The sequence below is a fragment of the Phodopus roborovskii genome, unplaced genomic scaffold, assembly GCF_943737965.1.
Source record: "Phodopus roborovskii unplaced genomic scaffold, PHOROB, whole genome shotgun sequence".
In the NCBI taxonomy this organism is placed as follows: domain Eukaryota; kingdom Metazoa; phylum Chordata; class Mammalia; order Rodentia; family Cricetidae; genus Phodopus; species Phodopus roborovskii.
Genome location: NW_026126418.1, coordinates 76,299,876 through 76,417,500, shown reverse-complemented (window position 1 = coordinate 76,417,500; position 117,625 = coordinate 76,299,876). Strand labels below are relative to the sequence as shown.

Sequence of the window (117,625 nt, the reverse complement as noted above, 5' to 3'; positions counted from 1 at the left end):
TCAAAAAAAGGGATGGGGTGGGGTAGGGTGGATTTCAGTAGAAAGCTGTGACATTAGCAGCCTGTGCTCATGGAAGCTGGCAACAAGTGCAATAGTTGTTAGGATGCAGGCATGCTGGCCTGCCCCCTGTGGCCTGGTAGGATGCACTTAGGTAGGACCCCGGCCAACGCAGTGTAACGAGTACTGTTTTTCCGCCTGCCGCCGCCTGGTCTTGTCCTGCTGCCGCACCAGCCCCAAATAATGCACAGAGACTCTGTATTTGATATTATGCTATTGGCCAGGTACTAGTTTCTTATTGGCTAGCTCTGCCTTAGTTATTAACCCATTTGTGTTAATCTATGTATGTCCACGTGTTCTTCTTACCGGGAGCCGGCTGCCGCATACTGCTCTCTCCAGACTCTCCATCTTGACTCCTCCTTCCTACTTCCTATTTCCTCCTTGTCTCCTAGTCCCTCCTATCTTCCTTTCCTATTGGCCAACAGTGCTTTACTATTAACCAGTATGAGAAACATATATACATAATGGCATCTCCCATCAGCGCAGGGTCCTAGAGTTGCTACATCACTACAAAGTCTGTTTGCAGGTGCAAAGGGCCCTTTAAGAGAAAAATTCCACTCACTTCTGCTAGCCTTCCCACTGTTCCTCTGAAGGGGCAGACAGGACCTTTTCTGATTCTCCTCTTTCCCTTCTTCTTTCTTTCTGTCTGTCTCCCCTTCTTTCTCTTCTCTCCTCCCTCTCCCTTCCCTTTCTTCACTCCCTTCCCTTTCCCCAATAAAACTTTCTGCTTATGCTCTGTCTGTGAGTGTTTGTCCCTCATCCACCATGGAATCTGCCAAGGTCCCCCTAGGGCCATATTATAATACCAATCACCATGGAGATCCACTTGGATAGGGTCCCAGCAGCATCTAGTAGGCACATGCAAGAACTAAGTTGTGGCTTGCCTTCCTTGGAGCCAGGTTTCCACCTTGATGGAACAGTCATCCAATGACTGCCCAAAGCCTCCTTGTCTGCCACAGGATAGGAGAAGGACCTTAACATGTGTGTTTGTCTCAGGCATTCCCACCCATTGCAGTCCTCCAAACTCACCAGGCTTGGGAGGGTCCCCACCCTGCTGCACAGTGGAAAATCTGGGAAGTGGTGTGAACAGTCATCAAAAAATGAAAGATGACAGGGAAGGTCAGCCTCACGGGGTTGGTGGAGTCTCTTATATTTTCTCATCGGCCTCCTTGGGATGACTGTCAGCAACTCCTGCAAACGCTCTTCACAACTGAGGAGTGGGAGAGAATTCTGTTAAAGGCCAGAAAAAATGTTCCTGGGGCCGACGGGCGGCCCATGCAGCTGCAAAACGATGAGATTGACGCGGGATTCCCCTTGGCTCGCCCCAGCTGGGATTTCAACACTGCCGAAGGTAGGGAGAGCTTGAAAGTCTATCGCCAGGCTCTGGTGGCGGGTGTCCGAGGCACCGTGAGGTGGCCCACCAATTTGGCTAAGGTGAGACAGGTGACCAACTGAACCTCCCTCAGTGTTTCTTGAAAGGCTCATGGAGGCCTTCAGGTGGTTCACTCCCTTTGACCCTACCTCAGAAGCCCAGAGAGCTTTGGTGACGCTGGCCTTTATAGGGCAATCAGCTCCGGATATTAGAAAAAAACTCCAGAGACTGGAAGGATTACAGGAAGCTGAGTTGTGTGATTTAGTGAAAGAGGCAGAGAAAGTGTATTATAGAAGGGAGACAGAGGAAGAAAAGGAACAGAGAAAAGAGAAGAAGAAAGAAGAGAGAGAATCGTGACAAAAGACAGGAAAAAAATTTGACTAAAATCTTGGCCACAGTGGTTGAAAGAAGAAATGGTGGAGAGAGAGAGAGAGAGAGAGAGAGAGAGAGAGAGAGAGAGAGAGAGAGAAATTAGAAAATTTAGAGCTTAGAGCAGGTCCTAGGCAGTCAGGAAACCTGGGCAACAGGACCCCACTCGACAAGGACCAATGTGCATATTGTAACGAAAGAGGGCATTGGGCAAAGGACGGCCCCAAGAAGAGAAACAGGGGATCAAAGGTGCTAGCCCTGGGGGAAGATGAAGATTAGGGAAGATGGGGTTTGGACCCCTCCCCGAGCTCAGGATAACTTTGAAATTGGAGGGGCGACCAGTTGACTTTTTAGTGGATACCGGAGCAGAACATTCTGTACTGATACAGCCATTGGGAACATTAAAAGAAAAAATCCTGGGTAATGGTTGCCACAGGGCAACGGCAGTATTCATGGACTACCCGAAGAACAGTGGACCTTGGCGTGGGCTGGGTATCCCACTCATTCCTGGTTATCCCAGAATGCCCTTACCCTCTGTTAGGAAGAGACATTCTGTCAAAAGTAGGAGCCCAGATTAATTTAGACTCTGAACAGCCATCAGTAACCGATAAACAGGGAAATCAATTGCAAGTCCTTACTGTTAGGCTAGAAGATGAGTACAGACTGCACGAGGAGCCAGGGCTTGACCTCGACTATTCAGGTGGGGCTGGAACCTCCAATATGGACTGGTGTTTTGCCCATACTCCCTTAGCTTGGGCTGAATTATCCGGAATGGGTCTGGCGAAACAAGTGCCTCCACAGGTTATTCAGCTGAAAACTAGTGCTACACCAGTGTCAGTAGTATCAGTTAGGCAGTACCCCATGAGTAGAGAGGCTTGGGAAGGAATTTGACCCCATATCCAAAGACTGATCCAGTAAGACATCCTGGTTCCTGTTCAGTCTCCCTGGAACACTCCCTTGCTACCCATTAGAAATCCTGGGACCAATGATTATCGGCCGGTGCAGGACTTGAGAGAGGTCAATAAAAGGGCGCAGGACATACATCTAACTGTCCCAAACCCTTATAACCTCCTGAGTGCCCTCCCACCTGAGTGGAGATGGTACACCATATTAGACCTAAAAGATGCCTTCTTCTGCCTGAGGTTACATCCTACCAGCCAACCCTTTTTTGCCTTTAGTGGAGGGACCCCGGCACAGACAGAACCGGTCAGCTCACCTAGACCCGACTGCCCCAAAGGTTTAAAAACTCCCTGACCATCTTTGATGAGGTCCTCCATAAGATCTGGCCAGCTTCAGGATCCAACACCCCCAGGTGACCCTCCTCCAGTACGTGGATGACCTACTTCTAGCAGGAGCCACCCAACATGATTGCTTGGAAGGAACAAAGGCACTACTGCTGGAACTGTCTGACCTAGGCTATCGAGCCTCTGCCAAAAAGGCCCAGATCTGCAGAAGAGAGGTAAAGTACCTGGGGTACAGCCTAAAGGACAGGCAATGATGGCTGACAGAGGCTCAGAAGAAAACCATAGTTCAGATACCAGCCCCAACCATGGCCAGGCAAGTGAGAGACTTTCTGGGGACAGCTGGGTTTTGCAGGCTATGGATCCCGAGGTTCAGACCTTAGCAGCTCCACTCTACCCACTGACTAAAGAAAAAGAAAAATTCTCTTGGGCCCCAGGGCATCAGGAGGCATTTGATGCCATTAAAAAGGCCCTGCTGAGCGCACCTGCTCTAGCTCTCCCTGATGTAACTAAACCTTTTACCCTCTATGTGGACAAGCGTAAGGGGGTAGCCCACGGGGTTTTAACTCAATCCCTAGGGCCATGGAACAGACCAGGTACTTACCTGTCAAAAAAGCTTGATTCTGTAGTCAGTGGATGGCCTGGCTATCTAAAAGCTATCGCGGCCATGGCTGTACTGGTCAAAGACGCTGACAAGCTGACTTTGGGGCAGAAAGTAACTATAATAGCCCCCCATGCACTGGAGAGCATTGTCCGGCAGCCCCCAGACTGATGGATGACCAATGCCCGCATGACTCACTACCAAAGCCTGCTTCTCACCGAGAGGATTACGTTCGCTCCACCAGCCACCCTCAACCCTGCCACTCTTCTGTCTGAGGAGACTGATGAACTTATGACTGCCATCAACTGCTGTTTGAAGAGACTGGGGTTCGCAAAGATCTTACGGACATCCCGTTGGCTGGGGAGGCATTGACCTGGTTCACTGATGGGAGTAGTTACATGGTAAAAGGTAAAAGAATGGCTGGGGTAGAAGTGGTGGATGGAACCTTCACTGTTTGGGCCAGCAGACTGCCAGAAGGAACCTCAGCACAAAAAGCTGAGCTCGTGGCCCTAACACAAGCCTTGCAGCTGGCCAAAGGGAAATCCATAAACATCTACAGGGACAGCAGGTATACTTTTGCAACTGCACATGTGCACGGGGCTATCTATAAACAAAGGGGGCTGCTTACTTCAGCAGGGAAGGAAGTAAAAAAACAAAGAAGAAATTCTAAGCTTGCTAGAAACCTTACATCTGCCAAAAAGAGTGGCCATTATACATTGCCTTGGACACCAAAAGGCCAAAGATTTCATCTCAAAAGGGAATCAGATGGCTAACCAGATAGCCAAGCAGGCAGCCCAGGGTGTCAACCTGCTGCCTGTAGTAGAGAGGTCCAAAACCCTAGAACTCGGACAATAGTATACTCTGTAAGACTGGCAGGAAATAAAGAAATTAGACGGGTTTGATGAGACCCCAGAGGGGACTTGTTATATATCACATGGGAAGGAGATTTTACCCTACATAGAAGGGTTAGAATACATCCAGCAGATACATTGTCTAACCCACCTAGGGACTAAACATCTACAGAAACTGGTTAAAACATCCCCTTATCATGTTCTGAGACTATTGGGGGTGGCTTACTCAGTGGTAAAACATTGTGTGCCTTGTCAGCTGATTAATGCTAATCCTTCAAGAATGCCTCCTGGGAAGAGACTAAGGGGAAGCCATCCAGGCGCTCACTGGGAAATGGACATCATAGAGGTAAAGCCAGCCAAGTATGGTAACAAGTATTTACTAGTTTTTATAGACACCTTTTCAGGATGGGTAGAGGCTTACCCTACCAAGAAGGAGACCTCAACCATAGTGGCTAAGAAAATATTGGAGGAAATCTTCCCGAGATTTGGAATACCTAAGGTACTAGGATCAGACAATGGTCCAGATTTTGTTGCCCAGGTAAGCCAGGGGTTGGGGGTTGATTGGAAATTACATCGTGTATACGGACCCAAAAGCTCAGGGCAAGTAGAAAGGATGAATAGAACCATTAAATAGACCCTCACTAAATTGACCGCAGAGACTGCATTAATGATCAGATAGTTCTCCTACCCTTTGTGCTTTTCAGGGTTAGAAACACCCCTGAACCGTTTGGGCCTGACCCCCTATGAATGGCTCTATGGGGGTGGGCTCCTTCACTGGTAGAAATTGCCTCTGTACATAGTGCTGATGTGCTGTTCTCCCAGCCTCTGTTCGCTAGGCTCAAGGCACTCGAATGGGTGAGACAGCGAGCATGGAAACAGCTCCGGGAGGCATACTCAGCAAAAGGAGACTTGCAAGTCCTACATCGATTCCAAGTTGGAGATTCAGTCTACGTGCAGAAAGCCTGGAGACTCGATGGAAAGGCCCATATCTTGTGCTCCTGACCACACCAACGGCAGTGAAAGTCGAAGGAATCCCCACCTGGATCCATGCCTCCCATGTCAAACCAGCGCCACCCACGATCCTCAATGGAGAGCCAAAAGACTGAGAATCCCCTTAAACTTAAGCTCCATCGTATGGGACTTGCTTCTTCAACCAGGTGACTCCATTCAGTTTACGGAGGCAGGTTGACCCAACAGAAGAGGGAACCACTAACCACACTGACTCTTATTCTCCTCTTGGGTGTGGGAATTGCTGCAGGGGGAGCGAGTGAGTGCGGTCCAGATCATGGTACCTAGACAACAGTACAAGAGCCTTCCAGGCAAAGAGGAGGCTGCCCTTTAGTCCTCCCAGTTCTAAGATTAGAACTAGTAACAAGAAAAGAAGTGGGGAATGAAAGGATGAAGAAATACAGCCTAACTCTCCCATGACCACAGAAAACTAGAAGTCAAAAAAAGAAAAGAAAAAAAGAAAGAAAAAAAGAAAAAGCCCTAAATACCTTAAATTCCAAACCCAGTTCCCTGCTGGCAACTAGGCAAAAGGTCACATTCTTTCCTGTTTACTACAGGACCTGTGAGTACATGAGCTTTGTCACCCCACCCAGGAGCCCGCAAGAATGCAAATCCCAAGAATTCAAACCTCCGGGGCTATAGAAAACTGATTGGTCTATAAAGCGCGTGCTTGGATGGTTTAAATTGATTGGTTGTCACCGCACGGGCTCTGGATGCTATGAGATGATTGGTTTACAATGCACGGGCTATAAAAACTGTCTCAATGCTGTGCTGGGGGTCTCAGTCCTCTACCCCTGCGTGGCACATGACTGTGGACCCCAGTGCACTTAGAATATAAAAGACCTCATGCTTTTACATCAAGATCGTTTCCTGTGGTGAGTGATGTGTGTGTGTGTGTGTGGGGGGGCTTTCCTGAGTTGGGGCATGAGGGTCCAAGCTCTGCGGGTCTTCCACTACATCTTGTAAGCAATAGGAAGTGATCTGTCTCACTGGGAGTAGCTTGAGCATAGACCTCAAAGCCCACCCCCACAGTGACACACTTCCTCCAACACGGCCATAACTACTCCAACAAAGCCACACCTCCTAATAGTGCCACTTCCTTTGGGGGCCATTTCCCTTCAAACTGCCACAACATCCATGGGGCTTTTTGGTCACTAGAGTTAGGGCATGGCCTTGATAATTTGTGGTTGCTTTCCCCCTCCCCCCCCGATTCTTTCTGATTTGGGGTCCCACCACCCAATTCTTAGATAAATACAAGGAGACTTATTCCTACTTAGGAATGCCTGGTCTTTGCTTGACTTGTTTCTAGCCAGCTTTTCTTAAATTATCCCATCTACCTTTTACCTCTGGGCCTTTACCATTCTCTATTCTATATACCTCTCTTTCCTTCTTACTCTATGGTTGGCTGGGCAGCTGGGTGGCTGCCTCTGGTGTCTTCCTCTCCTTCTTTTCTCATTATTCCTTTTCCTCCTATTTATTCTCTCTGCCTGCCAGTCCTTCCTATCCTTTCCTGCCTTGCTGTTAGATGTTCAGTTCTTTAGACCAATCAGGTGTTTTAGACAGGCACAGTAACACAGCTTCACAGAGATAAACACAACATAAAAGAATGCAACACAGCTCTGCATCATTAAACAAATATTCTACAGCATAAATGAATATAACACATCTTAAACTAATATTGCACAACAGTAATTTCTATCATGAGTAAAATGTTTAACGTAGAATTTGCCTGGTAAAAAGATCACTGCTTTAACATTTTTTTTTAATTCATAGGGTATTTTTTAGTTAAATTTTAATTTATTTATCTATTTTGTGTGCATGTACTTGTGTAACCGAGTGTGATTGCCATGTTGTGAGTGTGGAGTTTTCATGGTTTGGTTCTCTCTTTCTACCACGAAAGTCCTAGGAACCAAGTTCAGGCCAGCAGGCTTGGTGGCAAGTGCCTATACACACTGATACAATCCACCTGCCCAGTAACTTCCTGGGCAGGTGCTTACTATGTGACCCAGGCTAGTCTGGAATTCAGTATATAACCCAGGCTGGCCTTGGATTTATGATCCTTAGTGACTAGAGTACAGGTGTGTACCACCAAGCCTAGAGAAAACACTACTGTGACCCATCCATCAGCCACAGGAGCTTTTCCACACTTGTTTCAGTGGCCAGCATGACCAACAGCTCCCAGACAGCACCCAACCAGAAGTGTCTCCAACTGTCAGGGAACATTTTCTGATAAACACTGCTTTGGGACTAGGGAGGTGACTCAAGTGTAAAGGCTGCTCAAAACTTGGACCTGAGTTTAATCCCTAGAACTCAATGTAAAGGAGGAACAGCTGACTCTACAAAATGTCATGTGACTTCCACATTTGTGTCATGGCTAGTGTGCATACACCCCTCTCCAGGCCTCATACACATTGGGCGCGCACACACACATACACACTGTTGTGGAATATTACTTTAACTGTGTAAAGATGTGTTATGTTTGTTAATGCTGCATGTGTTTAATTATGTAAAGATGTGTTGCATTTGTTTCACCTTGCCTGCCTAAGGAACCTGATTGGTCTAACAAATAACCAGTGGCTAGGCAGAAGAGGGACAGGTGGGGCTGGTTGTCAGAGAGAATAAGTAGGAGGAGTAATCTAGAGAACAGAGGAACAAGAAGGGGGAGGAGAGAATAAAAAAAGAAAGAGGGAGATGCCTGGGGCCAACCAGGCAGCCACCAGCCAAACAGACATAGAGACAGCAGCAAAGTAAGATATACATACAGACAGAAAGAAAAGAAGGTAAAAAGCCCTGAGGAAAAACACAGATAAAGAGAAACAGATTAAGGCAGAGCATTCATAATGAATAGTAAGTGTCTATGTCATGATTTTGGGAGCTGGTTGGTGACCTAAAAGAAAAAGCCTGGTACACACTAATTTTTAAAACATAAAAAATCGACCAAACAACAACAACAAAACAAAAATAAGCAAGCAAGCAAACAAAAACCTTCCCTGAGGATCTGAGGATAGAGATTAAGTCCAGTTGTGGAGTGTTTGTCCAACATGCACCATGCTCTGGGTTAGATCCCCACTAGTATATAAGTCAGGCATGGTGTCAAACACTAACATCTCAATGTTTAGGAGTAGAATCAGCAAACTGAAGGTTAGCACAGGCTTCACAGTTAGTTTGGAGTCAGCCTGGGCTATATGAGACCCTATCTCAAAAATACAAAGCAAACAAACAAAACCATTGAAAGACCCGCAGAGATTGGAGCGTGGACCCTCACACCCTGACTCAGGAAAGCCCTCCCCCCCAAATCACTCATGAGAAGTGGTCTTGAAGTAAAAACATGAGGTCTTTTATATTCCAAGTGCACTGGGGTCCACAGTTATGCATCATGCAGGGGCAGAGGGCTAGGCCACTACCAGGGCCGGAAGTAAGATAGCTTTTATAGGATTACAACAAAGCACGCACATCTTAAACCAATCATCTCATAGCATCCAGAGCCCGAGCGGTGTAGACCAATCAATTTAAACCACCCAAGCCTGCGCTTTATAGACCAATCAGTTTCCTATAGCCCTGGAGGTTTGCATTCTTGCAGGTTCCTGGGTGGGGCGACAAAGCTCACGTACTCACAGCAAAGAATGTGACCTTTTGCCTATTTACTGGCTGAGGGCAGGGTCTGGAATTTAAGGTTTAAATTTCTAGCTTCCTGGGGTTGTTAGGCTGTTTTTCCATTCTTACACCATGAAAGGAAAATGGCCCTCGAATAGGAGAGCTGTGTAGAAAACAAGGCCCATGGCCAACTGGGGCCAAAGCTATCCCTTGATCTCTTGACCATGTTGAGTGTGGGGCCTGTTAATCCTACGGATCGAGAATAAGACCACCACCATAGTTTAAAGCCAAATTTGAAGCAAGCTTTAATTAAATACTGGTCAGGTGGATGGGCTCTGGCCAGGTTCATATGGAGGTTCCTGGGAAATGGCCCAGAATCAAGTATGGCAAGGGCTTAAGAAGGAAAACCCATAATTCATTGCATTTCTCCTCAGGTCCAAAAAGGGACAAACATATTTCCTGACATATTTCCTGACTGTGAACCTCCTGCCCACATGTACATCTGGTAAAGATGGGTCAAACAAACTTGTTTAGAGAGTGAAAACATGTGGCTTGTTCTCTCCAATAAACAGTAGCCTCCAGCATTTCAGGAACTATCTATCTATCCTTGGGCAAGGGACTTGCAGATCAGAGGCATTTTTGTTCCCCGGATCTGTATGGCACAATAATTAGGTTGGCCTGAGCTTCATCCTTGGAATTCACATGGTAGAAGCAGAGAAACAACTTCTGAATATTTCCCTTGTACTTCAATAAGCACACTGTGCCCTGCCCCCAAATCAATCAATCAACCAATCAATCATCCCAGAATTTGAGGGATCGGGGTGTACTTCCCTGAATACTGCTAAGGAGGTGTAGCTGAGTCTTTACCCACGCTGATTATGTTTATCTCTGAGGACAGGATGTGTAGATTCCGGAAGCCCTTTTCAGATGGTTAGCCTAGACTGGTTAGGTTGAAGAAGGTGATTGCTTTTGAAACAGTTTAATTTATAATTCCATCTGCACATGAAATGACACAACCCTCAGTGCCATATCAGTGGATAATATTGCCTTGACGATAACTGGAAAAAAGAACCATAAAAGGTCAAAGAGAGGCAGTGCCCAAATTCCCAGAAAAATTCTGCCCATTTCCAGAAAACACCCAAACATTCCACCCACTTATTAGCCTGCCCCTCATTTCTTTTATCCCAAAAGTGTAGCATTCAAGCCCCTTGAGCTGAGAAGTTGTTTTTCACATTTATTGCCTCCTTTCTCCTATTCTTGGCCATGAATAAAAATTCCCCTTCACTGCTTGATTGGCACTTGGTCTTGTTTTTTTTTTTTTTTTCCCTCACAATTCTAAGAGAGACAAAGAAGCCACTTTAGGGGCAAGAAGTAGCAACAGGCAGGGTAGGCCCAGGAGATGCAAGGCACTGCCTCTTTGCTTGTGGCAGGAGAAGCCATCTTCCCTGGGGTCTTAGGGCTCTTCAGACCTAGGCAAAACCATACCTGGCACTGGAGGCTGTATAGCTTGGGAGAGATCACTTTTATGACTCTTCATTTTCTGTTCTGTGACTGGAGAAGAGTTACATCCACTTTTCATGGATGTGTCCTGAGGTGTGGAAAGTATGTAGAGGGTGTGAACCTGCTCTCAGTATGCGGAACCCAACACTGCTCTACAATAACCTCACCCCACTCATTTGTCTACTCCATTACTGTTCAGTTGGAAGCTCTGCCTCAGGTCCACTCCTCCCTCTCCAAATTCTGCTTCTTCAGAAAATTGCCAAAAAGTCCAGGCTCCTCCCCTGAAGGTCATGACCGTGCCTACAGGGTATTTAAGCCCAGTCCCTAGACCTGCCATGTGATTTCTCCTCTTCCCTTCCCCTGTCTCACCTCTGGAGAGCTAGAAACATCACCTGGCCTTTTTAATTCTGCTTGATTTGGCTTATTGCATAGGTGGAGAAACCTACTACTGGGGTTTCAAAAACACCTATCAGCCGCCTACACAACCTCATAGAAATTCTGCCCCACCCTAACCCTGTTTATCTCGGAACACAGGATGATTGAAGGCTAGAAGTTCCTCTTCAGTGCACTAGCTCAACCTGTTGAATGGAAGATGACTGCTGGAGTGGAACCTCTAAACTTCATTATGATCCCATCCATTTACTTAATGACACTCCTCTCAGCTCTATAACAGTTGACAATTGCCATGACAACCAGCAAGAACCATAAAAGAACTTGTCAGGCAAAACACAGCTCTTGCTCCAGAAAGAATAGGAGATAGTTTTTTATGAGCCAAATATGACTAACCATGGCCCCAGAGCATGGACTCAGGTTATCGAAATGACATTGTCCACCATGCGATTGGTTACCAGAACTTTTATAGTCACAGAAGGAAACAAAATGTAGATCACTTCATTTACTAAGTACACTCTTGGGGACATCAGCTAGGAAGTTCACAGCCAAGTGGGAGACTATTACTATAGGTTTCAGAGGCTGTCTGATGACAGTATTAGCTCTGGGGTTGGCGGAGTCCAGTAATTTCTAGGAACGCATTCCAAAAATGTCACTGGAATGTCAAAGGATGTTGTTGGTAAACTACTATGGATGAATAAGTCAGAATAATTTCATCATTCTGTCTGTAGCGTTTCAACTCTCAGTAACTATGGAACCTCTAGTTACTCACTCAGCTTAATTCCCTGCACAGATGCTAGCTTGGGTTCTTTAGTGGACTTCAGTTTACAGAACCAGAAGAGGCTGTGTGGGAATTATGGGGGAATCCCTGCTGTTCTCTTTAGAGTCTACCCTTCCTCTAGCTGTTGTTTAGACAGAGCCTCACTGTGCAGTCCAGGCTGGCTTCAATCTCAAGCTAATCCTCCCAGTGCTGGCACTATAGATGTGAGCAACCACACCTAGCTCTGTTTTCTTATTTCCTTTACTATAGTCATCCTGGCCCTGAGGATTGAGAAACTGGCTAGTGACTCTCTTCCACTCTGTTCTTGGCCCTTTGCACTGCTGAGACTTGTGATTGGTTACACTATTCTGAGAGGGAAACAGGACCAAGGTCAAAACTGGAAGACTGATGAGTAAAGAGTCTAGAAGGAATAGGAATTGACAATGACTATGAGAAAGAGGAAGGACACTGGACATGAGCAGTTGATTTACCTAACAAAAAATTCTAAGTTCAATCCCCAGCACCATACACCACACACCAGTCACGATGACACAGACCTGTAATGCCAATGTCTGGGAGGTAGAGACAGAAGGATCAGAAGTTCAAGGACATCCTCAACTATAGACTGAGACTCTGGTGGTAGTGGCAATTGATAAAAGAAAAAGAGGAGCTCATGTATCCTAGGCTGACCTTGAACTCCTGTCTCCATCTCTCAAGTGCTAGAAATCTGCTATTTCTATTTCAAATTTCATTTTACTAGCATCTACACGATGTGGGTAGGAACCATCCCCCTGTAGGATTCAGTGACTGAAGACCTCATCCTCTTACATCTCTGTCATAAATGATGAGAGATGCTCATATGATGGGCAGTTGTCATATTTAGAGCCCCAGTGCAAGAGTGCACATCATCTTTGGTAATTTCTCTAAGTTCTCTGAGGGATGGAGATTATACCCACTTGGAGATAAGCAGTTAAGTAATACTTTTTCCCTAAGGTTGCACAGTGTGTGCAGTGGCAGAGCCAGAATATGAGCCCAAGCTTGTTAGACTAGAATCTAATTTTATTGCTCAGAAGAAATTCTTCCATTCACACTAAGTCTTGTGAAGACCTGGACTGCTCACATTTGTATTTGTGCTTTAAAATACCATACACTAATTTAAGAATTAAATAATACATTTGCACAGAAGAACAATTTAGAATTGTGTTTCCCTCCACTCGAGTGGATTGAATTTCTTGTATGACCTTTCTTGAAAGGTCAGGAGTAGCAGCATTTAAAACAGGATGGAATACAACTTTCTAAGTTTTGGTTGTGTAGGTAAAATTTTTATTTCAACTGGTAGAATTCTTTGGCCTGAAAAGCCCAAGAGTCTTGAAAAGTGAATTCCAAGAGCATAAAACTATCTGGCTTTCTCTCTGTGACTGACTTTTAAAATGAGATATATGGAAGTCCCAGAGGTAGAATTTAATATTGTTAGAAAACAAAAGATTTGCAAGTCATAGATAGGTAAAAATAGAGAAGTCATGATTTGAACAGCATTTTCTTGGGGTCAGTAAGGGACAGAGGTGTCAACGGGCAGTTCATTCCTTTCTGTCTAATTCACTGTCAAGCTGGAAGAAAAAAAGATTGTTTGGATACCAGTCTCAAGTCATCAGACTCTCTCCTCCCTTTCTCTCCCCTCTCTCTTCGTATGTGCATTTTTTCTATATTGCTAGGGTTTCTAGAGTAGTTTCTAGAGTAACATTCAGAAAGAATGTTAATTTCATCACCTTTAATTCACCAAGTACTGCTGGCTTCTTGTGGCTTTTGTAGTAGATGCTTTTATTCCAGTTTGTTGTTTTTCAGAAAAAGTCTCATTCTGGAGGTCAAACTGGACTGAAACTCACACATAGCCCAGGATGGCCTTGAATACAGAGCAATCCTCCTGCTTCAGTCTCTCACGTGCTATGATCACAGGCATGAATCACCATGACTGATGGGAGATGCTATTATGTATATATGTTTCTCATACTGGTTAATGAATAAAGCACTGTTGGCCAATAGGAAAGGAAGATAGGAGGGACTAGGAGACAAGGAGGAAAGAGGAAGGAGTAAGGAGGAGTCAAGATGGAGAGTCTGGAGAGAATAGAACCGCCAGCCGCCTCTCGCTGGTAAGACCACATATAATACATAGAAATGGGTTAATACTTAAGACAGAGCTAGCCTATAAGAAACAAGTAACTGGCCAACAGCATAATATCAAATACAGAGTCTCTGTGTATTATTTGGGGCTGGCGCGACGGCGGGACAAGACGAGGCAGCGGGAGAAAAAAAACCTTACTCCTTACACATGACTGTTCTTATCTTTTGCTGTTGTTGATGTTTTTGTTTGGTTGGTTTGGTTGGTTTTTCAAGACAAGGTTTCTCTGTGTAGATCTGGCTGTCCTAAGACTTACTCTGTAGACCAGGTTGGCCTTGAACTCCTTGAGTGCTGGGATTAAAGGTGTATGCCACCACCACCCTGCTTCCATGCCTGGGTTTTATTCCAGTCTTAACTGCTGGTATCCAGTCTCGGTCACACATTTCATGTCATACAATGACATCATACAATGATATACAGGTTACAGAAGACTAAGAAAGAGTTAAAGTGGCTGAAAGGCTCAAAGCCACCATGTTGAAAGCAAGCTGGCAAACTTATGGAGTTAAAGAGAGTCACCATAACCCAGTCACAGCTTTTCAGGCCTGAGGATCACAGGGCAGGCTGAAGGGTCACTGGATTCAGACAAATGGCAAATGTGTGAATGTAGGACTAAACATCTGCATGGCAGACATTGTGCTGAAGAAAAACCTGAGAGTTTACATCTGCATCTTCTGGCAGTAGGAAGAGAGAGATTCTGGGGTTGGCATGGGCTTCTGAAACCTCAAAACCTACCCTCACTGACACAGTCCCTCCATCAAGGTCACACTTCCCAATCCTTTCAAGTAGTACCACTCCCTGGTGACCAAGCATTAAAATCTCTGAGCCTGTAGGGGTCATTCATATTCAAACTACCACGCCAAGCTCAGGCCACCATGTTTATGGCTTTATCATAATGCGAAAATGCATTGAATACAACTTCAAAACTCTATAGTTTATAACAATCTCAACACTATCTTCCTGCATGCTTCCATGCTTCCCAAATGCATCTCATGTCTGATGTCAAAGTGCTTTTAGGTCTGCAACTCCTTTCAGGTTTGTTGACTGCAACACACTTCTCTCTTGGGCTGGTTCCACACCATGTTATTGTCTGTCCTTGGTAGATATCCCACAACTCTGGCATCTCTCCAACATCATGGGATCTCCAATGAAATATAATCTTCACTTTCACAACTTCACACATGGCCTCTCTTGACCTCCACGAAAGGACACCCCTGACACATGCCTGGTCTCATCAGCTTTTCTTAGCCGCTGCACAGCTAGAATACCGAACTTGATGGAGGGTGTTGGGATTGAAACACTTAACAGACCATCACGAGAAGTTAAGAAGCTGCTGCTGCCACCCTTTATTACAGAAAGTAATGGGCTTATATACCCAAGCCAGGGGATGGGCTAAGCATAGGAGGAAGTCATGCACCACCAACACCTGGGGTCAAGGTATGGGCACAGCACACTGGAAAGTTCTGGGAACAACCTTGTTTGCTCAATCTTGTTTGCATGGAAGTTCTACAGCTGGGTGGGAAGAAAGAGAGCTGTGAGGGACAAGTACTTAAATTTTCCAACATTTCCTCCCTTTTTATTTTTTAAATGAAGCGATACTTGGTTTAGGTCACCTGGGGAACAAATACCTCACCCGTCATGGGGAAATTCTCTCATCATTCCCTATCTTAGGTGGCACTGATCCCGCTAGGAGTTGCCCTGCCATGCCTGTGCAGCAGGGGTTGGGGGGAGATGAGCTTCTGTAGGAGGGTGTTGAGATTAATAACACAGGACTCTTGCTCGATGTCAAGAAGGCTCTTTCTTCATTCATTTTATTCGGGGGTGGAGGGCTGGCTTATAAACCCTGGCACCAGATGGAGGAGTGGGAAGCAAAGGGGGGGCAGTTAGTCATCTCAGGCTCCAAGGACCAGTTAGGGTTGCAGAAGCCAAAGGAGCATTTTGCATTAGAAAACATGTCTTTTGTTTTCCTGAAGTTACAGCTGCCTGCCCTGAGGGCAGCAGGGGGAAGTGAATTCTTAGCCAAGGTCTTAATTCCTACATTGCCCATCATTGGTTATGGCTTCTCCAGCATCTGCAGCCGCACTTATGCTGATTCAGGTTATACTGCCAAGGCCATGAGTGCCTGTCAGGTGGCACTTGTCTGCCTATTGTACTTGTTGCAGAATCCAGATGCAGGCACTGATACCCAGAACCCCGTGTAGGAATAATGCAATAGACCCCAACCAGTGCTGTACCCACTCCCCCACATGGGACATGACATTTTACCAATTTTGTTTCTAAAACCCCCCTTTTCAGTCACTTTTCTTTGTAAAAAATATTTGGGAATTTGGGCGTTGTTCTTTCCAAACTGCTTCCTACAGGTAGGGGGCGCTGTCATGGGGATCCTAAGAAGATGTAGAAATCCTGGCTATAGTGGTCTGCAAGGCTGCCTTGTCCCAGCTGTTTTGAATGTTGGATCACCTGGAACATTGCTTCAGGGGGGTCTTGTTTGATCAAACCATGTTAGTCTTGGAAAAATCCACAGCTTTTTATTTTCGGTGGAAACAAAAATAGAAATCCTTTTCCCCAGTAATGTGTCCTTAGACTTAAATTTTGGAGTCAAAACATTTTTAAAATCTATAAATTGGATTGATCCAGCAGCATTTCTTTTAGCAGTTGTTGCTATTTCCTCATCTCCCTTATCTGAAGAAAAACCCTCATGACTATGTCCCCTATGAGGTTTTTTTTTGTTTTTCTTTTCTTTTCTTTTTTTTTATGACAATGCAGCAGCTTATGGCAGAGTTCTTCAATTTCCTTTATTAAAATTTCCTCCTCCAACTAGGACTCAAAAGATGTTAACCATTTTGTATCATTCTCTTTACTGGGGGTCTGATTAATTGTTACTTTTCATCTAGTTTCCTCCTCTTGGACTTCTCTAAAAGCCTCTGTAGTTGTCTGTAGTTGTTTTAAGGCATCTTTGACTAACCTCCACAAACAGAAGGTGGCTATCTGAATGCCGTCAAGACCCTCTTTATGTAGCTTCTTCTGTAGATCTGACTTCACTTATTCCAAATCAGGAACATTAAGTCCTCCCCCTGTCAGAAACCAAGAACTAACTTTCTCTATGGTGTCTGCAGCTTTACTTTTAATTTCTGTTCCTTGTTGTTTTAAAAATCTTTCTTATTTTTCCTTTGTTTCATTCTTAATTCCCACATTATTATGCATACCTTGTTTACTCCAATGTGCTCCTGCCGGCTACAGAGATACCCCGTCCACGATTCCTCACTTTCCAAATCTCGGTGGGACCTCCACCTGCCGCGCCTGCACAGCCAGAGTACCGAACTTGGTGGAGGGTGTTAGGATTGAAACACTTAACAGACCATCACGAGAAGTTAAGAAGCTGCTGCTGCCACCCTTTATTACAGAGAGTAATGGGCTTATATACCCAAGCCAGGGGATGGGCTAAGCATAGAAGAAAGTCATGCACCACCCATGCCTGGGGTCAAGGTATGAGCACAGCACACTGGAAAGTTCTGGGAACAACCTTGTTTGCTCAATCTTGTTTGCACGGAAGTTCTACAGCTGGGTGGGATGAAAGAGAGCTGTGAGGGACAAGTTCTTAAATTTCCCAACAGCTGCAGAGAGAGAGGGAGAGAGAGAGAGAGAGAGAGAGGGAGAGAGAGATTCCATAATCTCCTGTACCCTTGACTCCAAAGCCAGAACCACGTGGCTGAAGCAGCCAAGTTCTACTACTTGCTGGGATTGGGACAAGGCTCCCTCTTCAATTACATCTATATCAGCTTTCTGTTGTTGATGGTTTCCTTTAGTGCTTAAGTTTTTCTTTCATTCCTTTTCATTGGAAACTCGGCTGGGTGGGGTCTTGCCTAGAGGTCACCACTCCCTTTATTCCATTTAACATCAAGATTTTCTTCAAACTCTCCTTGAGTGCTGGACTCAGCTCCTTTACACTTCCTGGTGCTCCTTCTCTCCTCAAACTGTGGATTGTGTATCTATCTATCTTTTCCCTCATGTTCCTTTTCATCGTAGATCTGCATAAGAGAACCCCATCAACCAGATCACTTGTCTCTAGTAACATAGTCAATTCTATGCTGTCTTGAAATCTCCTCTGCTAAGGCCATAATCCACAACTCTTCAATTTAGCTTCAGACAGAATTTTTGGGGGGCAAGGGCAAAAATCAGCTACATTCTTTGCCTAAGTATCACAAGACTGATATCTAGGCTACTTCTTATTTTATGTTTATATTCTTCTCCTCTGAAACATCTTGGTCTGGGGCCCCCAAGTTCAAGTTGCCCTCAGTACTGTCTTCCATGCTCCATCTAGTATGGTTCATTAAGCCCTGCTTAATGTATTCAACTGCTTTCCTAATCCAAAGTTCATATTCTACCAACAAGCAGCATGATCAGGTTGCCACAGAAACACCCCACTCCTGGTATCAACTTCTGTCCTAGTCAGTGTTCTATTGCTGTGAAAACACACCATGACCATGGCTTCCTTAAAAAAAGAAAGCATTTAATTGGGCCTGGCTTACAGTTCAGAGGTTTAGTTCATTGTCAGCATGACAGGAAGCATGGCAGCATGCAGGCTGTCATGGTGCTGCAGAAAGAGCTGAGAGTTCTATGTCCAGATCCAAAGTCAGCAGGAAGACAGAGATTTTGGGACTTAGTATGGGCTTCTGAAATCTCAAAACCTACCTTCATTGAAACATTTCCTCCAACAAGGCCACACTTCCTAATCCTTTCAAATAGTGCCACTCTCTGAGGACAAAGCATTCAAATCTGTGAGCTGTGGAGACCATACTTATTCAAATCACTTCAACATACATCAAGTTTAAACATTCTGAGTCTATAACAATCAAAGCATTGTGTCCTAGGTATGATTGTAATACTGTATCCCAGTGTTTGAATGATGATGTGGTAGCCATTCAAACTTTTCAATGAAGAGACACCGTGACCAAGGCAGCACCTTCTTCTGGCCTCCATGGGCACTGAATGCACACGGTACACATGCACATATGCAGGTAAATACACATACACAAAAAAATAAAATAAACCAAAAACTGAAGGCTCATAAATGTTATATGTTCAAATGTTGTTTTCTTTTTTGTTTTCTGATGCAAAAGTAAAGAGTTGTTTATTGTTTAATGAGCTAACCCCATTAACTCAGGCCCTTCATCTGTTCATCAAGGTAGATGGGCTATTTTCTTTTTTATAACATGTCCATTAGATATAATATCTCTTTCTAGGGTTTGTTTGTTTGTTTTGAGACTGGGTCTCACACAGTGGCTCAGGCTAGCCTCGAACTAATGGGAATTAGTTTCCACCCCTCATGCTCTGGGATGATAGGATATGAGTCATCATGCTTGGTGTGCTGGCTAGTTTTGTGTCAATATTACACAAGCTAGAGTCATTTGGAAAGAGGTAACCTCAACTGAGAAAATTATTTGGGGGCAAGCCTGTGGGATGAATTTTTGATTGATAGTTAATATGAAAGGGCTCAACTCACTGTGGGTGCTGCTTCCCCTGGGCTGGTAATCCTGGGTGGTGTAAGAAAGCAGGCTGAGCAATCTATAGAGAGATAGGCATAAGCAGTACTCCTCCATGGCCTCTGAATCACTTCCTGACTCCTGGTTCCTGCTCTGACTTCCCTCAGTGATGGACTGTGATGTGGAATTGTGAGCTGAAATACCCCTTTCCTCTCCAAGTTGCTTTGGTCATGGTGTTTGCCACAGCAATAGAAACCTTCACTAATGGCTCAGACATTACACCTCAAAGTCTCTGCTTTCCTGAGGTCTAGTTAATGTGTGCTGGCCGGGGTGTGCCTCTCTGCTGCAGGTGGCTTGTCTATGTATGGGGAATCATTGATTATGCTAGCATCAACCACAGGTACATGACCAGTGGATGGGCAGTAACAACACTTCTGGGTATAACTGGTCACAGGATGTGATAGCTATGGTTAGGATATGAGTGTATACCAGAGGCTACCTGACTGACAGCTCTATTATGTGTTGTCTGAGAGTGGATATTAGTGCTCTGACAGGAATGTCACAATTGCAGATAGGATCACAGGTAGATTAGCTTTTCTACTAATCTCAAAGGCTGTTACTGTGTCTATGTTCAAGACACTGGTAAAGTCCATATGGTAAACTCATCTGTAATTCTAATTACAGGGGCAGAGACAGTTGGTTTTTTAATCGCTGTAATGTTTTTCTGTGCATTTTTCTCTATTGGTGCAGAGATTCCCTGTGAGGAGACATTGCCTTTAGTGTAGTTTTGGTGTGTACTTTGAAAGGTAGTGTGTTAGGCTGGTTCTGTTCCCTTTATTTCTATATTTCTTTATTTTTTAAAAATATTTTAAACATCTTTTTTAGCTTTTTAAGACAAGGTTTCTCTGTCTTGGCTCTTCTGGACCTTGCTATGTACACGGAGTGGGAGCTGCAAGTGTCGCAGCTCTCAGAGAAATGAACTGTGAAGAGATGAGAATGAAAACTCAGCTTAGCCGGGTTAGTTGTCTGAATCAAACTCCTAGAGCAGTGGCTCTCAACCTTCCTAATGCTGTGACCCTTTAATACAGTTCTTCATGTTGTGGTGACCCCCAACCATAACATTCTTTTTATTGCTACTTCATAACTGCAATTTTGCTATTATTATGAATTGCAATGTAAATATCTTGTTGTGCCCAAATCACCAAGAGACCCATTCTGATGCAAAAGCAAAGAGTCTTTAATCAATTAATGAGTTAACTGTAATAACTCAGTTCAACCTGGCAGTTGGAGTGAGAAGGACAGAAAGTGCAGGAGATTTATTGGAGTAGAGCAAGGGGAGTGTCTGGGGCCTGCAATAATCTCAGAATTGGTGCACTTCTAGGCTTAGGCAACCTGTCCTGTGTTGATTGATCTACTGGTTGCTATGGCATATAGGCCCTCCCAGGGCAGTTCCCATGTTCTGTATGTCACTGTTACCGTAAAGCATACCCAGAGCCTGCCAGCTAACTTCTGATTGGTTCCTTGCCACATGGATGGTATCTGACCTCCTAGTGACTAGGAAGTTCGGCACATATTGCTGAGTCAGAGACTTACATCTTGCTGGGTCTTTCTCACAACCTATCATGGCTGCTAAAGCAGGGGGCTGGGTGAGGGTATAGTTCCTTCAATGTAATATGCAACTGGATATCTGATATTCGATTCCTATGAAAGGGTTGTTCGACCCCAAAAGGAGTTGTGACACACAGGTTGAGAACCACTGCTCACAGTCCAATGCCAGGCAGTTTATTGTAAGCATATATAAACACAGTACACTTTGGGAAGAGGTTTCCAGGCAACAGCCATCCAGTTCCAGGTGCACAATAAAGCCTAAAGTGTGACAATGTAGAAACTCATTTACAAAATGTTAATCCCACTGACTGAGAATAAGATTACTACCACAGTTTAAAGACAGATTTGAAGCAAGCTTTAATTAAATAATGGCCAGGTGGACAGGCTCTGGTCAGGTTAATCTCTAGGTTTCCAGAAGATGGCCTCGAATCAGGGTTTATAGCGGCTTAAGTATTTCCCTTCAGGTCCAATCAGGGGCAAGCATACATCCTGACATATTTCCTGCCTGTGAACCTTCCACCCACATGTGATGAACATATCTGGTGCAGATGGATCAAACAAACTTGTTTAGGGGAGTAAAAAACATGTGGCTTGTTATTTCCCATAAACAATGGCCTCCAACATTTCAGGGTCTATCTATCTGTCCTTGGACAAAGGGCTTAGAGGCATTTTTGTTTATTGGATTTCTAAGGTATAGCATCTAAAACTTAAAGTGTAACTTTGTCTCTCACAAAAGTACATGTGACCATGAGGGTGGGTTCTATAGCTTAAGGGCCTGGGCTCTGGAGATGGTGTAGAGTCAGCAGGTGATAACTACATGTGACATTTTATAGGACCCTGCATGGACCCCCGAGGCACCTTGAGCAAGCCTGAAGCTGTTGGCCAGAAGTTCTTGCCCCAGAGCTGTTATTGGTATGCTTCCTGTCCCCTGGAGTTGTCACTGGTACTCTTCCTGTTTTGCTAACACACACCTGGTGGGGAGGAGCTAAGCCTGAAAATCCTGTAACTTTCCACTGTGCTGTAAGTCAGTATTTAAGCCCACTCCATCTCAATAAACGGCATTTGGCATTCAGCATTCTGACATTGCCATGGAACAAAGGACCTGCTGTCTTGTCTCTTATTTCAATCTCTAGGCCTTTGCCCGATTCGTGGAACAGATCATACCGCTGGCACTACAACACACCCCTTAAGGATGGGTTCTATTGACTGAGAGCTTAGACAAAGGTTTAGTGAGGGAGAGTCTAGGATAAATGCTTTGGGGAAATTAGATGAGATCTGTGCCTACAGATTGCGAAGGTCACTGGCTAATTAACAACATTCACTCCCAGCTTTCTGGGTGGAAAACAGGAGTTTATTTCCTCCATTGAGGAGACACCCCTGCTTTACTAAAATGCCTGGTTTCTCCAGTGTGAGCATGAGAACCTTGTAGCCTCTACATGTAGACCAGGTTGGCCTCAAACTCAGAGAAATCCTCCTGCTTCTGCTTCCCTGATGCCACCTCACCCAGCCTATAGTTCAATTTTTTAATCAATTTTTTAAATGTGTGGATGTTTACCTGTACTGGTACCTTTGTACAATGTATGTGCCTGGTACCGAAGGGTGCCAAGAGAGAGCCTGGAGTTACAGATAGATGACTGTGAGCTGCCATGTGGGTGCTGGGAACTGAACCCTAAGTCCTCTGAAGAGCAGCCAGTGCTCTTAATCACAGCGCTCCCTGCCCCCATTTCCTTTGTCTTCCCAACTTGTCCCCATTCTACATCAGCACAAAATGGTCCTTCTTGCAACAAGCAACCATTAACTCCCTACAGAACCCCAGAGAGGGGTGGGGCCTTGTGAGCCTCCTCCCTTGGGGATAATCTTTCTTTTTTCTTTTATCCAAATGACATGATCTCCCTCTGTAGCGCAGGCTAGCTTTGAACTCACTATGTAGCCCAGGCTAGCTTTGAACTTACTGTGTAGCCCAGGCTGGCAAGGAACTCTGGGAAGCCCTTGTACCTAAGCCTGAGTGCTGGGACTGCAGTGAGCACTCCAGTTTCTATGTCATTTGGTATGTTTCTTTCTTATTTCTTCAAAGGAAGAGAGATCATCCCCAGAAGCCATCTCTGTCTTGTGGGTTTACATTCCTAGAATTGTCTGGGTGGTTTGCTCTTGTTTAGTGTGTCCTATTAATCTATTGTGGAGAGTAATTTTCAACTTGGTATGCTGTTTGTTAGACATATCATAGTGTTAGATGTGAAAAAAAAATTTTTGACATGTATGTGGTCCTGATTTGGAAGGAGTTTTGTCATGAGTTACCTTGTGTGAGCCAGACAGTTTTGATGACAATCTAAATGTTTGTAATATGTCATGCATGGTCTGGCAGCTTGCTTATGCACTCATGAGTGAGACTTGGACGTTCTGGTACAGCTATTAGTCTGATAGCAGAGCTTCCTTTTCTCCTCCCCTCCTCTCCCTCCTCCCCCCTCCTCTCCCTTTGAGACAAGGTCTTGGTATGACCCACTTTATGGTGTTTTTAATGGCTTGATCTAGAGCCATCCATTTTATTTTGTGGGTTCACAGTAAGGATTTATTGCTCTCCAGACTCTCTGTGTGTGTGTGTGTGTGTATGCGTGTGGTGGATATGTGCATATATGTACTAGAACATGTGTGTGGGTGCACTGGTGTGGGTATATGTGAGGAGGGTGATGTTGGTTCATTCTCTCCCTTGTATACTGAGGCAAGCTCCTTGATGAACCTAGAGTTTCTCCAGTTGACTAGTCTAGCTAGCTAGATTGGCTAGGGATCATATTGGTGTTGCAGACGAGCCACCATGCTCTTCTGGCATTTTATGGGTTCTGGAGACCCAAACCCCAGTCTTTATGCCTGCATAGTAAGCACTTACTTCCTGAGCCATCTCCCTGCTCCATCTTGCTCTTCACACATTCCAGTCCTATAGGGAATGAGCTCTGTTTGGGTAGTTGGTTAATTGTGAAGCTTACTTAGTAGGCTGTGCTGTAGACTTGGGTTTTCAGCTAGAAAAGGATATTTGAATCATTTCAAAGATACTTAGGATTACAGCATCCTTGCCTCCATCCCACGGTGTCAAAGACACTCAACATCTGTGGTCTGTTTCTGCACCACGAAAACATCTGTCTAAGAGCTTTGAAGTTCATCCCTCCTCTGTCTTCTGCTATGTTTGTTCATGGTTATAATATATTGCTGGTTTTCTAGTTTTAGTTGGTCATGCCATAAAGGGCTTGTGAAGGGATCATTAGAGTCCCAAAGGCCCTCAGCATGCCTTATGGCCTCAGCAGCACTTCATTTCCTTGTTAACATAGTTTTAATGTTATCTGGGGATAGATGTCTCCAAAGCACAGCACAGGGTGTTCTGAAACCCTTTCAGTGCTGTTGCCCTTGTGACTGCTGTGATCAATCTGTGGTACCTTTAAACAATACCCACGTGCCTCTTCTCTTAGTCGTCCATGTATTAATGAGTTTACATTATTAGGATTCTTTACATCTAATTTTACACTTTTTAGGACTGCTACTGCCATGAATGACAGAAGTAAGGACTACTCCAATGCTTCTTCTCGTCCTTAGCCCATGACATGTCTTTCTTTCAAGAATTAACTTGTTTGTGGTGGGTTTCTCCTGGCTGTTTTTCTTTTTTTCTTTCTTTTTTCTTTTTTTGTTGTTGTTTCTGTTTTTGTTTATTTATTTGTTTGCTTGCTTGTTTGCTTTTTCAAGACAGGCTTTCTCTGTGTAGCCCTGGTTGTTCTGGAACTTGCTCTGTAAACCAGGTTGGCTTCAAACTTGGAGATCCACCAGCCTCTGCCTCTGGAGTGCTGGTGTAACACACACCAGCACTCCAGAGGCTGTGTGGCACAAACCTGTGCACAGGTCTGAGCCACAAGGCTTGGGAATAGCTCAGCTTATGTATGAAATCTAGCTGTTTTCTTCCTATTGAAATAATTTCTTAGCACAGCACAGTATATTTCTATCGTACCCCTACCTTTGTGTATACACAAATTTTGCTACATGGCCCAAGCTCATCTTGAATTCACTAAGTAGCCCAGCCTAGCCTTCAGCCCACAGTTATCCTCTGCCTCAGCTGCCTGATTACTAATTGCATGTCTGTGCCACTAGGCCTAGGGATAGCTTATGTATGAAATCCTAGTTACATGATGAGGCTTGCTTCTCTTCCTGCTGCTTAGTCTACTTCTTTTGCTAACCAACTCCTTAAGAGCTGCAGCCCTCTGTAGAGAAGGCAGGGAGCCTTCCTGCTCCATCAAGCAACCATGGGACAAGTGTTAGTATGAATTGTGTTGGATTACATTACAGTGTGAGCCAGGGATTAGGTAGCAGCTACAAGCAACAAGTCTGTTTATGTGACTTTGGTAGGGTTTCAGATTTTGTCTCTTACCAAATGGTTTATTTTACCTGAAAAAACAAATCTTCATGTATTGCCAATTATTTTACCAGTAGTGTGTTTACTCATTAGCATCCGTCTAGAATGGATGGAACCCTGTCAGCTGCATTAAGGGATGTGGGTGAGCTGTCCAGAAGCTAGATAGATGTGTTAATGTGTCAGGGCCCATAAAGAGCAGTCCATTTTATTTTGCCTCAAGATCAGAGAGTCCTTAGACCTATAGGTCTAAAGCTTGGCTGCTGCAGGATGTTTCTACCTTGAGAGCAGATGTCTTTATCTAAATAACAACAGACTTGGGCTCAGGTGTGGCTACCAAATACCTGGAGGGTTAAGGGAAATAAATCTGTTTACCTCTTATACATGAATAATAGAATCTTTTGTCATTGTCCCACTTTTGGTTGGTTACTTAGGAATGTTGAAGAATAAACTTGGGGTGTTCATTATGGACTGGATTTTCCCTCTTGACTCTATCCTATGTCTCTGCCTTTCTCAATCCACACTCACCCTCTCAGGTACAAACAGGGCAAGTAGGTTGGTTCCAACAGCAGCCCCACAAAGACAGCTTCCCACATTAATGTCTCTCCATGATGTCAGAGCTTATCAAAAATAATAAATTCACATGCTAGGTCCATTGCATTGACTTTAATTTGCCAAGTACTATGGCTTTCACTTGATGTCCACAGCCACTGGTAATTGCAGGCTCTTCTGTCCCATTTCAATTGCTAATATTAACTCTTGGGTCACATACAGCAGCACTTCACACAATGGTATATATTACAGAATGACTGAGTAAGGTCTAGGGAGGCTGAAGAGCTCAAGGGTGCCTTATTAAAGACAGATCAGAGATCTGATGAAGCAGAGTACCCACAGGTCACAATATTGACATGACAATGTGGTCACAGTCATGCTGTAGCACCAGACTACCAAAGAACAATACAGAGGGCTAGTTCCAGGCTTCCTGAGTCCAGATGGATAGCAGTAATTCAAGCAGGGTGACTACCCATGCACAGGGGACAGAGTTATAGGTCCTCAGCTGTAGACCCCATGCTGCATGCACCAGATGGCCTGATGACAGTTAGTAGACAAATGTCCCCAGTGTTACTTCTTGTGATAGCTAATCTTGATTGTCAACTTGACTACTGGAATCAACTAAAACCCAAGTAGCTGGACATCTGTGAAGGATTTTCCTCATTGGATCATTTGGAATGGGAAGACCCATCCTATATCTGGGCTACACCTTCTGGTGGCAACCCACATAAAAGGACATAAAAGAAGGAAGCTTTTGCTTTGTGCCTGCTTGTCTCTACTCTCACTGGCAGGTTCATCTATCCTATTGCTGATGCTGGGGTTAGAACCTCTTCCTTCAGACTAAAGACCAGCAGCTCTCTAGGAATCCCCTGGGACTCCTGCACCAGATTGGGACTTCTGAGATGTCCAGTCTCACAGACTGAACAGATCTTTGCCTTTCTGTTGAGAAATAGTCATTGTTGGTTGACTATCTGGACCACAGCCACAGCCTGTAGGTGACTCTAATGAATCTCCTTTTAATACATACATACATACATACATACATACATACATACATAATACATACATACATACACATCACACATATACACACACTCACAGGAGCACACAAACACACACACATACACTTATTCTATTAATTCAGTTCTGTTCTTTTGGAGAACCCTAAAGATTACACTTCCCTTTATGTCCTATCAGTCATGTAAGGGGAATCACACCAGTCACTGATCTGTTGGTTTTGGGGAGTTTTTGGTGGGCCTGGTGTAGTTTTGATATATCATGTGTTTCTGATTTAATTTGTTTAAAGAAGTAATTTACTCAGTACCTCATGATTTTTCTCCGTACAGATAGTATGTGGGGACAGCACACACTCACATGGGGACATCAGACATTCACATGGGGACAGCACACAAGTGGGGATTGAAGGACAGTTTGTCATAGCTCCTTCCCTCCAGGGTGTGGGTTCCAGAGACTGAACTCAGGTCCTTGGGTTTGGCAGCAAACACCTTTACCTACTGTGCCATCATGCAGGCTCAGAATTGGTACAAGTTAAGATGCAGATTCAGTCTGCCTCAGCAGTGGCGCCCCAAATGGAGCAAACTTCTGCTTATAGATGGATCACTCAGGACAAGGCCCAGTCTGTAGGCGACACTGCTATGCAACATGGCATAAATGCCTGTGCAGCCTGATGCATTCATATTTCTTTTTCCCTTTTCCTTTTTTCATTGTTCCTTCATGCCTTCCCTCTTCCTCCATTCCTCCCTTTATTCCCTCTGTATTTTTGTCTCTTTGTCTTTTTTCCTTTCTTTCCCATCCCATAGGATGTCATTTTCCAGCAATGGCTGATGGTTTGTACAACAGTACCCTGTTGAGTAGAACTTCCATCATGTCACTTTCCCTTCTTTTCTGTAAACATCTGCACCAGGACCTCTCAGCTGTGCTGTACCCCACTGGCTCCTACAGGGACCGAGGCCATCTCCATGGTACCACAGCTAAGCATCCCTTGCCTGGCATGCTTTTTCAATGTTTTGCTCACCCACTTCTTCCTAGATGTGGGTCTCACTTTTGTCATGCTCTTCTATGGAGTAACACCATCACTTTTGCATCTTTATTAAAACACCTCCCGACCAATGCTGGACCTGGGAGTTTCCACACCTGTCCCTTGCTCAGGGGCAGGGGAAAGGCCCTAGGAACAGATCCTAGCTCTGAAAACCCCAAGTCTGTGATTTTGATGAAGTTACTTCCCCACCTAGATCTTACTTCTGCAACTGTCTATAAGGACAGGGCTGCCCATCCTTGGGGATCTGGGCTTTTCTGGATCCACAGACATGGGGGCTTTCCTTCATCCAGTATTTCTGTGAGAAACACTCACAGTCAAGGTATGTATTTTTCTTATTAAATTTATTATTTTACGTGTCAACCCCAGTTCCCCCTCCCTCCCTTTTACCCTCTCTGCCCTCTCACATGCACTCTAAACACCCTCCCCTCACCTCCCCCCACCCCAATTCCATATGTAGGGCAATGCCATCCAGTTGGGGTCATGTAGATCTGACAGGTCATGTGAAGTAGGGACTAGGAATTCTCTCCTGTCTCTAGGCTAAGGCAGTTATCCCTCCATGGGGGATGTGTTCGCAAGGTCCTTTTGTGCACCAGGGATACATCCTGGCTCCACTGTCTGAGGACCCTTAGACTGCTCAGTCCTTCTGGCTGAGAACCATATTCAGGGGGGCCTGAGTCAGTCCCATGCTGGCTTTCCAGCTATCAGTCTGGGGGTACATTAGCTCCTCCTTGTTCAGGTCAGCTGTCTCTGTGTGTTTCTGCAGCCTGGTCTTGTCCTCTCCATCTGCATCTGGGTTCTAGTTAGACTCAGTGTTAATGTATGGGTGTTTGCTCCTGTTTCCAACAGGTATTAGATGAGGGCTCCATGGATAAGTTACTTGTTGATCTCACTATCCGGGAAGGGCATTTATGATAGCCTTTCCACGGATGCTCAAATTCTTAGTTGGCGGCAGTCTTGTTCTCTAGACCTTTCTTTGGGTTCAATTTTCTCTTCAAACCAATATTGGCTCCCTCTTTTATGTTCTCTCTCTCTCTCTCTCCTGTCTTCTATTCCTACCCGGACACAATCTTCCTAGTCACACGTTTTCCTCTCCTCCCCCTCGTTTTCTCCTACTTCTCTCTCCATTCACTGCCCCCCCCCTACTTCCCCTGTGCTCTGGGGGACTTGTCCCTTCCTGCTTCTGTGAGGGACTTTATATGAATCTCTTAGAATACACCTTGTATCCTAGTTCCTCTGGTGGTGTGAATTATAGGCTGGTGATCCTTTGCTCTAGGTCTAAAATCCATATATGAGTGAGTACATACTATGTTCCTCTTTTTTGTGACTGGATTACCTCATTCAGGATGGTTTCTTCAAGTGCCATCCACTTGCCTGCAAATTTCAAGATTCCATTATTTTTTTCTGCTAAGTAGTATTCCATTGTGTAGATGTGCCACATCTTCATTATCCATTCTTCAATTGAGGGGCATCTAGGTTGCTTCCAGGTTCTTGCTATTACAAATAATGCTGCTATGAACATAGTTGAACAGATGTCTTTGTTGCATTGATGTGAATCCTTTGGGTATATGCCTAAGAGGAGGATTGCCAGGTCCTGTGGTAAACTAATTCCCATTTTCCTGAGGAACCACCATACTGATCTCCAAAATGGCTGTACGAGTTTGCACTCCCACCAGCACTGGAGGAGTGTTCCCATTTCTTCACATCCTCTCCAGCATGAGTCCTCATTGGTGTTTCTAATTTTAGCCATTCTGGCAGGAGTAAGATGGTATCTTAAAGTTGTTTTGATTTGCATTTCCCTGATAGCTAAGGATGTTGAGCACTTTCTTAAGTGTCTTTCAGCCTTTTTGATTTCCTCTATTGAGAATTCTTTCTTCAGTTCTCTACCCTATTTTTTAATAGGGTTATTTGGTGTTTTGTTGACTAGTTTCTTGATTTCTTTGTATATTTTGGAGATCAGCCCTTTGTCGGATATAGGATTGGTGACAGCCATTTGGTCTTGTCCACTGTGTCCTTTGCCTTACAGAAGCTTCTAAGTTTGAAGACGTCCCATTTATTAATTGTTGCTCTCAGTGTCTGTGCCCCTGGAGTTATGTTCAGGAAGCAGTCTCCTATACCAATTTGTTCAATTTGTACCTCCTACTTTCTCTTCTAAGAGGTTCAATGTGGCTGGATTGATGTTGAGGTCTTTGATCCATTTGGACTTGAGTTTTTTGCTTGGTGACAGACATGGGTCTAGCTGCAGTCTTCTACACACCATCATCCAGTTGTGCCAGCACCATTTGTTGAAGATGCTGTCTTCACCCCATTGTATAATTTTAGCTGTTTTGTCGAAAATCAGGTGTTCATAGGTGTGTGGGTTAATATCAGGATTTTCAATTCGATTCCATTGGTCTACCTGTCTATTTTTGTACCAATACCAGGCTGTTTTCAGAACTATAGCTCTGTAGTAGAGCTTGAAGTCAGGAATGGTGATGCCTCCTGAAGTTCTTTTATTGTATAGGGTTGTTTTGGCTATCTGGGGTCTTTTGTTTTTCCATATAAAGTTGATTATTATCCTTTCAAGGTCGGTGAAGAATTGTGGTGGGATTTTAATGGGGATTGCATTGAATCTGTAGATTGCTTTTGACAAGATTGCCATTTTTACTATGTTTATCCTACCTATCCAAGAGCATGGGAGATCTTTCCATTTTCTGGTATCTTCTTTAATTTCTTTCTTTAGAGCCACAAAGTTCTTATTATATAGGTCTTTTACTTGTTTGGTAAGCGTTACACCAAGATACGTTATGTTGTTTGTGGCTATTGTAAAGGGTGATGTTTCTCTGATTTCTTTCTTTGTCTCTTCGTCTGAAAAAAGTAGGGCTACTGATTTTTTTGAGTTTATTTTTTATCCTGCTAGTTTGCTGAAGGTGTTTATCAGCTGTAGGAGTTCCCTGGTAGAGTTTATTGAGTCACTTATGTAAACTATCATATCATTTGCAAATAGAGACAGTTTGGCTTCTTCCTTTCTAATTTGGATCCCCTTGATCTCCTTTTGTTGTCTTATAGAATTAGCTAGAACTTCCAGTATGATATTGAAGAGATATGGAGAGAGAGGACAGCCTTGTCTTGTTCCTGATTTTAGAGGAATTGGCTTAAGTTTCTCTCCATTCAGTTTGATGTTGGCAGTTGGTTTGCTGTATATTGCTCTTATTATGTTTAGGCATGTTCCTGTTATTCCTGATCTCTCCAAGACCTTTATCATGAAAGGGTGTTGAATTTTGTCGAAGGCCTTTTCAGCATCTAGGGAGATAATCATATGGTTTTTCTTTTTCAGTTTGTTTATATGGTGGATCACGTTGATAGATTTTCATATGTTAAACCATCCCTGCAATCCAGGGATGAAGCCTACTTGGTCATGGTGGATAATTTCTCTGATGTATTCTTGAATTTGGTTTGCCAGTATTTTATTGAGTATTTTTTGCATCGATGTTCATCAGGGATATTGCCCTGTAGTTTTCTTTCTTAGTTGTGTCTTTGTGAGGCTTGGGTACCAAGGTTATTGTGGCCTCATAAAAAGAGTTAGGCAATGAACCTTCTGTTTCTATTTTGTGGAACAGTTTGAGGAGTAGTGGTATTAGTTCCTCCTTGAATGTCTGGTAGAATTCTGCACAGAATCCATCTGGCCCTGGACTTTTTTGGTTGGAAGGCTTTCGATGACTGCTGCTATTTTATTGCAGGTTATAGGTCTATTTAAGTTGTTTGTCTGTTCTTGATTTAATTTTGGTAAGTGATAGTTATCCAGAAATTTGTCCATTTCCTTTGAATTTTCAATTTTTGTGGAATGTGGTTTTTCAAAGTATGACCTGAAAATTGTCTGGATTTCCTCTGTGTCCGTTGTTATGTTCCCCTTTTTGTTTCTGATTTTGTTAATTTGCATGCTCTCTCTCTGCTTTTCAGTTTGGATAAAGGTTTGTCTATCTTGTCTCAAAAAACCAACTCTTTGTTGCATTGATTTTTTTTGTATTATTTTCCTGGTTTCTATTTTGTTGATTTCAGCCCTCAAGTTGATTATTTCCTGGTGTCTGCTCCTGCGTGGTGAATTCGCTTCTCTCTGTTCTAAGGTTTTCAGTTGGGCTGTTAATTCATTTATGTGACTATCCTCTGTTTTCTTCATATGGGCACTTAATGCAATGAACTTCCTTCATAGCACTGCTTTCAAGGTGTCCCATAAGTTCGAGTATGTTGTGTCCTCATTCTCGTTGAATATTAGAAAGTCCTTAATTTCTTTCTTTATTTCTTCTTTGACCCAGTTGTGGTGCAATTGCACATCGTTCAGTTTCCATGAGTTTGCAAGTTTTCTGCTATATGTATTGTTGTTGAATTCCAATTTTAAAGCATGGTGGTCTGATAAGGTACAGGGGACTATTCCTATTCTCTTGTACCTGTTAAGGTTTGTTATGCCACCTAGTATGTGGTCGATTTTAGAGAAGGTTCCATATGGAGCAGAGAAGAAGGTATATTCTTTTGTGTTTGGATGGAATGTTGTATAGATGTCTGCTAACCCCAGTTGAGACATAACTTCTGTTAGTTCTTTTGTTTCTTTGTTGAGTTTCTGATTTGTGGTCCTGTCTAGTGTTAAGAGTGGTGTGTTGAAGTCTCCTCTCCCCCTTTCTTCATCTGGGCAGCTGCTGAGACTCACAGGTTTCTGTGGTGATTTGAATAAGAATGGTCCCCACAGGCTTAGTCACCAGGGAGTAGAATTCAGGATTAGAAGGATCAGGAGATGTGGCCTTGGAGGAAGTATGCCCCTGGGGGTGAGCTTTCAGGTTTCAAAGTCCACACCTGGAGTCTCTTTTCCTCCCCGTCTACACACCAGGAAGTAGCTCTCAGCCACTGCCCCAGTGCCATGCCTGTTGCCATGGTGATAATGGACCAACCCTCTGAGAGTGTAAGAATGCCCCAGCTTTTGTAGGCTGGAGAAATGGCTCAGAGGTTAAGAACACAGGCTGCTCTTCCAGAGGTCCTGAGTTCAATTTCTAGCAATCACATGGTGGTAGCTCACAATCATCCATAAAGAGTTGCTTTGTTCTTGGTATCTCTTCAAAGCAATAGAACAATGACTAAGATCGCTGTACTGGAGTTTTAAAAACAAAAATAACAACAAAAAAAGAACCTCTAATAAAAGATCTTAAGATTCCCCTTGAGTCCATTCTTTAATTAACAAGTTTGAGAGCCCATAAGGGGACTTCAATTCCTTTTTAACATGTGGTAATTCTTTGGGGACTCCCCCAAATTTCTCGTAAAACTATTAGTGTTTTCTTAAATTCAGTGTGATGGGAAGGGGCTCATGTATGGAGCCAGAGAATGGCTTGCTATAGTTAGTTCTCTCCTTGTACCATGTGAGTTCTGGGGATTGAACTCATGTCCTCAGGCTTAGTAAATAGCAAGCAACTGTACTCACTGGGCTTCTTGACCAGCCCTTGTTTTCTTATTTTGAGCCAGGGTTCTTAGCTGTGTAGACTGGGCTAGCTTTCAATCTGAGGCAATTCTCTCACCCTGGCTCTTGCATGCTGGGATTATAGACGTGCACCATGTCTGGCCCTCAAAACCCCTCAAGCAGGGTGTAATGGTACTCACCTGTAATTCTGAATGACCCGCAGAGCATGGACCTTCATGTTCTCACTCAGGAAAGGCGCCCCCCCCCAAATCACTCACAAGAAGCGGTCTTGATGTAAAAGCATGAGATCTTTTATATTCTAAGTGCACTGGGGTCCACAGTCATGCGCCACACAGGGGTAGAGGACCGAGGACCCCGATTACAGAATTGAGACAGTTTTTATAGAGTTACAACAAAGCCCACACATCGTAAACCAATCATTTCATAGAATCCAGAGCCTGCGCGGTAATGACCAATCAATTTAAACCACCCAAGCACGTGCTCTATAGCCCAATCAGTTTTCTATAGCCCCGGAGGACTGCATTTGACCGGGCTCCTGGGTGGGGTGACAAAGCTCATTTCCTGTACTCATGTACTCACAGGTCCTGTAGTAAACAGCAAAGAATGTGACAACCTTTTGCCTACTTACTGCCAGGGAACAGGGTCTGGAATTTAAGGTATTTAGGGCTTTTTTAAACTTCTAATTTCCTGGGGTCATTGGAGATTTAGGCTGTATTTTTCCATCCTTACATTTCTAAGCACTTGGGAGGTCGAGGCTGGAGCTCAGAGGCAGCCATATTCACAGAACAAGTTCAGAGTGAGCTAGAGCTACACAAGATACTCTTGAACAAACCAAAAGGCTTTGGTAGAGAGGATTTCAGAGAGGGGAAACCATGATCAGACTATAGTGTATGAAAAACATTATTTTAATAAAAGCAAAACAGCAACAAAATCGCATCCCATCTAATGGACAGAATAGTCCAAACATTATGTTCTCCAATGTGATAATGAGAATTGGAAAATAATGCACTTGGCAACTCATGTTCACTGATTTAACTGTGGCTACTAATGAGCTCCTGTTAGCATATTTGCAAGGCAATAATTCCTAGATTGATTTCCATCAAAAGGCCCATGGTTGCTGTCCTAGTTTTAGGGACAGCTACTTTGGGACATACCTACTATAGCTATGTTAAAATACCATGCCTTATAGCAAGCTGGAAGAAAAGGGTTTATTTGGCTTAGACTTCCATATCACTGAAAGAAGACAGGACAGGAACTCAAGCAGGGCAGGAACCTAGAGGCAGGAGCTGAGGCAGAGGCCATGGAGGGGTGCTGCTTACTGGCTTGCTCTTCATGGTTTGCTCAGTGTGCTTTCTTATAGAACTCAGGACCACCAGCCCAGGGATAGCCCCTACAAGGGACTGGGTCTTCTTCCATCACTCACCAAGCATGATATTATGGAAGTATTTTTTTTTTTTTATTGAGGTCCCTATTCTCAGATGACTTTAGCTTATGTCAGACTGACATAAAATGAGCTAGCACAACTGCCTACATTCCTCATTCCTGAGCTGATATGGACCCATGATTCCATTCTCAGCCTTGCTCCACTGGGGTTTCCCAAGTTTTGCAACAGCATTTGGTGAGTATGTAGGCTCTGTGAATCCCTCAGGAATCTAAGTAGGTCTCTGTTCCTTTATCATAGGACACTCCAAAATGTGTGCCATCATCGGGACATCAAGTTACAACTTAGCTATAGGAAAGAATTAAGAAATGTATTTCTTAGTCTAGGAAAATGATGTTCAAGGGCTGGAGAGGCGACAGCAGTAAAGAGCATTTGTTGCTCTTGTAGAATGTGAATGTTACAGCTCTGAGGGAAATGCTTCCCCAGTGGAAGGGTTACAGCTCTCTTCTGAGGTTGGGGGATGTTTCCCAAAAGTGGTACAGCTCTGAAGAGAAGGATACCCTGCAGTCGGGAGCCAAGGAATACCAGGTGGAGGAAAGGGGAGCAGAAGAGGTGGATTCTAGAATTTGGAACTAAATATGTTGGGTGGCAGAAGCCAGCAGAAACAGTCAGCACACACCTTAAGAGAGTCAAATCAGCTGGGCAGTGGTGACCCAACACTGGGGAGGCAGATCTCTGAGTTCAAGGCCAGCCTGTTCTGCAGAGTGAGTTTCAGGACAGCCAGGACTACACAGAGAAACCCTGTCTTGAAAAACAAAACAAAAACATATTTCTTCTGCTTTGCTGGCTGAAAAGCTTTAGCCAGCATCAGATATTTTTGTTTTCGAGCTTTCTCATCCTTCCCACGCCATAGCTGAGACTTCTGCCTGTGGAGCCAAGAGTTCTTTCTCTAAACTTTTAAGTTTGGCCCATATATCAGGGAAACTCTGGTAGAAGAAGTAGATCATAAGGAGTTGTTTTCTGTCTGGGGGTAAGAGGGACTTTGTGAAGCAATCTAGGAATTGAGAAGGTTTTTTATTTTGTGTTTGTCCTGGATGACTGTAGTGCCTTCACTACGATCTGTTTCACAAATCGGGTGAAGGCCTAGAGATTAGAATAAAGAGACAAGACAGCGGGTCATTTGTTCAATGGCAATGTTGGAATGCCAAATGCCATTTATTGAGCGGATGGAGTGGGCTTATATACGGACTTACAGCACAGCGGAAAATAACAGGCTTATTAGGCTTAGCTCCTCCCCACCAGGTGTGTGAGGTGTGTGTTAGCAAAACAGGAAGAGTACTAGTGACAACTTGGGGGAGGGGCAAGAAAACAGGAAGAGTACCAATAATAGGTCTTGGGCAAGAAATTCTGGCCAACAGCTTCAGGCTTGCTCAAGGTGCCTCAGGGGTCCATGCAGGGCCCTACAGATGACCTCTTCGATTTTCTCATAATTTACCACTTTTAAGGCAGCCTTGTAGAGACCAGCCAAAAGACAGGTTATTAATTGATCCCAAGAAAGGATGTCCCTGAGGGTATTATAATTCCATTCAGGGTCCCAGTTAGGGACTGCCACAGCCCCAACTGTTGGGTGACATTAAGTTTGGTGGATCTCATCTGCTTGTGCCCTAACCGGTTCCCAGACCCACCTGAACTCCTTGGGGAGAAGATTGTTGGTGAGAATCATGTAAGAATTGGCAGCATAGGGCCTTAATCTCCAATCTCGTTCACTTAACGAGAAGGGGACATGAAACCTAACCAAGCCATCCATCCAAGCAACCTCCCTCAAAAGCAGAACTGTGTTAGGCCCTAGGGGGTATAGGATAAAGAGATTTTCAAACTGATCTCCAATGATTTTATTAGACCATAAACAATATATCACAAGGGGAGGTAAAGGGGTCCCATGGCAGAGCAGGAGGACTAAGGGCTGCCAGTGGGCTCAAAGTGAGCTCCTGAGAGGGTTGACTTGGGCAGCCTATGAGTGAAGAGGGAGAAAGGGAGACCAAAAATGCCTGAGACGGGAAGAAGGGACCATGGGTTAAGGCTGGTAAGGATTAGGCTCATGAACATGACTGAAAATTGAGGCGGAATCATCTGCTTTGGGCCTCATAGCTAGAAGGAGTAGATTTCCCTTGGTTGGCTTATGACAGGTGGTCACTTTTAATCAAGACAAGAGTCATGCAGTAAAATCCATCCTTCCTAACCGTAGCAAAGATGGCTGTCAGCCACGTGACTGCCTCCATCCCAATGAGAGACAGCAGCTAAGATAGTAGCAAGCCACATTTCCTTGAAGATTGTCTACGTATAGATTTTTAACTATGCAGCCAGGTGGTATGGATTTCAAGTTAACCCCGTTGTTACAGACTTTACAGGTTTTTCATCATTACCAATATGAGGTAAAATATACACCTTAGCAAAAGTTTTAGAGAGTCAAACCAGAAGGGCATGAGACAGTAGCAATAGTCCCTGGCAGGAAAGTCTACCCCTTATTTCGTTTTACTCTCTTTCTCTGTCACGTACCTGACTATGTGACAGAGATTTTGGAGAAAACCTTAAACAAACAAACAAACAAAAAACATGCTTGGGTCTAGAGGAGGGGAACCATACCCAACTCCAGAAACAGATTTTAATTCAAGTAGGACAACATAAAAGAACAGTCTAATGCTGTTCATACCTGCTATACACCTGAGCCCCTGAAAACTGAATCTAGTAAGCTAAGGACAAAGGAAGCTTGGAGATAGGTTGTTTTTTGAGCTCTGGTTATAGACAAAGAGCTGAGATTAAAGCAGCCAGAGAAGGGAGTGTGCAGCTTCTGCTTCCTTTGCTTTACCCACTCCTGCTAAGTCCAGCTTCCCCCTGTCAGGACCCCGCCCACTTACACCCCCTTCCCCTGGGGCACACAGGACTTTCCCAGTCTCCCTCTTCTCTTCTGTCCTCTCTCTATCTCTGTGTCTCTTTACCTCTGTTCTCTTTCCTTCCCCCTTCCTCCCTTTTCTAATAAAACGTCTCATTTAAGCTCTGTCTGCCTGGCATGTTTGTCCCTCTGCCTCTGTCAACCTTGCCTGTGTAGGAATCCACCAAGATTTCCCTCACTCAATGGGGGTTGGGGGCTTAGCCTGACTAGAAACCGGTACTAGGGCTTTTGTGGACGCCTGTTAAGGACCGGACAAAAAATGGAGCCCTGGGGAGTGGGTGTGTCTCATCCATAGGAAAGGGTTGGAGAGGGGAATCACATAACCCAAGAGGGCCTAAGGGAACTGCAGGATTGCAGCTGCAAGGGTTGGGGGATGGGGTCAGGTGAAGGGTCAGTTTTAGCTTTAAAGACTGCCTGGAGGTGCCTCCACTTCCAAGAGTGCCAGACAAATGCCAAACACTTTCTCAGACTCTTTCTGGTCACTTTCTCAGACTCAGGGAAACATTTACTTTGGCCAAAGGGGAAGCTTACCTAATTGCTGCTGGTGGTTGGGGGTGCTGACAGATTGGAGAACTAGAAGGTGAGCCTGTTGCTGGTGGGCCAGAGATAAGGCATAGTCGCAGTGCAATTTAGGACCCTCTCCCTCCAATGGGGAGCACAGGCACCAGGAGAGCCTATTGGAGTCACAGCTCTGAGGGGAAGGCTTTGCCACAGGAAGTGTTACCATCCTCCTCTGTTGTAGGGGTAAGGTTTCCCCACTGCAAGTGTTACAAATCTGCTCCCACAGAAAGACTACTCTAAAGTGTTATAGTTCCGGAAGGAACAGTTTCCTGGCAATCAGGAACCAAGGAATACCACAAAGTCACAAGGCATAGCAAACCTCACACAAGAGATAAACCCAGGAGGGTGGCTGCCTCTGCTGTCGAGAAACCGAGCAGGGGTTTATATAGCTTTTCTGTATCTCTGTAGTACAGGGGCTGTCCTCTGCTGGAACCTGGTAATTGGAGGTCCTCATGGGAGGAGCTTGGCCCTGGGACTCATGGGACCTGGGTTCTGTTTTAAGCACTCACAAGGTGGCTCCAGATCTAGGGGATCCAAATAGTCTCTTTTGAACTCTTGGGGGAACAGTCATAATACAAAAGCGTACATGAAGGTAAAACACTCATACATGTAGAATTAAATTTTAAACAAATCTTTCTCTCTCCTCTCTCTCTAAACAAAGAAAACTGTGTGCAGTAGTGAGTATTATTTTAGCCAAAGCAAAATTTTACTTTTCCTTGGGACAAAATAGATTCATCCGAGTTTGAGGGGGGAGCAAACCAGACACAACAGATGTTCCTGTAGGCTTAGAGGCACAAAACTGCCACAGTTGTTTTGGGCTCCTGCCTAAATAATTCCAGAAGACATCCCTGTATAACACCCAGGACTGGATGACCATAAGCAAGCAAGCCGTCCAAGCTCTAGGTGCCTCACTGCCGGCCTTTCACCTCCAGAACTCAGCACTTGGGGCCCTACCTCCTAGCATTCATTGCAGTATGGAGCCTGTGTCTGTTTCTCCCCTTGGGAAATACACGGAGGTGAAAACCTTGGCTTGTAGGTGTCTGGCTGTAAGCCAGTGTCCCTGAGGCCCTGCTCCTTGTATAGGGTGACAGACCCCCTCCCACCTCTCACCCCCACCCCTGTCCCTCCTTTGTGACCCTTGCATGAAGGTCAGAGAAGACAGAGGCAGAGGCAGCCTTGACGGCCTTGACCAGGGTCCTTTTTTTTTTTTTTTTTTTTTTTTTTTTTTTTTTTCCTTTTTGCTGGTTTCAGGCTTTTTTCTGCTTGAGTGGAGATGAAACAAACATCGCTCCTCCCTTAGCCAGACACACGTGCACTCGCGCCTGGCGCTGTGTCAGGATCCAGGACCCGCTAGCCTCCCACTCCCGGGTCTACACACGCCGCTCGCCTGCGCCCCGCGCCGCGGCGCGCAGCCCGGAGGAGGCGTCCGCTGGAACGGAGGCGCGCACCCCGCCCGGCACACCCGGCACACCCGAACCGAGCAGCGGCCGGGTCTCCTGCTGCGCTGGGTGCTGCTAGGCGAGCGCGCTCCTGCTCCCAGCGCGGCTGACCGCACCCGCCGGGCCTGGTTCTGCGGATCAGGTGGGTCCTGCGGGGCGCCGGACACTGAAGCCACCAGTCACGCGTGGGGAAGCGATGTGAGCGAGCGGGAAGCGCCGCTACTCCGGCCTAGCCCTATTATGGTCCTTGTTTTTGTTCGGGTCACTTGGTCATTTCCTCTGTGCCCAGTTCTTTATTCCAGGCCCTGTTCCATCCTGTACCGCGTCGCTGCATCTGTCCAACCTTCCAGACCAGGACCTGCCCCTTCCCTCGGTATCCGAGAAGCAGGGCCGGGCTGGGCTGAGCTGGGCATGGCAGACAATCTCGGGACCACCAGTACTAAGCGGTGGGTCTGGAAAGACGTCTTTTCTTGCTATAGGGTAGACCAGGACGGGATGGGAAAGGGGTGTAGGTAGGGTTAAAGTGAGGAACTCTCGAGACAGAGCTGAGGAAGGATGAAGCCAAAACCAAGCCTGGACAGTCTCAGGCACTAACTTTGCTATATGAGGGTGATGGGAACTTTTCAAACCACTTCGTTCCCACTGCAAAGAGACACCGTATCATCATTTGAAGATGGCAGGGAAACTGCTCAACAGAGCAGAAGTGCACGCGCGCGCGCACACACACACACACGTCTTATTATTTTATATTTTATGTTAGTATAGAAAGTAATATGCTTTATTATGGTATTTTCATATATATGCGATGCATAAACTCTTGAAAAGCATTCAAGAAACAACAAAACGAGAACTATGTCAGGGCGCAGGACTGGGGAGCGGAGGAGGGAGAGCGAGGGACTGGAGAGGTTGCTGTCTTCCTGCGGCGGGGCCTGGACCGAGGCCAGGAGGGCGTTGTGACAGAGCCACTTGCCCCTCCCCCAGGAAGGACCCGCGACCCAGGGACTCTTATTTTTGTGGTTTTGCTTGTTTGTCATCATCGACCCCGGAACAGAACTGACTGCCTCTTTTATTTGCCTGAAGGTCTATAGGTGTGTCTCAGGCGGCAAATTCTGGGTGGAGCCCTGGTCTTGCCTTTTCTTAGCTGGGAGACACCTTCCCTGGCAGTCTCTTGTTTGGAATGCGAAATACAAGTCTGCTGGAGACCTCACTCTCAGGCTTTTGGTAGGCAAAGGCGAGGGGCTTCACCCATAGCTGGGGTGTGCTGGGGTTGGGACGTCAGGGCTGTGTGAACCTCTGCCACTTGGTGGCACTAGGCACTTTCTGCCTTCTTTTATTTTCTGTCGAAGTTATTTTGGGGAGTAGTTGCTTCCTCCCTGACCGGAGCCGGATGCCAGTCCAAGCTTTATCTGTTGCAATTAACAGGTGCCCGGTGACTAAACAGGGAAGGGCTTCCCTTGGGATCACCTGGTTCCAGAGGCCTCGAGGATGTATTGGCTCTGGCTCCAGTGGCCTGAGGAGTACCTGGAGGTGCGGGTTCCTGCTCCTCTGAGAGTGCTAGATAGAATCAATTCAGTTCATTTTTGCTTTGTCTCTGTTAGGAACTCCCCAGAGGATGCTTTGGGGGAGTCCTCCCGCCCCATTCCTTGTGATAGGCCGGTTTTCGGTGGAATGCCTGAGATCAGAAGGAGTAAGGAGAAGGTCAATTGATTACAATCAGGTCCTCTAGTGGTTGAACTCTTTTTTTAAAAGCAGGGCTGGAGTGGCCTTTCTCTGGCTATCAAAGCTGAGGTGTGAATACAGTCCAGTTGGTCTCCAAGGTTGTGGGCTTTCTCATCAGCATCCCCTACCATGGCTAGAAAATGGCTAAAAGACAGAGGCTACGACTTTGGGGGAAAGGCTGGGGGAGTGAAAGGGAGCACTGGATGGGGACTGAGCATTTAAACAGTCAGGTATAAATATTATTTTATTTGAAGTAAATATGCTTTCTGCTTATTTTAGATACTTAAATTTTATTTTATAATTTAAAATTCACTGCAGTTTACATAAACTAAAATCCACAAGCCATAAGTATTTTTGGTTCAATATGTTGGAAGGTGTTTGGAGGCACAGTCCTTGGCCATTTTTGATGGAGTGGCTGAGGTCTTATGTAACAAAAGTTTTCCTGGGGAGATGAAACACATAATGTTCACTCATCCAGGCTAGGGAGACCAAAGTACGAATACCACCAAAGTCCAGCATGGTGGGCCAGTGAGTGTTTATTGGGGTTACTTCCAGGAATATGGGTGAGGGGTCACTTCCAGGAGCAGAAATAACTCAAAAGACAGCTGCATCACTAATGCACACCCCAGCACAGGAGACAGCTCACAAAAGCTAGGAACCTGGAGCACACTGCACACCCTACAGGCAGCATGACAGGTTGGAGAGTGTCCTTTGCAAGTGACTCTGGTCTGATCTGGTCTAAACCTCTTCCAGGCAGCTCAGCTGGTTTCTTCTGCTTCTAGGCAGGTGGTCTGGTCTCAGTTGTCTTTGCTGCCCAACTACCTTGTCTGTGAGGGACTCTCAGCTTTTATTGCTTACTCTGGTCAGTTTCAGGGACTTCCTGAAGCTATCTTGTTCATATTCACTTCTTGTTTAAGGGATTTCCCTGCAGGGTAAAAAGTTTTAATCTAGGATGAAACTGTTACACAACAGTCTTGAGGTGTGTGTTTGGGTGTGGGGATGGAGTTTTTGATGAGGGCATTTGAACCCAGGACCTTTACATACCCAGTCTCTGGGTTGTTATCACTGAGCTGTAAATACCCTAAGCTCCTGCAATTATTCTACCTCTGAGCAAGGTCCCCTAGACCCTATTGATCTGCCCTTTCTTTTGAAACAGGGTCTTGTTTTGTAAACCAGACAGGCCTGGAATCCCAGGTGTGCTCTGCCATATCTGATCTCACACACTTCAGTGTGGATTTGTTTTTGTATTTTAAGTCTTAAGACCATTTTATTAGAATTTGAAGAAAATGGCAAGATAGGCAAGCATGAATCTTAGCAGAGACTGGGAGAAGTTCTTTGAGTTGTGGTCCAAGTACAGGCTCATGAAAGCCTATGACTTTGAGGCCAGCCTGGTCTACAGTACAAGTTCCAGAACAGCCCATCTGTTACACATAGAAACTGTCTTGGAAAAAAAAAAAAAGCTTTTGTCTCCCATAGATAGGACTTAGATTCCATTGACTCTAAGAAAGAACCTATCCCTTAATGGGTCTCAGCAGAATCCTGATAACTGCCACATCTATGGGAGAGACCATCTTCAGTGACTTTCATGCTTGTTAATACCTGTCAGGCCAACCTGGTTTGTATATATAGTGATTTCCAGGCTAGCCAGGACTACATAGCAAGACCTTTTCTCAAAAATAAACAAGAAACACATACACACACACACACATACACACAAAACAAACAAACAAACAAAAAACAGCAACAACCTACCAACCAACCAATCAAACAAACAAACAGAAACATCAAAACCTTTGCCTTTTGTGTGGTGTGGTGGTGGTGGGTGGCGCACTTGGGGGTGGGTGGGGTGCTGATCACTGTGTGTTTCAGACCAACCAGGGCTGCATTTTGAGACTCCATTAAAAAATGATACAAATAAAAGAACAGAAAGAAGACTTTACCTTATAAAAGAATCAAGTTAATTTTATTGAGATAAGATTGACAGTGGGGATGGGGTGGCAGGAGGCATCTGGAGAGATGGCTCAGCTTTTAACAGTACTTGTTGCTCCCACACCCACATTGGGTGACTCACAACTGCCTATGGCTCTAGCTTCATGGGACCACTGTCCTCTTCTGGCCTCCTTGGGTACCTGCAGTTATGTGCACAACCCCTCCCCCCCCCCCCCCGTGCATGTATATTTATTAAGAACAAAGTAAAACATTAAAAAAGATTGATAGCAGGCCATATGAGTGTGGCCTGTTTTTGTTCAGGTCTTCCTTTTATGGCATCCAAGAGAAGAAGGGCCAGGTTACTGATGACTGCTTATTTTTATTGACAAATTAGGTCATATTCATTTTTCTTATTGCACGTGTCCTTTCCTATAATGTATCTGGTTTTAGTCATATGCACATCTAGGGGATTCTCCTCTGAGAGGTTACTAGAAGTCATAGTTTTGCCTTATTGCCCACATATCCAACACTGGTTCAAACTGGATCTGTGGTGGTGGTTGTTAAAAGCTGACTGTTATGGGGTGGGGAAGCTGATGTGGCATGATGCAGGTGAAGGGTGGAGGGTTTCTGAGCTCCAGGTGCATTACAGAGGACTGTGTGTGGTACGCACAGGTGAAAGAGGCTGCCAAATGCATTGTTGGTACTGAACTGTCTCCCATGCTTGCCTCACAGTGGTTTCCACAGAGACTCCTGGGCTTCAGCATGTTCTCTGTCATCAACTGGGACTTGCACACTTTGTTCTTGTAGCCAATAATCTAGACAGATTCAAGAATATTCCAGACTTTAAATGTGACATCTATAGCACCTGCCTTATCTTCAATGTTGGGTCTTCAGTCTTGGGTTTTAACTTTTGGACATTCTTGAATGTGTTTGGCACAAGTCCAAAATGGAATCCATTTTCTAATGGTGTCATTCTTTCACATATGGCTGGTTGAATGATGGTGCTGGTAGCCCAGAAACAGGAAGGATTGTCTGGGGCAGGGAAGGGAGTGGATTGAGTTCACTGATACAGACCAGTGTTGGTAGGGCAGGGGGGAAGGACAAGATGGGACTAAGAAGTTCCACTAGGCAAATAAATTACCAAAATACATGAAGAGTGGAGGATGGAGGAGACAGTAAGTGAACCAGAGCCATGGAAACTGAGCTAGCAAGAAGCATTGATGTTTTTCTACAATTTTATTTATCGTATGTATGTATGTATGTATGTATGTATGTATGTATGTATGTGTGTGTACCTGTATGTCAGGGTGCATGTGTGGAGATCAGTGGAAAGTTTGTACAGCTTGCTCCTTTTTTCCTGCCATGTGTTTCCTGGAAATCAAACTCAGTTCTTGGTGGCAAGTGCTGTAACCTGCTGGGCCAACTGGGCAGCCCAAGATTTTCTTTGTGTTTAGACAGTTTCCTTAAAAAGCTATGTCTGGCCTACAAGTTGTTACATAGGCCAGGCTGTCCTTAAACTCATAGATGCCCACCTGCCTCTGGGTCCCGAGTACTGGGATTAAAGGCAGGTAGCACCATGCCCAGCCTAAGAAGTAGTTTTCCTGTATAACCTGTGTAGCCCCAGGTTAAGCCTCAGTCTCTCTCTATAGTTTAGGATGAAGTGGAATTCCTTTTTTCTGTATTTCTCAAGTATATGTCATCTCACCTGCCTAAGCAAGGAATCTCTATGTGTAAAGCCACAGCTTCAGAGGTCAAGGCACTGGATTCCTGGAACTGGAGTTATCAGCTGTTGTGAGCAACCATGTGGGTGCTGGGAACTGAATCTGGAAGAATAGCCAGTGTTCTAACCACTGAGCAATCTCTCCCACAACCAACTTTTTAATTAGTACACAAAGCATCAAGTTTTTTAAAAGGTATTTTCATGCAAAGCTGTACTTGCCCCTCCTCCCTGTGCTCTCCCCCTTTGCCCCCAATAGAACCCACTTGCATTCTATCACTCTCCTGTCTTAGTTAGGGTTCTATTGCCATGAAAAGACACCATGACCACAGCAACTCATATACAAGAAAACATTTAATTGGAGTGGTTTGCAGTTTCAGAGGTTTAGTCCATTATCATGGCAGGACATGGCAGTGTGCAGGCAGACATGGCGCTGAAGAAGGAGCTGAGAGCTCTACACTGGCATCTTCAGGCAACAGGAAGTGAACTGTGAGCCACACTGAACATAGCTTGAGCATATGAGACCTCAAAGCCCACTTCCAGTAAGGCCACACCTCCTAATATTAGCAGTCCCTAATGTGAGATATCCACCCCGCCCACACCTGTAGTGCTGATCACACCCAAATGGGTGTGGTCACAGGTGAGGACGTGAAGGAGAGTGGTTTTAGGTTTGGGGTCGGGGTACAGGTGACTCTCTGGCTTCCAGTCAGGTCACAGAGAGTAAGTAGCCTGGGTGTGGATCCCTGGAGTGGGAACTTGTGGCAGTCATCTGCTTTCTTGTGTAAGTGACTTCTCCCTGAATAAAATTATAATAACCTGTATTGAATCTGGCCCTGTGAATCTTGATCTGTATTTCTATACCCTATGGGCCTATGGGTGCCATTTTCCACTCCTTGGCCCCCATAGGCTGGTGGCCAAAGCATAATGCAGAAACTGCCTTCTAGTTGAACTTCAAAAGTCCCTATAGTCTATAACAGTCTTATACTTGTTTAAAAGTCCATAGTTCAAAGTTTCTTCTGAGACTCATGCAATCTTTCAACTATAATCCCCCTGTAAAATCAAAATAAAAAGCAGATTACATACTTCCAACATACAGTGGCACAGGATATACATTACTGTTCCAAAAGGAAGTATAGTGAGGACACACTGAACCAAAGCAAGACTGAAAACCAGCTGGGCAGACTCCAGACTCTGCATTTCTGTGTCTTATGTCAAAGTGTTCTTCAGATCTCCAATCCCTTTCAGTTTTGTTGACTTCCTTCTCTTGGGCTGGTTCCACTCTCTATTAGCAGCCTTCCTCAGCAGGTATCCCACAGCTCTGGTATCTCCAACATTTGGGACTCTCTAAGACAATCCAGGTTTCACCTTCACAGCTCCACACAATGGCCTCTAGGCCTCCACACAGGGATACACCTGCCACATGCCTGGCCTCAGCAGCTTTCCATAGTTGTGGAGGGGGAGCCCATTACCAACTTTTTCTATCCTTGACTCTAAAACAAGAATCATGTTGGTGTGGGATGTTTTTCTGTGTGCTACAAATGCGTGTTACTTTTATTGGTTGATGAATAAAGCTGTTTTGGCCAATGACCAGGTGAAATACAGCTAGGTGGGAAAAGGAAGAGTCAGGGAGATGCCTTGTAGCCACTAGGGAATCAAGATGTGAGGTGACAAGCCACGAGCATCATAATAAAGTATAAACTAAATGGGTTAATTAAATTGTGAGATCTAGTCAGTAATATGCCTGAGCCACTGGCCAAACAATTATAATTGATATTAAGCTTTAGATTAGTTATATGATAAGCAGTTGTGGGGATGGGGAGAGGAGTGTGTGTGTGTGTGTGTGTGTGTGTGTGTGTGTGTGTGTGTGTCAGAGGACATGGATGAGAAACCTTTAACTATACTAAGTGGCTGAAGCTGCCAAGTTCTGTTGCTTGCTGGGGCTAGAACATGGGCCCCTCATTCAGTTACATCTTCACCAGCTTTCTGCCTTTTTTTTTTTTTTTAATGGTTTCCTTCACTGCCTAAGCTTTGTTTTGGAACTTACTCTTAGAACAGACTGTCCTCAAACTCAGATTCACCAGCCTCTCCTTCTGAGCAGGATGAAGGGTGTATGGCATCAAACCTGGCCTCAAGCTTTTCTTTAATTCTTTTTTACAGGTTGGAAGTTCATCTGGGTGGGGTCTTTCCCTGAGGCCACCACTCCCTTTATTCCATTTTACATCCCCTTAAATCTTTTTATCTCCTTGAACACAGGACTTGGCTCCATTCACTCTTGGGGCCCCTTTTCTCCTCACATTGTTCCTTTGTAATCTCCTTTCCACAGCTTGCTCCTTTTCATTATAGATCTTCATAGATGTGGACACTAATAACTGTAGCAGCTTTTCTTTTGGGCCAGCTCCCAAATCATGACACGGAGTGTCTAACTAGCTCTTATAATTTAACCTGTTTCTCTTCAGTAGCACCTGCACTATGATCTGTTCCATGAATTGGGTGAAACCTAGAGATTGAAATAAAGAGACAAGACCACTGATCATTCGTTCAATGGCAATGTCAGAATGCTGAATGCCGAATGCCGAATGCCATTTATTGAGGGGATGGAACGGGCTTAAATACTGACTTACAGCACAGTGGAAAATAACAGGATTTTCAGGCATAGCTCCTCCCTACAAGGTGTGTGTTGTCATGAGGTGTGTATTATCAAAACGGGAAGAGTACCAACAACAGCTTTGGGGCAAGGAGTTCCAGCCAACAGCTTTTCAGGCTTGCTCAAGGTGCCTTGGTGGTCCACGCAGGGCCCTACAGGTCCCCCTTTCTCTTAATATAAACTAACACCTGCCTTAGGTGGCAGAGGACGTCAGCATAATTCCTTATCCATCATTGGAGAGGTCACCCAGGCCTGGAACCCTCCTGTCTTAGGTTGGATATTTGCCCCCTCTGCCTTACCCGTCACTGGTGAATAGTTTGTTTGTCAGCAACACTTGAGCAGAGGCATTTTCTCTTATGTCATGAAAGTTGGCCTGGGCCTGTCTAATGCTGTGCTGAAGTAGCACCAAGTGCAAAGGCTATGAGCCCCAGTGAGAGAGAGCATGCCCATTCTCTAATTAATCTTCTTGCAAGTTGAAGTCCTTGTAAAAGGTCTTCTGCACTGGCAGGTGATACTCAGGTTTCATTGATGTTAATGATCTGCATGGCTAAAGCATGTGTATAATTTAAAAACTGATCACTCCAGGATCCCTGGAGTAAACTAACTACAACTGATGCATTAACACAGATATGGGTGAAAGGAGAGAATAAGAAGCCATATGAGCCTCTCACAAAAAATTCAAGTGTTCATATAGGAGGCTAATTTGTAGATTTAGTTTAAAAATGCCAATTTGTACTAGATAATCAAGTCTGCTTTGGTTGGCTAAGGCTTCAGCCAAATCACCTGATAGTTGATCCATTGTGCTTGCAGTATTTACAGACTGGGAGAGGGCTATCCTAGAAACTGTTGCTTCAGTGGCAGAGGCGGCACTGGCAGCCGTGATCCAGAAATCTCCTTTCCTCTCTGCTACACACGTTGGTCATCTGTAGAGCTCTCTGGCATAGGTGCCGCCCCAGGTACATGGACCACGACAGTTGTTACTTTCAGCAGCTAACCAGTCAGCAGAACTGCTGAGAACAATTGAGACTCCCTCCAAAATTAGTAGCATTAGTTACAACAAAAACAAAGGGAACCAGAACACAAGTGCCTGAAATGAAGGTGAAATTCTTATCCTTTGGACCAAAGAGTAATTTTATAGCCATTTGACCGAAACTATAATTAGTGGTCAGGAAAAAGGGGCCACACAGGGCTGGCTACTCAAACCCACAGGCATCAGAATGGGTGCATCCTTGATGAAGGCCCATCGGACAGTCTCATATTGGCTGCTACAATAACGGTCCCTCCCCATATGGTGAATCAGACATTCAGGCACCCAAACAGGGTTATCTGTGTCTTCTGGAAAGACACAAACTGACCCTCTGGCCCTTACTAGAATTGGGTTGGGGTTATACCATTGTTTAATAGTGACATTCTTCTACAAATTGAACTATAGTCAGATGACCGAAGGCACCAATGCCTGTCGGCCACAGATCGAGCAGCACCATCAATAGTTTAAAAATGTAAATATAAAGGACAAGAGAAAGGTGATTATGGGGAAACCCTGTAAATTCCTCCTTTTTTGTTTTATGAAGATAGGCTTTAATTGTGCGATGTGCACGCTCCACCATGGCCTGACCTTGAGGATGGTAAGGGATGCCCATCTTATGTGAGATAAAAAATTTCTTTTCAAAAAGAGTTGAAACCCTGACTAGTATAAGCAGGGCCATTATCAGTTTTTAATTGTCTGGGTATCCCCATATAAACAAAGGCTTGTAAACAATGGCTCTTAACATCCTTAAATCTTTCTCCAGTATGGGCAGAGGCAAATATGAGATGAGAATGGGTATCCACAGATACATGAACAAATTGTAGTCGGCCAAAGGAAGGAACGTGGGTAACATCCATCTGTCAGACATCATTAGGTGTGACACCCCGAGGATTAACTCCAAGGCGTGGAACAGGTAAGAACTTTGCACATAGGGGACAATTCTTAACTATATCAATAGCATGGTCTCTAGTAATTTTAAAATGGAATTTAAGTGACCCTGCATTAAGGTGGAAAGTTGTATGAGCTTTGCATGCTGCTTCATACCCAGACTCTCTCATCATCATGATGGCACTATCTGTTTTAGTGTTAAAATCGGCAATGGCATTTCCTTCAGTAAAAGGGCCGGGCAAATCAGAATGTGCTTGGAGATGTTCTACAAAAATTGGATGAGAGGACCTCCATAGTAGGCTTTGTATGGTTAGTAAATGTTCCTATACAGGAGAGACTGGAGCTATATAGGCAGCAGTTTCTAAGGGGCCAATATATGATGCACATATTCACTGTCAGTGTATAGGTTAAATGGCTCATCAGAAAAATACTGAAGGGCTAATTGTACTGCAGCTAGTACCACAAATTGTACAGTTTTCACTTTAAGTGTAGAGCGTTTAATAATGGGAAAGGAAACAACTACTGCACAACCATTTGAGGAGCCATCTATAAATACATTGTGGGACCCCTTCAAAGGACTTTTGGAAATAATTTTGGGGAAACACATAGGGTGATTTTTTTTTAAAAAAATGAGCTAATTTATTGGAAGGAAAATGACTCAAAGTGGCACGGTATGGAACACAAGAAATATGCCCAATCTTCATACAACTGTTGAAGCCATTGTATCTATTGTTGAGTATAGGCAGTAACAGTTGCATCAGGGATCTTGCCAAAAACTCATTTTGTATGCCTTTTGAATAATGGAAAGCATTGCCTGGGGATAAGATCTGTTTTTCTTGTGGATGCATGTTCATGCTCCCATAATATAGAACCAGTTTCCCAAAACACCAAGGTAGGGGAATATGCTGAAGCAAAAACTAATAACATCAAGTTCTGAGAATAGTCAATATAATTTAAGTGTGCAGATTGGAGGCATTTTTGCACAAGTTGTGTGCATTCTTGCACAGCAGGTGTTAAGGTGCGCGAAGTGGGATCAGAATCTCCTTGTAAAATATCAAATAAGGGTCTAAGCTGCCCAGTGGTTAGGGCCAAACCAGATCGCACCCAATTTATATCTCACAAAAAATTTTGAAAATCATTAAGTGTAGTCAGTCTATCCATCCTTTAAGTAATCTTTTGAGGACGGATACCAGAATATAACAATTGATAACCCAGGTATTGATAGGGAAATTCTTGCACCTTTTCTGGGGCTATTCTTAAGCCAGCTAGTTGAACATTATGTTGCAATTCCGCAAAGGCCTCATTTATTTCCTTAGGATCAGGGCCAGCTAAAAGAATATCATCCATATTTTGTATAATATACAAGGATTGAAATTTCTCCCTAATGGGGGCAATGTCCAAAGATACATACATTTGAGAAATAGTGGGACTATTGGCCATTTATTGTGGCAACACCACCCATTGATATCTCTTATAGGGCTCTTTAAAATTAATAGGAGGAATGCTAATGCAAATCGCTTACTAACCTGAGGATGCAAGAGAATGGTAAAGAAGCAATCTTTTAAGTCTATAACAAATAAATGATAGCCTTGAGGAATACCTACAGGGAAAGGTAAGCCAGGTTGAGTGGTGAAAGACCCGCAAAGCGTGGACCCTCACACCCCACTCAGGAAAGGCGCCCTCCCCCAATCATTCACGAGAAGCGGTCTTGATATAAAAGCATGAGGTCTTTTATATTCCAAGTGCATTGGGGTCCACAGTCATGCAACCACGCAGGGGTAGAGGACCACGAGTACAGAATTGAGGCAGTTTTTATAGGATTACAGCAAAGCCTGCACATTGTAAACCAATCATCTCATAGCATCCAGAGCCGGCGGTGCGGACCAATTAATTTAAACCATCCAAGCCTGCGCTCTATAGACCAATCAGGTTTCTGTAGCTCCCATGTGTGGTCTCCTGGATGGGGTGACAAAGCTCATTTCCTGTACTCAGGTACTCACAGTCCCAGTGGTAAACAGCAAAGAATGTGACCTTTTGCCTATTTACTGGCTGAGGGCAGGGTCTGGAATTAAGGTTTAAACTTCTAGCTTCCTGGGGTTGTTGGAGAGTTAGGCTCTATTTTTCCATCCTTACATGTGGTTCCCATAATTTGCATACAATCATTAACAGCTTGGAGATCTTGTAGGAGTCTCCATTTTCCAGATTTTTTCTTTATAACAAAAATTAGAGTATTCCATGGGGAAGTGGAAGGAACAATATGTCATGCCTCTAATTGTTTCTGTACAAGTTGATGTGAAGCCTGTAATTTTTCAATAGAAAAGGGCATTGCTCCACCCATACTGGGTTATCAGTTTTCCAGGTAATAGGAATGGGAACAGGCTGCATAGCAATAGATCCTAAGGAAAATTTCCCAGCCCAGAGCAATCTCCAGCTCCTTTGATAATTAAATTTTTGGATACAGCAGACTGAGGGTCACCTTGGAGGAATTTACCCAGTCCTCTTCCTTGTATGTAACCTTGGTTAGGTAGTATATTTTTAACAGGCTCAGGACTGCTCCCATGGCCTGAAGCACATCTCTTCCCCAAAGATTAACACAAAAAGTGGAAAAAGACCTGTATGTCCTTTATCATCTAACCATTTAAGAAGCCATGGCAGTACACATTCCTTAGCCAAAGGAATCTATATGGATGATTCCTTTGGCTCTCAGGCCATGCTGGCTTTGGCCATTTCCTGCTGATCTGCTCTGGAGGCCAGCTGTGGGAGGTGCAGATTGCCAACCCTTCCAATTAAGACACTGACCTGACGATGTCTTTTTTTGACTATATCCCAAGCAATTCAAATAGTACCTTTTGTTGGGATTCACACATTCATAATCACACTTCATACACACATTTGTGTGGCTACACCATACATACAGAACATACATACATACATACAAGATGGCATTTATGCTCATAAGCTTCAGACAATCTGTGTTTTAATTGTTAAATTCTGCTTCAAAAGTATCTTCTTCATTAGTTACAGTAGGACTGCCATCTTGTAGTTGAGATCCCTCTTATTCTCTGATAGATTTCACCGGTTCTAAATCTTGTACTTCCTCAAAGGTCCTAATCATTTTTGCCATTTTTTCTTTTACTTTATGGCAATGAATTCTTTAGCTGTCTTGTTTTAATCCCCATGCCCTGTCTTTTCAATAGGGCCACTAATTGCCCACTGAGCATTTCCTTAGAGTTACTGACACCCATCCTTCAATACAGCCTCATTCACTTACTTTGTCGAGGGTGATCTCTTAGGTGATCCTTTCTTCCCGATCTCGGTAGGACCTTCACTTGTAGTGCCCACACTATGATCTGTTCCACGAATGAGGTGAAGTCCTAGAGATTGGAATAAAGAGACAAGTCAGCAGGTCATTCATTCAATGGCAATGTTGGAATGCCGAATGCCATTTATTGAAGGGATGGGACGGGCTTAAATACTGATTTACAACACAGTGGAAAATAACAGGATTTTCAGGCTTAGCTCCTCCTCATGAGGTGTGTGTTGTCACGAGGTGTGTGTTATCAAAACAAGAAGAGTACCAATAACAGTTTTGGGGCAAGGAGTTCCAGGCAATAGCTTCAGGCTTGCTCAAGGTGCCTCAGGGGTCCATGCGGGGCCCTACAATCTTCATCTATACATTCATTGCCTTGGGGCTTTTTACATTTCTTTCATTCTGTATGTCCATCTCTGGCTGACTGGCTGGTGGCTGCTTGGCTGGCCCAGGTGTCTCTCTCTTTCTTTCTCCTTCATTCTCCTCATCTTCTCTTGAGCCTAGATTCCTCCTCTGTTTACTCTCTCTTGACTGCCAGCTCCACTTATCCCTCTACTGCCTACCTAATGACCATTCGCCTTTTTATTAGACTAGTCATGTGCCTTAGACGGGCATAGCAACACATCTTTACATAATTAAACAAATGCAGCATAAACTAATGTAATGCATCTTTACATTGTTAAAGTAATATTCTGAAACATAACAAATATAATACATCTTTGTGTACTAAAGGTAATACTCCACAACAAATAACCACACAGCAGAGTCTGTACTAGGCTGTTTTGAGATTTTTCTCTGCCAACAGCATTCATCCAAAACTCCTCACTGTAGTCTCCTCACTCTCATGCAAACTTTTTGGATAAGAGCAAAAAGCAGCCACATTCTCTGCCAAATTGTCACCAGAACAGTCTCTAGGTCATATGCTAAAATTCTCCTCCTTTGAAACCTCTTGAGCCAGGCCTCCACAGTTCAAATCACCCTCAACATCACTGTCTTCCATGTTTCTACTAGTGTGACCCCTTAAACAGTGCTCAAAATATTCCACTGCCTTCCTAACCCAAAGTCCCAAAGTCAACATTTCTCCAAACAGAAGCATGGTCAGGCCTATCACAGCAATATCCCATTTCCTGGTACCAACTTCTATCTTAGTTAGGGTTTCTGTTGCTGTGAAGAGACACCATGACCATGACAACTCTTATAAAGGAGTATATGAGACCTTAAAGCCCACAAAGCCACACCTAATCCCAAAAAACCATACCTCCTAATAATGCCATTCCCTATGGGCCTATGGGGACCTTTCCTTTCAGACCACTGCACCTCCCCATTCCTTAAACCTTTCTCCTCTCATGGTCCCCTTTCTAGTTTCATAACATATACTCACATTCGCATAACTAACATATAACCACATAACTACACATACATAAATATTAGATGCCAAGATCAGCATATGAAAGAGAATGTGGAATATTTATCTTTTTGAGCTTGGGTTTGCCTTGTGATATTTTGTGATCTAATAAAACTTGCCTGAGGGTCAGAGTGCAAAGCTAGCCACAGCCATAGAGGCATGCAGTGGTGGCCACACCTTTAGTTCCAGCACTTTAGATAGAGGCAAATGAATCTCTGCGAGTTCAGGGGCACCCTGAACTACAGGAGAGTTAATCAGTCTAAAAGAGAGACAGCTCATACCTTTAATCCCAGCTCTGGAGAGAATATAAGGAGTGCAGTGCGGTCTCAGAGAGCAGTCTAGGATTCTGAGATTTGGTGAGGAGAGCAGTCTGGACTTGCAATCTAATGTTCAATGGATTGCCCCTTTGGTCCGAGCATTGATGGAGTTGAGGACATTCAAATGCCTGGCCACTTGGCTTTTTTGATCTTCAGCTTTAACCCCAATATCTGTCTCTGGGATTTTATTATTTGTGGTACATTACATCAATATAATATTTCCAGTTTCATCCATTTTTTCCTAAAAATTTCATTTTTATATGTGGCTTATTAATATTCCCATGTGCGTTTATATATACTGCATTTTTATACCCACCAGTGGATGGAAAGCTAGGCTGATTTAATTTTTTTTTGTTATGAATAGATCAGCAGTCAACATGGACAGGCAAGGATCTCTTGGTTGGGTGGAGAGTCCAGGAGTGGTAGAGCTGGGTCATGTGGCAGTTTAGTCTTTAGTTTTATGAGAAGCCTCTGTACAGATTTCCATAGTGACTGCATTGGTTTACCTTTTCACCAGCAGCAAATAAGGATCCCTCTTGTCTCACATCCCTGCCAGCATTTGTTGCCACTTGTTTTTTTGATGATAGCCATTCTGACCAGGGTGAGATGGGGTCTCAAAGTCATTTTAATTTGCATTTCCCTGATGGCTGAGGATTTTGAACAGGTTAAAAAAAAATTATTGGCCAGTTTTGTTTTTTCAGCTCATTGGCTCACTGGTTAGTTGGCAGGTTTTTTGTTGTTTGTTGTTTTTTTTTGGGTCTTTGGTTTTGTTTCAAGACAAAGTTTTTCTCTGTAATAGCCCTGGTTGTTCTGGAACTCTCTCTGTAGATCAGGCTGGCCTCGAACTCACAGAGATCTGCCTGCCTCTGCCTCCTGAGTGCTCGGATTAAAGGTATACGCCACCACTGCTGGGATTTTTTTCAGTTCTTTATGTAAGTATAGAGGTGGCAGAGATCTCATTCTGCAGGCTTTCTTTTTACCCAGACCCTTAATTCCTTGTAATCTCATTTGTCGGTTCATGGGGCTGTTTCCTGTGCTATTGTGGTTCCTTCCATTCAGTAAGTTCTTATTTGTACCTACAGCTTGAAGTGTTTCTCCTTAGAAGTTTGAGTTTCAGCTTTAAAGTAAAGTCTTTGGTCTACTTTAAATTGGTGTGTGTATATGTGTGTAAGATGAGAAATACAGAGTTAGTCCTTTTCTTCTTCAACATTGTTTGTTTGTTTTTGCCAGCATCTTCTGTTGAATAGGATTTTTTAAGCTATTGATATCTTTATCAAAATGTAGTGACCACAGCTGTGAGGATTTATTTCTGATAATTGTTTTACATGTCAGTGTTTCTGCATTTACCATGCTGTTTTTGTTCTTATGGCTCAGTAGTATAGTTTAAGTTCAGGTATTGTGATTCTTCTAGCATTGTTCTTTCTGCTTAGCATTGAGTTTACTATATGTGGTTTTTTGTGTTTCTGTCTGAATTTTCAGATTGTCTTTTCCAGTTCCATCAAGAATATCATTTAAATTTGATAGGGATTGCACTGAATTTGTACAGTAATTCTATACTTCTAATATTAGTATAGATTTTTTTTTTTCACATTCTCAGTACTGCCAAACTATGAACATGGAAGGTCTTTCCATTATCTATTTTCGTCTTCAGTTTATTTTTTCATTGTTCTGCCTACAAGTCAGAAGAGGGCACCAGATCTCATTACAGATGGTTATGAGCCACCATGAGGTTGCTGGGAATTGAATTTAGGACCTCTGAAAGAGCAGCCAGTGCTCTTAATCTCTGAGCCATCTCTCCAGCCCTGCTTTTCACTTCTTTTGTTAGGTTTATTCATAGACATACTGTTGATTTATTTATTTATCTAGAAGCTATTGAGAATGGAATATATTTCCTAATTTCTTTCTTAGTTAATTTTTGGTACATATAAAACTTATTGGCTCTTTTTTATATATATTAACATTTCTTTCTTGCAACTTTACTAAAAATGTTGATCAGATCTAAAAGTTTTCTGGTGAAGTCCAATAAGAGTTTTCAAGTATAAGATCATATCATCTGCAGGCAGGAACTTTTATTCTGGTTCCATCTTCCTCTTGTCTGAGAGTTCTAAGATGTTAAGCACAATCCTTAATATGAGTGGAGAAAGTGGGCACCCTTGTCTCCCTCCAGAGACTAGAGGAGATACTCAATTTCCCCATCTAATGTTTGCTATAGGTTTGTGTAACATGAAAAATAAAAGACCCAGAGACTGAGATAGGAGTTCAAGTTTCAAGCTGAAGATCAGAAAAGCAAAACAGCCAAGCCACTAGCTCCTACCTCTTTTACCTCAGGTTAAAATGGCTAATGCTGTCCCTACAAGCTCTCACAAAGCCTCTGACTGCTGCCTCTCCTCAGTGTGGCTGGAGAGTGAATGCCTGAGACTGACTACTGAAGGTATCTTTTATACCTCTCTAGTGCTGTGACTAAAAGTGTGAGCTCTGTTTCTCTTTTAGACTGACTCAATCTCGTGTAGCCCTGGGTGGCCTTGAACTCAGAGAGAACCAACTGTCTTTGGCTCCTGAGTTGTGGGGTTAAAGGTGTGTGCCACTGCTGCCTGGCTTCTGTGGCTAACTAGTGTGGCTGCTAGTATTAAAGGTGCTTGCCACCACTGCCTGGCCTCTATGGCTAACCAGTATGGCTGCTTTACTATTTTGATCTCCAGTGGCCTTAATAAGTCATAAACAATATATTACCACAATTCACCTTTTTTGTCTAATAAAAAAGAGAAGGTTACAACTAACAGAAGAAAAACTATATACAATAAGCATATACAATATATACAGGCAATAATTACATCAACAATGTCTAGTCTATTTGTATTTGACAAATTCAGTGAAAATACTTCATTATCTATCCTATCTTGGTGAGTCCAAAGTCCTGTACTTTCTATTTTATTTTGCATTCTCAAATTATCTTTTAATATCTCTCAACCTTTTACACTTTACACATCTTTAGTGAGTTTCTTTTATGAATCTGATAAACAATGGTAACTGTTACTTTAACTATCTGGTCTTCAATTCCTTCAGAGACCTGAGAAGGAAATAATATTAACTGAGTAAGCAGGAAGTGCAAGCAAGTACCTCCCCCAAAATGTGAGAAATGACAGAAACAGCAGGTTCCTCTGCAATGTTGGGGCATCCATTGTTGGCCGGGAGGCAAGGGCACTTTCTTGCCCAATGGTGGCTACTTTTCCCACAAAGAAAGTAAACTCCGTATGGAGTTTCTTCGATGCCCATCATCTTCTCTGAAGTAGATTGATGTTGCCAGGAGCAGACAGACAAGTCTCATTGTCATAAAAAATTCCTGTGTTATTAAGACATTTTAAATACTATATTACATAGATCTCTAAAATATATCTGTTTGACCTTGATAATGTCAAATATGGCTACAAATTCAATTGTAATAGTTGACTAATTACTAACCTATATTTCCTTATTATACAGTTGGTAATAATAACTTTCAAGGACTAGAAATTTGCATTACATTGTTAAATGAGCTGTATAGGTATAATACCTTGAATAATATTAGAAATATATGTTCAGTATGTTTTTAAAAAGTTAATCTCAAATTTGTATCAATATACAGTATTTGTATACAATATACAAAAATCTAATTCAATGTTAAATATTTAAAACTAGACCTTGCTATTTAAAAGTAGATTCAATAGTCTACCTTTTTATCTTATCATATTTATAATCTCCATTTTTTTCGTCTCAGTAGATTCTATAATTTATATCTGTATTCCTTTTTTTAAAAACAAAACAAAAACCTCGAATCTAATCCCCTTTGTTCAACTTTCTTCCTGACAGTAACCAACAATATTTTGTAACCAATCCTCCTAAACAGTAACAAATATCCATAATCCAAGGGATAGATAGATCCCACTCTATCTCTTGGGAATGTTACTTTCTGCTGTCTGGGGTGATGGCATTTTTAGGAGATCCTGAAAATATAAAAATTTGTTAACTGTCAAGTTGTATCATTTTTTTGTTCAGACTCTGCCTAATGGGAAAGCGCAGGGCTTGTCTCAAGTCCTGGCTAGAGTAGTCTGTGAGGCTGGGTCATCTGAGTAGTTTGTAGTCCAAAGCTGATCTTTAGTTGGTGTTGTCCTGGAGAAATTGTTGTTGTGGGGCCCCATCCTCCTTTTGGAGACTTCAAAGTTTGCTCTTAGGTGAGGTCATGGTTCACTATAGAAAACTTGTAGAGACTCAAACATGAAATTATGTACAGAAATGTAGATGGTAGATGAATCCTTTTTCTAGAATTATTTAGTATTCTGTATGACCATTAATGTAATGACAAAAACTTTAAAATGTATATATTAATTATATATTAATTTATAAATTTTTATATAAATATAATGTTTATGCTTTGAGAAAAACTGTTAAGTCAATATAAAACCAAAGGATTAAGAGATTAGTGCAATATAATAGTCCTTAAAAATTTGTTGTTTTTTTTTTCTGTTCCATATCAGGTGGCTCTTCTGACATGAACAATTTTTTGATTTTTCTTTAACAAGCATGCTTGGGTTTAGAGAAGGAGCCAGCTTTAATATTTAATTGGACTGGTACTACAAAAGAACCATTATGTCTATGGAGAAAAGTGTAAACAAACATTTGGGAAGATTTATGAATTTTTATCCTGTTGGAAATATGATATACCAACAGACCAATTTACTCCTTTTCTTGGGACATTTTTTTCTGGATGATTTGTCCTTTTTCTTCAGATGTCTCAGTTGTCCTGTGGTCTCCAGATTCCTTAGGTCAATGCCTTCATTCTCCTAAAAAGACAAAAAACAAAATCCCCAACCCTAAATTTTGGGGAGGGTCTCCTTTGGCAACTTACATCTGGTCAAATGAAAAAGCATTTGTTAGTTTTTAAGTTAGTTTAGATTAAAGGGCCATGCTGCTATCATTTCTTCTAATTAAGAGGTGTTTTTTTCAAATGGAATCTTTATCAATTTTGATGGTATCCATAGCTTTTCTTCACCTATTGAAACAAAAGCAAAACCTCTTCCCCAGTGTAACACATGTTCTGGTTTCCATTTGGAGGTCAACACATCTTGAAGTGTACCAGGTGATTTAATTCTGTAGTTCTTTCTATTATCCATTGTCTCTCTGCAACTGTTATTCCTTTCTCATTCAGAAAATTCAAAGTTAATAAAGCACTATACAATCTATTTCTGTGGTTCTTTATCATCCCTTTCTGATTATTTAACATATCCTTTAGAGTTTGATTTGATCTTTCTATAACTTGCCTGCCCTGTATCATTGTACAGTATACCTATAATATGCTTTATATTATAATATGCAAAAACTGTTTGATTTTCTTAGAGACATATGCTGGAGCATTGTCTGTCTTTATTTGTTCAGGTATGCCCATGATGGCCATACTTCTAGCAAATATGTAATTACTGAAACAGCTTTTTCCAAACTCAAAGCAGTTGCCATCAAAAACCTGAATAGGTATCAATGACGTGGTGCACATATTTTAATTTTCCAAATTTTACAAAATGGAATACATCCATAGCCAGATTTCATTCCTTTGAGTGCCCTTTGGGTTACTTTTTGCTGGCAGTGGAGTTTGGTTTATAAAGGACAAGTAGGTCATTTCCTTATAATTATTTCCTTGGCTTGTTGCCAAGTGATGGAAAAGTTTTTTCCAAAGTTTTGCTATTGATATGGTGTTTTTTTCCTTTTGTTTTATGAAATTCTGAGGCCTTTAGCACATTTCCTATCAATATTTGATCAATTTCATCATGACCTTGTGCTAGAGGGCCTGGAATACCCATATGGGATCAGATATGTGTTTTTTATATATGGGATATTCCTATTCCTGATTATGTCTTATAACTGAATAAATAACAAAGTCAATTCTGTATTATCTGGTATAAATTCATCAGCCTCAATATGTAAAACAACTGCACATTGTGAATCAGTAGCTATGTTGAGAGGTTCTTTATGGTCCATTAATACCATAAGAAAAACATATAATTCTGACTTTTGCACAGAATTTTAAGGACTTAGATCTATTTTACTTAAATTTTCTGATTTGTAACCTGCCTTTCCTGATTTATTTGCATTGGTATAGAATTAGGGGCTCCAGATATTGGTGTTTTCTGTACAATGCGAGGAAGGATCCAGTTAGTTCTCTTTAAGTTGAATTTTCTTGCTTTTGGGATAATTGTTGTTTCCTACAAGGTCTTTGCCAGGGTTCACTTTCTACCCATAATTTGCCAATTTCCTCATTAGTAAAAGGTACTACAATTTTTGCTGGATCTCTTCCTGCTAATTGCTGAAGACTCCATTTTCCTTTTAGAATCAACTCAGAGACATTTTCTACATAAGTTTTTGACTTTTTACTCAGTTTATATGGTGAAAAGATCCATTCTAAGATAATATCTTCCCTCTGCAATAATATTCCCATTGGGGAATGCTTAGAGGGTGATATACCTAGAATGCACTAAGCTCTGGATCCACATGGTTCACATGTCCCACTTCCACCAAAGCCAGTTCTCTCTCAGCTTCAGCTGCTAATTCCCTGGGACTATTTAAGTCCTTGTCACCATCTAAGGTTTTGTTTAAAATAATCAGTTTTATCCCAATAATGTGCCATACATGGGGAATTTCTCCTAGCAATCTTTGAAAATCATTAAGAGTCTGCAAGTGACCTTTCTTAATTTACACCTTTTGGGGTCTAGTTTTTTGTAAACCTATTTTATACTCTGAATAATTAATAGGATCTCCTCTTTGCATTTTTTTTTTTCATGAACAATTTGTAATTCCTAATACGGCAAATTTTTCTTTACTTCTTCAAACATTCTTATTAAATATCTATATTTGAATCAGATAATAAAATATTGTCCATGTAATGGTAAAATATAGGTGGAGGAAATTGCTTACCTATTATTTCCAATGGCTGTCTTACAAAATATTGGCACAGGGTGGGCCTATTTAACATTCCCTGTGGGAGAACCTTCCATTGATATCTCTTAGCAGGCTGAGAATTATTGTAAGTAGGCACTGTGAAGGCAAGTTTTTCTCTGTCTTTTTCTTGTATGGTGTACTAAAAACACAATCTTTAAGTCAGTGTCTATGAGAGGTCATCTTTTACTCAATAGAGAAGGCAAAGGAATTCTAGACTGCAGGGAGCCCATTGGCTGTATCACCTTATTAACAGTTCTCAAATCAGTTACCATTCTTTGTATTCCTGATTTATTCTTAATAACAAATGCAGGAGAATTCCAAAGGCTGGTTGAATTCTCAATATGCTGAGCATTTAGTTGTTCCTGTACCAGTTGTTCTAAAGCCTGCAGTTTCTCTGTTGTTAAAGGGCATTGAACAACCCATACATGTTTATCTGTCAACCATTTTTAGGATATGGCTCTTGGTGCTTTTGGAAGATTAGCAGCTGTTGTGTCCTGTTCTTATATTACCTGAATGGTCAGTGTTTGTTCTTTATAATACCTTCTTATAAATTTTCCAGAATCATGGCTGTTATCAGTAAACCAGAATGTTCCAAGTGTTATCTTATTTTGAGATCTAGGTTGAGGAAGCCGCTTCTCTCTGGTGTGTATTGTTTTCATTTTAAGAGATAGAACAAGAAAAAGATAAACTAATGCCTTTTCACACATCTTCTCTGTCTGTACATGCCTAAGCATCCTCTTTGCTTATGTCTGAGCATCCTCTGTAGATGTCTGAGCATCCTCTCTGCACATGACCATTATCAATTCAACACAGTTCCTTCCTTCTTTTTTTCTTCCTTCCTTCCTTTCTTCCTTCCTTCCTTCCTTCCTTTCTTTCTTCCTTTCTGATTGTGGGTGTAAGTGTTTTGCCTACATGGTGTGTATGTTTACTGTGTATGTGTGCCTGGTGTCTGCAGAGGTCTGAAGAGGGCATTGGATCCCTTGGAACTGGAGTTATGGATGGTTGTGAGCCACCATGTGAGTTCAGGGAACAAACACAGCCCTTCAGAAGAGCTCCCAACTGTGGATTCATCTCTCCAGACTTAGACTTCAGTCCTTATGGCTGGTCATACCTGAGTCCTGCTCCATAGATGGGCTACTGGGAACATGGCCTTCTCTCCTGAGAATAGGCATTTGGGAAGCAAAAGAATAGTTGAGATTTAGGCCAGATTACAGCAGAATTATTTTTGAGAATCTTCTGGGATCTAAAAAGGGGAAGTAAAAATGGATAGTGTAGATCTCCAACCAGGGCTGGTCTTACCTTAGTGCACCATCTCCACAGAAGACTGCAGAGCTTTGGGACATGAAATTGAGAGAGGCTGTTGGAACTTCTTGTGGAAGCAAGGCCCAAGCACAGAGTAAGATGGAGGAGGAGCATGTAGACAGAGAGACCGAAGCTGAGGGAGGGGAGTGCTTGGCACTTTTTAACGTCTGGGGAGGGAGACAGGCCCTAGAAGCATGAACTCGCCTGACTAGGGCATGATTGCAACACTCTGGGGGAAATCAGGAAGGAGTCACAGGGTTGACATGACCAGGACTGCATACATGGTGGGCAGTTTGAGAGTGAGATTGTGTGACTCTGGGAGGACAGCAGAACAGGATTATTTCTCCATTTTACCTGTAGGCAAACTGAGGCTTGGCCACAAATAGAATGAAGTGGGAGAATTGAGCTCTACAAGCTAGATCTTGGATTCCAACAGTGTGGCTGGGAGCAAACACTACCAACTGTAGCTGACTACAGCCCTGACTCGGGCTTGCCTAAGACCATTGGAAAACACAGATTTTTACATTCTAATTCATAACAGTAGCAAGATTACAGTTATGATTTTATGGTCAGGTTCACTGGCATTAGGAAAGTTGAGAACCTCTGATTTTGATGCTTTGTCTGGGCTCTTTTGTAGGCGGGGCCACCGAAAAAGGTTGTGGGCTAAAAGTGAGGTGGCCATGTCTCACCCAGTTCTAGTGCTGCTGGCTGTGGGGTTTTGTGAGCCTCAGTTTCCCTGCCAAACAGCATAGGGCTGTTGATCAGACAACCTGTCTGAATATCCGCAGCTAAACAAAACGAAGGAGTCAAACACACAGGAAATGAATTTTCAAAGCAAACCTGAAGAGAGGAAGTGCCTGTTATTCCCAGAGGAACCCAGTCATCAACGCTCTCTTGACAGCTTGGACATCAGGAAGTGACTCTTGACCCAGCTGCCTGGGGGCTCACCTGGCTCTGCCAGCCATGCAACATTCTCACAGCTGCTCTCAGTCTAATCATTCAGGATTGAGCACTGACTAACTCTTACACCTGCCTGTGGATAGACCACGGTTAGACATCTGAGTATATGTGCACCGAGAGTCTCCCGGGGGGGGGGAGGTGGGGGGCAGGGTGACAAGCCTCCATCCTGGCTGAGGTGAATAGGGACCTTTGCACTGAGTGGAGAGGGGAATTTCTGAGGCAGAGGAACCCTCAGTGAGAACCAACCATCCCACCTTCCCTGTAGCTGCTCCAGAGTGCTGAGAGAGCACTGTTGGCTCCAGGCAAAAGGAAGCCAGTGGAGGGAGCAAGCCTAGTACCTACTCAGCTGCCCAGAGGGTGAGTTAGTGTTGGCCACACCCAGGGAGCAGCTGTCTGCTTTCTTCCTGCTTTCAGAAAACCATGAGTGCACATGTGGCAGGCCAGCTGTCCTTAGGAGGAACTTGTCTGCCATCAGTCTGGGAGAAGCTATAGCCCTCAGAAAATCAGTGACAAGGTTGAGGGGACTTGACTCCCAAGTCCCCAGTGCCGATGGACTGTAGATCTTTAAGAATCTGGTTTGTGTATTAGCAGGGTAGGGTAAAAGGAAGGGTAAATAATATTTCTAAATACAAACTGGACTAAGAATCACCACAGAGGTTCTCAGTGACTCCGAGTCTAAACACCAAGTCCCCCCAGAAGGTGAAGTGGTCAGAGACGGTGGGTATAGACACCCGAGGGAGACACCAGCACCCGGGCAGACAAGGAAGGAATGCCCAGAAGGGTATGTGCTGCTACAGAGCCAGTCAGTCAGGCCTGAACAGTACCCAGGGACTTGGTCAGGATCACAACCCACAGGCTGAGAACTGCTGACTAGAGGAACTAGAGTTTGTTGCGGCCTCATGCAAAGAGCCTCTGTGAGGTCCCTTTCAGTTGTAACCTCTCTGATATACTTACAAACCCCGGGCCTCCTCCCGCTTCAGTCCTGGCCTAGTGCTGAAGGATGAACACAGGGCTTTATGCTTCCTGGGTAAACACTCTTCCACCGAGCTACTATATACCCAACCTCCAAATCTCCGGATGAGGAAGGGCAACTTAGCAAAAAGAAAAGGGGCCTGGATGTAGCTCAGTTGGTACTTGCCTGGCGTGCACAAAGACATGGGAAGTGGAGGCAGGAGGATTGATTGGCATGCACAAAGGCTAGTTCCAGGACAAACTCCAAAGAAATACAGAGAAACCCTGTCTCAAAAAACAAAAACAAAACAAACAAAAAAGAACCATATTCTTTTAAACAAATAGATCCACCAAGCCACCCTAAACGCCCACACCTGGCTACAACCTTCCCAGGGGTGGGGAGGTCTAGGGACTCTTTCCTCATCCATGGGAAAACACAGCCTTTCACAGTTGTAGGTGACTTAGAGGACTGTAGAGTTAGCAGATATTTGGTGGCTGGTTCTTCTGAACATAGCACCTTGCCATGTGGTGTTTGCCAATTTCCGGTGTAAATATTTCCACCCTTGCATTTCCAGTTGGTGCAGAGGAATGGAGGAACCCACAGTGGTGTGGTGTTTTCCACTCTGCCTACATTCAGTTGATGAAAGTAAACCCAGAGGACAGCTCACACAATGATCAGAAAGGATGGGTTGTTGCCATCTTCATTCTCAGTATGACTCATTGACTTGTAACACTTGTAAACGTGTCTAATTGAACTTTACTTTCCATGGCCTCCTAGACTTTAATTACTGTTGTCACACACTTACATACACATTTATGAAAACAATCTGTTCTGTTCATTCAGTGTATGTGTTTGGGGCTGATTGTTTGGGGTGGGGTCATCTGTCTGATGCATCCTCTAGTGTCCGTGTTGAGAGAGCTCCTGGGTCAGAGCCTCCCCTACCCTGAGTCATTTTGTCTTCTGTTTGAGCCTGGAGTGCTAGCTGAGATGGTGAATACACATGTAGTTCCAGCACTTGGGAGGTGGGAGGAAGGTAGACAGGAGTCTAGAGCCATCCTCAACATTAAACTAGAGGCTTACCTCGGCTACGGGAGCCCTGGCTAAATGCATGAACATGAGCACGTACACACACACTATACTCATACTCCTCCACACCTACACACACACACTACTCACACTCCCCCACACCTACACACATCCTCTCCCTTTCACTTGCTCTATAACCCTTCTTGACACCTGTACTTCTTCTCTTTACCCCCTTATTTACTGCTTTAGGGTGGCCCCTAAGCAACCCTCTAAAGCAATTGGTCACAACTCCTTTCCTTCAAAGGTGGATTGAATGACGGTTTCACAGGAGTCACTTAGACCATTGGAAAACACAGATGTTTATATTACAATTCATAACAGTAACAAAATTGCAGTTACTAAGTAGCAGTGAAAGAAATTTTTTGGTTGGGAATCTCCACAGTGTGAGGAACTGTCTTAGAGGGTGGCAGCATTAGGAAATGCCCATGTTAAAGGCTCCGCTTCACAGTGGCACTCTTTGGAGGTGGCACTGTAAGAAGTGGGACCCAGACAGAGGTATGAGGAAGCATGCACTTGAGTGGGCAGTAGGTTCTAGACCCCTTTTAGCTGTCATCTGGTTTACATGGAGAGAAATTTAGTTGTGTGTGTGTGTGTGTGTGTGTGTGTGTGTGTGTGTACATGTGTGTGAGCGAGAGTGCCACGGAGCCAGAAAAGAGCATCAGACCCCCTGGAGCTGGAGTTACAGGTGGTATGAACAACTGGTGTAGATGCTGGGAACAAAATTTGGCAAGAACAACAAATGCTTTCAAGCTCTGAGCTGTCTCTCCAGACTTTTCTTTTTCTTGTATAGTCCTAGGTAATCAGGGCTGATATTAATCACATCCTAGGTATCCGAGGCTGACTCCTGACTCCATTTCCTCCATGTTAGGATCATATATGTATGCTATCAGGACAGGCTTCTCCTCCTCCTCTTCTTCCTCTCCCTTCTCCTCCTTCTGCCTCTTTTCTTTCTTCCTGGCCATGAGATAAACAGCATTCCTTTCTGACATGAAGTACTACCATGTCCCCAAAGCATCGTGATGGCTGTATTGAAACCTTGGAAGGCATGAACTAAAGCACTTCTTTATAAGCTTAATATATCCATTATTGTTAAGATAGAAAGCTAACTCTTGCCAAGTGGCGTGTGAATACCCTGAGGACACACAGTTTACCTGCTGGCCTCACCACTGAGTCCCATGCTTAGCCTGCCCTCACAAACTTGAAAGTTGACTGATGGACTGGACGTAGGGCAAGGACCCTTCCTGCTTTGCTTGTGAGGTGCATCTTTCCTTGAGCCTTAGTTTATCTGTAAAAGAGAAGGGTTGGGGCTTGACCTCAAAGAGTCCTTGCCTCTGTGCCTGATCATTGCCAGCTGTCAGCTAAGGCCCACCAAGAACAGGTCACTGATGGTGATTTCTGGCTCTTGTTTTCTCCAAGGTTTGACAGCTGAGCAGCAGTCAGGGGTGAGTGGGGCAAGAAGTATGATCAAGACCACTGCATGTAGTGTGTTCAGAACAGGCCAGAGTGGACATACAACATGGGCGAGGTTCACTGCATGTTTGATTTTAAATTGGGTTTTGGTCATTTCAGGTTCCTAGACTTTCATTTGTTGCAAAGGTTTTGCAGCTCATTTATTCGGTAACTTGCCAGTACATGGAGCTGAAAACCACAGTTTAAGAAACCATGTGCTAAATCACCATGGGCCATGCTTCACATCTGGCCTACCAGGAAATGATTGCAGGGTTATCTGGAGTTCATCAAGGATTGTGCTTGCAAAAGGTCAGGTACAGACTGCTTTAGACATCTTTGGCTGAGGCTGTATTTCGTTTGTCAACTGCAGTCACTACTTAGGAGTCAACTCCACGATTCCAGGGAGTGTTGAAGACAGCTGCTCCTGGCATATGGGTAGTCTGGCTGGTTAATGGGATGACAGTGATTTTTTTTCCCAGCAGCCAAGGCAGCAAGAGTCTGACAGCTGCTAATCAGGAAGCCAAGGTCTTTGCTTTTTAGGAGCATGATCATCTGAAGAGGAGAGGCCTGTGGTGTAGTGGAGAGCACTCGGCATCACGTTTGATGGGTTCTTTGAACAGTGTGTAACACCTGCCTAGCGCCCCAGGGAGAAATGGGTGTCCCTACACGGATTCCACTCAACTGAGTTACTTCAAGGACCAGGGCCATGCTGGTTCTCAGGACTGTCCATTTTCCGCTCTTTACCAGTGATGACTGCATACTGAGTTCAAAATGGCTTCACTCTGGTGCCCACGGTTAGCTCTGGCCTAGCTCTCTGAGCTGCACTCAGAGGGAGCCAACTCTCTGAACAGTGCTGAGAGCACCTTCCTCAGAGCCAGCTGAAAGTGTGTGGCTGTTCCTTTGTTGCTAGGTGGGATGGGTTAGGGTCAGGGGAAGGGGGAATAGCCTGGGTGCCTTGCTTCAGCCAGGTAGGGACAAACAACCCTGCCTTGGACACAGTGCGCGCTGGGACCCAGTGGGGTTTGCACAAGAGTGGGAACACACTCCCACTCCATACCCCACCTTTCATCTTGGCACAGTTCCCCCAAGTACTCAGGGGACTGGTATTTTGGTCATATGCAGTAAAATGACTCAAACATCAGGGTCCCGTGGACCACGTGATGAGAGCCACTGCCCTGAGAGACCCTCAGCTGCGGTTCGCTTTCACTTTCTCATGCACTGGGGGAACAGGTACAGCTGTGCCTGACTACAGTGGGGCTGTAGACTTAAAAATATCACAAATCAAAATTTCAGTGAGGGTGCTTAGCTGGAACATTCTGGATTGGTGCAATGTGTGCAGTATGTGTAGGGTCTTGGATTTTTGCTTTGGGATTAAGGTCCTACCACTGTCCAGTGCTGTGGCAGTAGTATCTTGCTGCATATCATTAACCTAGAAATGATCAAAATTCAAAATGCAAAGTGTGGCTTCAACAGCACGAGGCATCTCTGCCGTCAGAAAGACGAAAGATTTTTTTCTTCTTCTCTGAGACAGGGTTTCTCTGTGTAGTCCTTGCTGTCCTGGAACTCACTCTGTAGACCAGGCTGGCCTCAATCTCACAAAGATCCGCCTGCCTGTGCCTGGGGTTAAGGGTGTGCATCACTGTCCCGCCTGGCCAAAAAGTTGAAAGTTTTAAGTCAACCCTTGTAAGCCCAGAAGTTTCTGGAATGGAAGCTCTGCAGCCTGCAGGGGAGAAACAGGGGCCAGCACAGCTGCAGAACAGAGAAACAGCTTGACTGTCCCTCACCCCCCATGCCCTAGAGGCAGGACTGCCCCATACAGAGGCGTTCTCCACTCTAAAGGACTCAGCTCCACATGGTTGGCGCAGAGATAGTTCACCAACTCTTTGCTCCTTTCTTCAGGCAGTTGTGCCAGCCATCAGCTGTTTGCCTGCAGCTCAGGTAACATTTCCTGTTTTCCTGGAATCCAAGTGGGACCAAAATTGTACCAGTTGGAGGTGTAAAGAGCCTAAGATAAGCTGAACTTTCCTTTTTTAGGTAGGGAAACTGAGATTAAACAGGTTTAAAGCACGTGGAAATCTATTCTGGCTCCCCTGGATTGCCCAGAGTCATGAATTATGAGTATGATGTGAGAGTATAAAACCATCAGAGTAGCCCACTTCTTTGCATCCCATAGCTGAGGAGTTGAGGCTGGCACAGTGTTGGTCTGGGAGGCGAGGAGAGAACAAATTATTTCCAGATCAACACACAGCAAATAGCAGAAGCTACTTCTGCTGGCTGCTGACTGAGGAACAATGTATATCTACCAGTGGGGGTGGACATCAAACAATCAATTACACATGTCCAAACAGTGGCCCAGCCAGAGGTAATTCCATAGCTGAAAAGGTGCTGCCAGTGGGCTGATGTATTACAAAATGCTGCTCCTTCCTCATGCCAAAGTACGCTTAGAAAACCCTAAAGTAAGCAAGAGGTAGCTCAGATGTAGAGCCCGTGCAAGGTGGTGTCCTACACTACAACACACACACCCACCCACCCACACACACACACACACACACACACACACACACACTAGGAGTCCCTAAGGCTGGCTGTCTCTTAACTGTGGCCTTGAACAAGTGCATTAATGTGCTTGAGCCTCCATGAATTAATTGGCTGATTAGACAGAGGCCTCCATGAAGGTTGCTATCAAGTCAATGTATGATCTAGACCCAGGACTTGACTGCAGGCCCCTGACCTTGAGCCAAGTCTCAAGGAGTGTGTATGTGGGTCTCGTCTCTGTCCCCTTGTTTTACTTTCTGTATCTCTATAACCTGTCACCCATTGCTGATTACATTTTGGCAGCTTTCCTTTCCCCTGGTCACTCATGAAGACTATTTCCTAGGAGTGTCACTGGGACATCATCACTACAGAGTGACACCCTTCTTCCCATTGGAGCTCAAGGACATTGTCACACAATGGAATGGGGAGATAAGCGTGGCTCACTGTAGCACCCCAAACCCTTCCTCGTTTTCCTGTCTCCTCGGGCCACCCTAGAGCAGGCCATGGAGGAAGCAGGAGAGGTGGACCCCTGTGGTTGGGAACCAAGGCCACCCTGGCACGCACATGTGCTGGCTGTCCTTCAAGTCAGTACTCTTTAAACATTTGCTCAGAGTTCATGTGGAGTGAAGCCAGTTGGAAGGGGTGGAGACCTGCTCTGGACCCTGGGGTCCCAGCCCATACAAGGACCTTTGCAGGAGCAGAAGGCACAGAAAGTTACTGACAAAAATGGTTCTCTAAACTGCAGTGGGTTATGTCATGCAGACAAAGAGGAAAAACAGTCCCTGTACTCTTTTCTCTTGGGTTTGTGGTTGAACTTTCCAAGAAAGGCAGCTTCTGGGACAGCTCATTAGAAGTTTATTTTGGTTCTATTTTTATGTGAAATGTATTTAAGATACGGATGAGAACTGGAGTTCTTAGAAGCGAGGAGAATGTTGTCTGCCACTGATTTCTCTTGGTAGAGCAGCTTGAACTGTGTATTGTGTGACGTCCTTGAACTTGACTTCCTTTCAAATGAACAACAGAAAATATGGCTTACATTTATGTGAAGTCAACCGTGCTCTGTTTTTTTTTTTAAATTTATTTTTATTTTTTTGAGTACCAGAGAGCCACCTAACATAATTAAATATGTTTTTTCTGGTTACAAAAGTCACATATTCTCACTGTAGAATGTGCAGATGCAGAGGCTGAGCGGAAGCACTTGCCACGGTCTGCAGGCGGAGACTCACTCCTTCCTTTGTGGCCTCAATCTTCGCCCTTCACCCACTTTCCTTCAGTTTCTATCATTTCTAGGCCTCACTGTCTAATACAAGGTTAGCATTTCAGGGGAAGACATGAGGGGTTTGTCCAATCTCTGCATCTCCCATAGGGCCAGGCACACAGTAGGTATTTTATATTTGTTCATTGATTGGAATAGGATCTGGTACCCTTCCAGTGTTTGTAGGACAGGATAGCCCAGATGGCAGGTGTGGGAGGTTCTTGTGGGTCTCGGGGCTCAGCTGTCAGTGCTGGCTGTCTAACATGTCCAGCAGCTATGTGGTGGACAGTCTGATGAGATTGAGGAACACTCTTCTGGGATTATCTCAGGACAGCTGGCCCCAGCCAGGGGTTTCCCAATATCCAGAGGGTGCTGTTGGCCTGATATTCAGTATTTCTGTTTGGGCACCTGCAGTTTGTATAAGTTCAGTGTAAAGTACATGGGACAGTTAGCATGTGGGCACCACCAGACGCAAGCCACACAGGGATGCTAAGGCATAAATAGGTCTCCCTGTGTGCAAGGATGCCTACTCTGAGATGGGCTCTGCCAGTGCTGTGTAGCAAGGTGGCTTCTGTAATCCATCCCCTTACCCATCTTTGAATCAGCAACTGGTGTTTTACCAGTGAACTCACTGGATGCTGAAAGTTGAGGTTTGTTTTTTACTGGGGAAACATGGGTGTATTAATTATGATGAGTATTACAAATGGAATCAGCTGCTGAACTTCAAGGTCAGCCTGACATGTGCATGGGCTAGAGTACCTGCAGCATGGGCTGGCAGGAAAGTTATGAGCACTTTCCTGCCAGCCTGGTCCCACAGCTGCATCAGCCCCAATTAACACACAGAGATGCTGTATTAATTATGAAAGTGTTGGACAGTTACTAGCATTTCTTATTGGCTAGCTCTGTCTAAATTATTAATCCATATATATATATATGTATATATATATATATCTGCATGATCTTATCTTACTGAGAATACCAGACTCCTCTCCTCCTGAGACCACATTGCGACCCCGTCCTACGTTTCCTAGTATCTTCTACCTCCCCTAGTCCCACCCATCTTGCTTCTCTATTTGCCAGCAGTGCTTTATTCATTAACCAATAAGAAACATATTTACAGAATGACATCTCCCATCACAGTTGCTTTTGAGCCCAGTACGGTAGGGCATGCCTTTGATCCCAGTACTCAGGAGGCAGAGGTAGACTGTAAGTTTAAGGTCACCGTGCTCTATATAGTGAATTCCAGGCCAGCCAGGGCTACACAGTGAGACTTATCTCAAAAAAAAAAAAAAAAAAAAAAAAAAAATTTTTTTTACTGTATTTACTTGTGTGTTTATGAGTCTTTTTACTTGTAAAATCTAATTGTAATTGTTATATGACTCCATTTAACTTTGTGTGTGTGTGTGTGTGTGTATGTGTGTGTGTGTATGTGTGTATGCGTGTGGAGATCGGAGGACAACTTACAGGAGTTGGTGCTCTCCTCCCACCATGAGGGTCCAGGTGTAGAACTCAGGCTGACAGTGACAGCAGGTGCCTTTACCAAACATGGAGCCATCTCACTGGCTCCACTCTTGTGGAGAGATGTGACCCAAGAGAAGAATCACTTACCCTGGAGCAGCCAGAGACGCTGGATTCTATGGGATCGAAAGAGGACAGAGTCCTCTGTGAGCCGTGGGCTCCGTTGGCACCTGAGAGAGCTGCCAGGCATCTTCTGAGGTTGCTTTTACATATAAATATAAAGTCAGCAGGCCATGAGAGGAGCTGAGGCATACCGAACAGAGTCCATTCTGGTTCATGAGGTTGCCTCTCAGCTCGGTAGAACTGAGCTTGGTCCCCGGCTGTAAAATGGGGTGATCTCAGAACCTCACAGATAATAAGAGTGGAAGGAAGTGAGAGCCACATGCTCAGGACCCTGCTGGCAAAATTTGAATCTTCAGTGAAGACGTTTGCAGTGGCTATTATTACCACCAAAATTAGTGTGAGTATACAAACTACATGCAGACCTTTGGTGCTAAAACATTCACAACCTGAAATGGGGGAGGAGAGAGATAGGCATGGTAGTCTCTGAGGAAAGAAATGACAGATGCTGAAGAGAAACCCAGCCCAAGACAGGGGAAGTTCTGAGAGAGGGAAGTTTCTCTTTGGCTGGGAAGAAAACCTTGTAGGGTGAAGCCTCCCTGTGGTCAGGCTCTGATTGGTTCTGGCATTGACCCTAAGTATAGGCAACTGAGCTCTGGACTTGTTCCCCTCTGTTTGAGCAGTCAAGTGCTTGGGCCCATTCCCATCTTATTGGTCATATTAGCCACGTGGCCTTACCCAACCAACTCCAAGGGGCCAGGGATTGAAATCTCACCACAAAGGTGGAGAGCTGGAAACCCCTAGTCAAACAGTACTAAAAACTATCTCAAGTTGGTGCTCCCTTCCATACCAAGTTTGCTGATGACAGCAGTCTGTGGCCTTTCTACTGTGAAGGCTAGGAAACCACAACCAGAGAAGACAACCCCAATACTGCCCAGCAGAGGAAGAAAAGGTATTCAAGGGCAGACATCTGGAGGAACAGAAGCCTGAAAGCTGGAGGTGACGACGAAGGGGGCAATGGTACCGACTAAGAGCTTGAGGCCCCTTGAGGGTCTGTAGGGAAGGCAGAAGTAAGGAGGTGGAGCTGGGTTTCTAGACGGTTCCGTAGAATGGAAAGCCTCTCCAGGGTTCTTGAATGTCTAAGCTGTTCTGCTTGCATGTACTAACTGCCCTTTCCGTACAGTGCTTCACTTGCCCTGTGCACATTTCACCAAAGGTGAAACTCGCTTTTGTAATGGCCTATCCCTTCACCAGGGAGCCTAGAACTGTTCTTTCATAGGGGATGGGGAAGCAGGTCTATGTGACTGACTGTTTCTGGAATGTTTTCAGACACAGTTGAGCATGTTTAGGAAGACGGCTGAGGACAGTCCCCAGCCCCTTCTTTGATTTCTGTGGCTTCCATCACCATCTCAGTGCAGTTTGTTGGATGACTGGATGGAAGCCAGCTTCTTTACCTCATGCTGAATTGCACTGGACGCATCACTTCCCTTCCTTGATGCCCTCCCCCCCCACCTCGTTCCCTCGCCTGGAAAATAGTGCAGTTCGTAAGATTGGGGCTTGCTTGAGAGGGAATCCACAGGAGAGACCTTCAAAGGCGACTTCAGAGTCCTCTAGAACTGGTGACGGGAGGTGCTGGTAAGGTAACCTTGTTTGTAGACATCTCAGGCCACTCATCTTAGTAGGGTCAGCATTGAGGGTCAGCACAGGACAAAGGCTGTGCCATTGTAGACCTATATACTGCCTGGTTCCCTCCAGGGAACCTTGGTGCTAAACAAATATTTACCTAACGGATGAGTAAACAGATGGCTTCCTCTGATTTGGACCAGTGGCTTACAGATTTGCTAGACAAGTACTCTGTCAGTAGCTCCATTGCTAGCCTTCTTGCGGATTAAATATATTTGGGTGTGGGTGTGGGTGTGGCATGTATGTGTAGTTCAGGGGAAACCATTGGGGAGTTGGCTTTCTCTTTCCACCGTGTAGGTCCTGGGGATTGAACTCAGGTCATCAGGTATGGCAGAGAATGCCCTAATACATTAAGCCATTGTACTGCCCCCATTTGCACATTTATGGGATATGAGGAAGTAAGAAAAAGCTTTTCCTCTGCCTGAACCACTCCCACCAAGTCACTAGAGATAAGCCACCACAGTCATTGGGTTTCCTGCTGAGGGTACTGTGGCCCTGCCTCCATGGCTGTGTCAAGGCCTGAATAGGAAATGTGATTCAGAAGTGTTCTGGGAATTACTCTGTCCATGCCAAGGCAGGGCTAGCTGTTCAGGCCACAGGTAGATGGTGGACTTTGGATACACAGAACAAATGGTGCCAGAGCCTGTGAGGTGAGTTCTGGATCATCATCACTGTGAAATGAGAAACTGTTACTTATTGGGGATTTGTTAACATGGGCACTCTGCCATGCATGTCACAGGTGCCATCTTTTCGATGTCTGAGAGAGGGGGGCTTTGCTGCTCTTATTGTCAGGCAGAAGAAACCAAGTCTTTAGAGCCCAGCTTGCCCAAGATCTTTCATCCAGTCAGCACCCGAGACTCCTGGAGACTCCTGGCTCCATCCTCTGGCTGAGGAGAGCTGGAGACAGTTTGCTCCTTAGGTACTAGGGACCATAACACAAGCTGCTATTTCCCAAATGCATGGTAGGTTCCATGAACTTTACAGGTTTGTTGATCTTCTTTATAATCCAAAGACTAAATAATTTTTTAAAAATATTGGATGTGGGATCTTACTGCATTGCCCAGATGGCCTTGTGTCCCTGGGCACAATGCATCGCTTTCCTTGGCTGTTGTGATTAGAGATATGAGCCATAGAGCCTGGCTAAGACACTCCTTCCTCTTCCTTTTCCATCATTGCCTTTTTCTTCTGTAGTATAGGGATCCACCTCAGGACCTCACTCAAGCTAGGCCCCACACTCTGTCACCCTGTGGATGGATAGTAGGCTGAGGCTCAGGGAAGTTGGTGTCCAGGGTCACAGGGAAAGAAATGAGGGGCTCTGGCACTTGAATAAAAGCTGTCTCATTCCAAAACTAAAGACCTTTCCCCAGTGGCCTGAATTATTTTGTTTGTTTGTTGGTTTGGGAGGCTTGTTTGTTTGTTTAATTTTCTGTTAGAACCTTTTCTGTTAGGCACGAATTCCTGAAAATTTCTTTATATTTGAGTCAATTTATTATAAGAGATTGAGCAAAACCTAATAGGCAGGGAAAAATCCAATACAGAACAATTTCAGGATTTTCTAGTAAATTCTTTTACCCTTGGACTGTGCACAGCTTCCTTTGAGTTTATTTGTCTCCCAACAGAAGTTCCAAGAGAGAGGCAAGACCAACCTGTGCTGGTGGGGACTCTGTGGGGTGGGAGCAAAGGCTGGAGGAGGGATGGGGAGGGCACTTGTGATGGCCCCTCCTTTTGAGTCAAGATTTCACTGTGGAGCATGTGATCTGCTGGCCTGTGCCTCTCCAATGCTGGGATTAAAGGTGTGTGCCTTCATTCCTGGCTGGTGGTGATTGATTGTGACTATCAGCTTGATAGAATTTAAAATCATCATGGAAACATGCCCGTGATCATGCATAGGAAGAGGAAGTTTCCAGGAAGGTTTAACTGGGAAGTGAAGAGCTACCCTAACTGTGAACAGCACTGTTCTATATGCTGGGGTCTTGAAATAAACAAAAAGGAGAAAGCAGGGGCTAAAGAGATAGTTCAGTGATTAAGAGCACATACTGCTCTTACAGAGGACCTGAGTTCAATTCCCAGCATCCATGCTGGGCAACTTACAAATAGCTTCTACCTCCAGCTCCATGAGGACCCACCACCTCTGCCCTCTGAGGATATCTGTACTCTCACACACATAATTAGAAACAATAAAATGAAATCTCTTTTAAAAGGAGGAAGTGGTGTAACCGGCTGCCTTACGTTCCTTCTACTTTCCTTCCCCACTGTGAGCCATAGCCATAGACTGTGAGAGTCATCATAGTCATAGGCTGTGAGCCATATCCATAGACTGTGAGAGTCATCATAGCCATAGACTGTGAACCATAGCCATAGACTGTGAGAGTCATCATAGCCATAGACTGTGAGAGTCATCATAGCCATAGACTGTGAGAGTCATCATAGCCATAGACTGTGAGAGTCATCATAGCCATAGACTGTGAGAGTCATTATAGCCATAGACTATGAGCCATAGCCGTAGACTGTGAGAGCCATAGACTGTGAGCCATAGCTGTAGACTGTGAGCCACAACAGACTCTTTCCTTGCTTGTTGGTAGAAAAAGAAGAGCTGGACCTTTACTATTTCTGTACAATTATAGGAAAGACTTTAGATTTCATCCTGGCATCCAGAAGGACCAGTGGATATTAAAAACAGACCCAGGCAGGTGTGGTGGCTGGTACAGACCTGTAATCCCAGCACTTGGAGACTAAGGCAAGAGGATCACAAGTTCCAAGCCAGACTGAGCTACATAGCAAGTCCTTGTTTCAAAATCAAAACAAAGTCTGAGAGGGCCCATGCTTGGAAGTGAACTTGGAGATGACTTTTGCAGGGGACAGTTCTGTGATTTAGCCTCCACCTGTCAGCTGACTCTCAATAGGAGCAAACTGGAGCCTTTCTGGGCATACAATCCTGATTTTTCTGGGGTGACCCTGAGCTCCACTCCCACATCTATAAAGTGAGGGTAGACTGCCCACACTGGAGTGTCTCAGTAAAGAGACAAGCCACCACAGACAAAGCACAGGAGATGAGTCCCAAGCCCAGAGGAAAAGGACCCCCATCAGTGGATAACGAGGGGCCACTCTCTACTTGGCAGTGGTTGGTGAGAACTGGGGCCTACAGTTAGCATTCTGTGCACACAGAATGTTTTTGCCAGTCCGCATGGAAATCAGGGAGGGAATGAGAAGGACTCTGGGTCTATCACACTCTGATACCACCCAGTGCCTGGGAAATGGCCTCATGTCTGTGGATGGGCTTGGTTCTGGTGGGTAAGTGCCTTAGTCAGAGTTTCTATTGCTATGATGAAGCACCATGTCCAAAAGCAAGCTGGAGAGGAAAGGGCTTATTTGGCTTACAACTTCCATACTTCCATCACCAAAAGAAGTCAGGACAGGCACTCAATCAGGGCAGGAACCTGAGGCAGGAGCTGATACAGAGACCTTGGAGAGTGCTGCTTACTGTCTTGCTCAGCCTGCTATCTTACAGAACCCAGGACCACCAGTTCAAGTATGGCCCCACCCACAATGGCCCTTCCCATCAATCATTAAATAAGAAAATGCCTTAAACTAGATCTTATGGAGGCATTTTCTCAACTGAGGCTCTCTCCTTTAAGATAACGCTAGCTTGTGTCAAGTTGACATAAGACTAGCCAGAACTGCAAGGCATCCCTGAAGTACATCTGGAAGGAACTGTTTGTTTCAAAGGAGCTGTTACATTCAGTGGGAAGGATGGCTCGCACTGGATATGAGGACTTATTGGCTCTGGGGTCTTGGCCAAGTTACCTAACTCTGAACTGCAGTTTCTCAGCCTGGGGAAACAGGAAGGTGTCCCACTGGGTGAAATGAGACCCTCATTAAGATTACCTTGGGGCTGGAGCTATGCTTGGAGAACTGTGTTTGATTCCCAGCCCCCACATGGCAGCATACAACCATCTGTAACTTCAGTTCTGGGGGATCTGATGCCATCTTGTGGCCTCTGCAGGCAGTGCACACATTTGGATAGTACATACAGACAAAACACTGATGCATAAAGTATTTGAGAGAAGGTCTTATCCTGTCACCCTGGCTGGCTTGGAATTCTACCTGTAGGCCAGGCTGCCTTGAACTCACTGAGATCCTCCTGCCTCTGCCTCCTGAGTGCTGGGATTAAAGTGTGTGCTGCCATGCCTAGCCTTTTTTTTTTTGTGTGTGTGTGTGTGTGTCCTTGGGAGGATGAGTGTGGCCTCACACTGTGATCTGTGTCTCAAAATTCAGAGCTGAAACAGGTGTGCAACCGGCTGGCAAGTTCCCTTGCCCTATAAGGACCAAAGCAGCGGATGTGAGAGGGTTAGAGGAGTGGCAGGTTACCACTGGCATATAAAGCCTGAGAGAAGAAATAAAGAAAAAGCAGGGAAAGGGGGGAGGGGAGAGAAAACGGCAGGGAAATGGAATGGGACTTATTCCCTTTAGGTCATCTAGAAGGCCATGCTGCTGGCCCGCTGGTGGCCCAGCACTCAGACAGCAAGGCTGAGGTATAGGAACTGCCCTGGAGACTAAGAAACAGGCAGAGGCCTGGCTGGAAAACTTCTGCTCTCATGGTGCTTCTGACTCTAGGCAGTTGTGCCTCTGAGGAGATAAAGACAGCCCAAAAACCCGCCCCCGCTGCTCTCCTTGCATGGGGAGAGAGCTCCTTCTGTACCCCTGCCTGCCTGGGTGGCTGCTATCTTCCCATCATTGCCAAGCAGCTCTCCTATTTTCTAGCTCCGAAGGAACCAATGGTTCCAAAGCCCAGAACTGTCAGCTGGAGTGTACTTGTATGTTCCAGATGCCAGGAACCCCCAGGACTGCATCACGGATGTTCAGAGAGAAAAGCTGGCTCACCTTTCCATCTGGAATGCTTGAAGGAGGACTGAGCAGGCACACTACACACTACACACAGGTTGCTGAGAGGAATGAAGTCAGAGCTGGGACACACCAGGAGGTCTGTCCCTGTGAACACAGCATTCATAGTGTCTAAGGTGTCAACAGGACCAGCCCCTCCTCATTAACAGCTGGAGAGGTTAGAGTAACCCTAGGCCACAGCGGGAGGTCTGTCTTGGAGCTAGCTAGGACAGGCATCGAGGGAGCTAGCGAGCAAGCATTATCTGTGACTTTGTATTGCTGGGGAAGACTCAGTAATGGGGCCAGTGAGATGAGATGGCCAAGCCTGATGACCAGGGTTTGATCCCTGACTCACACGGTAGATGGAGAGAGCAGAGCCTCAAAGGTTGTCCTTTAATCATGTGTGCTGTGGCATGTGAAACCCCCAAATAAATATGCACATATTAACAAATAAATGCAATTTCTTAAAATTGGGAAAAAGAAAAGAAAATTATTCCATTTTCTCAGCAAGGGCTGAGTGCCCTCTCTGAAAGAGAGGCTCATGGGAGCAGATTCTCTTGAGCACAGTACTTTCTGAGGCTGCCACCGCCATCATTTCAGAACTGTTGCTGTGGTAAAAGCCATGACCAACAGCAATCTGGGAGAACAGGGTTTTATTTCTCCTTACAGCTTGTAGTCCATCGTGAAGAGAAGTCAGGGCAGGAACCTGGAGGTAAGAACTGAAGTGGAGTGTGGAGGAGTGCTGCTTACTGGCTTGCTGCCCCCAGATCACCCCCCTACCTTTTCTTACTCGCTCAGGCCCACAAGCCAGTGGCAACCATGCCTGTAGTGGGTTGGGCCCTCCCACATTGATCAGCAGTCAAGATGCACCTTCAGACCAGGCTACTGGAGGCAATTTCTTAATGGAGGCTCCTTCTTCTGGGGAGATTTTAGCTTGTGTCAAGTTGACAAAAACTACCCAGTTTACTCAGGTTGGCAGCAGTTCTAACAGCCATGGGAGCGTTACCCTAGAAATCTCTTCTCAAAACTGATAAGGTCAACATGCCCATTCCTTACACAATGTTAAACAAAGCATGTGGCAGTTGTGTGGAACTTCATGATGCAGGGTCATCTGAGGTCACTGAGGCAAAGCTGTGTCCTTCACAAGGACACACCTGGTCGCTTCGTGATGGTTTGTGTGTGTGGCCCTCACTCGGTGCCAGCTTCCATCCACCTTACCATTTCACAGACATAGCAATACAAGCACCAGCACAGAGGTGTCAAGTTTCCCAGGAAATCGCGGCCCACTGGGCAGCCCCTCAGTCACCCTGTGATGTGATCATCCCCATCATACACTTAAACCCTTGCTCGGCAAGCATGTCTTTTGTGACCTTCCTAGGCAGCTTTGGGATTATACAAATGACAACGAGCAAGCCTTGTATGAGTTGTGCTCTCTGCCAAGAACACTTAATCCCCACATTCCCATAGAGGTAAGAGGGCTGGGAATCAATCCTCATGTTTCCCAGTGTTTCCAGGCCAGAAGTGAACTGGAACAAACCAGGGCTTCCCACTCTGAGGTAGCAGCTGCCAGCCTCTCAGGATGGACAATGTGGACAGACTCAAGGACTGAGGGTGGCATGTCCAGATCCCTCCCCCTCCCTCCACTCCCTTCCTTTTCCTCCCTCCTCCCCTCCTCTCCCCCTCCCTCCCAATAGCACCTGCCTGCCATACTGAGCATATAAGCTGACCTGGAGAATATCCTCTGGAGGCCTCAGGGAGGAAGGGCAGTTTAGTGATATGTCAGGGGAAGTATCTCAGCTGTATAGCCTGACCCTCAGAACTTCCCTCTTCAGCTGTGAAAATGGTGGAGAACATTTTACAGTTCACGTGGAGGGTTCACTGAGGTAAAGGAGGGAGGCTGCTTGCAATGTTGTGGAGTTGGGATGCTCAGGGGAGTCCATGAGGAGCTGGGGTATGGCTCAGCTGGTAAGGAGCTTGCACAAAGCCCTGCTAGGGTTCCATCCCAACATTGCAAACATTTAGAGGCCATGCTTATTTTAGCACAGCCCTTCCACTCCACCCTGCTGCCTCTTCCTCCTCCAGTGACCTTGGTCCCATAGCAGGCCATAGCTGCATCCTCCTAAGGGGCTCAGTCTGCATGAGGAATCCAGGAGAAGGAAGAGGCAGGGCTGCCCATGATCTGGGGGGAGGGGGGAGAGCTTGGGTGCCAGAGAGTGCACGCAGCTTCTACCAGGGAGCTTTCTGGAATTTTATTCTCATGGAAAAAGCTTGTTAGAGAGGCCCACTTGGGTGTATTCATCAAGTGGACAGGTCTGTGTAACCAGAACTTGCCTCCCTACTTCTAACAACATAGGCTGCAGCTTGCTGGTTGTCATGGTTACATATAGGAAGCCATTGTGGCACTTAGTGGTAACTTAGCATTTCTGATGGGCCTTGGAGTCCAGTGTGGGGTATGTTATATTATGGGAGTGGATTTGAGAGCAGAATATCTGTCACAGGCCTGGGTTCCTGTGGATCAAATGGATGTCATCAGAAGGAGTTAAACGAGATGTTAAAAAGAACTTCCAGTCCCTGAAGGTGGCTTCTGCTCTCAGAGGAGGAAGCTGTGACACTTCCTTTAGAGAACAAGAGGAAGAAGCCCAGTGACCTGGGGCTGGGCCTTGACACTTTCCTGTCTGGCATTGGTTCCTTCCCATCATCTAGGGTTCCCAGACTTCCAGACGGTGTCCCAGCCACTTGGGGAGGGAATGAGGCAGGGGCCTTGGGTATCACCTCCCTGCTTGAGCCGATGTGTGCATATACAGTGCTGCTGCTGGGAACAATGGGCCTTTGGAAAAACTCAGCTGATGATAGGGGCTTGCCCAGCATGCACAAAGCCCTGGGTTCCATCCCTCCTTCACATAACTGGATGTGGGGGTACACATCAATCACCCTAGTACTGTTGACAGGCAGGCAAGAAGGTCAGAAGTCCTATCCTTGGCTATGCAGTGAGTTCATGGGTGACTTGAGACCCTGTCTTGAAAAGAAGAGGAAAATTAAGAAAAAGCTCTAAGCAGAAATCTCTCTCCTTAAGTTGCCTCCAGTGGGATGGTAAGAGATAAGGGTCTCTTCAGGAGCAGGTGTGGTCTCTGTGGCCTTTTCAAGTTCATTTAGTGAGGGCTTCTATATGGAGATTCACACTGTTTTCTGAAGCACAGCTTTCCACAAGACAGTGCAGCTTTGGGAGCTAGGCTGTGGAGGAAGAGTTTCTCAGAACCACAGGAGGCATCAAAGTGCCTTGTCTGCTCACCTCTCTCTGCTCTGGGCTGTCTCACACACTTCTCCACTGGCTTTTTCCTAGGAGGTGTAACTTAAGGTTGTTTGCATCCTACATGGCTCGAAGTTTTCCCCGGGAGTGGGTGATGTGGAGGGTGGTGACCTCCTCTCCTGTGACTCCTGGCCTGGTTTTGTCCTGTAGTTTTCTCTTGGCAAGGCAGTCAGAGGATGGCCCAGAGCACCAATCTGCCTTGGCATGTAGGTCTGAGTCAACAGCCCATTTCCCGGGGCTGAGGAAACAAAGCCTGTGGCTGCTGCTGAGGGATCTGTCTGCCTCCCACCCCCTTCCTGAAACAGCTGTTTATTCTTTTGACAGGAGCTGGAACACTGCACCTTCCCTTCCTCTGAGCCCTGCCTCTTGCAGGCAAGAGCTCAAGAGAACTTTGCTATCTGCTCGGGAGGGAACACAGCGGATGATGAGGTACGTGTTTTGGTGAAAGGATTTGTGCCTGCCTTGGGTCACCAGGAGCTACTACTGTTAGGCCACCAAATAGTCCCTCCTGAGGGAGGATTCTTGCTCTACTAACCTTTCCCTGGTCCCTTCTGAAGTTTAGTTGACTTTCCCCAGTGGCTCTGGAAGCAGGGGCTGGTGGAATGCTGGCTCAGGGATTTTGGCTCTAAATTCCCCTTTATTCTGCTTCTCATGGCAGGGGCCCAGTGCTGTGTCGGTCAGGGCTGCGGCCTGGAGCTCTCTGTGTAGGGTTGAGTTAACAGTGCAGGGCCAGGGCCTGAGCCTTCTCGGGACAGCACAGCACTTGCCTAGGTTGTAGGAAACCTATGGTGAGGGATTCCTGGGGCAGCCAGGAAAAAATGGTAGCTGGATGCTGGCTTTAGAGCTCCTGAAGGAGACTGAAGTGGAGGTAGTGAGAGACACCTCTGAGTAAAGTTGTATCGCCTTCCATGGTGCACTATGACTGCAGTGACAGCTGACCATGGGTAGTTAGAGACCTGGCTGTTATTTTCCTCAATCTTTTTATTCTGACCCTATTGTTATCTGTGTGTGTGCATGTGTGCATGTTGCATTGCACCTGCATGCAACATACACACAACACACACACACACACACACACACACACACACACACACACACACGCTAGACTTACAGGCAGTTGTGAGCCACCTGATGTGGGTGCTGGGAATCAAGCTGCAGGCCCTCTGTGAGAGCAGAAAGCCTCTTACCCACTGAGCAGCTCTCTAGCCCCGATTCCAACCTTCTTCATGAAAAGCATAACTGGAAACTGGCTTTTCTCTCCCCCACCCAGTTGTATCATGTTTCTCCTCATGGGGAATTTATAATAAAATGCACCCCCCTACTCTGATACTTCCCCACTGCCAAGAACAAGACCTAGAGGCAGACTCTCTGACCTTAAAGTCCATTGCTTCTGAGCATGTTCAGTGACCTCATGCTAACTCCCCTTCCCTCAAGCTTGCTCTCAGCCAGAAAGAAGAGCATGGTCACCACAGTGGCCACTGGCCAATGTGAAGTGGAAAGAAGACACGAGGGGGAATGTACCAGGTACACAGGAGATACCCTGTTAGTGGCAGAATCCAGTCAGGGCCCTAGCTGACCTGACTCTAGCTGGTGTTTGGCCAGCTCCGGGTCAGTTACAGTGTGATAATCCTGAGTGGCACAAAGAGTCTTGAGTCTTTCTGTGATGATTGACAGAGCCTTGGAGGTGGGTTCTCTGGGTGGAACCCAGCCCAGTACTGTGTGCTGAGCACATGGGAAAGTTGCTTAGCCTTTCTGAGTCTGTTTTCTTTTCTGCAAAATGGGATTAATAATAGAGTTCCATCACGGGATTGTTGAAGAAGGCGGAATTGAAAGACACTGTTTAGTCCCACTGGGCCTGGCCCGGCTCATGAAGGATGCAGGTATTTGTAGTCCAGAAGCTGACTAGGTCGGGGGATGGGGGCCAGGGCACTTTAAGAAAAAGAATTTAAAGTTGTAGATACAATATTAGGTAGGGAAGTGAATGTGTAGACTATGAGAAGGGATATCACGGTAGGTAGAAAAGGCCAAGTCCTTCAAACATGACCTTCAGAAAACAATAAAATGATAGAAAATTTGGAAAATGGATGAGCTGTGTGGAGCTGCATGATATACTTGCTATATTTGGCTGCAAATTTTAAAAATATTTCTATTTCTTTAATTATATCCATGCATGTGTGTCAGTGCATATGGTACCCTCAGAAGCCAGAGGCATTGAATCCTAAGAGTTACAGAGATGGTGAATGGCCTGACATGGATGCTGGGGACCAAACTGCCCTCTGAAAGAGCGGTGTGCACTCTCTACTTCTGAGCCTTCCCTCTAGCCCCAAGGCTACAAACTCTTTGATCCAATCAGTATCCCAACTAAGACACTCCAGGCTAGTGGTTCTGAACCCTTTAATACAGCTCCTCATGTTATGGTGACCCCCAATCATAAAATTATTTTCATTACTATTTCATAATTAATTTTGCTACTGTTTGAATTGTAATGTGGTTATCTGTGTTTTCTGACCGTCTTAGGTGACTCCTGTGAAAGGGTCATTTGACCCCCAAAGGGGTCATGGCCTGAAGGTTGAGAATTGCTATTCTAGCATAATTTTATTTTTATTTTAAATTGAATTTATTTAGTGGGGGGGGGGGTTGGGAGGGAATTTGTGCCATGCATTTGGTGGTCACAGAACAACTTTTAGGAGTCATTTCTCTCCACTATTGAAGACTCTGGGACCTGGAGATGGAGCCTAGAAGGGAAGCCCAAGAGAAAAAGAAAACTAAAAGACAGATGAATTCGTTTGGTCCATCATACTTCATGAGTAGTTAATGCTCACTGCTGAGCACTGGCAAGATTGCTTTGGGCTCCATAGTTTTTTGTTAGTGGTGCCACACGTGGGATGGTCTGGATGGCTCCCTGCTCAGGTGGCTTCAGGCCGATCCCCAGAGAGTGTGCGTTCCTTGATAGGTAGTACGGTAAGACAGCTAGGTCTAGGTGCCAGTTTGGGGAGTCACTAGATGCCTGGCCCATCATGACCCCTGAGCAGGGAGAAGGTGGGTCCTGGACGCTATACAAGGTTCTGGGACCCTGGTGGGTGAGTAAATGGAGCCAGTTCCTTGTTGCCTCCTGCACCTTAGACAACTACCAGAGCTAGCCAGGGATTCCTCCAGACTCTAGAAAGCACTTGTGTTTCCTCCTACCTGTGCTCTGATATGAATAAAGCTCCATCTTGTGAGGGGACCTGGAGCCCCAAGCTTCATGAGGTTTGGGAAGCCAGCCTCTGTACTTCAGATACATTGGTTGCCCAAGGAGTCTATTATCTGATCAGTCTAGGAAAAGCACATGGGTTTTGGTAGCAGGGTGAGCTCTTGTGTCTAAGGGATATGCCCTGGGACTGGTTTTTCATCCAGGCCTGGGTGAGTGAGAAAAGCCTGGAGGAGAAGGACAGTCCAAAGTCTTCAACATTGGCTGTGAAACTCTGCTTCCTTTGGTCTTTGAAAAGGATGGGCCTTGGCCACTTCTCCTGTCTGGTCTTGGCAAATGCCTAATGTGAGCACCCATGAGAGGCAGCGGGGAATGTTTGGCTGCAATCTTATCCCAGACTGGGCATAGCAGGGTTTCCCTCAGTTTACATTGGGGTCTTGGGCTCATACCAACTGCTCTGTGAAGTGCTATGTGGGCCTGAGATTCTTGTCTCTGGTGAAGAGACAGCCCTGCATCCATAACTGAAACCTCTCTCTGTACCTCTCTCCCTGAAGAACATTGTCATGGTTATGGCTGCCTGGCCCAAAGAGCCTTGTAAGCATAGTTTACCTCTGTCCTTTGCAAAGCCCTAAGGAAGATGTTTCTATCTCCATATTATACCTGAGACAGAACCTCAGGTCAAAGAAGCTTCCCCAGGAGATACACATCTGGGGCCTTGCTGGGTTCAGAGTCTTCACCTAGTCTAATTTTTAACTGTAGTGTTGGATTAATACTCTTGGTTATAACTGAGGGTTTGAGGGGAACCAGAGGATTGTGTCTTAGGCTGTGGTGAGTTTTGTTAACAGCAGTGTGTGTGTGTGTGTGTGTGTGTGTGTGTGTGTGTGTGTGTGTGTGTGTGTGTATCCAGTTTGCTAGCCTTTGTAACATTGGTCACTACAGGACACTCTATAGCCTGTTTAGTCTTTTGCTCCACCCCCAGAATAGAAGCTCCATGGTGACCTTGTTTATTGATGTATCTCTGTTTTCAAGAATCCACTAGTACCCGGTAGCCTAGTCTGTGGTGGTTGATGGGTCTGGGTGGCTCTCATTGATTTGTTCACTTCACAAATATACGACTGCACCTACCACATTTCTTGTGGGCTTGTGCTAGTCTGGACTCATTATGCCTGGAAGAAGACTGGGTTCCAGGCCACAGTGGCAGGGTTGCAGGCTGGGAGGCAAGGACTTCCTAGGAGGTTGGGTTTCTTTGGCAAGTGCTTTCTCCCTGCCTGTCCCCTGTTCTCCACAATAATGACAATGGCTTTTCCAGGGCCTTTGTGTATTCAGCTTCCAGCTGAGATTCACCTTTCACCCTGATATGAGATGGAGAAAACAGGATTGCCCAGAGTCACCCCCAGAAAGGAATTGTTTGGAAGGAATGTTTGGTGTGGCTCTGTGAGGTTCTCTGTGAGGTGCTCACTGAACCATGGGAAGGTGGAGTCTCAGAGGTGGCCGACAACCATCACAGACAACCACTGGGCCAGCTAAGGTCACCCAGGGGTCTCCTACATGCTTCAAAGTTACTTCTTTTCTTTCTTTTTTTTTTTTTTTAAGTGTAACTTCCATTTTTATTTTTGCCAGATGTCTTTTCTTCTGCCTGTCTGAAGCCACCTCTTTATGTGGTGGAGGTTGTGGGGCAGCAACTGCAGGTCTAAATCATGGTGGTGGTGTTTGGTCCTTCCAGGCTGGCTTCATGAGATTGATTCCTAATCACCTTGCTATGAATAACACAGCTCATGCTTGTAATACAGCTTGACGTAGATTTTGGGAAGCACAAGAGCATCTAAGACTCCTGCTTAGGAAATGTCCCTGGGTGGCAGCAGCCTCTACAGTGTTCTGAATGGTGAACTTCTTAATGGCCTTGTCCTTGGGCACACACCAGGCATAGTTTGTGTGGTGACTTGGCTACATGTGCCAGAGGCATCCTCCCTTCCTCCCTCCTTCCCTCATACCCCCTTCCTCCCTCCCTCTCTCCCCCTCCTCCTCCTCCTTCTTTTTTTTTTTTTTTTTTTTTTAATGTATTATCTTAGTCACCTTGGAGCCAAGACCTGAAAGAAGTCAAGCTCATTTCTTAGCTGGCAGGGAAGACAGCTGTCCACCACTCTTCAGAAGTATAGTTTTGAAAGTACCGAGGGACAAACATAGAAGGAATTGTAGGTCACATTGTCTGCCAAATGTCTCATTGGTCCAGAGAGAAATACAAAATGGTTTTAAAAGACTAATTGGCCATCCAGCCAGCCCTTCTTCCTTGAAGACTTGGGTTTCTAGGAAGATTCAAGGAAGCATGTTGTGCCCATTTCTAGCACTTTGCTCGGACAACTTTTCAGTTTGCAAGGCTTGCCAGCAGGGTGATTAGCCCCAGCTAACAGGCAGGTGCTTTCAAACCATCACTGAAGCCCAGAAAGAAATGTGCTTTGAAAGTCCCCTCTGATGTGAATTCCTGAAATCTAGACATGTCACCCTCACCTACCAGGATGCTCATGGTGGGGATTCAGATGCGTGCCAGTCTGGGCACAGGCAATGCTGTCGCTCTGTGTCATGCCCCTTCCAGTTGGGAGAGGCTTTGCTTTTGATCCCTGGTAAGTGGGGCTGGTGCCACTGAGCCTCGAAGCTAGCCCTCACCCTTGCCTCTCAGCAAGCACAGGCTGTCCTAGGACTTGATCAGAGAAACTGAAGTTAGTCTCCCTTTGGAGCAGCTTACTCATTCGAGCTGGAACAGATGGTGAAACCTTAATTTGCACCCATTTGTGTAAGCTGTTCTCAGTCTGGAGTTCTCTTCCTCCAAAACATTTTGAGGATGTTCTAAGTGTCAGTCTTCATTTTCAGCAAACTTCCTAGCAGCTTCTCTTATGAACATCAGTAACAAAGACTAACATTTTGAAAAAGCGAGTATCCTATGTTATGGCATGGTTCTGAAATCATTACTATTTTTGTCTCTCTCTCTCTCTCCTGAGGCAGGGTCTCACTATGTAGTTCTGGAACTCATAATGATCTGCCTGTTTCTGCCTCCTGAGTTCTTGGATTAAAGGTGTGTGTGTGTGTGTGTGTGTGTGTGTGTGTGTGTGTGTGTGTGTGTGTGTTGGCTCATGTTTCAGAATGCACATGTGTTGGTATCAGCCTCAGGTCACTGTTTTCTCAGCTTGTTACATATAGAGCTATCTCACTGACCCTTATTTGTTATTTGAGATAGTCTTGCTGTGTATAGCCCAGGCTGGCCTCAAATCTGCATCCTCCCCATCACTGTTCTTATCCCCATTGTCAAAACAAGAAAACCAGTTTAATTTGATCTAGTCCAGGTCCCCAGTCCCTAATCTGAAACTCTGGGCCCAGAGAGGTTGAAATCTGACTTTGGGGTACACGGTTGCTTAGCCTCTGTGATGCATTTCCATGCAGCCGAACCAACTAACAGGACATATTTATATTTATCTTTAGATGTTCAGACTGGATAGAGATTACAGAGATGTAATGTCAGTTGGGCCTGTACTGCCCCTTGAATTACAAAAGGATGTTTGGTTTTCCAAAATTTTTATAGAGATGTGGATGAAGGCTGAGGAACTGTAGTTTCTTGTGAAATTAGGACTCAAGGGACTGGAGAGATGGCTCAGAGGTAAAGAACACCCGGGTTCACATGGCACATGAGGTACCACATAGCACCTCACAACTGTCTGTGGCTCTGGTTCCAATGCACATAAAATAAGTAGATACATTAAAAGAAAAAGAAATGAGTACTCAAATCCTGGTCCACTGCCACAGCCTCAGACAGATCTCTGGCTCTCACTCGGCTTGAGTGCGTCCTTGAGGTGGGCTTGGCTCAGAGAACCAGGGCTTGGGAAGCTCCACGTCACTCAAGTCATTACCTCACACATTGAATGAGGAGCTGGTGGAAGGACAACCAAAGCTTCCTGGAAGTAGAAAAGCAGCTTCCTGAAAAGTCAGGGAGGGGACCAGAAGATGAGTGGCTTTGGCTGGGGTTTTTATGGCTCAGCCTATAGTAAACTAGGGAGTCCATGGACAGGTTGTGGGGGCGGGGGTGTCTCTGTTTGGGTGGGAGATAAGGTAGGGGAAATAGGCTTAGGAAATGAGAGTGAGGCCTGGGGACCAGCAGTTGTCCTGGTCTAAACTTGCAGTGAATGAGCTGTATTCCGCCCAAGCTGTGCTCTCAAGGCCTGCCCAGTGCTCATGTACAGGAGGGAGGCCCTGAGCTAAACTCAGCTAATTTACAGCATTTGGATCTAGTCTCTGCATTCACTTCTAGAATTAACCTAGAAGCCTTCTGCTGGTTTGTGAATGTTCCTTTTGAAATAAGCTCACAGCTTTTGTCTGTGTTGAGCTCATTAAGAAACCCGTTCTTCAACAGGCCTCTTACTCCTAGCTACATAGCTAAAAAGAAAAGGGAAATGAGATGGCTCCGCAGGTAAAGGTGTTTACTGCCAAGCCTGATGCCCGGGTTCAGTCCCTGAGACTCTGTCTTGGTTAGGGTTCCTGTTATTGTGATACACACTGTAGTAAAAGCAACTCGGGAGGAAAGGGTTTCTTTTACCTTACGATTCTTTTTGGCAGGCCTGGTCTCTAGGTGTCTGATGCTCTGGGCAGTAAGGCCAGGTCCTGTTGCCTTGTGAGGTGCATGGGTCAGATGGAGGAGGCCTAGCTCCAGAGTGGTTGGCTCATTTGTGGGTCAAAGGCATGTCCTGTCTGAGCTCTTATCTCAGAGAGCTGGCAAGTTTCCCCACACAGGAGTGTTGTAAGCTATCACAGTGTTACTTCAAAACTTTCTAATAAAGGGATAGCAACAAGCAGATGTCCAATACAATTGCTCCCTCTCTTTGGCCATTAGAATGGTCGTGACTTTCCCCACTAATGCTGGGGTTTTGGTCCCCCCCTCCCCCAGCAGATGGACAGGTCCTCTGAACACATATTCCATTCTTCACCACCCCAAAGGCTCTGGTGCCTCCCAACCTCCCTGTGGACCTTTGAGAGCTCTGTCCGCCTGCTCACCCTCTTCCTGCCCACCACACCTCCTCTTTCTCCTGCAGCACTTTGGAGGTGCAGTTTCGTTTTATGTTCTAAAGCTTTCTGTCCAGCTAGCTCATCATGGATGACGCTCCACAGAGGCCCTCCCTCACCTCCTTATGTCCTGTCTTCATCTCCAACAGTCACCTTTCACACCCCTTCCATATCTTGCCTTCCCTGATCATCCCGAAGCACTTCCCAGCCTCTTATTTCTGCCCATCACCCCTTCCCTTTCTTTCCCAGTTTTCCTCCTATAGTTGCAGTTGTTTGCTTGTGTGTGTGTGTGTGTGTGTGTGTGTGTGTGAACTGGGTGGGGTTGGAAAGTGGGCAAGGCCTTGGCTATAAAGAGGCATTGGAATGTGTCTAATTAAGGAACAAGTGATTATGCTACCTTAGCACTCCAGGGACAACAGAGTTGGGGAGTGGGCGAGCCTCCCCCCAGAGTCAGAGATGCTCTGAATCTGAGGTCACTGGGGTTCTGTGGAATTAACAGTTAACAGTTCTAACACGTCCCGTCCCTCCTCACTCGCCCATACCCACATGGCTGGGGGAAGGGCTGGGACTTCGGGCTCCAGCATCCTTTCTAGAGCATGCAGTCTCATTAACTGCACTAGCCTAATTTGCTGTCACTAGTCTGTGCACTTGTGCAGGGACACACATCTCAGCTCTAGTGAATTACACACAGATGTATCCTGTTAGAAACAATGTGGGCAGAGGCCTTTTGTTATTTGTATTATTATTTAGAATGTTCTATGTGTGTGAGTGTTTTGCCTGTGTATGTCCACGTCCTGTATGTCTGGTACCCGTGGAGGCCAAAAGAGGGAGGGCATTAGATCCTCTGGAACTGGAGTTATTGATGTTGTGAGTGTCATTTGGATGGTGGGAACTGAAACCAGCAAGTGTTCTTAACCACTGAGCTGTTTGTCCCACCCCAGAAGCCATGTCTCACTCGAGATTTAATTCCTTTAATCTATTCCCCCCCTCCACAGGAGAAAATAATGAATGTCAAGGGAAAAGCGGTCCTGTCGATGCTGGTTGTCTCAACTGTGCTTGTCGTGTTTTGGGAATATGTCAACAGGTAATTATGAAACCAGCTAGGATTACAGAGATGGAAAGACTGTTTTCATTCTGTGTGACTGGTGGCAGCTGACTGACCAAGCAGGGTGAACATGAGGAGCTGGGCCATAAACAGGGTTCCACCCTTCCTGTATTCTCCAGCCCTGGATGGTCGTTAAAAGCAAGACCATACAGGTAACTTCTGCCTAAGTAATTACCTTCCTTCTTGCCATCCTCTTGGGATCTTGCATTTCTGAGGCTAAACCCAGAGAAAAGGCACATTAAGCCAAAAAACAGTCTCAAGTAATGAGTATAAGCACATACAAGAAATGTCAAGCCAGGCAGGATGGTGTATACATGGAATCCTTATACTTGGGAGGTGAAGCAAGAGGATCGTACATGTTTAAGGCCAAGATCGTCTACATGGTGACTTCCAGGCCAGCCACAGCTTTACAGGGAGACCCTGACTCAAAAAAGTGAAGAGACAGGAGAGGTTAAGAGCACTCACTGGTTGTTCTCTCAGAGGTTAGACTCCTAGCACCCACATGGTGGCTCGTAATCCAGTTCCAGGGGATCCTAGTTTCTAGACTCCATGGGCACCACACACATAAGTGGTACACATCTGTATAAACAGGCAGAACATTCACACATAAAAATCTTAAAATAATAAAAATAAAGGGCAAAAGAGAAATAAAGAAAATTCAGATAGGAATTCCACAAGAAACCAGCCCTACGTCCTGCAATCCTAAAATATTTATAAGGTTTAAAGGAGCTAGCCCAGTGGTTGGCTTTGGTGCAAAAACACATACTAAGTTTTACTAGTGATTCATTTGTGCCTGGATGAAACTCTGTCCCTTCCTTCTTCCCCTTTTGGCTTTGGAAAGCAAGATGAATTAAATGTTTCTCAGTCATCTAACTCAACTGTGAATTAAAATCTATTGTCTGCCTCAGCTTCTGGAAGCTCCAGTGCTCCGTTCACCTTCAACAAGTGTGTTCCTCGTACAGCCAACTGTGGGAGCTATCTCAAAGATGGCCATTTTCACAGTGGAATGTTTTAGTGGCCCCAAATTTCTAGTAGTCTGGGTTAACATCTGACTTATCTCTTTCAGAATTTTTATTTTAAAGTTGGATGAGCCAGCAAACCTCTAGGAGTTTCAAGGTGTGACAGACATGCACCATGACTAGGATGTTCTTCTGTTTCATTCTGAATAGCTAAGTTTGAGAAAAGGCCCAACAAGCTAGAGTGTGACCAACTTAGAAGGTCTGGAGAGTGGGTCTTTGAATTGAGGAAGCTAGTTCAAGTAAGAGATGATTCACCATTTGGGTGTGGTGACCCTTGGGCTCTTGGGGACTGAAGAACATCCTGGCTAGACCATAAAGCCAGAATGTCTGGTGTGTCCTAGCCTTCCATTTACTGACAAAAAACACAGCTTAGCGGTAAAGCACTTCCCTAGCATGTGCGACAGCATGGTTCAGTACCCACACCCCAGATGAGCAAACAAGAAACATCCCCACTGCTGCATCCCTGACCACCTGTTCTCTACCGTCATAGCCAGCTTCCACACCTTGGGTGGCTTCGACAACAGGAACTTATTTCTCAGTGTTCTTGAGGCTGAAGACCCAGTTCCCAGGTGAAGCTTTCTCCTTGGCTTACAGGCCCTGTACATGATGGAGAGCAAGAAATTTGCAGTTGTTTCCTTTTCTTATAAAAACACTAAATCCATCCCGAGGTCCCACCTTTATATGCCTATCTAAACCTAGTTGCTTCTCAGAGGCCCATTTCTACATGCTGTCGTACTGGGCACAGGGCTTCAACAGTCACAGTTAGGGTGTCCACAGACACTCACTACACAGTAGCAGCATTTGCACTGATGACCAAAACATGGCATCAAGATTGTGGCAAACAGAAGCCAACTGTTAGAATTGTCCAAGACAAGTGCCCTCTGGGGCTGGAATGCTTGTTTAGATAACTGGCAAGCTCTGAAACTAAGTCTGACTCAGTAACTTTGGTGTTGTCTAATTGGAACTGTGCCTCTCTGTTATGAGTGGTTCACAAAATGAAGACATGAGGACTAGAGAGATGGCTCATGGGTTAAGGGTGCTATTGCTCTTCCAGAGTTCAGTTCTCAGCACCTGCATTGGGCAGCTCACAGCTCCAGGCACTGCACACATGCATCTGTCTGTCTGTCTATCTGTCTCTCCCTCCCTCTCTCTCTCTCTCTCTCTCTCTCTCACACACACACACACACACACACACACACACACACATACACCCCATACACATACGAACAATGAAGCCCAAGAGCACATATAGCCATGCCATCTCAGGAGAATTGCCTTTTTGCTGCAGGCATGTGCTCTGAGCATCATGGCTGCAGGAGGTTCTGGCTGCTTTTCAGGGTAGTTGTTTGATACTGAGACTCTAGACACATTGTCTTCCAACTTGATTTTCTGCAAAGAGCAGGCCTCTCTGCCTCTGCCCAAACTGGCTATGCAACGATCCCAGGTGGACTAAGAACATTCACTCTAGAGAGGCGGGTGGCTCTGTGCTCAAAGGGATTTAAATATACCTGACTGCACCCAGCAACTAGTAAATAAATAATTTAAAAACAAAACTGCCTTCGTGGCCAGTCAGGACTGAAGTGAGATCCTATCTCAAAATATACTGCTAGGGGTTGGAGAGATGTTTCAGTGTTATTCAGAGGATCCAGGTTTGGTTCTCAGCACCCACATGGTGGCTCACAGCCATCTGTAACTCTGTTTCAGGGATCTGGCACCATCTTCTGGCCCCCATGGGTACCAGGCCCAGAAGTGATGCACAGACGTACATGTAGGCAAATTACCTACACAGAGAAAACATTTCTAATATCAATCAATCGACCAATCAATGAAAAGAACATCACCCAGGAAAGCATTTGATTTGAAGCTGTTTGAAAACACAGAACTATATTTTTGAGCTGGAAGAAACCTTGAAAGTTAATAAAATAACAACAAAGAAGGTGATGAAGGTAGCTGGAAGTTACTGAGCATGCGCCAAGCCCTGGGCCATGTGCAGCACCTATCTTAGGATAACTCTGCATATTGGGCATGACTTTTGATGTCTTGATGAGGACACCAAGTCTCAACAATATTTCCTGATCACATCTTGGGAAGACTTAGGTCTCCCCTGTTAGCTGTCTGTGAGTCAGTCATTCTCTTACTTAGTACACAACCCTTCCCGTAGCCAAGACCTCATATCTAGGCAACCAAATGGGGACCAACCCTGGGGACTGACTTAGTAGTGGTCTGCATTCTTGTTCTAAGTAGAATTGGATCTAGTGATCCTGTGTCCCAGACTCCATCTAGAGCTCCTATATGCCCAGTGCACAAGGATGTGGAGGCCAAATAGAGCTCCTCCCCATAGGGTGACACCTGTGAATGAATAACCAGAGGCTCAAAGTGGGTAAAGGACCTGGAGGTAGAGAGGAGACCACGAGACCAAGGAGTCAGAGACTGCCTGGCCTGTAAGGAGAATTGATTTACAGACCCTTTGGGAGCACTGGGATGGGAGGATGGGAGGCACAGAAATGGTGGCTTTTGAGCTGTGGCTGCTGGGTGAGTGCATGTTGAAGTGTCAGTTTAGTGTGGCTATATTTGAAGGGGTCTGGGAGGTGATGGGGAGAGTTAAAAAGGAAGGCTGTTAAAGAGGTGTAACAAAACAGCTCCCGGATGCCAGGCAGGGTTCTCAATGCTGGCTTGTGTCCCCTTCTCCTCACTGTCATCTCCCCCTGCTCACTGTCTCCTTCCCCCTCCTCGCCCTCTCCAGGTTCAGATCTGGGGGCTCTGCACATCATTAGCTGGAATCCCATGAGAATGCTCATGGGACACCCCTGCTCTTCAGGTGAAGGTGGGGACAGGTAGCTGCAGGAATGTGAGGGTTCCCTAAGCAGCTGGATGTAAGTTGCCTGGAATGGTGCCTGGCGAGGCTCACCAAGGTACCACATCAATTCACTGATTTAGGAGCCAGGAACTTTAAGGTTTGGTCCTTGAGTGCAGGTCTCTGGGAGAAGCTGGAAGGGTCAGGAGGGCAGGAGGGCAGGTGGAGGGGGTCAGAGGGCAGGAAGGCACGTGCTTGCTCCCTGGGAGGAGGCTTGAGCTCCAGCACAGGGAGGAAGTGGAGAGAGGAGATAAGGGCTAAAGAGACGATTATGGAATCTACGGAATGAACAAATTTAGGACTTGGGCACAGTGTCTCTGCACAGAACCAAATAGTTCAATATGGCACTGAGTCCTGCCACTGGTTTTATTTTGTTTTGTTTTTAACACAGGTTCTCAGTATATAGTCCTGACTGGTCATTGCTAGGCAGACCAAACTTAACGACCTCTCAAACTTACAACCTCTGCTGCCCAAGGTTGGAATTACAGGCCCCAAGCCACCATGTCCACCCAGAAGTCCTGTTACTTATATTCCCCAGGAGTCTCTGGTCAGTGCTATGAGCCATGAGCCATGGCTGCCTTGGTCACTGCCACACCTAACTGCTCTCCACACCAACTCTTCCATGTTGCTGCTCTCCAGCAAGACTTCGCATTTGCTTTCTAACAGCTCTTCACAGGCTGACAACCAGCAGGTCCTGCCAGCACTGGCCTCATTTCCTTGCTGATGCTTCCTGTCTCTGGGCCTTTGCATATTATTTATTCTGTTGGGAACACTTCTTGTGTCTTTTTCACCTTGGTGAACTTCTCTTCATCCTTTAGAATTCATTCTCCAGGAAGCTTGCTGGAGCCTCCTTAGAAGCGCCCATGCTTGTTTGTCCTCTCTCTTGTGCTCCTTGGTTAGGAACTGAAGTAGCCGTGTGATTGGCCTGCCTTCTCTGTTACATTGTGTTGTGCTCATGGGTAAGGATGGATGGTGTCTGCCCTGGCAAACAGTGAGTCCCTTCACTTGGTCCGGAGGACCAGCCCAGCAAGTACTTAGAAAATGACTGAATAGAGGCAATGCCCTAAAATCCCTGGCCTAGCCTTCCAGGCATCAAGTTAGCCTCACTTGTTAAAGCAATGCCCTTGGGGTCTGCTCTGCTTAAGGGGTCTGAGCTGAATGTGCCAGGCTTTGTTTCCTGGGGGGAGAGAAATCCTCCATGTGGGATGACTGCCCATGATGCTTCTACCCCATCCCTCCAGGCTTCCTCACTGCCCAACATCTGAGAATGCTGCCCTGAACAGCTAACCAACCTTAAACCAGAGAAAGGGGGTGGGAAATCCCCAAAGCAAAGCAAAGCAAAGCAAAGCAAAGCAAAGCAAAGCAAAGCAAAGCAAAGCAAAGCAAAGCAAAACAGGAATTGAGCCTGTCATATGCCCCTTCCCTTCCTTGGCGTTGCTTGTGGGAATCCCCAGGGCCTTTGTCACTGGTCTCATGGGAAGGTAGAGCCTGGGAGGAGTTAGAAGCAAGGCAGTGGAACCTCTCTGAGAGCTAAAAGTAAAGTGACTTGTTTTTGTTTCTTGTTTACCCTTAGCCCAGAAGGCTCCTTCTTGTGGATATATCACATGAAGTAAGTGCCCTGAACCCTGCACATCTGTTGAATGTCTCCATCACTTGGCCTTCTAAGCCCCCTGCAGTTGATTCTCTACATGCCAGCCACTTCGGGTGCTCAGGCCACTGGGGGGGGGGCTGCAGGGGCAGGGGCAAGTAGAAGGAGGGATACCTAGAGCCCTGGGGTCAGGGCTGTACTCTGTCAGTCCCCAGACTTGTCTTTATAGAATAGTGACATGTTTTGTCCTCTATTCTGATCAGAGGACTCTTTTCAAATGGTGGCATTTGTCTGACTGAGGGAGGAACTATGTTAAGCTCTGTTTTCCTGTCTTTGTTGTGGTGGCCAGGAAGCTTGGAATAAATTCTCCTTCTTAACTGCTTGCACCATGCCTTATCCTTCATTTGAGTGTAATCCATGCCCAGGCATTAGAGCTGAATTGTATCTTTACTGCTGAGGGACCTTGGCTACATGCTCAAGCCCACTAAGCCCACACCTCAATTTAACAATGAGAATTAAATATGAAACTTTTATTTGGGATGGCCAAGGTCATGTGAAAATGACCAAGTTCATACCAAGTCATTGTGGGGAGGGCTGGGGTTTGTGTGGTATGTGCACCTGTGTGCACATAATCTGCAGGTATGTTTGTCTATGTGTGTACCAGTGTGGGCCAGAAGCAACTTTGAGCATCTTCCCCTATTAGTCTCTCCCGTAATTTTGGAGACAGAGTCTCACTGAAACCAGAGATTATCATTTTTGGCTACACTGGCTGGCCAGCCAGTCCCAGGATCCATTTGTCTCCACCTCCCCACCAAGTGCTGGATTCTAGATGTACACACTCCCCGACTTCAGTGTGGGTGCTAGGAATCTGAATTCAGGTCCTCGTGTATCTGAGACAAGTACTTTACCCACAGAGCAGTATTCCTGAACAATATTTAATTGTTAAAAATCATGTGTGTGTGCCTGTGTATGTCTCGGTCGTATGTGCGTCTGTGTGTCTTTATGTGTGCCTGTGTCTCTCTGTCTGTCTGTCTCTGTCTCTCTCTCTGTGTGTACATGTGTGTGCCTTTGTGTCTGTGTATCTAGGTCTGTGTGTCAGTATGTGTCTGTCCCTGTGTGTCTGCATCTGTGTGTGGTTATGCACATGTGCTTGTGTGCCTACATGTGTACATATGGTGATCAGAGGATAACTTGGTTCTCTCCTTCTACCATGTGTGTTTCAGGAATTGAACTCAGGTCATCAGACTTGGTGCCAAGCACCTCTTTACTGAAATATTTTGTTGGCCTTTCTTTTTCTACTTCCTGTGATTTTTATTCTGATGGTGTTTCCCACTTATTATAACCACACCTTTGGTTCATTAACCATCTCAGATGAAATCCATAGTGGTTTTCTTAGCCAGGATTGGTGAAGTTTGCCTGTCATCTCAGCCAAAGACCAAGTGGGAGGATTAGCTTGTACTACACAGCAGGATCCTTCTCCCCTAATACTGTATCCCTGCTCAGGGTTACCTTGCCATCTTATCCAACTCCCCCTTTTTTCTCATTCTAGAGACCCAAAATTAGAGACTTTCACAACAAGAGAATATGCAAACTGGCTCAAGTCAGATCTAATATGGCTTCTAATTAGTTTTCTAACTTTTGTGTTGCCAGTCCTCGGACTGCAGGAAGCAGACTGGGCAACTAGAATTTGTCTCAGACTGGCCTTTGTAACACACACAACACACACACACACACACACACACACACACAGAGAGAGAGAGAGAGAGAGAGAGAGAGAGAGAGTTATGCTATTGTTCTCAGAAAGATGCATGGTTTGATATTTTCTGTTTTAATTAAGATTACCCCATGGGGCTAGGGAGATGGCTCAATGGTTAAGAGCACTGGCCTAGGCCCTGTTCCAAATGATATGACAAACTTTGAAGATTCCCCATGGAGGGCCTCACCCTCCCTGGAGAGCAGAAAGGGAATGGGATAGGGGATCAGTGGAGGGCAGGAGAGGAGGGGAAGGAGAGGGAACTGGGATTGGCATATAAAACAAGCTTGTTTCTAATTTAAAGAAACAAACAAAAACAAAAAAAAAAAAAAAAAAAAAAAAAAAGCTTGGGCTTTCAGAAACCTGAGTTCAATTCCCAGCACACACATAGCAGCTGACAGCATCTGTAACCCCAGTTCCAGGGAACCCAACACCCTTACACAGACATACATGGAGGCAAAACACCAATGCTCATGAAATTAAAATAACTAATTAAAAACAAACGATTAACCCCCTGTTGTTGCCAAGTTCTGTCACCAAGCTCTTACGTGTCTGCTGTCTCATTGGTCTTTACCACAGTCCCTCCCTTAGCAAGCAGAGCTCTGGACTACAGGCTTATGTGTTCCAAGGGTCTCCGTCATTGTTTTTCCTCATCCCTCAGGGGTTCCAGGCATGAGCAAAGTGCTGGAGGCTTCTTGGGCATGTTCTCCCCCTTTTAGCTCAGGCTTTTGCTTCTCCCTATTTTATGAATTGGCAACTTAAAATACACTTTTTTTGTATGTTTGTTTTTTAAGGCAGGATTTCTCTATGTAACAGCCACGAATGTCATAGAACTTGCTCTGTAGACTACTAGGCTGGCCTTGAACTCACAGAGATCCACCTGCCTCTGCCTCCCCAGTGCTGGGATTAAAGATGTGTGCCACCACCACCCTGCTAAAATTCGCTTTTAATAGTCATATCTGACACTTAAAAAAAAGTTGGAAAGTCCCTCCATCTAGCTGAGGACTGCCTTGTTTTCTAGAGGTGTTTATGTTCTTTTCCATTTCCTAGAATTCCAGAGATTGGTGACAGCAGCAGGCAGAGCTGGTGGCTCCCGAGCTGGTTTAGCAATGGGTAAGGGATTGGGATGGGTTCACCCTTCCATGACATTCAGAACTTTGGCCTTCTCACTCAATCTTTCTTCCTCCCTGAACTCATTCAAGGAGTCCTTTTGTTGTTGTTGTTTTAAATTTCTGTTGTTAGTGGTATGTATGTGTGTGTGATATGTGTATGTGTGTGATGAGTGTATGTGAGTATGAGTGATATGTATGTGAATGTGTGTGTGTGTGTGTGTGTGTATGAATGCAGATACATGCATGCCACAGCACACATGAGGTCAGAAGACAACTTTCAGGAGACACTCTGTCTTTCCACTGTGGGTTCTGGAAATTAAACTCAGGTTATCAGGCTTTCATGACAAGCAGTTTTATTGAAGGAGCCATCTCACCAGTTCAGGGGACTCAAACTTACAAGTGGAATTCTGGAGTCTCTCTTTCCCTCCCACCCTCCCTCCCTCCTCTCCTTCACCCTTCCCTCTCTCCTTCCTGTGCCCTTTCTCCAGTTAAGGGTAAAGTTCAGGCTGAACTTTGAAGTTTAGAATAGACATTTCAGTAGGACATTCCTTTGAGGGATGTCCTACTCCTGGGTAACAGAGGGTTACAAGGTCATTGAAACCTAACTGCTGACCTGCATGGCAAGAGAGACAAATGCTGCACCTTCACCTGAAGTATGTCAGATCTATGCCTGTGTCATAAGTGATGCACTTTCTCACCACCTGAGACACGAGTCATAAAAGAGTCCCCCACGCCCAGCCATGAGCCTCACCCAGCTTCTTTTCTCTTTGTACGCAGGACCCACAGTTATCAAGAAGAGGACATAGAAAGAGGGAGAGAAAAGCAGCGAAATGAAGGCAGAATTGAAGAGCTTCACTTGTGGGACTGGTTTAATCCAAAGTAAGGACAGAGACCTAGTGCACGCTGGGACACACTAAGCGTGGTGCTCATGGGAAGGGGGTGTCTTAGCATCTTTAGACCTTCATTAATGGGCTTTGGCTAAGCAACTGATGTCTGGGTACTTTGAGTCAAACAGACTGAGCACTGTGGTAATCGCAACAAGAAATGACCAGCGGTAGGTAAAGCATAAAACATAGGCCATGTAGGATCTGTGGAAATCTGCAGGATCTGGAGTGGGCCAGGGAAATTCTCTCTATATTCAGCTAACTCATCTATGAAGTAGGAATCATGAGCTAAGAGATCTGGGGCCATGAATTTACTCATTACACAAGCAAACAGCAAATGTCTATCAGAAACTAAGACATGTTAGCTAGTGTTTTCCAAACTTCTGGTCAAAACCAGGTGTGGTGATGTTCACTTGTAATTTTACACTGGGAGGTGGGGCAGGTGATCCCTAAGGCTTGCTGGTCAGCCACTCTGCCCTAATTTGTGAGTTTTAGGCCAGTGAGAAATTGTATCTCAAAAAAATTCTGAATGGTACCTAAGGAAGAACACCCAAGGTTGTCCTCTGGTCCACACACACACACACACACACACACCACATACATACAAACACACACACACACACCACGTACACACACACACCACATACATACACACACACACACACACACCACGTACACACACACAACACACACACCACACCACATATACACACACACAACACACACACAACACACACATGCACCACATACACACACACCACACATACATACACACACCACATACACCGCACACACACACACCACACACACCACACACATACCACATACATACACACACACATACACACACCATGTACATACACACCACATGCATACACACACACACCACATACATACACACACACAAACCACATACACCACACACACACACAACACATACACACACACACCACATATACACACCACATATACACACACACAAACCACATATACACACAAACCACATGCACACACACAAACCACATACACACATATACACCACATACACACACACACCACATACACACACACACAAACCACATACACACATACATACCACATACACAAACCACATACACACACACACACACACTACACACACACACACACACACACACACACACAAATAAAGAGTATTGGCTTGAACCACCATCACACTGAAGCTTTCTCAAGACACCAAAATCTATTTCTTGAATAAGTGAGTGACTAGATGAAGGAATGAATGAAGAAATAAATATTTTTATGTCATATGAATGTATCCTTTCCTGATTTTGCCGCAGAGCTGGTATCGTGTTGTACTTGCACATTTCCACATTGTGGTCCCTGCTTTCTGTCTTCTTCCCTTCTGGCCATTCTCCTCTCTCTGTCTCAGTAAGGGCATCTCCCTCTTCTTGCCAGGTTTTTCTGGGCATTTCCACACTGCATCTTCTTTGGGCTCTGGGTTCCATCATGCCCTTATCCATTTCCTGGCCTCGGGTAGCATGGAGAGGCCGAATCTCACAGCCATGTCTTTAGCCCACGTGCTTCCTGGCCCTGACCTGTTTTGGCCTGCTTGCCTGCCATCTCTGTTTGCCCCATACAATCCACATGGATTTCTCAGTTCCACCTTGCCCTGTCCTTTCTCACTCCCAGCCTTAGTAAATAGCTCAGCCTGGGTCTGGGAGAATTGTTCCTTTGTCCGCCACATCTTCATTCTTTTATCAGTCCTTGCTCCTAATCCTGTCCACATCCGCTCTGCCGCCACCACCCCATCCATGCTGCCATCAGCTCCTTGGTGGTTGGGTATTGGGTGGTCCACATCTTTTTTTTCAGTCTACTATGAAATTCTTAAGAATTTTGAATATTGACTTATTTGTGTGCCTGTGACAAGGCACTTGTGTAGAAGTCAGAGGACAGCTTATAGGAGTTGGTTCTCTTCCCTCCATCCACTGTATGGGTGCTGGAGAGCAAACTCTGCTTGTCATGTTTCCCACAAGTGCATTTTCTTGCTGAGCCGTCTTGCTGGCCTAAGTCACAGAATTTCATTACTTCTCTAGCTAACCCTTGGATACCACTAATGTACCTGTGCATAAAGACATAGAATTGAAAACCAACTCCTAGTAACCTAGTAACCTTTATTCTAAGAGGCTTGTGATTTTCCCAGAAGCCTTTGTCCTGTACGGTGGATCTGGGTACAATGAGGACACCCAGTGCTGAGTGCCCCGATGTCACACAGTGCCGAGTGTCCCCTTCAGAAGGACAGCATTTGAATGGCTCTTTGCTGGCACTTTTCCTCCCCCCTTTTAGAACTCTATTGTGGTGATCTTGGCTAAGGCAGTTAATGGTATCATGGTGGCTTCCTTTGGGGATGGTGACTAAGTTGCTTTAGGCTGGTTGCTCTTGGAAGCATCTGTCCCCCTCATCATCTGTCCCACCTCCTTATACCTGCATTTCCAGGCTGTTGTCTGGCTTCTCAGTCAAGGGTTGCCAATGTGCTGGAATTGTCAATGGAACTGAACAATTGACTGCTGGGAAATAGGATGTTTCAATTTTTAATTTAGCATTAATTTTTAATAGTGCTGTTTTGTCTTCTTGCTCAAGTAACCACAGTGAACACTGGGGTTCTTACTCAGTTTCTAAAAGACAAGGCCTGAGAGGCCATGAGGCTGAGGGTGTTGGCAGGTTCATCACCTGCTGACTCAGAGGTTCTCAAGGGGAAGGACTAGTTGTCATTTCTGTGGGCTAGTGCTTAACTTCAGTTTGGCTCTTTGTATAAATTAGGTGACCAATGGCTCAGTCCCCTTCCCCTCCCATGGCCTCACTTGACTTGTAAAGTGGCAGTGGCTGGTGCGGAGATTAAATGCAGGAGTGAAAGGCTTGTAGTTAGCTTCTGGTACAAACAAAAGATTAAATATGTGCTGCTTCCTTTTTTTATTAAAAAGAGAGAAGTTCTGCCTCTCATACAGAACGGCAAATGGTACTGTGGCTCGTATACAGCAGCAAGACCGGCTGAGGAAGTTGGCTTGGTTAGAGCTCCTGAGACAACCTTCCTTGTCAGGCCCAAACTAACAGCCCAGCAGACAAGGCTGTGACCTATGAGGGTGGTGACATTCACAAATGCTGGTTTTGAGAAATAGAATCTGTGTATGTTCATTTCCTTTCCCTTTTTGTTTTGAAATCCTGTCATTCAATAAAGCCAGAGTGCAACAGGACTAAATGTGCCACCAGGGCAGAGCTCTCTCAAGTTAGTGCCAACAAAGCCAGGCCCTGTGAGCGAGCGCCTAACAAACACCAGCAACACAAAGGCTCGATCACATCGAGATGCCACAGCAGCCACTGAATGGTCAAAGGCAAATCTGAGGATTAACCAGATGTTGTCAGCACACCAGTGTCCATCCTGGGAGCAATAGAGGCTGGGGCTCAAAGCACTGGACTCCAGAGAAAGCCTCTCTGGGTTGAGTCTCGTCTTTATCCCTTAGTAGCTGTGTGACTTCAGGCAAATTACTTAAGCTTCCTGTTCCAGGTTTGTAATTAATTAGATAGGAATCAGTTATTTGCACACGACTTTGACATAATGTAAGCCCTGTAGGTTCTGGTTCGGAGCACTGACAGATAATATTGCTTAATGAGCTAGTGGGTACTCAAAAGAATGAACCTTCATGTGGTACCGAGACTCACGGGAAGTGCTCCATATTCATTTAAGTAATTGTCAGCATCCATGGCCAGTTACATGGCTTTCCCTGAGCCTTGTTTCTCATACCTGGATAATGGGAATAACATGTCACAGGCCCATGATAAGGACAAGCCTGGCTAGGGTTGGTAGAGTCACTGTGGCATGGAAGAGTCATGACTGAAGGGTGCCCAAGCCCCTGTGTCCACCCTGCAGCAGGGACACCTGATGTGCTAGACATGGAGCTGACTGTCACTCAGGGACTCCAAGCAAGCTGGCATCCAAGCTCCAAGGCACCAGGTGGCCAGGACTTTCCCTACCCTGCCACAACACCAAGAGGAGGTACTTCCAGCTGTCCCAGAGAAGAAAGAGGCCAGCCAGAGGCAATACAGGCAGGGGAGGGGGTAAGGTCACAGCAAGAGTCAGAGAGCAGAATCTAATGATGGGCGCTCTCCCCTCTCTGCCTACTATGCTCTCTGTAGCAGATGGCAGCATTGCAGACCGTAGGCACAGGTTTGTGCACACCCTGCCCTCCAGCCACTGTGCAAGGCGCGGGGGTCATTGCTCTTAGCTCCTTCCAGCAGCAGCGGGGCACAGGCATGCAGCCATGGAGGATCAGAGTGTGTCTCAGTGTCCTTGCAGACACACATGCCTCCCCAGATGGTGCCCCCACTCCTGTGAAGCAATGTGGCCAGGGCCACGGGGGGTGGGGGGTAGATGTCAGCATTGGGAACCAGTGAGCTGCAGGTTTAAACATCAGGCAAACACTGTGCAAAGCCAAACAAGCTGGCCAAAGTGTGTTCCACCCAGCCAGGGTGTACCCTCTGTGTACTTCAGATTGTCCCAAGTGAGTTGGAGATGCAGTATGAGTCCACACTGCACTTCTGCCTAGACTCCACCCCTGCTAGGCTCTGCTGCCTTCTGTCCTTCCTGCCTTCAGCCTTCAGAGTCACTGTTGCTATCTGCCTGGCTGCCTGTGAAGGTGTTGCTGGGTCTCTAGAGCTTTCTGAGCGATGAAAACAAACCTGTTCACTTTTGTGTCCCTAGTGAAGAGACAAGGTGGGCAGGCAGAAGGGTCTTTGCCAGAGCTCTGCTTTGCAGCCTTGGCTGTGCTGTACTCCCCAAGGCCCTTCCTCTCTGGGCCCTTGTGTGTCCTTGTCTGTAATTGATAACACTAATTTTACCAGGGCAGCCCTGAAGGTGCGCTAATTAAGGAGACTGGAGAGGTGGCTTGTGGATGAAGCTCTTTGCTCTGCTAGAGTGATTTCAGCTCCTCAGCATCCTTGTAAAATGCTGGCTGGGTGTGGCAGCACCCCCGTGATTTTGCTGGACTAGTCCACACTGATGGACTCTAGGTTCACTTGAGAGACCCTGTCTCAGTGAATAAAGACTCCCGACATCAACCTTGAGTGTATATACACTGCACTCACATACATGCAGATATGTTTAAGTACTAGGCAAGAAGTGTGCGTCAACCCCCATCTCACTACAGCAGCCTCTGTCTTTCAGGGTGGTTTCACAAGTTGTTACAACTTCTGAGACCGCTTCCTAGTGAGACAAGCTCCTCCTCTGGCTGATACCAGTCTGGGCTTTTCTCTTCATGCAGTAGGAGACTGCTGGAGAAGTCCACATTCCTTGAAGTATATTGTCTCAATACTCTGCTAGCCAAAGGGAGGGGACACATATGTCTCTAGAGTGTCTTCATCCTGCAGGCCTATGACACTAGCAGCCCCCGAGTATGGGGCCCTTTCTGGCCAAAACAGGCCTTTCCCTTTCTCTCTCAGCTCTGATGTCTTTCTCTCATCCCCCATGCATCATACCTTAGGGTCTTCTTAGGCTCTGGTGATATTCTTAACATCCCACACATGTCAGTTAGGGGCTAGAGATAAACACAAAAGTGCCAGGATGTGGGTCAGTTGGTAGAGTGCCTACCAAGCATACACAGAAGCTGAATTCTATTCCTGGCAGCTCATGAAGAGGGAGGGCATGGCGGTACATGCCTGTAATCTCAGCACTTGGAAGATGGAAAGGGAAGAGTCAGAAGTTCAAGATGATCCTTGGCTACACAGGGAGTTTGAGGTCAGCCTTGGTACATGAACAGACAGTGTCTCGTGATATCACTAGATGAGACTCTGAGAAGGTACCTGAGCAGCCCTCAGTGATTCCTGGACCCACTGCTGCCCAGGCGAATGTCACATCTCCTATTCAAGCATTTTGGAATAAAGCTTCAATCAGGACTCGGGTACAGTCACCATGACTCTTGCTGGCCACCTCTTCCTTGGCTAGTCTCTCACCTTAGCAAAGAGGTCCTGACTCACACTGTTGCATGTTTTGTCATCAGGAACCGCCCAGAAGTTTTGACGATGACCCCATGGAAGGCACCAATTGTCTGGGAAGGCACTTATGACAGAGCTGTGCTGGAAAAGTATTATGCCAGACAGAAAATCACCGTGGGACTGACAGTTTTTGCTGTGGGAAAGTAAGCAAACTGACAGACTTACCCTTGATTTTTTTTTTCTTGTTGCACCTTCAAATCATTGTGAGGAACCCGTAGCCCTACAGAACCTTCCTTACTTTGTCTGAGTTACTTCCATCTCCTTTCTAATGGAGGCTGAGGAACAAAATCAATAGTAGGTAAGTCCACCCATTCTCACCAGAGTGGAGATAAACTGTCCTCAGGGCCACTGGGACCCAGAACTAAGAGCATGCCTGCTGCTCCCTCCTCCCTGACCTCCAGGGCTTTCCTAGGGAGGCCCCAAATGCCAGCTGTTAGCGCCCAGGGACAAGGTCAGGGAATTAGAAGTTCTGGAGTGTGTTCATGATCTCTACGCTGACATGTGGCTGCTGCTCCTTCAAGGGTTCTTCTGGTCCTATCTACTGGGCCCTCCTGGAGGATTTGACCCTGGTGTTTGGATGGTCAGAACCTGCTGAGCATGGACGGGTTCTGGCTGCAGCAGCTTCCACTTGCTTATTTAGAGTATGATGCAGAAATATCATACTCATTCTTGAAACTTGAGCTATGTTTCTGATTTTAAAGTCTAATGCATTTTGTTTTCTTAGTAAATTAGCCATTTCCCTCTAAAATAAAACATTAGGTTTAATTTTTCATTGTTTCTTTTCTTTTTTGGAGGCAGAGTTGTGTCTTTAAGGATATTTTTTTAAAAATGCTGAGTGAGGATTGCTAGAGAACTACCGCCAAAGTAAGACGTATTGGGAAGTGTGGTGTGGGCTTCTCCGAGAGAATCATCCTGTGCTTTAAAAAAAAAAAAAAAAAAAAAAAAAAAAAAAGGTTCTGTATCCAGTGTGTGTGTAGGTCAGAAGATGGTTTTTTGGGAGCTAGCTCTCATCTTCTACTATGTGGGTTCTAGGGATCCAACTCAAGTCTTCATGTTTGGCAGCAAATACCCTGACATACTGAGAATTCCTGCAGGTGTGTTTCTTTTTCTGCCCTCTGGGCCTCTCTGTGTTGGTGCCTCTTTTGAAGAGGCCACAAAATCAACAGGATGTTGATCCCTAGGCCCCAGGCAGTTTGGCCTGACCTTGAGCTTTATCATGGACCTAGAAGAAGGCACTGTAATGTCACTCCCCAGTGCCCAGTGCTGCCTTTGGGAAGTTCTAGCATTGCTCAATGTTCTGAGTCAGGGGGCCTGATGAAATCTCAATGGGAAACAGGGGCTGTGCAGTTTGGACATTTCACTAGAAGACTTTGTATTTTTTAGGGGTGGGATTCGAGGTTCAACTTAGCAAACACTTTTGGCTCAGAAGGGATAAGACAGCCACATTGCACATTGATTTGATCCCAGTGTTCCCCTAAGAACAGGATGAACCCACTGTCCGACAATGCTATCAACCATCCAATCACAACTTTGCAGGAAAACAGAAAACAAAACAATGGAAATGCCCCATGTCTGCCTCCCACCTCCTGGTGAAAGCTGTGCGCCCAGCCGTGCCAGTCTGCAGCAAGCGGTGAATCCCAGAGGAAATGCACCCTGACTTTGGCTTTACTTTTATCTCAGTGCCTGGAGCCCGCTGTGATCCTTTACCCTCTTAAACATCCTTAGTTGTCACAGCGACACTGCCCCACACTCCCCTAAGTATCGTTTCTGAGCTTCGGGCACACTGGCTTTTCTTGGGGATCAGAGTACAGAAGTCTGTCTTGACCTCCAGCCATGGTGTCATGTCAGAACCCTCTTTTACCACTGGGATGTATTTGACCCGCCCAAAGAAACCTTGGGCTTCACAATGCCATCAGTAAAAGTGCAATGTATTTCCGTGGCAAAGAACAACCTAAGCATCAAGAAAAACAAAACAGGCTGGAGAGATGACTCAGTGGTGAAGAGTATTGGCTGTTCTTGTAGTGTATGTGGGTTCAATTCCAAGCACCCACATGGCAGCTCATAACTGTCTATAACTCCAATTCCAGGGGATCTGGCAACAGCACACAGGCATACATACAGGCAAAATACTGATGTACATAAAAATAAAGTAATTACTGAAAAAAAGAAAGAATAGAATTTTTTTTTAAAAAAAGCAAAAACAGCAGTCATTATTGCATTCAGAGCATTGTGATTGGCTACTTGTGTGCTCAGTAAACTGACTATGGTCCATAGTCTCTGTGTGTACGTTTGAAGTTTGGAAAGGGACCATCTGACTTCCCTCTCATCTGTGCCGTCTCCTTGGCATGACTTAGGAAGAGAGTCTGTAGCTTGAGCTTGTAGAAGGCATCACTATAATGTCACTCAAATGATAAATAGACAAATTGACATATCTCATCTGTTAGACTGGCCAGAAAATAAATACTGATAATATCAAATGTTGGAAAAGATGTGAAGTAATCAGAGCCCTTGTTTATTGCTGGTGGAATACAAGATGGTGCAGCTATTTTGGAAGAATTTTTAGCAGTTGCTTGCAAAACTGAACATGCTCTTATCATAATCCAGTCATCAAATTCCTTGGTATTAACCCAAGTGAGTTGCAAACATGTCTACACAAAAACCTGCATATAGATAATGAATAATTTATTCATAATTGCTAAAACTTTGAAGCAGACAAATTTCTCTTTGACAGGCAAATATAAAAACTGAATTGTGGTCAATTCAGATGACAGAATATTATTTATTGCTAAAAAGTGAGCTATCAAGCCATAGAAAGCAAGGAGGAATTTTTGTCACAAAGTGAAGAACCAAATCTGGAAAGGTTTCTGTGTTGGCAGTGTTATGCCACCTTGCCACAGCTGGGATCACCAGAGAGGAGGGGCCTCAGATCAGCCTATAGGACACTTTTTAATAAGATTGATGGGGGAGGGCCCAGCCCTGGTCCTGGATTCTATAAGAAAGCAGACTGAGTAAGCCATGGGGAGCAAGTCAGTCAGAAGCACCCTCCATGGCCTCTGCATCAGCTCCTGCCTCCAGTTCCTGCTCTGTTTGAGTTCCTGCCACTTCTGTGGACTACAGTGTGAATGTATGAGCCAGATAACTTTCCTTCTGACCTTGCTTTTGGGTTTGGCATTTCACCAGAGCAACAGTAACCCTCTGACAGCTCCACACTGTCCTGATTGATTCTGGTTCTGATTCTGGAAGAGGCAAAACTGTAGTGTCAGGAACAAGATTGGTGAAGCAGGAGCTGGGGGAGAGAGAAGGGAAAAAGAAGAAAGAGCCTAGAAGATTCTTAGGGCAGTGAAGCTATTCTGAATGGTACCACAGCGGTGGGTATACCAGGCATTGTGTTTTTGCACATTTCCCAAAGTGAACTTAGTATAAATTATGTGTCAGTGGAAGTGTGACAACTGTCACAAACTGCCACCTGGAGCATGGGTGGTCCTAGTAGAGAAAGGTTGTTCATATGTCTAGGCAGGAGGTATATGGGTACCCCCAATACTTTCAGCTCAGTTTTGCTCAGAATTCAAAATACAGAAGTATTAAAATATAGCCAGACTGTAGCTTAGATGGCTGACTGCATGATGTGAATGGAGCTCTAGGTTTGACTCCAGGCACCACAAAAACTTCAGGTGTCGTGGCACATGTTTGTAACCCTAGCAGGAGTATGAGAAGTTCAAGACCATCCTTGGCTGCAGAGTGAGTTTGAGGCTAGCCTGGTATACATGACAACATTTCTCAAAAAAAAAAAAAAAAGTTAAAATAAGGTGAATCAGAGACTGTTCCAGTATTTGGATGGATTCATAACATCGTATTTGTTTAGATGATACAATGGTATTTGGGGTAATCAGTGGGAGGTTTGTAGAATGACCAGGCAATGTGGGATCTCCATCCTCTGCACCATCCCCTGAATCACAGAGGAGGATGGGACGGTGCTATGCTTAGACTTAACCAAACACAGAGAAGGTAATGTTGTTATGAATCCTCAGTGGACTTGGGCAGCACACTTTCTTTGCATTTGGTCTGGCAGTAGCAATACTGGCCTTTTCAGGCTATTCCAGAACTACACTTTCTTTGATGGTAAGTTTCTAAATATGAGAACAGAGCTTTACCATGAGACTTACTGCAAAGTGGGTAGTTGAGAACACATACCTCTCAGACTGGCTTGTTTCCAAGAACAGGAGGACAGGGCTGTGCATGCCCAGTTGTTCTTACAGAGTTGGCAGTGACAGAAGTTATTCTACCTTCCCTGCGGACTGGGTGGCCAGCTGGAGAGGAGCCAGGGTGCTGTACTAACATGTGTCCCTGTGAAGGTAATAGGGCGTGGTTAAACGTGTCCCTCTCTGTTTCAGGTACATCGAGCATTATTTGGAAGATTTTCTGGAGTCTGCTAACAGGTACTTCATGGTTGGCCACAGGGTCATATTTTATGTCATGATGGACGATGCCTCCAGAATGCCTTTTATACACCTGAGTCCTCTGCATTCCTTACAAGTGTTTGAGATCAAGTCTGAGACGAGGTGGCAAGACATTAGCATGATGCGCATGAAGACAATCGAGGAGCACATCCTGACCCACATACAGCATGAGGTGGACTTCCTCTTCTGCATGGACGTGGATCAGGTCTTTCAAGACAATTTTGGGGTGGAGACTCTGGGCCAGTTGGTAGCTCAGCTCCAGGCCTGGTGGTACAAAGCTGATCATGACAAGTTTACCTATGAGAGGCGGGAACTGTCGGCGGCATACATCCCATTTGGACAGGGGGATTTTTATTATCACGCAGCTATTTTCGGAGGAACACCCATTCACATTCTCAACCTCACCCGGGAGTGCTTTGAGGGGATCCTCCAGGACAAGAACAACAACATAGAAGCAAAGTGGCATGATGAAAGTCACCTTAACAAATATTTCCTTTTCAACAAACCCACTAAAATTTTATCTCCAGAGTACTGTTGGGACTATCAGATAGGCTTGCCTTCAGAAATTAAAAATGTAAAGATAGCTTGGCAGACAAAAGAGTATAATTTGGTTAGGAGTAATGTCTGACTTCAAACTGTGCTGGCAGATTTCAAAATTTGACAGAGAATCATTCTGGCTAATCCCTCAAAAAGTAGTAACAGTTGATTTTACCTTAAAAATCAAAATCAAAATCAAAACCTACCAACATGGCAAACTCATACTATTTCTCCTTATAACTTTGAGCCTTGTAATATGTGAGAAGGAGGCTATGGTAAGTAATCAGATGTAAATTCTCAGTGATTTCTTATATATTCTGGGTTTGGGGAAAATATTACATAAGCGGAAATCAAAATTAATTTGCCATCAGTAAATACAAAGCCAGAACGTTCTACTCAGTATGTCAGATAGCTTACTGGAGAACAGGGTGCTAAGAGAAATGCTTGGCAACAAGATAGGCTATCAGCTTGGGGGCACTGGCTCATTGCCTTCCTGGTTGTGAGGATTCTAGAGCAACACAGAAAGACCTTGCAGTAGGAGAATTGTAATGCATGGTCCTCAAAGACTTTTCAGCTGACGGTTTCAGGCCACTGGCAGGCCATACTCCCATTTTGTCATTGTCTGGCTTCTGTGTATAAGAAAGGTAGAGAATACTAATGGGTATCATGGCGGCACATGTTCAGAATCCCAGTAAACACAGGGCTGGCAACTTAGAGTCTGTGCTATGCTGGAGGAACAGGGCATGGGGTCAGTGCTTGAACTGAGTTGCAAATACAGACAGCGTTCTTAACAGTGCCTAATAGCAGGAATCGAATGGAAGGTGCCCAAGTCATATTCAGTGTTGAACTCTGTGGTGAGAGGCGTGGGTGACGTTAGGGAAGGAGAATGCTAAAGTGGACTACAAGGACCTGATTTCCGTCGGAAGACATTCCGTCATCATCTGTTCCTAACCACCTTCTCTGAACCTCAAGGTTCCTCAGCCCATTATATCCCAGCATGGAAGGCTGGCATGAAGAGGAAGCCCTCCATTGTGTGACCTCATTTCCCCTTGCTCTGTCTGCACTATCTAAGTGCAACAGCCAGACAGACGTTCTGGGCAACATGGCAACTGACTTTATAGCAATGGGAGACCTTCACCATAACAGCTGCTAAATGTTCAGTTCCCTTCTCTGAGGGAAGCTTAACCTCTTCTATATTGGTGGTTCTCAAACTGTGGGTCATGTCCCTTACAGTGGTCATATATCAGATATCCTGCATATCAGATATTTACATTATGATTCATAACAGTAGCAAAATCACAATTATGAAGTAGCAACAAATAATTTAATACATTAACACGAGGAACTGAATTAAAGAGTCACAGCATTAGGAAGGTTGACAATCACTGCTCTATATGGTAACCTAAGCAAATCAGTATAAGGGGAGATTCTCAGTCTGTATTTCCGTATGTAGATATATTTATATTTTGCTTGTCTTCCTGTTTTGTTATATGTTTCCATTTTCGAGCAATTTATTTAAAATGCATTGTCCTGACTTATGGTGTGAAGGGCTTCAATAAAAAAGCAACTTACATATTGTCTGCAGTGAACCACCTGTTAATCTTCAATTGTTAAAAAAAAAAAAAAAAGAAAAAGAAAGAAAAGTCACATACCCAGCAGCAACAAAAATAAAACAAAACAGAAAACCCCACAAAATTCCCAGATTGGTGGGATTGCAAAAGGAAGTAGAGACCACACATTGGCTAAGAACTCTGCCTCTTTGTCACCAAAGAAATGATCTGTCCTGAAAGTGTAGAAAAAAGGCTGAAGGAATTTTAAGGGAACTAAATTCATCTAGATTTAAATCTTTAGTGAGTAAATTTAGGGTGTTATTAAAGGTAATATTTAAACTTTTTTTAAGTGAAAATTCTGGTTTAAAATTGAATAAATTATTTTCTCAGTATATTCTGGTCTGGTCATGGCTTATGTATTTTCTCACAGAAGTGTTCAAAAGTATCAGTTTTGATCGTCTGTGATCATATAGGATTTTAGGATCTTAGATTTAGAAAAGCTGTCCTGACCTCCTGGACCTGTTCTATTACAGAGACAGGAATACAGACAGCAAGATGTCACTCCCAAATTATAAAGCTCTGTGTGTGTGTGTGTGTGTGTGTGTGTGTGTGTGTGTGTATGAGTGAGTGTATATGAGTGAGTGTGTGTGTTTGAGTGTATATGAGTGTGTGTATGAGTGAGTGAGTGTATATGAGTGTGTGTGTATGAGTGTGTGTGTGTATGAGTGAGTGAGTGTATATGAGTGTGTGTGTATGAGTGTATGTGTTTGAGTAAGTGCATATGAGTGAGTGTGTGTGTATGAGTGTGTATATGAGTGAATGTGTGTGAGTGTGTTTGAGTGAGTGTATATGAGTGAGTGTGTGTGTATGAGTGTGTGTATATGAGTGTATATGAGTGAGTGTGTGTATGAGTGTGTATATGAGTGTATGTGTGTGAGTGTGTTTGAGTGACTGTATATGAGTGAGTGTGTGTGTATGAGTGTGTGTATATGAGTGTATATGAGTGAGTGTGTGTATGAGTGTGTGTGTATGTGTGTGTGTGTGTGTATGAGTGTGGAGGGGTTGACACTGATGTCTTCCTCAATTGTTGTCTACCACACTATCTTTTGCGCCAGGGTCTCACTGAATATGCATGGAGCTCACTGATTTGGTTAGACTGGCTGGCTAGTGAACTCCAGCAAGGGTCTGCTGTCTCTATCCCTACAGCTGCACGCCCCCCTCCACACCCATATACTTTCTGCGGGTTCTCGGGAATCATATTTATCAACTCAGCCATTTTCCCACCCAGCCATGTTCCCCAACCCTCCCAGTGTAAAAGACGGGTCTGTAAGGAATTTACTGGACTGAGTTAGCTGACTGGCTATAACTGGATGGCACCAGGCAATGTGAGGGCAGAGACAACTAAAAGAGAAAGCAGGTGGAGGCCAGCGTTTCTCTCTGCTTCCTGTCTGGTGCGTGTGACTGAGGCTACCACGACTTCCTCCTTCATGGTCTGGCAGACAGAACCTTCTTTCTGTGGTTCATGATCTAGGAGCTCAAGGGTTGCAGCTGGTCAGGCTGAGGCTCTGAGCTGGAGCACGCAGGGTTCGGCCCATCGGGGACAGTAGCCCTTGCTGCATTTGTCCCATCAGCAAACCAGTGGCTCTCAGCCTGGGACTCGCTCCCCTCCCTGCCCTTGCTGCCATTTGGCAGTGGCAAAGTCTGCATTTTTTTGCTTGTCACAACTGGTGAGTGTGGGTGCTACTGGCATTTAGTGGGTTGATGCAAGGAACACTGCTAAATGAATGATTCACGATGCTCAGATGCACAGGGCGATAAATCCCACCTCAAGACGAGTCATTAGTGGCAATCTCAGAGCCCTGCTGTCATGTTCTTTCAGATTTCCCTAACAGAAACTTCCTGTTTGTGTGGGAAATGGCCTGATCAAGCCTGAGGAGCTCTAGATTCACTTCCTCCAGAGCCCACACAGAGGAGTTCCCGCTAGTGGGGCAGGCATTCCAAAGGTAACCAGTGGCATATTTGTAGAAAGGGTGTAGATTCTGTATATAAGTGAAACTAGCCCTACAAGCTTAAAGGATGCCACTGTGAAAGGTTAGGCAAAATCAGAACATTTATAAGGACTTACTTGGCTGTAACTGTACAGAGGGAGAGAGTTTCCTGTCTTGGCTCAACAGCTTGGTTATGAAGGCCAGGAGCAGCCTTGATCTGTTTGCTGGAGGGCTGGTGCAGTGGTCTACGGAAGACAGAGGCGAGGTGAGAGTCCATGAGGGGCCACGGAAATCAGCATGACCCTAGGCCACCCGTCCCCTCCTTTCTCTTTTGTGTCATTCTTTTTTGTGTCACTGGTGAACACTTTATAATCACGCCACACTATAGCCAGGACATGAGCAAGAACCAAGGGCATGGAGGGTCTCAAAGCTGAAAACAGTTGTCCCAAGAGAGCTGCGGTAGGTGTGACCACCAACGTTATGACTGTAACTGGGTGTCCCACCCTCAAGAAGTAGCTGCCACTTCTGGCTTTGAACCCAGACATCTTTCCACATGTTCAGAAGCCACCCTCCCATCATGCTGCCACAGCAGAATGCAGGTGTCTACAGGTATATCAAGGGACTGGGTTTCTTCAGTATTTAATAAATGCTTCTTTGGGTCCCATGGCTCATTTGACTGTTAATTGAAGTTTTTAGGTACCGAGTCTGGGGCCCTGGCCTCCAATTAGCTATCCTTGGCCACACATCCCCTAATTAAAGAAATAGTTCATGGTCAAAGTCACAGAGATTTATTCAATGGGGACACATTAGAAAAAGCAACAAAAAGAGAGGTCCAGTGACAGCCACCCTCAAGCCCTTCTTAGGAGTTCTGACATGACGTTATGTTTAAGTAGAAAGTAAGGGGTATGCATAACTAGGTGTCCTTGGCCAACGTTAAGTTTTACTGTTCTCAGCATCCCAGCTCCAGCCTGTCCTAAAGGACTATCTGATGTGTTGTGGAACTATATGAAATCTATGTCCAGGACACAGATCCCTCCTCTGATGGACATCAATCTTCTGTCTTTTTTATTTTCTCAACATCAGATTCCTATGGAACACTCGGCTATTTTTGTTTGTTTGATTGTTTTTTTGTTTTCCAAGACAGGGTTTCTCTGTAGCTTTGGATCCTGTCCTGGAACTCACTTTGTAGACCAGGCTGGCTTTGAACTCACAAAGATCCACCTGCCTCTGCCTTCTGAGTGCCAAGATTAAAGGCATGCACCACCAACATCCAGCTCACATGGCTATTCTTTAGTGTGTTGTCCCAGAAGTCTGATGGTCAAAGGCAGGGGCATGTATATTGTAACACCCATGCTACCATCTGTTCCACGAATCCGGTGAAGTCCCAGAGATTGAAATAAAGAGATAAGACAGCAGGTCATTCATTCAATGGCAATGTCAGAATGCCGAATGCCGAATGTCGTTTATTGAGGGGAAGAAATGGGCTTAAATACTGATTTACAGCACAGTGGAAAATAACAGGATTTTTAGGCTTAGCTCCTCCCCACGAGGTGTGTGTTGCCACAAAGTGTGTGTTATCAAAACGAAAAGAGTACCAATTACGGCTTTGGGGCAAGGAGTCCAGCCAACAGCTTCAGGCTTGCTCAAGGCGCCTTGGGAGTCCATGCAGGGCCCTACAGGTCCCCCCCTTCTTTTAATATAAACTAACACCTGCTTTAGGTGGCAGAGAAGGTCAGCATAATTCCTTACCTGTCATTGGAGAGGTCACCCAGCCCCATAACCTCCCTGTCTTAGGTTGCATATTTGCCCCCTTCTGTCTTACCCCTCTCTGGTGAATAATTTGT

General features: G+C 45.1%; 2 protein-coding genes across 9 annotated transcripts; both read left to right on the top strand.

Annotated features, from left to right (window-relative positions):
- The first annotated feature begins 1,164 nt into the window (after positions 1 to 1,164).
- LOC127221940 (uncharacterized) lies at positions 1,165 to 46,060 on the top strand. The gene is given in 11 exon segments (XM_051183881.1): positions 1,165 to 1,502; positions 1,504 to 1,779; positions 1,781 to 1,845; positions 1,878 to 2,072; positions 2,075 to 2,204; positions 2,206 to 2,498; positions 3,079 to 3,257; positions 3,395 to 3,578; positions 5,196 to 5,268; positions 39,632 to 40,216; positions 46,042 to 46,060. Coding segments are annotated over 11 exon segments (2,337 nt in total).
- On the top strand, positions 39,805 to 113,832 carry Ggta1 (glycoprotein alpha-galactosyltransferase 1 (inactive)). 8 transcript variants are annotated; one of them, XM_051185308.1, is made up of 8 exons: positions 39,806 to 39,912; positions 83,002 to 83,106; positions 91,906 to 91,994; positions 97,462 to 97,497; positions 100,280 to 100,342; positions 101,119 to 101,220; positions 107,255 to 107,392; positions 111,641 to 113,832. In XM_051185308.1, the coding sequence occupies exons 3-8, from the start codon at positions 91,915 to 91,917 to the stop codon at positions 112,332 to 112,334; spliced, it is 1,113 nt and encodes a 370-aa protein (XP_051041265.1). In that variant the 5' UTR covers positions 39,806 to 39,912; positions 83,002 to 83,106; positions 91,906 to 91,914; the 3' UTR covers positions 112,335 to 113,832. The 8 variants fall into 8 exon arrangements, with proteins under 8 accessions (XP_051041272.1, XP_051041265.1, XP_051041269.1 ...); XM_051185309.1 differs by lacking the exon at positions 39,806 to 39,912 and adding an exon at positions 73,578 to 73,758; XM_051185310.1 differs by lacking the exon at positions 39,806 to 39,912 and adding an exon at positions 73,787 to 73,805.
- The last annotated feature ends 3,793 nt before the right edge of the window (positions 113,833 to 117,625 follow it).

Excerpts from the sequence above, each read along its gene's own strand:
- Ggta1 (XM_051185308.1), top strand. The coding sequence starts at position 91,915 with ATGAATGTCAAGGGAAAAGCGGTCCTGTCGATGCTGGTTGTCTCAACT. Across the intron at positions 100,343-101,118 it reads CCGAGCTGGTTTAGCAATGG|GACCCACAGTTATCAAGAAG; the intron begins GTAAGGGATTGG and ends CTTTGTACGCAG. Across the intron at positions 101,221-107,254 it reads TGGGACTGGTTTAATCCAAA|GAACCGCCCAGAAGTTTTGA; the intron begins GTAAGGACAGAG and ends TTTTGTCATCAG.